The 139,966-nt window shown below is 47.6% G+C and overlaps 7 protein-coding genes and 1 pseudogene across 36 annotated transcripts in view; 6 read left to right on the top strand and 2 right to left on the bottom strand.

Moving 5' to 3' along the window:
• Window positions 1–7,322, top strand: part of LOC113605040 (fer-1-like protein 4) — a 50,161-nt gene extending 42,839 nt beyond the window's left edge. Inside the window, 11 exon segments of the mRNA XM_027078047.1 lie at window positions 764–891; window positions 1,078–1,248; window positions 1,669–1,823; window positions 2,373–2,532; window positions 3,047–3,151; window positions 4,329–4,427; window positions 4,665–4,901; window positions 5,457–5,676; window positions 5,678–5,716; window positions 5,804–5,901; window positions 6,008–7,322. Coding sequence (XP_026933848.1) covers window positions 764–891; window positions 1,078–1,248; window positions 1,669–1,823; window positions 2,373–2,532; window positions 3,047–3,151; window positions 4,329–4,427; window positions 4,665–4,901; window positions 5,457–5,676; window positions 5,678–5,716; window positions 5,804–5,901; window positions 6,008–6,197 — 1,602 coding nt within the window. The 3' untranslated portion in view covers window positions 6,198–7,322.
• Window positions 7,323–8,047: 725 nt separating this feature from the next.
• ERGIC3 (ERGIC and golgi 3) lies at window positions 8,048–21,475 on the bottom strand. Of its 8 annotated transcripts, none has more exons than XM_027078447.1 (14): window positions 21,308–21,475; window positions 21,101–21,171; window positions 20,893–20,980; window positions 20,552–20,671; window positions 16,446–16,539; window positions 15,272–15,437; window positions 15,089–15,146; window positions 11,167–11,181; window positions 10,494–10,525; window positions 9,606–9,702; window positions 9,465–9,529; window positions 8,614–8,750; window positions 8,481–8,536; window positions 8,048–8,274 (listed from the first exon to the last, which is right to left on the bottom strand). In XM_027078447.1, exons 1-14 carry the CDS (start codon window positions 21,393–21,395, stop codon window positions 8,195–8,197), a joined length of 1,167 nt encoding a protein of 388 aa, XP_026934248.1. In that variant the 5' UTR covers window positions 21,396–21,475; the 3' UTR covers window positions 8,048–8,194. The 8 variants fall into 8 exon arrangements, 6 of the variants coding, with proteins under 6 accessions (XP_026934248.1, XP_026934246.1, XP_026934249.1 ...); XM_027078445.1 differs by having other exon boundaries at window positions 8,614–8,768; window positions 21,308–21,443; XR_003427129.1 differs by lacking the exon at window positions 8,048–8,274 and adding an exon at window positions 9,956–10,058 and having other exon boundaries at window positions 8,614–8,768; window positions 21,308–21,446.
• Window positions 21,476–25,423: 3,948 nt separating this feature from the next.
• On the top strand, window positions 25,424–29,121 carry CUNH20orf173 (chromosome unknown C20orf173 homolog). Of its 2 annotated transcripts, none has more exons than XM_027078452.1 (4): window positions 25,424–26,610; window positions 26,841–27,016; window positions 27,097–27,262; window positions 28,656–29,121. In XM_027078452.1, exons 1-4 carry the CDS (start codon window positions 25,966–25,968, stop codon window positions 28,848–28,850), a joined length of 1,182 nt encoding a protein of 393 aa, XP_026934253.1. In that variant the 5' UTR covers window positions 25,424–25,965; the 3' UTR covers window positions 28,851–29,121. The 2 variants fall into 2 exon arrangements, with proteins under 2 accessions (XP_026934253.1, XP_026934254.1); XM_027078453.1 differs by having other exon boundaries at window positions 25,424–26,532.
• Window positions 29,122–29,762: 641 nt separating this feature from the next.
• On the top strand, window positions 29,763–34,043 carry LOC113605265 (frataxin, mitochondrial pseudogene; annotated as a pseudogene). Its single transcript, XR_003427131.1, has 2 exons — window positions 29,763–32,473; window positions 32,691–34,043. The product of XR_003427131.1 is annotated as a frataxin, mitochondrial pseudogene (transcript).
• Window positions 34,044–40,013: 5,970 nt separating this feature from the next.
• LOC113605078 (CMP-N-acetylneuraminate-beta-galactosamide-alpha-2,3-sialyltransferase 2-like) lies at window positions 40,014–42,466 on the top strand. Its single transcript, XM_027078077.1, has 3 exons — window positions 40,014–40,936; window positions 41,256–41,375; window positions 41,889–42,466. Exons 1-3 carry the CDS (start codon window positions 40,829–40,831, stop codon window positions 42,042–42,044), a joined length of 384 nt encoding a protein of 127 aa, XP_026933878.1. The 5' UTR covers window positions 40,014–40,828; the 3' UTR covers window positions 42,045–42,466.
• A 6,990-nt stretch (window positions 42,467–49,456) lies between these two features.
• CEP250 (centrosomal protein 250) lies at window positions 49,457–95,750 on the bottom strand. Of its 18 annotated transcripts, none has more exons than XM_027078456.1 (34): window positions 95,670–95,750; window positions 89,515–89,572; window positions 88,098–88,393; window positions 87,577–87,633; window positions 86,384–86,466; window positions 85,993–86,158; window positions 85,140–85,246; window positions 84,624–84,878; window positions 82,664–82,760; window positions 80,268–80,369; window positions 79,584–79,745; window positions 78,866–79,044; window positions 78,375–78,557; window positions 76,306–76,450; window positions 75,325–75,471; window positions 74,395–74,625; window positions 73,361–73,554; window positions 73,009–73,136; window positions 72,654–72,823; window positions 66,646–66,813; window positions 66,105–66,239; window positions 64,681–64,824; window positions 63,916–64,049; window positions 62,852–62,990; window positions 61,570–61,912; window positions 60,600–60,721; window positions 59,484–59,604; window positions 58,349–58,470; window positions 55,257–57,875; window positions 53,539–53,652; window positions 53,201–53,356; window positions 52,655–52,756; window positions 51,644–51,706; window positions 49,457–50,090 (listed from the first exon to the last, which is right to left on the bottom strand). In XM_027078456.1, the coding sequence occupies exons 3-34, from the start codon at window positions 88,281–88,283 to the stop codon at window positions 49,827–49,829; spliced, it is 7,338 nt and encodes a 2,445-aa protein (XP_026934257.1). In that variant the 5' UTR covers window positions 88,284–88,393; window positions 89,515–89,572; window positions 95,670–95,750; the 3' UTR covers window positions 49,457–49,826. The 18 variants fall into 18 exon arrangements, with proteins under 18 accessions (XP_026934257.1, XP_026934255.1, XP_026934268.1 ...); XM_027078454.1 differs by having other exon boundaries at window positions 80,262–80,369; XM_027078467.1 differs by having other exon boundaries at window positions 74,395–74,628; window positions 95,670–95,748.
• An 8,075-nt stretch (window positions 95,751–103,825) lies between these two features.
• Window positions 103,826–111,388, top strand: GDF5 (growth differentiation factor 5). 2 transcript variants are annotated; one of them, XM_027078079.1, is made up of 3 exons: window positions 103,826–103,862; window positions 106,868–107,733; window positions 109,945–111,388. In XM_027078079.1, the coding sequence occupies exons 2-3, from the start codon at window positions 107,109–107,111 to the stop codon at window positions 110,817–110,819; spliced, it is 1,500 nt and encodes a 499-aa protein (XP_026933880.1). In that variant the 5' UTR covers window positions 103,826–103,862; window positions 106,868–107,108; the 3' UTR covers window positions 110,820–111,388. The 2 variants fall into 2 exon arrangements, with proteins under 2 accessions (XP_026933880.1, XP_026933879.1); XM_027078078.1 differs by lacking the exon at window positions 103,826–103,862 and having other exon boundaries at window positions 106,847–107,733.
• Window positions 111,389–121,730: 10,342 nt separating this feature from the next.
• The window catches only part of UQCC1 (ubiquinol-cytochrome c reductase complex assembly factor 1), a 91,054-nt gene continuing 72,818 nt past the window's right edge, over window positions 121,731–139,966 (top strand). For all 3 annotated transcript variants that reach the window (XM_027078472.1, XM_027078473.1, XM_027078474.1), the window contains exons 1-2: window positions 121,731–121,842; window positions 133,247–133,351. In XM_027078472.1, coding sequence (XP_026934273.1) covers window positions 121,819–121,842; window positions 133,247–133,351 — 129 coding nt within the window. In that variant the 5' untranslated portion in view covers window positions 121,731–121,818. The remainder of the gene's footprint in view (window positions 121,843–133,246; window positions 133,352–139,966) is intronic.

Genomic DNA, 139,966 nt, shown 5'->3' on the forward strand with positions numbered 1-139,966 from the left:
AGTGTAAAAAGACTAAAAATATATTGCTGTGTATAAATTATACTTCAGTAATTTATGCATAAGTTATGAATTTACTTAATTACACAGTTATCAAAAACAGAAAAAGTAAGTTTTCTAAATATAGTTTAAACCATGCAATATAGTGCTATATATTGCTTAGGGACGTATGTATATGTAGTAAAAGTATTTTTCCTTTTTTTTTTCTGTGAGTGAGAAACCCCAAATAAAGGGTCTGGCTACTTCAGGGATGAAAAAGGAATTAAGTCAGGTCAGGGGGACTCAGGAGACTCAGGGGACATTTGTCGGTAGTGTTTAATTTATGAAACAGGGCACACACATGCTCATTGTATTATTTTTTAATACAATTAAAAAATTGTAATTATTTTTATTTAGTTAAAATATTCTTAATTTAAAAAGTAAAAAAAGGAATAAAATGTAAAATATGCTCATTGTAAAAAAATGAAGGTCAAACAATATGGAAAGTTACAAATTGAATAGTAAGATGTATAAGGGTATACATCTTTCCACATATTTTCTGTTTCATTATATCTTTTGTTACACTTGTATGTCTTAAGTATTTCAATAATTAATTTGAAAGTAAGTAAAAGTCATCTTGTGCAACCTCTCAGCTAACTCCTTGAAGTGGAAGATCTCTCCCTGGTAACTTCCTGTTTACACTCAATCGGAGATTAGATCTGGCAAGAGCCACCTTGGGTTATGACAATGACATTTCTTTCATTTCCACCCCATACTGTCTCCCTAGGCTACCAACCTGGCTCCTGTGGACGCCAACGGCAAAGCAGACCCCTATGTGGTGGTGAGCGCTGGCTGGGAGTGGCTGGACACCAAGGAGCACTACATCCTCAAGTAGCTGAACCCCATCTTTGGAGAGTGAGGCTGGGCCCTGGGCTTGGGAATGGAGAGCAACTTTGCCATCCCGCCCTGTGGCTCTCACTCAGGCAGCTGATGTGGTGTGGGGGAATGGACAGAAGCTGTTGAGTCCCCTCACACCCCTACCCCTCACAAGACCTCCTCCTAGGGTGTGGAGGTGTTCTCATCACGCTCTCTCCTGGCCAGGGCCCTAGAGCTCAGCATCTCTCTCCCTGCTGAGCCAGAGTTGACCGTGGCTGTGTTTGATCATGACCTCGTGGGTTCTGATGACCTCATCAGAGAGACCCACATTGATCTGGAAAACCGATTCTATAGCCACCACAGGGCGAACTGTGGGCTGCCGTCCCAGTATGACGTGTGAGTCCAACAGGGCCCTCAGGAGTCATTCTAAGTCTGACCAAAGACATTCAAGTTCGCATCCCACCTGCCTGTCCAGATCCTTTGATTTCATAGAAGGGGACTCCCCTGCGACCAAGACATTATAGCTTAATGGTCAAGAAATGGGCTTGGGAGTTGGGATCCTGTAACTAATAAGTCACTTGGCTTTCCTGAGCTTCAGTTTCCTCATCTGAAAGACGGGTAATATCAGTATCTCCTTCACAGGAGCACCTGCCATGCATATTTGATTTTCACCGTTACCGTAAGCGAGGGCTAACCTGTCCCGCAGAGGAGTTACAAACCTGGATCCCAAGTCCTCAAGGGCACCCATCCCTGCCCCTGTGCCCAAGTACGTTCATATCCTGGATCCAACTGAGGCACATTCCTTTTCTGCCGCAGGGATGGCTACAGTGCCTGGCATGACGCATTTCGGCCTTCGCAGATCCTGGCGGTGCTGTGCCTACCCTATGGCCTCCCCCCACCTGAATACCGAGCCGGGGCTGTCAAGGTGGGCAGCAAACTCTTTCTGACACCGCCAGAGACCCTGCCCCCAGGTACCAGCCCCTCTCCGCTGCACAGTCCAGAGGGAGCAAGATGGAAGAACAAGGTACAGGGGGACCCTGGTGCCCAGCCTAGTGTGCCCCACAAAGAGCCCGCCTCCCTCTGCAAGCAGAGGAGCTGAGTTTTGGCTGAGTAAGGATGATAGTGGAGAGAAAGTGGTCTTTGTTGGTGAGTGTGAGATCTCCAGGGAGCCCTAGCGAACCCCTCGGAGCCGTAGCTAACTGGGGACACAGGGGTCCCATACAACATAAAATACGGATGCAGAATTTAGCTCATGCTTCATATATGGCCAGTGGTCTGTTCTCTAAGCAAGGTCTACACAGAGGCCACAAAGCCTCCAACCCCACTGTCCCCCTGACTGCTGGCTTTTCACTGGCAAAAGTTGTTAGAGCTTTCTGTGCATTGTGGACTTGCCCTCCCAGCCCGTGGATTTGTCCGATGCAGCAGCTGCCTCAGCCTAGAGCGTCTACTGAGGGCAGGGGGAGGAAGGGAGGAGAGTCGGGAACTGTGCGGAACCCAAGCTCACACACCTCTTGTTGCAGGTAGTGGGGACTCCGAGGTGGCAAGTGAGGTCCCTGAGGAGCCCCAGGCATTGCTGGTGCTGCGGCGCTGGCAGGAGACGCCTGGGCTTGGGATCCAGCTGGTACCTGAGCACGTAGAAACACGGCCCCTCTACCATCGCCGCAGCTCAGGGCTGCTGCAGTTGAAGGAGGGCTCAGCACCCAACCCCAGAACCCCAGGACTCCCACCTGGTCCTGGACCTGGGCCCCCAGGACGCCCTTTCTCCAAGACCTCCACCTGGGCACTGGCACTTTGGACTTCGGCTCCTGATCCTGGTGCCCAGCATCCCCACTCCAGTCTTGGACTTCCATCCTGGACCCCATACCCACACCCTGGACTCTGGTTCTGAAGGATCCCCACCCCTGGGCCACCAAGGCTCAGACCTGGCACTCCCAACCTGACCTCTACCCCAGATTCCTAGGATCTGGACCTGGGAGCAGTAGATCTTACTTTTGATCTCAGCCTTCCACTTCTGGGGCCTCATCTCTGAACCCTCAGGCTAACGTCAACCCTGGAATTCCCAGTTCAGACTCCACCTTCATCCTCATACCCCAGGATCTGCCCTCTTGACCCCAGCTCTTCTCTCCACCTGGGGTGAGGCACAACCTCTGGCCACAGGGCCGTTAGGGGGGTGGGACCCAGCAAGACCCTTTAGCCTCTTCCTGTGCCCCCAGGGATCCCTTCATGTGTGGATTGACATCTTCCCTGGAGATGTGCCTGCCCCACCTCCAGTTGACATCAAGCGTCGGCAGCCAATCAGGTAAGAGAGTCCTGGTCCATCCTCCCATGGGGTGGGCACATCTTGGACAGCCCACATCTTGGACAAGGGCTCTCTGAAAACCTGTGCAAGGGCCCCCATGAAGCAGGCAGAGCTGATCCAGATAGGTGAGCCATTAAATTCCCTTTTTTTTTTTCATAAGCCATTGTGAATTGGGTGTCTGTTACTTGCAACTAAAACAGTCCAAATACCAGTTAACCCCCTTTTGACCTGAGCTACTCTGAGTGGAGGGTGTGTGCACTTCAGATGTCAGCAATCTGTCACTTTCTACCTCTGGGCTCTGCTTTCCTTGGTGTCACTCTCATGGAGACTTATGCAGTCTGGGGTCCAAGTGGCTTTTAACAGTGGAGGCTTACATCTTACCAACCGGACCATTTGAGCAGGAAAAAAAAACACGTCTTTCCCAGTTAGAGCAAAAGTCTCGAGCTGACTCTCATTGGACCAGCTTGGGTCAAATGCTGATTCCTGAACCAACCTTTGTGATCATGGAGCTGTAATGCATTGACTGGCCAGTCCTGGGTGATGTCGTAGGTGATATACCAACCTCTGGAGCCAGAGAGGGGTTGGTCCGCCCCGCCAGGATAACACAGGCTGACAGTGGTGGGGGTGGAGTGGGAGTCACCAACAGAAAATCACAGTGCTGTCAACAAGAGAGGGGAAATTGATACGGGGCAAAAGAAAACAATAGATATCCAGGAAACCTCATGACAGACAAGGACAGGGCTATTTGGGGTAGGATCAAGAATGTCACAGCCCTTCCTTCTGTCCCCCAGGGGCTGCGTGCTGTCATCCCCACTTGGTGTCTCTCTGCAGACTGTCTCTCTCTGCCTGCACAGCACTTTGGCTTGTGGTGGCTCCAGCTCTGCATCTGATGCTTTTTGAGTCAACCTTTCAGGGTCTTGATTCCAAATTTATGGGCGGGAGAAGCCCATTGGCCCAGCTTGGGTCAGCAGACCATTCCTGGTGCCATCCGGGGGGGTGGGGGTGGTCGGTGATACCTGGGGCTGTCCCTTCAAGGGACCACAGACATCCTGATCACCCGGCTGGGCACACATCAGGTGCTCAATGCATGTCAGTGGCCCTGGCCCACGTCCTTCCTGCAGCCCCTCCCAGGACCCCTCTCGAGAGTCTGAAAACCCTCCCCCAATACGTCCCTCAGCTATGAGCTCAGAGTCATCATCTGGAACACGGAGGATGTAGTTCTGGATGATGCAAACCCACTCACTGGAGAGATGTCGAGTGACATCTACGTGAAAAGGTAGGCCTACAGGCTGAGCGGGCACATGGCTGTGCACTGAGGTGAGATTTCAAACAGGGGCTTGGGCCCTGGGCTGAGCCAGAGCTTTGTCCCCTAAGCCCTCGATGGCGCCCGGAGCTGGGTGGAGGGACCAGTCTGGTGGTGAGTGGAGGGGCAGGCTAGGTGAGGAGCCGGTTTCTGGCCTCCGTCCAGCACGGATGCCCATCCCCTCCGCTTGCACCTTTCCCCTGGCTCCAGCTGGGCAAAGGGGCTGGAGCTAGACAAGCAGGAGACAGACGTTCACTTCAACTCTCTGACAGGGGAGGGAACTTCAACGCGCTTCGTGTTCCGCTTTGACTACCTGCCCACCAAGCGAGAGGTGAGCGTCCGTTGCTGGCCTGGACCCTTCACCCTGGAGGAAGCTGAGTTCCGGCAGCCGTCTGTGCTGGTCCTGCAGGTCTGGGACTATGACTGCATCTCCGCCAACGAACGACTTCCTTGCTACTGCTTAGCTGCCCTCCTACCTCAACCCCTGGCCCCGATTTCTGCCCTCATTGCCCTGTCCCCTCTCTCCTGGGTTCCCTACTCTAACCCAATCCTCAATCCTGGATTTCAGACTCTAGGTCTGCTTTCTGGCCTAATTACTGAACTTATTCAGCTCTGAGCACCATAACCTCCATTTCCACCCAAATCTCCCACTCAATCCTCTAATTTGACCTGAGCTCGGGTTACACTGGACTCGACTCCATGGCCTTTAGTCCCTGCTTTGGCGGTCTGGTCCCATCCTTGGGCCCTGTATCATCAGGGTCTGACAACCTGCTGACATTTGGGCTGTGGTGTGTGGTCCATAGCTGTGGCCTGACTGCCACATTCTAACTTTGGATGCCCCGATTTACAATCCCGCTGTGCTGCCCCTCCCCCAAGATGCTCTCCGCCATCTTGTCACTTTCTACCTCTGGGCTCGGCTTTCCTTGGTGTCACTCTCAGGGAGGGGAGGTTGGTTCAGATAGACCTTGAGCTCCTGCCTAACCCAGAGAGCTCTGGACCTGCAGGATCCTTGGAGCTGCAGCTACCGGACATGGTGCGAGGGGCCTGGGGCCCCGAGCTCTGCTCCGTGTGGCTGGTCCGGGACGGGGCCGGGCCAAGGCGTAATCTCTTTCGCTGCCGCCGCTTGCGGGGCTGGTGGCCTGTAGTGAAGCTGCGGGTGCCGGAGGCTCAGGCTGGCAAGAAGAAGAGGAAGAAGAGGAAGAAGGGCCGGCCAGAAGACTTAAGAGTTCTTGGACTCAGGAGGCAACGTCTACATCCTCACGGTGGGTGCGGCCAGGGCAGGAACCGGGCCAGGCAGGGGCCAGGCCTGAGCCGGCCTAAGAACTTGGCTTCCGTCACCCCTTTTCCAGGGGAAGGTGGAGGCTGAGTTTGAGCTGCTGACTGTGGAGGAGGCTGAGAAACGTCCAGTGGGAAAGAGGCGCAAGGAGCCAGAGCCCTCGGAGAAGCCCAAGGGTGCGGGCGGTGCGGTGCAGGAGGCGGGGCCAGAGCCTGGGGGAGGGGGGAGGGGGCAGCCGGGGGGCTTCCTCATCCTTCCGACACCACCTGCTTCCCCGCAGCTGCCCCGAAACCTCCTTCAACTGGTTTGTGAACCCGCTGAAGACCTCCGTCTTCTTCGTCTGGCGCCGGTGCTGGCGCATCCTGCTGCTGCTGGCGGCGCTGATCACTGTCTTCCTCCTCCTCGTCTCCTACACCAGGCCTGGCCTGATCAACCAGGTTACCGTCCGCCCCCTCCACTGCCCCTGACTGACCTTGGACACTCATCCCGTAATGCCAGCTCCTCAACTCCTGCCCCTGGTGTCCTTCCCACCAATAGGAACCATCATGGCGTTCCCTGCTTTCTCTGTGTAAACCTTACGAGGTATCCACCCTGTCCCCTGAACACATGCTGCATATAATAAATGACACTAGGGGCAGAGAACAGATGTGTTCTTGGGTGGCCTCGGGCGCATGAATGCACAGGATGGGAGGCTGCCCACGTGGCCCTGCTGCCGGGAAGGACAGGGCCCCGCGGCGGGTCACAGCCGAGGAGCCCTGGCCACCGAGGTGTCAGGCCCTCGAGCAGCCCACCTGCTGCGCCTGCTCATGCCAGCGGCTGGGTCCCTCTCACCCCATCTGCCGTGGCTTCTGCTGCTCCATTGCAGCTAAGCCCTTTATGTGCTCCGTGAACCTGTACCGACCCTGAGAGAAGGCAGATCACTTAGGACACTTGACTGCAAGTGACAGAAATCCTAACCCAAGCTGGCTTAAGCAAAAAGGGAATTTATTGGCTTACACAGCTGTAATTCCCAGGAATTGGTTGGCTTCAGGTGCTGTTTGTCTCAGGGTTCAAACAATGTCACTAGGACTGGTTCTCTGCCTGAGCTTGGCACTGCAGTCCTCAGGGGAAGCTCATTTGCAGACAGGGTCTCTCCTCGGAAGTGCAGGACGGCTGCAGCAACCCCACGTCTCCCCATACGCATGTCCGGAAGGAAAGAAAGCTTTCCTAGGCCTGACAGATGCTAGCTTGCTCTGGGTCACTGGGGTGTGGGTGTGGGATGGGATATGCTGATTGGGGCCCTCCCCTGGGGCTTAGGGTGGGAGATCAGCCCTCTTCCCAAATCACACAAGCAGACAGTGGGCGGGGAGGTTCCCAGAGGAAACCCAGGATACCTTAACAAGGGGGAATGGTTCCCGGGTGACCAAAAAAACAAGGCTCACTACAGCTGACAATATCACCCGCAATTCATAAATGAGACAAGGGCCCACCAATAACACGTCCAAGGTCACAGCTCGTAAGTGGCCACATCAGAGCTGGGTCTCATGTCCGGCTGCCTCCAGAAGTTTTGCTGTCATTGCCCTACTCTGCTTTCTGTCCTCCGCTTCTCCCCTCACTACTGTCTTACACTGAAACTCCCTGAGAAATGACTGGCTGAACTGACCAGCTACTAATGTCCCTGGTTGCCTGGGCTGTGCAGTGGTGAGGTCTCAGGGCCGGTTCCCCACACATCTTAAGGGCTGTAATGGGAAGGCCTGACTAGGTCCAGAGCCAGAGTCTGATACTAGCCCTGCTTCAGAATGGCCACTGCTACCTTCCCTCCCTGTTTTTCAGTTCTGTGTCCACCCAGGAAATTGCAAAGGACCTGGCTGTACCCTTCTGGGCACCAGGAGCCAGCAGGCACTTGGCACATCGCAGGGTCAGTGAGCAGGAGGGGATCAGGTGACTGAGCCCAGGGTGGCAGGGAGGGGCCCCAGCTTAAGCCACCACTGAGGTGGCAACCCCCAGCCTGCAGCCAGGGCCTATTACCAGTGGGGTCGGAAACTCACAAGGCTGGGGGCCAGGATGACTCCAGGAAGCTCATCCTGGACAGGTCCATCTAAGCCCTGGGGCTGAACCCAAAAGGCCTGAAGGCCACGGTGGGAGGGACTGATGATGGGGCTGTGGAGTGAACATCAGTCTGGTTTGAATCAAGTCCTATTAAGCAGGGACGTCCACGTGGGGCTCCCAGGGGCACCTGGCTCTGCAAAGTCAGTCCTGACTGCCTTTGATAAGTGGCTGTGATAAGGGTTGTTCCCACGCTCCAGCCAGACCCAAGAACCACACAGAGACCAGCGAGTACTATCACAATTGATAGATTTACCAACCTGGGGCCGCGACTGACTCTTTGCAGAGGGGGTGTGCGGGGTGGGTGGGGTAAGAGGCTGGGAAAATGACCACAAGGCCAAAGGAAAACAGGGACTTGTTGGGGGGGAAGGACGGACAACTATGTTGTCTTCCCTAGATCAATTTTCTTCTGGATGGCTCGAGCCGAGTGGTAGATGAGAGAGTCGATGAGTCCGGCCACTGGGGAGAGAGACGAGGGCTGGCACTGGCCCAGGTGGGCTCTTGGCTTGACCTCCGGGCCTTGTCACCTGACTGGCCAGGCCAGCATCCCCCCCCTTGGCCCTTGAAGTGCCCCTCCTCCCTCAACCAAAACCTAGTGGGGGGAGTCAAGCTTTACACTCCCCATCAAGCCCTGAACCCCAGACAGACACCCTCGAGCTTCTAACCTGTGAACATGCCCCCGATGATAGCGCACACGCCTGTCAGGAAGTGTGTGAAGGACCTGGCAGAGGGGCGGGGGAGGGTCAGCAGGCACCCCGCTCCCTGCCGGCCCAGGCCCCTCCCTTTCCCTGCCCTCACCTGTGCTTCTCCGTCAGCTTCACCATCATGGGCGAGAGCTCGTACAGCACGAAGACTCCAGGAAGCCCCTGATCGCCCATCAGCCCATTGGCGACCTTCTCATGTCTGGTCACAGAGAACTGATTTGTCCTCAGCACCTGGGACGGGAGGGGAGCCTGGGCCAGGGCTGGGTCTATGACCTGGCTCCCAACCCTGCCGCCCCACCCCTGCTCCTACCCCTGGTGTTGCAGTGCCTTGACTGTGTGGAGGAGAAAACGAGGCCCCACCTTGGAAACAAACACTGCAAGGCCTGGGGACCACCTAGATGCCCTCTCCCAGCCTGACCATCCCAGCTTCCCCTCCAGTCACCAGCTCTTTACAGCTTCTCAATCCCAGCTACGTTTGGTGGACCCTCTCAATGGGGGTCCAGGGGCGAGAAGCAACTCTCCAAGGCTGTACCACAAGCTCCTGGCGAGGCTGGGCCTGACTTCCTCTCTGCTCAGTCCCTTGCATTCTACCAGTCTGCGGAGACGCTGCTCCACAGGCCACAGCAGAGACGGGAGGAAGGGGCATGGGCGGGTTGACCTTGCTAGCTCCTGGCTCAGGGCAGATAACGGGGGACAGTGAGGCAGACAGAGAGTGGACACGGGAGGAGTGGATGGAGGTACTTTGGGCAAGTAGGAAAAGCGCTTTGAAATCTGACAGCCTGGGGCCTGAGCTCTGGCTGTGAGGGCAAATCACCTACCCTCTCTGAGCCTCACCTTGTCACTCATCATATGGGGATAAGAGCAGGACTCCGCTTCCCAGCTTGAAGGAACTCAGGTGCCTGGCACCAAGAGGGTGCCCGGATGTCTGAGCTCCCTCAGACTCACCTCCCCATCTACCTTCATGTACACCGTGGGCACCACCTTCACAAAGTACTGGAACATCATGGAGGCTGCAGGGAGAAGAGGGCACTGGGCGTGGGTGCAGGCAGGGCTTGGGTAGCTGGGGGCTACCTCCCAGGCTGGTACCTTGGGGTGCAGTGACGTTGGTGTGGTCCAGGGGGTTCACAATGCCCGGGTAGTCCTCCCCGAATGACAGGTGCTGGATGTAGTGGGTCATGTTGATCTGCAAGCAACACCAGCTCCTGGGTCTTGGAGCACTCGAGGCCCCGAAAGGCCCCTCCCTCTCAAAGGCTCTTCAGACAGGAGCAGACAGGGGCACCTGGGTCTGGGGAGTGGGTGTGTAGAGATGGGCCAAGGGCTGGGCCCTGCCTAGGAGAACCTGCTTGAGACAGGCACCCCCACCCCACCTAGGAAGTCCTTCCTCAGGGTCTGGGGGCTCCTGGGGCTCCAGAGTTTGAGGCTCTGGCTGCACCCACCCATTAGCCAAGCACAGACTGGACATGGGCCCTGTGTGGCAGGTGCTGGCTTTGCCTGGAGGCGCCCCAGATCTCCCAGCTCCGGCGCCTGTCCTGCTCCTGTCTAGATCAAACAGCCATTAGAGGGATCTTTTAAAAAAGTACAAATCTGATTATGTCATAACCCTGTTTAAGGTAAGCCAACAGCCTCCCAACTGCTTGGGAGAAAGTCCAGACCCCCCGGCCGGCCTGCCAACCCTCCAGCCTCATCCTCATCCAACCACATGGCCCTGTTGTTCCTTAGAAGTGCCCCAACCCTCCTGACCTCACCCCAAGGCTCCCTCTTCCCGGATGCTCTTGTCCAAGCCCATCCCCTGTTTCCAGCCCACGCGGATCTCAGTTCAAAAGTCACCGCCAGTACCCTCGGACTGCACCCCCTCTCAGAACATGGTTTATTTTTCTATATCTGCTCCCCACCCCAGGATGTCTCTACAGAGAATGAAGGCAGCAGCACGCTTCCACCTCCACCCGCCCTCCATGGTTTCTACCTGGTACGTACATTGTCGAGGCCAAAGCTCTGCAGGTCATGGACTAGGAGAGAAGGGAGAAGATGTCAGCAGACGGAGCAGGCTCCCCACACCCTCGCCTGGGCCTCCTCACTCCTCCCTCTGGACTGTGACCCACCTGGCTCGTCCTCTACCCCTCATTCACTCACCAGTCTGGCCCTGCTTGAGGGCAGCCAGAGGGCCTGCCGCAGGCCTGCGTGAGAGTCCATGCCCTCCACAGGCCCCACTTCCTCCCTCACATACACAGGGAGCCCTTCACGGGCATCACTCCAGGCCTTTGCTCCCACCAAGGCCCTGCCTGCATCTCAGGAAAGAAAACCCACTGACTCAGGTTTAACGAGAGCCGATGGCCAATCACTGAACCCCAGAGTGAGGTGGGACCTGAGAATGTGGTCCAAGCTCTTACCCTGCCTCTTCTGCCCTCACCCTCAACCCACCAAAGGAAATCCCACAGGCAACCTGCCCCCTCTGTTCCAGAACAAGCTCTTCCTGCCCTCTAACCCTGATCCCTCCCTGCTACAAGGAACCCCACCTAAAAGATACATCCCACTGCTTTTTATAGTCACCGGGCAGCCATCCCGCCCATCCACACCTCCGCCCATCCTGGGAGGGCAGACTGCCCCAGAAATGGGGGCTTGGCCTCCCTGGGAGGGCAGGGCCACTTACTCTCCACAGCATGTACTGCAGCATGGGGGAGGGAAAAAGAGAGAAGGGAGGAAGAGAAAAAAGATTCAGAGCTTCACAACAAGAACTACAAGAATTACAGACCAAGATATGTGGTAGAAGGGAAGACTGGATATTCCTGCCTCAGCAGCAGGGTCTGGACTCAGCTAACAAGCTTCCTCCTGGTCCCCTCCCCAAAGGAGCCCTTCCCTGGCCAGAGAAGAAGGCAAGGGGGCTTGGGGGCAGAAGTATGGTGGCCTAGGAAGAACAAAAGACCTAGAGCCCAGAGTCACTTTCCTAGCTGTGTGACCTTGGGCAAATCACTTGTCCTCTCTGAGCCTTGGTGTTCCCCTCTGCACAGGGCTGTCCTGAGGACCAGACAGGATCTAAGATGGGAAAGTACTTGGTAAACTTTACAATCTTCCCCTTTTCTTCCCCAATCAACATAATGTCAGAAACTAGCTCCCAGGCCTTCAATTCAGCCTCTGGCCTCAGGCAACTGTAGTTCTGTGTTTCGAACATCCTTCTAGGATATGGAGTGCCTTTTGCCCTGGGCTCCCTGACTATGACAACAGCCCAGACAGAGAAGCAGAGACGCACCACCTGCAGGCCCTGCGCCCACAGCTCCACGCTGATCGTCTTCCTAATCCCAGTAAGACCACCCTTCCCCGGCCCCCTCCAGATCCACCTGCCTGCTCCTCTCCAACACTCAGCCTCATCCCCGACTGCCTTAAAGACCAGCAGGGCCATCTCCATCAGGCTTGTTACTCCTGCTGTCCTTCGTCACCGGGCAGCTCAGGACTGCCAGGTCATCTCTCATCCCCTGGACTCTTGTCACCATGTAGCTCTGTACATTCCCTTAGTATAATCCTGACTCCCATCCCTCCCAGACCCTTCCACGTGCCCTGTTACTACTCATCAGCAAAACCTCAACATCTTCAACCTCCAAACCTTCCCTCCACCTTGTGCTCTGGCGGCAGCCCAGCTCTCCCTTGAGAGCACTATTTCCCTTGCAGACCCCAAGCAGTGACTATTTCTCTCCCACACCTGTCCTCCTCCTTGGCCTTAAGAGAGGTCCTCCTTGCTCCTTAATGCCATTTCCAGATCACTGTCCCTTGATCTTCCCTAAAAGTCTCCAGGTCTGCAGCTCCTGGAACACTATACCACCTCCCATCCCCATCTGTTTGCTGGAGATCCACACAGAACTGCCGGTCAGTTCTCCCATGCCAGTTCTCAAGAGTTGTAGCCACTGTCACGCTCTCCCATACGATGGTCCTGTCACAATTCCTGGTGATTTCAGCTGCCAACCTACCCAAACCTGTGTAGATCTGCCCTTCCTCCTGTTGTCAACTTGGGGCTTTCTACACCTCTAAGGCACTACATTCTGTCTTCCTTTTCCTCCTCAAGGACTTCACTCCAGTAAATGTCTCTCTCATCTCCGGAGCATCGCTTCTGCTCTCTTCAGGAGGTAACTTCCGACAGCATGTTAACACACTGCTACATCACACATTTTACAAAACCCCCCGTGACTCCACATTTCCCTCCAGCCACAGCCCACTCTCTCCCTTCCCTTTAGAACAAAGCCCACAAGCGCTGCCTCTGCTCACTGGCTCCACTCCTCTCCCATTCCCTCCTGAACCACTCAGTGGTGCTTCCTGGCACTTCACCCGAACTGCTCTGTTAAGGTCACAATGACCACTGCCACGTTATACACCCAATGGTCGTTGTACTTGATGTCCAGAAGCATCTGATATGGTTCTGGAAACACTTTCATCCCTTGGCTTTCAGGATGTCTGGTTCACACTCTCATCTCCTCGGTGTTTCTTAGCAGTCTCCTCTGCTGCTTCCTCCTGATGCCCTGTCCTCTAATGCTGGGGCCCGGCGCTTAGGCTCCTGAGCTCTCCTGTTCTCCATCTACCCTCACCTCCACCCAGAAGGTGATTCATTCAGTCCCATGGTTTTAATACACTGATGACTCCAACATTTGTATCTCTAGGCTAGACCTCTCCCCTAAACTCCAAACTTGAATGGCCAACTTCTTACTTGACATCTGAGGTGTCTAAAAGGACACCCACATCCCACTGGTCCGAACATGTTGAAAGTGGCTTTATGCCCCCCACTCCAACCATCTAAACCTGTTCCTCTGAGTCATCCCCCATCACTAAATGGTAACTTCATCCTTCTCGCTACTCAAGTAGAAAACTTCGGAGTCATCTTGACTCCTCTTTCTCTCACCTTCGCATCCATCAGCAGCTCCACCTTCAAAATACCCGCAGTCACTTCTCACCACATCTACCACCACTCTGGCCCCGCCCCCATCACCTGGTGCCTGAACCGATTGCCGTTAACAGCCTCCTGATCGGCCTCTCTGCCTCTGTCCTCCTCCGCCACACCCCCGACCCGGGCCCACCGTCTTCTCCACAGAGCAGAGGGCTGCCTGTCTTTTCAAAATTAAGTCAGATCACGTGCCTCTTCTTCAGAGCCCCACGACAGCCTTCCATCTCATGCAGAGCAGCAGCCCGAGTCCCTGCAGTGCCCTCCTGGGCCCTGTTACCTCCCTCATCTTACTGCTAACCACGCAGCTTGGCTAACTGTGCTCCGGCCACCCTCACTTCCTCACTGTGCCCTGAGTTCACCAAGCACATTCCTGCCTTAGGGATTTGCACTTGCTATTCTCTCTGCTTGAAACACCTCACCCCCGTCATCCACATGGCCGGTCCCTTCACTTTCTTCAGGTCTTCACTCAAATGTCATCCATCAGAGTCTTCCCCTGACCACCCGATATGGAATGGTACTCACACACCGTCTCACCCAACCTCTCGGCCCCATCATCCTTATCCTGCCTTTTTTGGGTTTGAGTTACCTAATAGCATCTGATATACATTTTACATACTTATTTATTGTCTGTTTCTTTACTAGAATGTTCTGAGGGCAGGGACTTTTTTTTCATTAAAATAATTTTTTTTGGCTGCATTGGGTCTTCATTGCTGCGTGTGGGCTTTCTCTAGTTGTGGTGAGTGGGGACTATTCTTCATTGTGGTGCACAGGCTTCTCATTGCAGTGGCTTCTCCTGTTGCGCAGCACAGGCTCTAGGCACACAGGCTTCAGTAGTTGTGGCTCCCAGGCTCTAGAGCGCAGGCTCAGTATTTGTGGCACACGGGCTTAGTTGCTCCGCGGCATGTGGGATCTTCCTGGACCAGGGATCGAACCCGTGTCGCCTGCATTGGCAGGTGGATTCTTAACCACTGTGCCACGAGGGAAGTCCCAGGGACTTTGTTTTGATCACTGCTGTATCCTTAGCACCTAGACTAGCACATGGCACACAACAGGTGATTACTAAATATCTAGTGAATGTACGAATGAATAAATGAATGAGAATAAATCTCATTTATTCATCCTTGTGAACAACCCTGTAAGGTAGGCACTATTTCAGGCCCATTTTATAGAAGAAGAAATTGAGTAGGGCTCAATACGTACTAAATACGACACAGCATGGGAGAGGCAGAACCCGGGTTCCAAACCAGCTCTGCTTCCCCCAAAGCCTCACACACAGGTCATCTGATACTGGGGGCTACCATTTAAATAAGTACCTACCACAAGCCAGGCTCTGTGCTATCATCTTTAACCTGCCCAAACAGCATAGGAGATGAGTACTATCAGCCCCACTTTAAAAAGGAGGAAACTGAAGCTCAAAAAGTTAAGGAAATTTCTCAAAGTTTCAGACAGCCTGTAAGGTCTAAAACTGAAATCTGAAGCCAGGCAGTCTGGCTCCTCAGCCTGTGCTCTTAACTGTTTACCAAACTGCTGCCCTGGGTTCAGGGTCTGCTCTGGGCCAAAGACAAAAGAGCAGGAGGCAGCCGAAGGGGCACTCAAACTCGCCAGGTGTTCAGGGGCTAAAGCTCCCAGCTGATGTCGGGTCACTTACCGTGCACGTGGGACTGCTGGAAGCTCTTCCCGGGGGCAAAGTGGAAGTTTCCCGCCACCTGTAGGGGAGATGCCCTCTCATTCTCCAGCCGTTTCCTCCCTTCCCTTTGTCCCCTCGATTCACAGTGGAGTGGGGCCAACCCACACCCCAGCTGGCCCTGTCCCGCCTTGGCTCCTCCTGTACCTTGTTGACTTCCAAGAAGCCGTACACCTGGCAGCCTTCATTCTTCTGCTCCTGCATCTTCTGGCTGAAGCCCTCTCGCCGGCACTGTTCAATAGTGTCTGGGTTCTTGAAGGCCCAGCCTCGACGGCGATATGCCTCCCGCACATCCTCACAGGAGTTACAGCACCTGTAGGGGAGGAGGTGCAGAGGGAGAATGTCAAAGAGGCACAGAAACAGTGCCGGCACCTTGGGAAATAAAGCAGTTCTGCCCACTAATGAAGCCTCTGCCAGCCTCAGCCCTGACCATCCAGTGTTCTCAAAGTATGTTTCCTCAGTGGCAGCAGGACTGTTAAAAATACGTATTCCCCTGGGCTTCCCTGGTGGTGCAGTGGTTGAGAGTCTGCCTGCCGATGCAGGGGACACGGGTTCAGGCCTTGGTCCGGGAAGATCCCACATGGGCCCGTGAGCCATGGCTGCTGAGCCTGTGCTCCACAACGGGAGAGGCCCATGTACGCAAAAAAAAAAAAAAAAACGTATTCCCATTTTCTTTGGGGTGATGAAAAGTTTTAGATCAGATTGTGGTGATGGCTGCACAATGCTATGAATGTAGTTAATACCACTGATTGCACATATGAAAATGGTTAAATGGTAAATTTTATGTCATATATATTTTACCTAAAAAATTTTTTTAAAACTACATATTCCCAGGCCCTGCCCTAGACCTGGTGAATCAGCCTCTCACGGGTCAGGGCCTGAGAAACAAACCAGCAGTTACCATATATGGAAGGCTTAATTAATAACCTGTGCTGGGCCCTCCATCTCACTGCTTTACATTCATATTCCTTATGTGACTCTTATGAGAAAGGTGCCATTATGGTCCCCCTTCACAAGAGAGGGTTACATAGCTTGGCCCAAGGACCCATGGGTAGAACCCAGGCAGCTGGACTCCAGAGACTACCTCTGAACCAGAGCAAGGACCACTTCAACTTCGTCCCCAGCTCTGCAGCCCCCAGGTAGGGCCTGGCCACAGAGCCTCAGTCGCCTGCACCAGGATCAGGGACCAAGGCTGCAGCCTGTCCCGTCTGGTCTAAATTCTTGGTCTAAACCACAGAGTCCAACAAAGGCTGAGGATGACTGACAAAAAACACCTGATGGGGGCCCAGCTCCCCACCCCCCACCCCCGACCCTGGCTCACTTGATGTCTTCCGTCTCGGCACCATAGCAGCTCTCACAGCGATTAGGGTCCAGGGAATCAGGGTCAAACACCTTCATCTCAACTTTCCCGAGCTCTAAGGGGAGGGCAGAGGCAGGGGCATCAGCTGGGAGCAGGCACAGTGAAATCTATACCCCTAACCCTTGCATGGGCCCTTTGGGTTAATAAACATTATAACAGCTAATATTTACATCATGTTTACTATGTGTCAGGCACTAAGCATTTCTACACGTATATTATTTCTTTTAATAACGGTAATAGTAATAAAACAATAACAGTGAATACTAAATATTAGCTGAGTACAGGTCGGTGTACTTTACATATACTGTCTCTTTTCAACCCCACAATGCCTGTGAAGGTGGAGGTTATTATCCCCATAGTACTTGAGAAGGTGCTGAGGCTCAGAGATGAAAAGTGATTTCGCCCAATGCAACACAGTAAGTGGCAGATTTCAGCTCTAAATCCAAAGCGTAAGCCCTTAACCATGGCGCTTGTCCTCAGACTGCTCTCTCTGCACCTGGCTCCCTGCCTTTAACTACCTCAACATAACTGGTGATTTCAATATTCAATACCCTGATCTCCTGTCCTCCAATAATCTTTCTATTTTTGTCATCCAACCTCAGCCACGCATTTCCATACTCAGTTATTACCAGTTACCACAAACCTTCCAAAATTCAATTTCAAGTATCCCAATCTTCAATCTTATCCTCATTTTCCCACATCACTCTCTCTGGTACCCAGAATCTACCAATTCTTTGACACCACTGACACTATCACCCCTTCACATCGTCACTTCCCTCCGTGTTTAAATTTTATGGTCCGAATGAGGAATGAACAGTCTCGTCAATAAATGGTGCCAGGAAAACTGGATATTCACATGTAAAAGATTGAAATTATACCCCTCACAAAAATTAACTCAAAATGGATTAAAGAATTAAATGTAAGACTTGATACCATAAAACTCCTAGAAGAAAACATAGGGAAAGAACTCCTTGATATTGGTCTTGGCAATGGTTTTTTGGACATGACACCAAAAGCACAGGCAACAAAAGTAAAAATAAGTGCAACTACATCAAAGTAAATAGCTTCTGCACAGCAAAGAAACAATTAACAAAATGAAAAGACAACCTATGGAATGGGAGAAATATTTGCAAATGATATATCTGATAAGGGGTTAATATCTAAAACATGTAAGGAACTCATATAACTCAACAGCAAAAAACTAAATTTATTCAATTAAAAATGGGCAAAGGACTTGAATAGACATTTTTCAAAAGAAGACATACAGGTGGTCAACAGGAACATGAAAAGGTGCTTAACAACACTAATCATCAGAGAAATGCAAATGAAAACCACAAGATATCACCTCACACCTGTTAGAATATCTATTATTAGAAAAAACAAAAACAAAAATGAAGTAAGTATTGATGAGAAAGTGGAGAAAAGGGAACCCTTGTGCACTGTTGGTGGGAGTGTAAATTGGTACAGCCATTATGGAAAACAATATGGAAGTTCCTCAAAAAACTAAAAATAGAACTACCATTTGTTCCAGCACTCCCATTTCTGGGTATAGATACAAAAAAAGAAAAGAAATCAGTATCCTGAAGAGATATCTGTATTCCCATGTTTATTGCAGCATTATTCACAACAACCAAGACAAAAAACAACCTAAGTGTCCCTCAGCAGATGAATGGATAAGGAAAATGTGGTTTGTTTGTGTGTGTGTGTGTGTGTATATGGTGTGTATATATATATATGGTGTGTATATATATAATGAATATCACATACATCATATATATTAGAATATTTTATATATATCATATACATATATTGGAATATTATTCAGTCATTAAAAAGAAGGAAATCCTACCATTTGCAACAACATAGATAAACCTTGTGGCCATTATATTAAGGGAAATAAGTCAGATAGAGAAAGACAAATACTGTATGATCTCATTTATATGTAGAATCTAAAAAAAACAAATTCATAGTAACAGAGAGTAGACAGGTGGCTGCCAGGGGCTGGGGTATAGGGGAAATGGGGAAATGGTTGGTCAAAGGGTACAGACTCTCACTTATAAGATGAATAAGTTCTAGGGATCTAATGTACAGCATGGTGACTATAGTTAACAATATTGTACTGTATACTTGAAAGTTGCTGAGAGTACATCTTTTTTTTTTTTTTTTTTTTTTTTGCGGAACGCGGGCCTCTCCCGCTGCGGAGCAGAGGCTCCGGACGCGCAGGCTCAGCGGCCATGGCTCACGGGCCCAGCCGCTCCGCGGCATGTGGGATCTTCCCAGACCGGGGCAGGAACCCGTGTCCCCTGCATCGGCAGGTGGACTCTCAACCACTGCACCACCAGGGAAGCCCCTGAGAGTACATCTTAAATGTTCTCACCACATACACAAAAAAGGTAACTGTGAGGTAGTGGATGTGTTAGCGAACCCTATTGTGGTAATCATCTTATAACAAATATGATGTTAAATCATCATGTTGTATACCTTAAACTTACACGATGGTATATTTCAATTATATCTCTACAAGGCTGGAAAATAAATTCTCTGGTCCACTGCTGCAATTATTCTCTTGCACATAATCACAAGTCATTTGTTCCTCTCTCCCTTTGTCGTACAAGTCTAGCAAAACTTAAATCCTAGTTGAGTTCAACTCCCTGTGCCTACTTCTTTCCTGTGCCTCCCTTAAGACTGCCTGACAATCCTACTTTCTTTCAATAATCAGTTCACTATCCCATTCCCCACGATGACTAATTTCTATCTTTTCCCCTTTCCTTGGGCTTCCAAAATCCCTTCCCCTTTCTCCACTCTTAGCTAATGACTTTGCTTTCAATTTCCACTAAAAATAGAGAAGCAACAGAACCTCACTTCATCTCAACACCAAACCTACCAACCCGCATGCACTCTCTTCCAGCCTCCACCCTACTTCTCCGCTCTGTCTCACAGCAAGACTCCTGGAAGGGTCATCTATACTTGATGTCTCCACTTCCTTTTCTACTCTTTGGTTAGATTTTCATCCCCAACAGTATCAAAACTAATCCTTTCTGTCTCCAGTGACCTCCGTGTTGCCAACTGCAATGGTCAGAACAGCCCAACCAAGTCACTCCTGAATTCCTGACCCATAGAAACTGAAAAAAAAATGTTTGTTAAGTCACTAACTTTGGGGGTTACTTGTTATGCAGTAGTGGATATATATTCCCCCACCTCTCCCACCTACACACACAAATCCTCTTCCTCCTTTCTGGTCATCAAGTCATTCATTTCCTCAGACCAAAGCCTTGGAATCAACCTTGACCCAACACCCAATCCTACAGCCAATTCTATTGGTTTTACTGGTGTTCAACATATGTTTGTTGAACAAATAAATGACAAAGCTCACCAACAGAGGAATCCCTAAGGTGTGAAAAATCATAGCTTTCAGGAAGGTTTTGTTATGGAGGAAAACTGACTTAATGGAGGCATTGGGAGGACACCCAGAGAGAAGAAAGGAAGCTAAAAGTGAACAGACACTCTGTACTAGGCATTGTACACATATTACTTCATTTGATCCTACAATTCCACGTGGTGGGTATAACTGTTTATCACCACTTAATAGCTGAGGTCACAGATGGCAAGAGACGAAGCTACATCCGAACGCAGGCAATCTAACCCAAGAACAAACTCAACCTTAAGCCATCCTTCATTCCAGGGAAGAGCATTCAGGGCTGAAGTCAGTCTATGGGACAGGGAAGCAACACCCAGAGAAGCGTGGGTCCACCTAGAGGAGTTCTGCCAAGGCAACAGCACATAGGATCCATCCTCAAACTTCTGTTACTCAGACCACAACAGGCAGGGATTGGGGACCTCTGAGAATGACAGCCTTGAAGAGTACTCTTCTCAATACTAGGCTAGAATACTGGATTTCAGCCCACTCTGATTCTTAATAGCTGGGGGACCCTAGGCAAGCCACTTGACTTCTCTGGGTCTTAGATGTTTCATTTGTCACTGGGCTGGTCACAGCCCACTTGCCAGAAGGTAGTGCTTGGGCTTGTCCAGCTCTGGGATTTGAGATCTGGTCTCTTCCCCCCAGTTACCATGACGTTCCGCCTCTGAGCTCACGGGAAAGCCATCCTTATCTAGCCGTTTTTTGAACAGGTTGTGTTCCACATCCAGCTGCTGCTCCCCAGCCACATCCATGGCATCAATGCTCAGATCTGGAAGCAGGAAATCAGGGTAAGGTACTGGGAACCTAAGGGCAAGGGAATCTGGGTTTTGGAGGGTAATGGGGATGCTGGGCTTGTCTTGGGGCAGCAGTGGATTAGGGGAACGAGGTTGTCCTGGAGTCCTGTCCAGAACCTAAGGCTGGAGGTGTGAACCTGGAAGCCCACCTGAGAACCCTGGGACTTGCAACTCCCACCCATGGTGAGGTACTCACAGGCACATGGCATGTGTGGAAAAAGCACATTTATGTTGATCTTCAGTTTATCTCCCCGTGACTTGTCCACGTAGAGTTCAGGATGCACCTGGGGCAGGACGACCTCAGTAAGATTTGGCCCCAAGCCTCTTTTTCCCCATTCCCATCCCCTAAAGCGCCTACCTCTAGAACGCCAAGCCCCGCCCACGTACTAGGCCCCGCCCCTTACCTCAGTGGTGAGGTAATACTGCAGCTCGGACAGGAACAGTAGCAGCATGAGAAGGCCACTGACAATGGTCACTGCGGGCAGGGAGCGAGGGTCAGGAGGGCCTCTGTTCCTCTTCCTCAGCCCCTGGCAGGCCGGGCAGGTTCCAGGCGCCCCAGCCAACCTCTAGGACACCCCACTCCCCGCCACCCCGACCCCGCCACGGCCTACCCGTGGCGCCCCCGCAGGTCTTGACCCGGAAGTCCTCCAGAGTCTTGGGGTAGGCATCGAACTGCTTCAGCTTCCCCAGTGCCTCCATGGGGACCAGCCGGAAAGAGGACGCCAACCTGCCCGCCCGCCTGCCCGCCCCTGCAGCCTCCCGCTTCCGGCCGAGCTTGAGCCACGCCCCCTCTCTGCACGCAGGCGCAGCAATGCGTACGCTCGGCCCCACCCTTCGCCCTCGTTCTCACGCAGGCCGCCCCGCCCATCCGTGCTGTCGGCACTACTGTTCAGCGGCTAAAGAGGGCTCCAGCGGTAAGGGAGCGAGGGAAGGCGGGGTGGGGGGGGTAGGTCTTCTGCGGAACAGGGTCCCCGGAGGAGGACTCCGCCGGGTAGACACAGTAATAGCAGCATTCGCTTGCCTTGCGCCAGGAACTGCGCCTCGAGTTTCACATGAGACTCTTGGAACTTGGAAGCTCCTAGAACAGTGGTTTTCAGTCTCCCCAAGCGGCAGCCCCATTATCACCTGGAATTGGTTAGGAATGCAAGTTATCGTGCCCCGACACAAACCTGATGAATCAGAAACTCTAGGAATGGCTCCCAGGTGATTCCCTGCAGTTACAGCTTGAGAATCACCTCTGTAAAGTAGGTGTGACTTTTTTTTTTTTTTTTTTTTTTTTGCGGTACGCGGGCCTCTCACTGTTGTGGTCTCTCCTGTTGCGGAGCACAGGCTCCGGACGCGCAGGCCCAGCGGCCATGGCTCACAGGCCCAGCCGGTCTGCGGCATGTGGGATCTTCCCAGACCGGGGCACGAACCCGTGACCCCTGCATCGGCAGTCGGACTCTCAACCACTGCGCCACCAGGGAAGCCCAGGTGTGACTTTTATATCCATTTTCTGAAGGAGAAACTGTGGCCTGGAGATCACAGGAATTAATGACAGGGCCTGATTCCAACCCATTTCTTCTGGACCTCAAAGTACTCTAGGAGCCAGGGCCTCTGGGGTTGATTTTACCGAAACAGCCTGAGCACGGTAAAATGGCCTGAACTGTCCCATGACCATATTGTACTTGCCTTATAATCATTGTCAAAATATTGGGTTGGCCAAAAAGTTTTTGGCCAACCCAATAGCTAGGGGTGGGGGTCTTCTTTGGGTATTGGATATTGATGCCTACATAGAGAGGAGATGACAGCCAGATGAGGCCTCAATAAAAAGATGGAGTCCCGACAGATCTAGACCCATAGGAAAAGGTTAGTCTGGAAAAAAATTATCCACTTGTATAGGAAGAAAAAGAGAAGGCTTGAGATTGTCTCAACCTGTGTCCTGGATAGGAACACAAGAGCACAGAAAAATTAAGCATTGCCGTGACATCATAATCACAGGCCTGTCCTCACATTTGAGGTTTGGATTTATATTCTCTGCTTAGTCTGAAAGCTCCAAAGTGGAGAAATTAGCATAAAATTGAGGGTACCTGGCAGATGCAAACATGAAACTGCTCTGAGGGAACACACACAATTTAAGCCACATAGCATTCTCAAGGATAAAACCCTGCTAAAAATGAGCACCTGATCTAACGTTACAAACATATGAGGACACAATCCAGCATGATCAAGATTCACAGACAACATCATCAGCATGATTAGATGCTTATCAACTTGAGATCATAGAACTTTCAGATAAAAACTATAAAGCAGTAAGTTTATAGTGATTAAAGATATTTAAGAAACAATAAAAATGTAATGAAGAAGGAATACTTGAAAATAAATTTAAATGTAAAATAATTTCTAGAAATGAAAAATATAGTAATTTAAGTTCAAAAATCAGTGAGTTAAGCCGCCAATTAGACAAAATTAAAGAGAGAAATATGGAACTGAAAGAGTTGGAAAAATTACCCAGCATGTAGTATAGAAAAATAAGATCATAGATATAAAAGTTTCAGAATGAAGAAATCCAACATATGACTAATAGGAGTTCTAGTAGGAGCAAGTAGTGAGAATGAGGGAGAGGCAATATTGGAAAGATATGACTGAGAATTAGCCAGAATTGATGAAAGGCATGAGTTTTCATATTCAAGAAGCCCGAATCTATTCAAATGGAACAAATAAGCTTATATTCACACCTAGACACCAGAACACCAAAAACAGAAAATGTTAAGATCTGAAAAAAAATGGATAGTGGCTACATGAATGTCATTATGTTCATTATATAATGAATATAATGTCATATTCATAACTCTAGTGCTGTTAATTATATTGTTCACTACAGTGTCCTTGAAATATTTTATAATAATAGAAGAGAAAAATTAACAGTGGATTGAGAGCATATGGTTGAGAGCATTGGTTAAGGGATGGGGCTTCCAGAATGACTGAGAAGCCCAGCAAATCCTCTCTTTAAAAAAACAATGATGGGGGCTTCCCTGGTGGCGCAGTGGTTGAGAATCTGCCTGCCAATGCAGGGGACATGGGTTCAAGCCCTGGTCCGGGAAGATCCCACATGCCGCGGAGCAACTGGGCCCGTGAGCCACAGTTACTGAGCCTGCACGTCTGGAGCCTGTGCTCCGCAACAAGAGAGGCCGCGATAGTGAGAGGCCCGTGCACCGCTATGAAGAGTGGCCCCCGCTTGCCACAACTAGAGAAAGCCCTCACACAGAAACGAAGACCCAACACAGCCATAAATAAATAAATTTTTAAAAAAAGATCTTTAAAAAAAAAAACAATGATGAAACTATACAAAAGTGCCATAGCAATCACCTTAGGACTCTGGAAATTGACCAAAGGCGTACATCAAGTTGAGAAGCATTTATCTGAGAGAACCTATCAAAGCTCAGTAAGAACAATGAGATTTCATGGCATTTTAGGCAGTGACTGCTCCCATCTTCCCCACTCCAGCTCTGTGGTGAGAGTCCTACCAGAGTGGTGACGTTTGTGAGCACTAGGAGATTTGCCCTTGGAAGGGGCCGATTTGATTTGGAGCAGAGCTTGGAAAACCCTTGCCTGTGGGTGTTGTTGAAAATAATAGCAACCTAGTGGCAAGCAGTCAAGGAAAGCCAACCCTGCAGCTATCCTGAGGTCATGATACTGGTTGGAACAAGCAACAGACCAGTAAGCCAGCCAGAAATTTAACAGAGAAATCTGGGAACAAGATAGCCATAGTGGGTCTTAATAAGCGTTCATGCATCCCTGGTGGTCGGGAAGGCTGCCCACTTGCATAAGCCTATACACATGCTCAGGAGAGATTGGAGAGTGTCCTAGATATCTAGTCATCCCTGGCTGAATGTGAGACCCCGAGCGTGCAGAAAGCAAAAGGGGGGTGAATTTGTAAACTGCCTGAATTGTCAATGTGTTCTCCAAACCACATGGAGATCCACTAGTAAAGGGCCGAAGACTTACAAGCTCAAGTTGTTTAATTAAGCATAACCTACAACCAATCATTGGCTTGACCACTAAACTATGTTGAACCTAGGTAACCCCTAACCCGTCATGATCCTGGGTTAGGCAAATCATATGATACAAAGGCATGATCCACATAATAAATTGGACTCCACCAAGATTAAAGTTTCTGCACTTCAAATGACACCATTAAGAATTTGAAAATTCACCACCAAGGAAGTCCCTTACTCAGACTTTTTGGTGAATTTTTTTTAATCTATAAAATACCCAGTGCAGATTTTCACTAGTTATGATAACTGTTTTACTGTTCTCCTCCTATGGAAGAAAACATTTTGATTTAAAAGTAAAATTGCATGATTTCTGACCCTCCTTGTCTTCTGAAACCTTAAAAACAACTCAAAATTTTTCATTTTGTTTTTTAACATATTCCACAGGCCAAGATTGAATTAAGGGAGTGACACTGGAGATGAAGAAGGTGGTTTGGAGATAGAAACAAATAGATTAAAAATGATTGGGAGGGCTTCCCTGGTGCCGCAGTGGTTAAGAATCCGCCTGAGAATGCAGGGGACACGGGTTCGAGCCCTGGTCTGGGAAGATCCCACATGCCGTGGAGCAACTAAGCCTGTGCGCCACAACTACTGAGCCCGTGCTCTAGAGTCCGTGCTCTGCAATAAGAGAAGCCACCGCAATGAGAAGCCCGCACACCGCAAGGAAGAATAGCCCCGCTCGCCGCACTGAAGACCCAATGCAGCCAAAAATAAATAAATAAAATAAATAAATTTTAAAAAATGATTTGGAAATCATAGGAGAAGGAGGAGTCAAGGATAGCGCATGGGTTTCTGGCTTCCGCAACAGGCTGAATGGAGGAACATCTGTTGAGATAGAGAAGTCTTGGGAAGGGGTTGGTTTAAAGGGAGCATCATGAGTTCTGCCTCCGGCTTGCTCAGGGTGACAGGTCTCTGAGACATCTAAGCTGAGGTGCGACAGGCTGCTGGGTATGGGGTCTAGAGAAGAGAAGAGAGGCCTGAGCCGAAGATACATTATTGGAGAGGGGGCTTCACACATAAATAGTATCTACGGTTCCCTCTCCACTCTGTTCCTGTTTCCTGTAAATATTTATTACATGATTCTCAGTCTTAGGGATTCGGAGGTAAAGAAGACAGTCAAGGTCAGTCTCTATCCGCGTGCATCTTGCACTCAGTGCAGGCAGCTTGTGTGTAACAGACAGGCTAGGGTGGTGGCTTTGTGCCTAAAGTAGGGAGGTCACAATGTGTACTTTGTGATGAGAGCCATGATATACCCAGTGGCACTGAGGACCCCACTGAGAGCTCAGCCTTCCTCCTGCAGGGAGGATAGGGCACACACCATATGTTATCTCTCTGCTCTCACACCTCCCATCCCAGGCCCAGCCAGAGTCCCCTTTGGAGGGGAGCAAATGGATAGGGAAGTGGGAGATGAGGGGTTGGGAGGAGGTGTGGTGTGGAGGGCTGGGGAGCTGTGGAAGCCAACAAGACAGAGGGTTGGGGGGCTAACTGTGGCCTCAGTTCCTCACCCCTCCCAGTCCCAGGTAGAGGAGCCAGTCAGCTGCCTGCCACTGGAGCCTTTGCCTGGGCCAGACATGAAGTGCTGCTGGCAGATTTTTGTCCTGTGCATCTCCTTGATGCTCATCTTGTGGCTGATGGCCCCCTGCCTGGATCTGAAGCCGGAATCGGCACCCCACGAAAAATGGATGAAGGTGGTACCATGGCGTTGCAGCTGCCCTCCGTTCAAGTTCAGGAAATATGGCTGCCCATCCGGGACCCTCAACGACTCTGTCTGCCACCACACGGCCGGAGGGAACTGGTTTGATGTAGGTTACGAGAAGACGATGGGGCACCTCATGGGAGCAGCAGAGCCCACCAGTCCTGACGCTGTGCTCTCGTGGTCGGTCAGTGGTCAACACTGGGCCAGCCCATCCTGTCCTTCCCAGGCCCAGCCCACCTCCCACTTCCTGGCCCAAACTCCTGCCCTCGGCCCTGGCTTCGTGTGCCTCCTATCTTCACAGCCTCAACCCCTGACCTCCGGATGGAGGTCTCACCCACCTAGCTCTGCTTTCCTTCCACCGGGGGCCCATACCTGGATCTCAACCCCCAATCTCCTCCCTCCTGCTGTTTTCAGGGCATGAACTCAGCAAGCGAGCTGGGCAGAGTGTGGGAGAAGCTGTTCAAGGTGATTCCCAGGACCTTGGTGAGCCATTTTGATCTCTTCTGTGGAACTTGTGCATCGGTGGGGAACTCGAAGATCCTGTGGGCCGCCAGCCTCGGCAAGAGTGCCAATCACACCGCGGTCTCCAGGTGGGCACTGAGGAGGGGGCAGGGGACTGGACGTCCAGGCCTGCCCCCAGAGTTTTGTCAGTTTCTGCTTTCCTTCCCAGGATGAACCAGGTCCCTATTCAGGGCTTCGAGATGCTGGGGAACCAAACCACAGGACAGTCCGTCTCCCTCCGGAATGACAGGGACCAGGGTTCTTGGAGGCAGCTGGATCTGCTGCTCCTGAGGCTCTTTGTTCTGGCATGGACTTCAGATGCTCTGAGTGAAGAGGTGATGGTCTGGGAACCCAGACATTCTCAGTATGGGGGGTAAGGAGAGGTCACTGCAGGGGATGACAGAGGGGGCTCCAGGGAGACCCTCTGCTGGCTTATTGAGAGCACCTGCAGGACCTTTGCAGGTCTCAGGGGCTGCTGAAACTCCCCCACCTCCTACTTCTTCCTTAGATTTTGGAAGATGGTCCAGTTCCCTAGTAGAATGGAAGATAGAAAAGACCAGGTAAGGGGATGAGAGGCAGGAAGATGTAGCTTCGGGCTGCTGTGGGAAGGGCCCCAGGTTGTCCCTCTCCCCCTTCTTCCCCAGGTCCTGGTGATCAGCCCCACTTTCCTCAGGTACACCCAGGGCAACAGGCTGGATAAAAGGGTCAGTATCCATCCCAGGGGCTCGTGGCTCTGTTCTGTGCCTTGCACACCTGTGACCCAGTTAAAGATTCTTGTCCTTTCCTCACTTAAAACTTTTCCCTGCTATGCCTTCAGCATAGAGTTTAAAAGCTCCTGTCGGGCTTCCCTGGTGGCGCAGTGGTTGAGAATCTGCCTGCCGATGCAGGGGACACGGGTTCGAGCCCTGGTCTGGGAAGATCCCACATGCCGCAGAGCAACTAGGCCCATGAGCCACAACTACTGAGCCTGCGCATCTGGAGCCTGTGCTCCACAACGAGAGAGGCCACGATAGTGAGAGGCCCACGCACCGTGATGAAGAGTGGCCCCCACTTGCCACAACTAGAGAAAGCCCTCACACAGAAATGAAGACCCAACACAGCAAAAATAAATTAATTAATTAATGTCAGATGCAGGCTTGTGACATCCTCTGTCACATAGGGGAGGATGGAAGTCAGGCACCAGCAGACAAGCAAAGCTTTCACTTTGGCACTGGTGAGTGCAGTAGGTGCAATTCTAAGACGGCCTCTAGGATCACCATCCACTGCTGAATACACACCTTCCTCCAATGATTCAATCACACTAATTTAAGTGCTACTTTAAAAAAAAAAAAAGCTCCTGTCTGGCTTCCAAGACCTGGCATGGTCTGACCCCTCCCCCCTCCCCTCCTCTGTCCCAGGCTCACACCATGGGCTTCTCAGTGTTCCCCAAACACACCATCTGCTTCATGCCTTTTCAGACGCTGTTCCCTCTGCCTGGAATGCCCTCTTCTTGTCTCCCTAGGGAATCCTCTCTCTTCCTCCAATATGATGAGAATCAGCTAGCTGGTGCTGTCTTTTCTGGGCTCCGGGGTCCCTCTGTGTGTTCAGTGTCTGTCTCCTCTGGGGAAGGTGAGCTCCGTTCTCCTCCCAGCTCCAGGAGGCAGCCTGTCACCCTCGATGTTGAATGAGGGGAGGTGGGATGAGGACAGGATTCAGCCTGCTGACACACATCCCTCTCTCATCCACCAGGATGCCCACTTTGGATTTGGAGCAGAAAAGCAAGGAAGGTGGCCCCGTTACTGGGAGGATGTTAATCAGACCAATGGAGATTCTGTCCATACACAGCACAGAAGCAGAAATGGAAGTCAGCTAGAGTGGACAAGCTCACACCGTTCACATGGGACACCCTGCTGGGTAAAACAAGTCCTCGTCCTTTGGGCCTGAATGCAGGGGAGTCTTGGGGTTGCAGCAGCAGGAGCAGCAGGGCTCTGGGGACGTTCAGGGGTAAAGGGCAAGAGGAAATTGTATAGCAATCAGCCTGGTACTGAATAAAGTTCTGGCCTCATTCTTTTACCTGTGAAGACAGTGCCAGGTGAGGAAGGGCCAGACTTGACTTCCATGGCTCAGGGGGAATATTTACACTCATTTCTCTGCCTGGTTCCCCAGATCATGCAGGTGGTGTAAATTTAGAGCCAACCCTGTGCAAAGTGCAGGCCCAGACTGAGTCTTGGGGGAAGCACTTTTCCCATTGGACAAAAGAGATAAGCCTCCTTATTTCACCCTATGCTGGCGGGTGAATGTTTTTCTAGCCCAGCTTTTCGCTGAAGGTTCAGCTCTTTGAGGTTTCCAGGGCTTTGTAGGGGCCTCTGTTCCAATTCTCTGCCTCCCCTGGGATCAAGGTCCTCTGCCCACATGAGCATTAAACTCCTAAGTTCCTGGGTAGCCTCTTAGGCAGCTCAAGCGCTCCCCATGCTGTTTTTCAGTTCTCTTTTCATTTCTGGCATCTGGGGACTTCCTGTTTTCTTTTTAATTAATTAATTTTTAAATTTATTTTTATTTTTGGCTGCGTTGGGTCCTCTTTGCTGCACGCGGGCTTTCTCTTGTTGCGGGGAGTGGCGGCTACCCTTCATTGCGGTGCTCAGGCTTCTCATCGTGGTGGCTTCTCTTGTTGTGGAGCACGGGCACTAGGCACGCGGGCTTCAGTAGTTGTGGCACACAGGCTTCAGTAGTTGTGGCTCGCAGGCTCTAGAGCGCAGGTTCATTAGTTGTGGCGCGTGGGCTTAGTTGCTCCGCGGCATGTGGGATCTTCCCAGACCAGGGTTTGAACCCATGTCCCCTGCATTGGCAGGCAGATTCTTAACCACTGTGCCACCAGGGAAGTCCCACTTCCTGTTTTCTTTTTCCTCTGCTCTGCATTTAAAATAATTTTTATTAATATATATGTATATGCTTGCAAAATTACCAATTAACTCAGGAAAGATACACAAGACATTAGGAATGGTAGTTGCCTCTGGGGAAGAGACTGGGTAGGTGGGGAACAGATTCTTTCTTTTCACTTACTTTTTAATACCTTTTGGACTATGTACCACAGACCCCTATTATACATTCAAAAATAGGTACAATTTAAAAATTTTAATACTTTAAAAATTTTAATTTGACCAGCAGTCTGGATTTTTGTTGTAAAAGAGTTTTCAGGTTATCTTTTAATTTATTATTTTTCTAAATCTGGAGCCAAAACTAAGTCTTCACAGATCTCCTGCACTTCCATGAACTGGGTGAGTATGTGATAAGGCCAGTGAGTTCCATGGGCAGCAGCTCAGTGCATCATTCCTGTGGAAAACAGTTTGGCAGTTCATCAGAAAGTTAAACATAGAATTAGCATGTGAGCCAGCAATTCCACTCTTAGGTAGATACCCAAGGGAAATGAAAACATATGTCCACATGGAAACTTGAACACAAATGTCTATAGCAGTATTATTCACAATAGCCAAAAGGTGAAAACAACCCAAATGAATGGACAAACTATGGCGTGTCCATACAATGGAATATTATGCGGCCATTAAAAGGGACAAAGTATTAATACATGCTACAACTTGGAAGAACCTCAAAAACATGCTAAGCGAAAGAAGATGAAACAGGAGGGAAGGGGGCAGGGCACAACCTTTAAAAGAATGACTTAGCCGTTGAGGATATGACATAAACTGGTTAGAACAAACTAGGCCCAAGGTGGTGGAAAATTCAACTTCCAATGGACCTTGAGCCTCATTACACGCTCGTTGTGATACATCAGCATATGCTAAATGACACACCCACCAGCGTCAGGACAGTTCCGAGGGCAGCCTTAAGAGGCCAAAATGAGCGGCCGCAGATTGCGAGGAGCATGTGGACGCTTGGGCGCCGAGCGGCTGCCAGCCTCTTGCCCTGCTCGGCGCCCCCGGGCTCTGCCCAGGCCCGCGCCGTGGCCCCGCAGCCAACGAAAGACCCCCGGCTCTACGGCTGCCGGGGCCTGCGCACCGGGACCGCCGCGGCCAGCACACCCAGCCAGCCCAGTCCGAGCCTCTGCTGCCTCAACCAGATCCTGAATGTCAAAAAGCAGTGTGTCTGTTGGATGGATTTGAGGACAACAGGAACTCTGGGTGACGCTGGCCCTCTGGACGATACCACCTATGAAAGACTGGCCGAGGAGATGCTGGACTCCTTAGCAGAGCTCTTTGAAGACCTTGCAGACAAACCTTACACATTTGAAGGCTATGAGGTCTCCTTTGGGAGTGGTGTTTTAACAATTAATCTGGGTGGAGATCTAGGAACGTACGTGATCAACAAGCAGACCCCAAACAAGCAAATCTGGCTATCTTCACCATCCAGCGGCCCCAAGCATTACGACTGGACTGGGAGAAACTGGGTGTACTCCCACGACGGTGTGTCCCTCCACGAGCTGCTGGCCACAGAGCTGACCCAAGCCTTAAAAACCAAACTGGACTTATCTTCTCTGGCCTACTCTGGAAAAGGCACTTGCTGCCCAGCCTAATGCTAAAGACAGTGAAAGCTCTAAAGCCAAGACCCCAGCTTCCTTCTGCAGCTGAATGGCTAGTCTTCTCCATTCCTGCTTTTGAGGACAGTTGCATTATGTGTAACGGCTCTGTGAAAAGACCGTGTCGCCTCCTGCCCTGCCCCTGAGTTCAGATTTTTAATTTCTGTAGGTTTCTTTTGATTTATTGTCTGATTTCCTCCCTCACGTGATAGCCCGTATCTTTCATGTCTGTATGCCCATACCTTTAAAATATAACCTCACAACAGAGAAAAAGAAGAAGGACAAATTCCAGGAGGAGAAATGAATTGGCTTCACCATTCATTCTCTGAAAGACTTACTACAAAAACTGCATGAAGAGTGGCTGGCCAACCTTGCCATCCTGTCTCAAAATGAGACTCGTTAAAGGGAAGCCTAAAACATTCCTACTCCTCTTGAAAGTGTAAACACTTCTAAGCCCTTTAGTATTGAAGCATCAGTGGCAACTCGGGAACTCTGAAACCGAAGACCATTTTCTCTTTGTGCTTTGTGACTGCCAGGGTGTGGCCTGCATGGGGTGACACAGGGAGATGTGGTGCCGTGTCTTCCATATGTGCATATATATGTACACACACATTTACATGTGTGTGTACATATATATTTTTTAAATTTAAGGGTCAGTATAGAATAAGCTATGGCAACACTGGTCTGAGGATGCAGAAAATCTCCCAAAAGCCACCTCTGTAAGCTCATGGATATAGTACAATAAATGAGGCCATGGAGCTGAGGAGGTGCTTCGTAAACTGTGAAAGGCCACATAAATGAAAAGATGTTGGTTAGTGAAAGGAACCCTGGTCTTACAATTGGCCCAGCTCAAAAGTAGTTGTCTGTCTCTGGGCAACTTTCTCGAACTCCCTGGACCTCTGTTTCCCCGTGTTAACAGAGAGGGTTAAACTGGATAGAATATAGTCGATTCCCAATTTAGACATTTAGTGGTCCTGTCAGGCAACTTAACAGGCCAGCTTTAATTCCCTCTAGTAGAGGAGATGACAGTGAACAGGTTTTTTTTTTTTTTTTGGCTGTACGCGGGCCTCTCACTGTTGTGGCCCCTCCCGTTGTGGAGCACAGGTTCCGGACGCGCAGGCTCAGTGGCCATGACTCACGGGCCCAGCCGCTCCGCGGCATGTGGGATCCTCCCGGACCGGGGCACGAACCCGTGTCCCCTGCATCGGCAGGCGGACTCTCAACCACTGCGCCACCAGGGAAGCCCTGAACAGTTTTTTTTAAGCTATAGAGTAAGTATATGGTTTGGAGTTTTGTTCTACTTGAATTTCAGTTGAATTCATGTTCAAATAATCATCTTTTATTGTGCCATTACTGTGCTAAGCCTGGGCTGTAGGCTGAATGTTAAGGTGTTGATCCTAACCCCCAATCACAGCCCTTATAAGTGAGATTAGTGCCCTTATAAGAGAGACCCCAGAGAGCTCCCTCATCCCTTTCACCATGTGAGGACACAGCGAGAAGACAGCTGTCTATGAACCAGGAAGCAGGCCTTCACCAGACACCCAGTCTGCTGGGGCCTTGATCTTGGACTTCCCAGCCTCCAGAACTGTGAGAAATAAATTTCTATATATAAGCCAAAAAAAAAAAAAAAGCCAAAATAGAAATTTTGGTGGCCTAAATCCTGGAAATCCCGGACCCTTCCCCAAATAGTTTTAATAATCTTCCCAGTTGTTAGCCTATGAAATTACCCAGCCCATAAACACTAACCACCCCATATTTCAGGGCCAATCTCAAGGCTTTTGAGATGGATTGAGTTCTGTCTATGGAATGTGCATCTCCCAGGGCCTCTCGCCTTCTGTGATGGTCCATGGTCCACTCTATGGAGTGTGTATCTCTCTCAATAAATCTACTTCTTACTTATCACTTTGCCTCTCACTGAATTCCTTCTGTACTGAGACATAAAGAGCCTGAGCTTCATTAAGTCCTGAGATCAGGTGTGCAGTTTCAATTAAAAGGCAGTGGGTTTGAGGGAATTCCCTGGCAGTCCAGCGGTTAAGACTTGGTGCTTTCACTGCTGAGGGCCCGTGTTCAATCCCTGGCCGGGGAACTAAGATCCCACAAGCTGAGTGGCATGGTCAAAAAAAAAAAGACAGTGGGTTCAGGTCCCAACCTGAGTTTTGGATGGGTTCGAATCCCATCTGAGTTGTGAGGTTTCAAAGCCAGACACAAAAAGTCACATACCGTATGATTCATTTTGTGTGATATACCCACAATGGGCAAATTCAAAGAAACAGAAAGCAGATTCAGGCTTACCAGGGGTTGGGGGCAGGGAGAATAGTGAGTGATTATTTGATTGGTACAGTGTGTTTTTATGGGATGTTGAAAAAGTCTTGGAAGTAGAGAGAGTTGGTGGCTGCATAACACTGAATACACTACATGCCACAGAATCGTACACTTAAATGGTTTATTGTATGTTATGTGAATTTCACCTGAATAAAAAAAGCAGTTGCACAAAAATACATATGATATGATTATATCTATAACATTCAAAAACACAAATTAAATGATATATTGTTTAGTTATACATAGATGTGGTAAAAAGAAAAAGCCAAGGGAATGATAAACACAAAATTCCTAGTAGCATTAACATCTGGGTGGGGAAAAAGGAGCACCCAGTGTCTTCAATGGTATTAATGTTCTTTTTTTTGAATTTTTATTGGAGTATAGTTAATTTACAATGTTATGTTAGTTTCTGCTGTACAGCAAAGTGAATGTTATACATGTACATATATCCACTCTTTTTTAGATTCTTTTCCCATGTAGGTCATTACAGAGTATTGAGTAGAGGTCCCTGTGCTATACAGTAGGTCCTAATTAGTTATCTATTTTATATATAGTAGTGTGTATATGTCAACCCCAATCTCCCAATTTATCCCTCCCCTCCCCTTTCCCACCCTGGCATTAATGTTCTATTCATTAAGATAGGTACATGGGTGTTTGTTTTCTTGGTATAGTTCTTTTATATGTAGTTAATATTTAACAAAATTTAAAGACATAACACGGAAGGAAGTCCTATCATATGCTGCAACATGGATGAAACTTGATGATAGTTTGCGAAATGAAATAAACCAGACACAAAAAGATAAATATTGTATAATTCCTCTTTAGAGTAGTCAACTCCATAGGATCAGAAAATATAGTGATGGTTTCCAGGGGCTGAGGGAGGACGAAGGGGGAGTTATTGTTTAATGGGTATAGAGTTTCAGTTTTACAAGATGAAAAAGTTCTGAAGACGTTTCAAAACAATGCTGATATACTTAACACTAACTGAACGACACACTTAAAAATGATTTGGATGGTAGATTTTTACCACAATTAAAACATTATAGTAATTAGAATTTTAATTTTAGACATGTGGAAGAACTGCTGATGAGTTAAGATATGCATGAACTCACCAAAGAAAGTTGCATGCTAGGGTAATAGCTTTCTAGCTATAGTAGTATTGAGATATAATTCACATACCATAAAATTCATCCACTTAAAGTACTCAACTCAAGGTTTTTTAAAACTGTGTTTAGAATTGTTCATCCATCACTGCAATCCTGTATTGTATATTTGAATACAATACAGGATTGTATTGTGAGTAGATCTTGAAAGTTGTCACCACTTTAAGAAAAAATAATTTGTGACTTTGTGAGCTGATGAATGTTAAGTAAACTTATTGTGGTAATCATTTCATAATATAGACATATGTCAAATCTTTTTTTTTTTTGCGGTATGCGGGCCTCTCACTGTTGTGGCCTCTCCCGTTGTGGAGCACAGGCTCCGGATGCGCAGGCTCAGCGGCCATGGCTCACGGGCCCAGCCACTCCGTGGCATGTGGGATCTTCCCGGACCAGGGCACGAACCCATGTCCCCTGCATCGGCAGGCAGACTCTCAACCACTGCGCCACCAGAGAAGCCCTGTCAAATTATTTTTCTGTACCTACTGATTTTTTTTTTTTTTTGGCCACGCTGTGTGGCTTGTGGATCTTAGTTCCCTGACCAGGGATTACTCCCATGCCACCACAGTGTCCTAACTACTGGACTACCAGGAAATTCCCTGTACCTACTTATTAAGTGACTACAATGTCATATGACTATATAACTCAGTAAAACTGGAAAAAATGTCATTGAGAAAAAGAAAAGCAGGGATTTCCCTGGTAGTTCAGTGAGTAAGACTGCGCTCCCCAACGCAGGGGGCCTAAGTTCAATCCCTGGTCAGGCAATTAGATCCCACATGCATGCCACAACTAAGAATTCACATGCCACAACTAAGGAGCCTGCCTGCCACAACTAAAACATGGTGCAACATAAATAAATAAATAAATAAATTTAAAAGGCATTAAAAAAAGAAAAAGAAAAGCAGCATATATTCATATACAACAGAGTTTTTTTTATAGACAAGCATTGAGATTTTTTAAAGTAGCCTATTTTTTAAAATAAATTTATTTATTTTATTTATTTTATTTTTGGCTACATTGGGTCTTCGTTGCTGCACGCAGGCTTTCTCCAACTGCGGTGAGTGGGGCCTACTCTTCGTAGTGGTGTGCGGGCTTCTCATTGCTGTGGCTTCTCTTGTGGAGCACGAGCTCTAGGCTCATGGGCTTCAATAGTTGTGGCACATGTGCTCAGTAGTTGTGGCTTGTGGGCTCTAGAGTGCAGGCTCAGTAGTTGTGGCACATGGGCTTAGTTGCTCTGTGGCATGTGGGATCTTCCCGGACTAGGGCTCGAACCCGTGTCACCTGCATTGGCAGGCAGATTCTTAAGCACTGTGCCACCAGGGAAGCCCTAGCCTAATGTTTTTGACGGAAAATCAGGAAACTGTATTAAGAGACTAAAAAAACAGCCCGTTAGAATGGTTGATTTTGCAGAAAAATGTAACAACATCCTCTTTTGTCAAAAGCTTTATTATTTGATGAAACAAACTTAATTGGAATTTAAAATCCAATATATCTTAGAGAAATAGTCAGAAATCACCAGTTAGCCAGTTTGATCTTGTATTTTGCACAAGAACTGATATTGAGAGTAGACTAAGGATAAGGCAATTGTGGAAGTAGAGGTAGTGATACCGCATAGACTGGCTGGATGCTAAGCAAACCCATCTCTTATTCCTGAGGAAACATAAAACCGCATTCTCCAGGTTGTCTTGTAGTTGGGTATGGCAATGTAATTTATTTCTGTTCGTTGTATGTGTACAGATATCTTGTGTACTATTTCCATTCCTGGTGTAAATATTCTCCCACATACAATTCTCTTTCTCTTCCCCTACACCCTGTTGTGTGTTGGTACCCATGAAAATCTTGGAATCCTTATGTTGAAGATGACAGAGACTCAATTATTATCTTATTGGAGGTCTAAATACTTCATAGAATAGAGACACTACCCTATTCCTATCTATTTTTAACCTATATGAATAAGAAATACATTTCTATTTAGTTGAAAAAATACTAGCCATTTGTAACTAGCTATATATGGCAGAAAAAGACTCCTGCCATAATGCTTACTATCAATAAAAAGATGAGAGAAAAAAAAAAACCTAGAGAGAGAGAGATAGCCAAGCCAATATGCACTGTGATGAGAGAGAGAGAAAAACACTTCTTTCTGTTGGGAACAGATTCAAGATAGGCAGAGTGAGGATTCTGCCTCCCACTATGGAATCCAAAATGGGTCCAGTAGTTCTCCTTCCTACCCCATGGAGGCTAGAACATAGCATATGACCTATGAGGGTTCAATCAGGTGGTTATTTCATGAACTCTGAAACTTCACATCATGATCACAAAGTTTTCTCTATGGCTAGTGTGAACTGGGCAGGACGTCTGTATCTATTAGGTATTGCTTCATAATAAACTTCCCTTGAAACATAGTGACTTAAAACAACAATTAGTATTTATTGCAATTCTGTGGATCAACAGGGCAGTTTTTCTAATGATCTATGAGTTCACATATGTGGCTGTTGATAGCTGGTTGCTTAGTTGAGACAATGGTCTAAGATTATCTCACTTACATGTCTGGGCCTCATCTGGGATGGCTGGAGTTGCTAGGAGACTAGGCCTCTCTCTCCATGTAATCTTTCATCCCAGACTTCTTCATATGTTGGTGGAAGCATTACAAGTAAGAGGGGAAGCTGCAAAGCCTCTTAAGGCTGAGGTTATGAAGTCACATAGTGTCACTTCTGCAGCATTCCATTGGTCAGATCAAGTCATAAAATGACCCCAGATTCAATAAGTGGGGAAATAGATTCCTTTTCCTAATGGAAGGAGCTGAAAAGAATTTGTGGCCATATTTAAACTACCACAGTGTTCCACAGTGTCAAGGTTTCTGTTTTGGTAGCAAGAGTGGTGACATTCTAGGACAGCCATTCCTGGGATAGTCTTTGGCTACATCTTGTCTCCCTTGGTTATAGCCTGAGCTTGGTTCTCTAGCTTTCACATCTATTCTGTAAACTGCATGATATTTAACCAGTGAATTGTTTTTCTCCTTAAGTTTACCACAGTCTGGTTTCTGTTTTCTGAGACTAAGAATTCCAACTACTACAGTTAACAAGGATCAAAAAATCATACTCTTGCCAACAGGAACGACAGCTAGAAGATGATGGAACATGCCTTCAAGCTTTGGATCTTTTTTTTTTAAATCTAGAATCTTTTATACCCAGCCAAACTATCAATCAAGCCCAAGGACATTGTACTAGTTTCCTAGGGCTGCCGTAACAAATTACCACAAACTAGGTAGCTTAAAACGGAAATTTATTCTCTCACAGTTCTGGAGGTTAGTAGTCCAAAATTCAGGTTGATTTCCTCTGGAGATTCTGAGGCAGAATATGTTCCATGCCTCTCTCCTAGTTCTGGTGGTTGCTAACAACTCTTGCCATTTTTGGCTTGTAGACACATCAGTCTAACCTCTGCCTCCATCTTCACATGGCACTCTCCCCTGTGTCTTCTATTCCTAAATTTCCCTTATTTTATAAGGGTAACAGTCACTAGATTAGGGCCCATCCTAATCCAGTATGAGCTCACTTTAACCTGCAAAGACCCTATTTCCAAATAAGGTCACATTCACAGGTACCAGGGGTCAGGAGTTGAATCTGTTTTTTGGAGGAGGACACAATTCTACCCACTATAGGCAGAATAATGACTTTTCCAGACATAAAAAGATTCAGAAATTTCATTTCCTATATAGTATTTCCTAGGAAAGTTTAATGAACAATAAAAGGAAAGTAGTCCTAGTTTACTACTAGATTTTATAGGAAACAATACTTACGTAGTTGCAATATTGTAAACATTGGTAACAGATATTCGACTTTCAGAATCAGCCTATAGTCCCCTGCCATTCAATATGGTGGATGAGCAAGTGAAACATATCTAGTGCAAGTGAGGAATTGAAATTTTAATTTAATTTAATTTAATCTAAAATTTAAGATGGAAACAATTCAGTTTTTGGAAAACTTTAAAAAATATATTTATTGATTTATTTGGCTGCACTGGGTCTTAGTTGTGGCATGTGGGATCTTTGTTGCCATGTGTGGGATCTTTAGTTGCGGCATGTGGGATCTAGTTTCCTGACAAGGGATTGAACCTGGGGCCCCCTGCATTGGGATCACGGAGTCTTAACAACTGGACCACCAGGAAAGTCCCAGAAAACTTCTAAGTATACTTGTTATAACTGGGACATGTAAATCTACTTTTTATTTTATTTATTATTATTATTATTATTTTTTGTGGTACGTGGGCCTCTCACTGTGGCCTCTCCCGTTGCGGAGCACAGGCTCTGGATGCGCAGGCTCAACGGCCATGGCTCATGGGCCCAGCCGCTCTGCGGTATGTGGGATCTTCCCGGACCGGGGCATGAACCCCTGTCCCCTGCATTGGCAGGCGGACCCTCAACCACTGCACCACCAGGGAAGCCCTGAACTCTGATATTTTATGGAAGAAATTTTCATGTATTTTCGTTGGTAACAACCTCAAAAAAAAAGAAAAGAAAAGAAAAAAGAAATCCAACCCTGAGAGGTTTCAAGGGTTGACTACACCAAATACTCACTTTTGTCGGAATGGTAAATTCTCTCTGACCCAGGAGGTTCCAAGTGGCCCCTTCTTTCCCCTCTGGGTCTCCTGCTCATCCACATCAGACCTGGCACACAGCCACTCCCTCCTCACCCTCCTGTCCCCTTGAGGCTTAAATCCACATCTCCCTTGTCAGCCAGGCTCTGGGCTGGATGCCAAAGTGGGGGTGAGGCTTGCCAAGACGCCTGCGCAGAGGCGGTCACAGTGTGTTCTCTTGTGATGAGACCCCTGGTGTAACTGGGCTGGTATGAAAGACCTCGCTGGCCAACAGTCTCCTCTGGGGGACCACAGGACACAATTGCCACCTCTTCCATCCTTTCAGCCTCCAGCCCAGGCCTGGGCAGAGTTCCTTCTAGTGGTTAGCAGGTGGCTGGGGAGGCAAGAGGTAAGGTGTTGGGAGGGGGTGCGGTGTGAAGGGTTGGGGGAGGAACGGAAGCTACCAGGACAGGGGGTGCTGGGGTTGTCTGATGACCCCAGCCCTTCCTCCTTCCTAGCTCTTGGTGTCAGAGCCAATCTACTGCCTGCTAGGGCACCATCGTCTGGGCCAGAGATGAGGGTTCGATACCTGAAGCTGGGTCTAGTAGCTGTCTGTCTGCTTACATGTGGCTGGTGGCCTCCCTTCTGGACCAGGAGTCCAGCCAGAATGACTCTCAGGAGAAGCCCAGGATCCGCTAAAGGACCTGCCACTGCCCCAGGGACTCTAAGAAAGTGTATCTGTTCATCTGGGGCCCACGGAGTGCTCTACCTGCCTCCACATTCCGGGAGAGTCTGTTTGGTTTGACGAACGCTTTGAAATGCACATTGAGCCCCTGATGAGGTCAGAAGCACCCATGTCCTCTGATGCTTTGCTATTGTGGTTGGTCAGTGCACAATCTCGGTCTCTGTCCAGTCCCCATGCCCAACCCCAGGCCCCGGCCATCTCTCCTTTCAAGGCCTCAGGCTCTAACCTTCTTCTACAGATGGTTGGGAGCCTAGGGTAACCCCCTAAATTTCTTCCTGTGGTCCTATGAACTTTAGGATATCAAGTCAGAGAAGGAGTTTGGGAATCAAAACCAGCAGTCAATTAAAGAACCTTTCACACACCCACTGGACCGTGTGGGGTGCCAGACCTGTGCAGTGGTTGGAAACTCAAAAGTTCCTACGGGGCTCTGGCCTCGGCTTCAAGATTGACCAACATGATATGGTCCTCAGGTGGGTGCAGGGTAAAAGGTGGAGACTAGGAAAGTCAGGCCAAATCCTCCTCTTCCCTCAGATGTCCATCCTGCCCTCCTTTCCAGGCCCCTGTCCAAGGCTTTGAGACAGACGTGGGGAACATGACCACTGTGCACATTACATATCCCGAGATAGACAGCCCTCAGGATCCTGGCACCCAGCTGCTGCTGCTTCCTCTGAATTCATCTGGTCTGAAATGGGTTATGGAGGTACTGCAGAAAGAGGGCATCACGAGGAAGCCAAAAAATCCTGGGCATGGTGGGGTGCGGCATTGTAAGGGGTGACAGTGGGAACTCCAGAGAGACCCTTGCTAGATATCAGGGCACCGCTCTAAGCTTGGGGGCTGCTGTGTCAAATGACTCTGAAACTCCCCCACCCCCAATCATTTTTTAGTCCAGGTCCCTGGTAGAAGTAAAGAGAGCAAAGACAAGGTGAGGGACCAGGAGGGAAAAGGGGAAGGAGTAAAATGATGTGGCTTGGGCAGCCACTGGACAGACCTCAGGTCACCACGCTCCTCTGTTTCCCCAGGTCTCAGTGATCAGCCTCAGCTTCCTCCAGTATGTCCAGCAGAGATGGCTGGGAAAAAACGATCACTTTCCATCCTTGAGGTTCATAGCTCTGTTGTACGCCTTGCACGCCTGTGACCAGGTAAGACACCGTCTGCAACTCACAGAATTTCATCCCTCTGCCACTAAAAATGTCCGTTTTCCCAGGGACTTCACATTAAGTCTAAATCTTTCTGTCTGGTTTTCAAGACCCTGCATGGTCTGACCCCTCCCCCCACCCTTCCTCTCTCCCAGGCTCACACCATGGGCTTCTCAGCGTTCCCCAAACACACCATCTGACTCATGCCTTTTCACACGATGCTCCCTCTACTTGGAATGCCTTCCCCTTGTCTCCCCGAGGAATGCTCTCTTCCTCCAATATGATGAGAATCAGCTAGCTGGTGCTGTCTTTTCTGGGCTCTGGGGTCCCTCTGTGTGTTCAGAGTTTGTCTCCCCTGGGGAAGGTGAGCTCCGTTCTCCTCCCAGCTCCGGGAGGCGGCCTGTCACCCTTGATGTTAAGTGAGTGTTTGCTGAAGGAATGGTTGGGGGGCATGGAAGCAGGGCAGGATCCAGCCTGCTGCCCCACAGCCCTCTCCTGTCTTACCCCATCTTCCAGGTATCCTTATTTGGTTTGCGGACAGACCGGCTCAGCAGGTGGTCCCATTACTGGGATGAAGAATATTGGTTCAAGAGCAACATGCACAGTTTTAAAGAAGAGCAACAGATCATTCTTAAGCTGCAGTGTGAGGGGAAGGTTGTTATTTACAACTGAGATGGTCCTCAGCCTATTCAGCCCACTGGAGGCCCCAGGAGGCTGACAGGTAGTCAAGGGGACCTTGGAGTGTCAGAGAGGGACTGGGGTTTCAAACACACCCTGGATGAAGGTCACTCTGCTACTGAATAAAACCCTACATTGTGGCATTAAACGGCTACATCCTCTTCTAGATTCTCAACAGAGAACATTTCATTGTTACTCATATATATATTTACCTGACCAAAAAATAAAATTAAACGAAAAAGAGGAAAAAGCAAACCCTAAAGTTGAAAACACATCAAATGGACCTAACTGTATATCAGATTGATAACATAACCACCAGGGAAAGAAGTAGTTCAAGTTCCTTTAGAATTCAATATACTGTGTATTCTCTGTAGGATAGATTCTGTGGACAAAAAGAACCACAAAGAAATTTTCAACTTCACTCAGTAGATTTATTATAATATTGTAACTTATTATAATATTTATAATATTATAAACTATATAATAAATATCACAGAATGAAATAAATAATTATATTAATATTATTAGGAACCAAATACAAAATAAGACAGGTATAATAAAAACCCTGTGACATTAAATTCAAACTGCAAATATCATTATGAACTCAATTTTTATGTTATTTTTATTGTGGTAAATTATACATAAAATTTGCCATTTGAAGGTGTACGGTTCAGTGGCATTAAGTATACTCACATTGTTGTGCAACCATCACCATCTTGAACTCACAATTTTCAAAACACATTTTCTGCTAGTCTAAAAACCGTAACATCCCAGAGGCAATGATCAACTCTGGAATGCAGATTTCATTTTCTAAATATTTTTTTCCACCAAAAGATGCCAGGTCTGAACAAGAAAAGTACAAGGAAAACCTGGACATCAAATTTGGGACAATTTGAGCATCAAAAATAGCAACTGATGGGCTTCCCTGGTGGCGCAGTGGTTGAGAGTCCGCCTGCCGATGCAGGGGACGCCGGTTTGTGCCCCGGTCCGGGAAGATCCCACATGCCGCGGAGCGGCTGGGCCCGTGAGCCATGGGCGCTGGGCCTGCGCGTCCGGAGCCTGTGCTCTGCAACGGGAGAGGCCACAGCAGTGAGAGGCCCGTGTACCGCAAAAAAAAAAAAAAAAAGCAACTGTCATGAATGAATCACAGTGAATATATAAAAATCCTTGGGTCCATAATGATACTCAAAGAGAAATAAAAACAATCGTTGGAGAAGACTATTATATCAAACGAGGGCAGAGGGCAAGCATTTATCTTGCCTTCTTGGTAGAAACAGTAGTTCAAGGTAAGCAAAGAGCCTTAGTTAATGAGGGTTTTCAGTTGCTGGGTATCCAAAACAATTCCACTACATTTTTACTTTGGCTGCCCGACAAACACACATAACCTAACAAAATGTAAATATCCCTGGTACAGCTGAGAGCACGTTTACCCGCCTCCCTAAGGGCACTGAGATGCCGGGTGTCTGGCTCAGAACCAGAGTCCAAGAATCCCCAAAGGTGTGGGCAATGCAGCTACCTATCACCATCTTGTTCCAGATGCTGGGCCCATATGGCATTATATAAACACTATTTAGAGGACCAAAGTTACCCTCTACGAAAATAGAGTTTAAAAAATTGGAAAGGGGTTAAAAAAGAATGGGGTGGTGGGACTTTTTTGGCTTTCTAGTGGTTAGGACTCCGTGCTTCCACTGCAGGGGGCGTGGGCTCGATCCCTGGTTGGGGAACTAAGATCCCTCATGCTGCGTGGCGTGGCCAAAAAAAAAAAAAAAAAAAAGGAATGGGGGGGGGAACTTCCTCCCTTTATTTTTTTTTTTTTTTTTTTTTTTTGGTGGTAGGCGGGCCTCTCACTGTTGTGGCCTCTCCCGTTGCGGAGCACAGGCTCCGGACGCGCAAGCTCAGTGGCCGTGGCTCACGGGCCCAGCTGCTCCGTGGCATGTGGGATCTTCCCGGACCGGGGCACGAACCCACGTCCCCTGCATCAGCAGGCGGACTCTCAACCACTGCGCCACCAGGGAAGCCCCTGCCTTCTATTCTGTTTAATTTTTAACTATGTGCATGCAATTGTTTCATTTTAAATAAATGAAAATCTGGGGAGTTCCCTGGCAGTCTAGTGGTTTGGGACTCAGCGCTTTCACTGAGAGCCCTGGGTTCGATCCCTGGTCAGGGAACTAAGATCCCTGCAAGCCTAAATGTGGCCTAAAAACAAAGCAAAACAAAAATACCTACCCGCCCCCCAAGTTTGGTTGGATAGAAATTTGCTTTTAAGCACATCACAAAGTTTTCTCGTAGGCTCTTTTCTCAAGAGGGGCCAAAAGGCTCTTCCTTTCCCCTGTCTGCCTCGTGCTTAACAAGCCTGCATCGGGAATGGCTGGCATCCCTCTCAGAGATGCACCATACTAGCCTTGGCATGTAGTCTTGCCCTTTTCATTCCTGTCCCCATCATACTTGGTTTCTAAGCCCTCTCTCACCAGCTGGACCTTGGGCTGAATGCCAAGGTGAAGGCGATCTTACCTGCAAAGCCTACATTCAGGAACTCACAATGTGACTTGTGTGGTGGGGTCCCTGATACAAGTGGGCTGGCAGGAAGGACTCCATTGGGCATCAACCCCTTCTCCTCCAGGGAGGCCACAGGACACACCAAAAGGCACTTCTCCCCTCCCTCCCCTCATCCTCCAGCACAGCACCCTGTAGGGCTTAGCAGGTGGCTGGGGAGGTGAGGGGTGAAGTGCTATAAGGAGATGTGGTGAGGAGGGTTGAGGAAGTGATGGAGGCCACCAGGGCAGTGGGATGTTGGTGGAGGCTGTGACCACAGCTTCTTATTTTTTTGGGAGCCTGCTGTCCGAGTCAGCCTGCCACTTGCCCTGTGAGTTGCCCCACGGGACAGGAATGAAAGCTTAATGGTGGGTTTGAGGCTGGTGGGTTGCCTTGACACTCACCTGTGGCTGATGCTTCTGTTCTCAGAGCGGTCTCACCTGACCAGGCTAGCTGGTACAACTCCAAGAGCTGCCATTGCTCCCGAGACCCGCAGGTGCAGCCCTTGACGCCGTGCACCCAGTGTAACCAATCGGCTCGACAAACACTTTGAAAGGGCCCTCAAGCCCTCTCTTCCTCCAAGATGTTCTGTGACACTTTCCCTGGCCTCATTACAAGTGGCCAGTGAGTCTCTTCCCAGCACCCAGGTCATGCTGTGCGTGTTTCTTTACGTCCAGGGTCTGTCTCCCCTGGAGACGAGCTCCTCCTTTCAGTGTGTGTCATGGAGCTTTGTGACACATAGATTTGATGAGTATTTGTCAGATGAATGAAAAGCTGGATTAGGAGCAGGGGGCAGCAACCAGTGCATCTGACCTCATCCACAGGGTTTCTCTATTTGCAGTCGGGTGGACAAGCTGAAGAGATGACCCCTTATGCAGGGAAGAGAGTTATAGCTTAAGGCTCCAGCATGACTTGCCGAGCACTACGCAAGAGCAGAAGGTAAGGGAATTAGCCAGCTCGGATGTGAGCCTACTCTTGGCCAGCAACAAGCCTGAGACTCTTGGTAGGGTTGGAATATGCAGACACAGGAGAGGTAATGACAGGAAACCAAGACAGGAGGTGCAGGAGCGATGTATGGGTTACCAGGCACTGAAAAAAAGCCTTCCCTGATTCCCTTACCCCACAAGTAGTAGTAATTAAGGAAGGACTAAACTTGAATTCTAATTCTTACCGCTTTCTGCCTCCACACAAATGACCATGAGCTGGGAACAGCGAGCACCCGCTCTCAGATGGCCACGTCACAGCCTTTGCTCACCTCTCTCCTCTGACCCCTGACCTGTTCAACTTCTTGCCTCCAAGCCCTTCCACCTGTGCCAAGCTTCAGGCCCTATGAAGGCATTTAAAGAGCTGGGGGCATTAATGACAAAGGACTAAGAAGAAAGAGGTCATAATGTCCACTCCGTGACGGGCTACTGATGTGAGTCAGGTGAGCAACAGCAGGGCCGGGAGCACAGTCCTTTCTTCTCCGGAGAAGCCTCGCTCCTTGCCTTCGCCTCCGTCAGGGTCTAGGCAAACCCTGGTCTCAGGAGAGCAGGGGAGTAAACTGCAGGGCCGCAGAACCTAGAGACCCCTTGTTCTCGTTCTTCCTTCTCCCTTGCCTCCTTTCTCGGTGTGGTGAGCGGAGCGAAGCCTGAACGCCAGGACTGCGCAGAGGGATCTCCTGGCTCGGGGCACACTGGTGGTCCCCGCTCCTTGCCCCTCCCTGCCTCTGTTCACCACTCCCCCGGCTCTTCAGGACTCAGCGTTTTCATATTGCTCAGTTGATCCCTTCCTCAGCCCCGGGAGCAAGTGCGAGTAGGTGGTTCATGGGACAGGAGGTAGGAGGTGCAGTACTGCAGGGGGAACTGCTAAAGGCATCATCTGTCCTAAGATCGAACAACTGAACCAACTCACTGCCCAAGGGACCTGTCCCATGGCTGAGATGAGGCCTGCATGTGAAGTCTCGGGCTGGAGGATGCCTTGCTGCTTTTGTGGGTGGGGTCTCCCCACCTCCACAGGTACTTCTGGAAGTTCTGCTGCTGGCCCCAGAGCATCTACATAGCCTGCCTGCATCAGCAGGGTGTCTACCTGGTTTGCCTAGCACTCCCGATGGGCCCTGCAGCTCCTGATGGAGTTAGAGACCACCCTGCTAGTCCCCGGGCGGGAAGCAGATGAGAAAAGGTATTAGGTTGCAATGTGGTGATTGTCGCTCTAACATGCAAAGCATGGAGGCTCTTTGAGCGAGCAAGGTGTCATACCCACCAGACCCAGCGCTCCCTGGGAACGAGAACGTTGCCCAGACTCTGACTCTGACTCTGAGTCAGCCTCTGACTCTGGCTCTCGCCCCCTTCTGTTCTCAGGACTTTGGGGCCTGTAGCAGCCTCTATCAAAGCAGGAAAGAAGGCTGGAGGGAGGGGGAGGATTTGTGGATGGAGAAGACCTGCGTGCTCAGCTCTGACCTCCTTTCCCCCAGGTTCTGGAGATCAATCACACCACCCTCTGCTGTATCCGTGAGAACTGGCGGGATGGTCAGAGACAGTGCCCATCCGCTGGATTCACTGCTCTGGTTATGGCCTGTTGCATGTGACAAAGAGAAGGAAATGGAGCTCTGGCCTGATGCCTTGGGGCAAGGTTGGGTCCTGGCTGGAAGACCCATATTCTTTCCTTCGTGCTTCTCCAATTCAGGTCTCTCTCTTTGGGTTTGGAGCTGATAAGAAGAGCAGTTGGCTCTGTTACTGGTGGGACCCTCCAAACAGCTGATCCTACTATTGGTCAAAGAAAGTGTATTTTAGGAAGTTGGAGCAGAAAATCATCCACAAGCTAAGAATGTGAGAGCAAGACTGTAGTCTACACTTGAAGACTAACCCTGACCAATATCTGGTGGGGAGGGGAGGCCTTAGCCTGAGGTCTAGAGTGAGGGTGAGGGACTACTAAGGGTTGGACGGGGAGTGAGGAGCAGATATAGTTTATTACTTAATGAAGACCTTGCTTGGCTGCCTCTACAATGCCTTTCATCTGCTGAAAGCTCTCTCCCTGCTCCCAGAAGGTGTGTGGGGCTTAAGGCCTTGGCTTACAACCTACAGATAACGGAACTGAGAAGAAACTCCAAGGTAAACAACAGGGTCCCTCTGTCAGGCTCTAAGCTACAGAACCACAGTTGGGGGACCAAAAAAGGTAAGGAGTCCAGAGAAATCTCGTTTGTCCCTGAGAACTCCTAGCATCGAAAAGGCCAGGTAAGGATTCTGAGACACAGGGATGTGACTAGAGGCAGGGACCAGCTGGCATCTTGGGGGCCCCAGATTTAGCTCTGGGGGGTCTTAAACTGTTTTATACTAAGCATCTGTGCAGAGTCCCGTGCGTGGGCTTTGGAACCAAGCTCCAGCAGCTGTGAACAGCCCCCTACCCACTCTGTGTGGTGTGACGGGGTATAATGGGGCCTGAGCTCCGGGTAAGTAGGTCTGGGGGACCGTGGTGCTGCTCCTAAACTCCCACATTCTTAGCCGGCCTTAGCTCCATCCCCATGCCTAGGTAAGAGGAATCACAGGAGGGCTGGAAGAAGGTCATGCCTGCTTCTTTATTTTATTTAAAAAATTTTTATTATCATTTTTTATTTATTTTTTGGCTGTGTTGGGTCTTCGTTGTTGCACGCGGGCTTCTCATTGTGGTGGCTTCTCTTGTTGCAGAGCATGGGCTCTAGGCACGCAGGCTTCAGTAGTTGTGGCTCGCGGGCTTCGGTAGTTGTGGCTCACGGGCTCTAGGGCACAGGCTCAGTAGTTGTGGCACACGGGCTTAACTGCTCCACGGCATGTGGGATCTTCCCTGACCAGGGATGGAACCCGTGTCCCCTGCATTGGCAGGCAGATTCTTATGCACTGCACCACCAGGGAAGCCCTATATATATATTTTTTAAATTAATTAATTAATTTAGGCTGCCCCGGGTCTTAGTTGCGGCATGTGGGATTTTTTTTTTTTTAGTTGCAGCATGTGGGCTCATAGTTGCAGCAGACTTCTTAGTTGTGGCATGCATGTGGGATCTAGTTCCCCGACCAGGGATCGAACCTGCGCCCCCAGCATTGGGACTGCAGAGTCTTACCCACTGGACCTCCAGGGAAGTCCCATGCCTGCTTCTTTAAAGAAAATTGTTCTCTCTTAGGCTTTGAGGAAGTTTCCAACAATAGGTCTTAAGCCTGTACACTGCCTAAACCAGGGCCAGGCCATAAGTGACAAGTCCTGCCACACTCCATCCTCCTTCCTGGCTTGACCTATGGCTGGACTACAGGGGGCCACAGTCGGTTGCAGCTGATATGCCCAGAAAGGGACACCCTGAGGCCTTTCACCCAGCGCAGAAGGGGAATGAAGCCAGATAGAACTTCTGAACTCAAGAGGCTGACTTTAGCCAAAAGCCAGCTCAGTGTTTTTGAAGTCCCCAGAACATGTTTTAAGTCAAGAACATATGATGGTTCATCATTATCCATGAGTTCAAATCCAGATCCCAAGGCCCTCCTTCCTCTCCCTCGTGACTCATCCCTCAGCGCAAACACACACTGCTAAGGCCGACCGGTCTTCTCACCAGTATGCTTAGCAACCCTCCCAACTCCTCTCCAGCCACCAAGGGCCAGTTCATACCTTCCTGCCTCAGCCCCTGGAATTTCTACAGCACTTCTAGGCAGCACACACAACTGTCTCTGACTCATCTGCCTGTTATTGTCAGTTGGGCTCAAGCTTCCTGTGGGCAGGGGCTTTGTCTTGTGTATCTTCTGTAGCCCTTCTCTATCAGAATGCGGGTAGATGACAAATGCATGCCACCTGACAGGAATCTTCAGTGAATTCTTCCTTAATAGATGCCCTTGATGTATGGCTGTTGCCCAGCTACACAGTAGAGACAGCAGCAGAGAACAAATGCAAAGACCCAGGGTTTATTGCTGGAGGGGGAGGTGTCCGAGCGGGTGAGTGCTGGATGATGAGTTCTAGGCGAGAGGCAGCAGACGCCCCTTGGCCAGGGAAAGGCGCTCTCTGGGTGACTGCAGGCTGGCAGCAAGTGTGATGTGCCTCATTCCCATGTGAGTCAGGGCCTTCCCCCAGCCTTGCAGCTTTCCCTCCCTCTTCCGGGGAATGCCAGCTAACCTGGGGCTCCCAGGCTGGGTAACAGAGTCAGAATTTTCTTTGGCAAACAGCAGCTGTGTGGAGGGGCCATGACCTGCTCTACGGCCTTCTGTCTGTCTGTGTGCTCCCAGGCTGGCCCGTGTCCTGCCCTTGCTGCAGCTGCTACCTGGAGGCGCCTTGAGCAGTGCTGGGGCTGGGGCACAGCAGGACCGGCCCAGGGGATGTCAGGCTTTGAGTCAGGGACTCATCCAGCTTTCGGGTCTCGGCCTCCAGGACAGTGGCCTCTGGGGCCTGGGCCACGGCGAGGAGGGAGTGAGAGAGGCTGTGGTGCAGGCCCGCCAGCTCACGGCTCGTCTGCACTGAGCGGGCGATGTAGTCCTGCTTCTGCTTCCGCTCCAGGGCCAGCTGGGCTCGCAGCAGGGCCACCTGGGGGGCAGGAAAACCAAGAGGGTGAGAGCAGTGGAGGGCCTCGAAGCTGCCCCAACCCTTCCTGCTCGGCTCCTGTGGCTCCTGTCAGACCAGCGTTTGAATGAACACCTCACCCACGAATCTCAGGATGAGGCTTTACAGCATTTGGGGGAAGGGCTGCTGGCAATCGGAGAATCCAGTGATTGTCAACCCTGGCTGCACAGGAGACTCAGAGAGAGAGCTTAAAAAACCCAACCAGACTATTCACATGTTTACATGTAATAAAATGCCCAGATTGTAAGTACATTTTGACCAATTTCATAACATACACACCCATATATAACCACTATCTCAATCAAGATACAGGATGCTTTCATCCCTGCAGGAAGCTCCACCGTGCCCCCTTCGAAAGGTTTTAAGAAATTTTCTGACTTAATTAGACAGGTGTGAGGCCTGAGCATCAGTATTTTTTTCAAAGCTCCCCAGGTGGTTCTAACGTGCAGCCAGGGTTGAGAATCACTGATTGATCCATTTCTCAAGATGAGTATACTGAGGGCCCCAGGAGGTGAAGTTTTTGGGAGGTCAGGGCACATCCAGGACTAGGGTGGGGCAACAGATGCTCCTAGGGTGCAAAATTTAAGGAGGAGCTCCAGGTCAACAGTGAGGTCTGTCTTGCCTCCCCCTAGTCCGGGCCCTGTCTCAGCGATTGCTTTGTGTGAGTTTAAGAGAATTCAAAGTAATAGCTTAGGTTTCCCTGGTGGCGCAGTGGTTGAAAGTCTGCCTGCCGATGCAGGGGACATGGGTTCGTGCCCCGGTCCGGGAAGATCCCACGTGCCACGGAGCGGCTGGGCCCGTGAGCCATGGCTGCTGAGCCTGTGCGTCCGGAGCCTGTGCTCCCCAATGGGAGAGGCCACAACAGTGAGAGGCCCGCGTACCGCAAAAAAAAAAAAAAAAAAAAAAAAAGTAATAGCTTAGGTCTAGCTGTATAGTCAGGGCCTGCCAGTAGTGACTACTGATTTCTGAAACAGGCTCATAAATCAAAACTCCACAGTTCTAATTACTCCTGGGCCTTGAAAGACAGGGTGAACCTTTAGGGGAGGCCTAAGAGGCAAGAAGGCACTTTATACAGTTCCCCTGAGCTTGACCTGAGCTCTAGGGTATGGATCCTGGCGCTGGTGCCAGGCAACTCTGCCAGGTGTGCTGGGCGCACGTGAGGGCAGAGGAGGCCAGGATGCTTCTGCTTGCTTTAGTCTGTCCTCTTAAAATCTTCATCTGCTCCTCTGCCTTTCCCTTTTCTTTCCTAAGTAGGAGGTCTGGGGCCTGGAGTGTGCTTTCTTCCCCAGTCCCACCCTAAGCACGTGGGAGGTTAAGTCCACTCAGTGTGGGAGGTGGAGTTGAGACGGGGCTCTTCTTGCCTCCCACAAGGACTGAAGTTCTCTAGGCAGGAACTATTTCCCCTCTCCCTGCTGGAGGTGCACAAAGGGCCAAGCACATAGCAGACACCAAAGCCTTGCTGCCTGAGTGCAAGGGAGGGAAAAGGGGCTTAGAAAACGGATCCTTCCAGAACGTACCTCTTTCTGCAGTTCAGCCATGTGCCTGGTATCTGAGGAGCCCTTCTGTCCTCCTCTTCCATCCTGTGGAAGACAAATGCCATTCCTGTTGGAACAGGCCTTCCACCGGAGTTTGTGCAGGCCTCCTCACAATCCTGGGGACCAGGGCAAGGGCTATGGGCCAGAAGTGCCTGAACTCAGATTGAACTCTCTGGGGCACCATGGCCCTGGGGCAAGGAGAAGCCCCAGAGGGCCCAAACCAACCCAATGGAGACCTGAGGCCAAATGTCCCAAAGGCTTGTATGGGACTGGCTTCTTTGAGGTACCTCTTCATTTAAAGTTCAGCACACACCTGCTTCGTGCTAGCCCTGGTCCGTGAGCCAAGGATGCGGAGGGGAAGTAAGACAAGGGGCCTGTCCCTTGGGAAGCTTTTCTTGAAGGAAGGGGGATGGAGGGTTAGGAGGTGCTCAGACACCAGAAACAGTCCCTACCTGCCAGGCCCCAAGGCTGTCTACTGACAGGCATAACTCAACTAAAAGAGTGCTGGTTTGTGGTGTCTTCCCCCAGATCCTTCTGGCCCCAGGAAATATCCTGGACCCATATCTTGTAAATTCAGTATTGCAAAGGGCAAGGAAGTCTAAGAGGTCCACGAAGCTGCTATCAAGCTCCTAGGAACATCCAGCTCTGGCAAGCACCACCCAACACCTACATGCAGGGAGAGACCAGAAGCCCCAGGAGGCCTGCTCCCGGGAGCCTGAAGCACTGGTCTGGGGGGCATGTGGACTGTGTATCAGTGAAGGCTGGGTGCCTCAGAAAGCAGGGCTGACTCCAGCCCCGCCCACTGATGTTGGGCCTCCTTTCCGGGTCAGGGACAGTGCTGGGTGGGGCAGAGCCCGGTCAGGAGGGGCCCTACGGACTGGCTGGAGTGGCTCCTCCCCTTGCAAGGGGAGCCTGGGATATGCACTGCAGAGGGCTGTTTCTAGTGGCTGGGCTTGGGCTCTCCTGAGGCTGCAGTCGATGAAACAGACAAACCTGCTGGGTGGGTGATGGTGCCGTGGCTTCACCGCTCTCCAGGACGCCCGCCCGCGATGCTCGCAGGGAATCCCTCTTCAGTTTCCTCCGCTCTCGCTCCACCTGCCGAGATGCGAGTGAGAAGTCAGGGCTGGGCTTGGCTCTGGGTCTGCAGCAGAACCGCCTTATTTGAGAGGAGGCCGGTGTGAGGGTGGGGCAAGTATAACGGGCCAGCAGCCGTGGGAAGCTGAACTGGGCTGAGGAGAGCACTTGCTGGGGCAGCCCTGAGTGCAAAGTGCTGCTGCGGCAGAGGAGGTGGGGCCGGCCTCCTCAGCCTTTGAAGCAGGGCCAGCAAACCTTCTCTGTAGTATTTTAGGCGCTGTGGGCCATTCGATCTGTGTCACAACTACTGCAGTGTCTCCAAACAGCTTTATTTTCAGAAACGGGCAGTGGGCCGAATTTGGCCCCTGGGCTATAGTTTACTAACCCCTTCTCTGGGGGCTGCATGAGAAGTGGAGATGCATGCCCAGCGGACCGGGGAGGGAGCTGAGGACAGGAGTCACCCACCTGCTCCAGGGTGGTCCGCAGCTGGGCATTGTGGTGCTGCAGTCGGCTTCGGTCAACCTCCAGCCGCGCCACCGCTCGCTGCAGGTGTTCAAGCCTCTGCTCCCAGAGCTGCTTCTCCTCCACCTCAGGACTCGGCTCAGTCTTCGCTCCCGAGACCTGAAGGAGAGACCTGTCCGTCTCAGCCGGGCAGCCCCTCAGACAGGTGGGGAACAGATAGAGGGCAAAGGACTAACTTGGCAGGTCTGGGCTTCAGGGACCCAATTCCCAGGGGAAGGGGACAAGCCCCTGGACAGGCGCTCCCTCCTGGGCCATCTGTTCCCACCAGGCCCCCAGCTCACCTCTCCCAGCTGGGCGCCGGGGTCTCCTCTGGGCCCCCGTTCTGCTCGGCTGGTCAGGCCTGGGTTGTGGAGTCGCTCCTTCTCCAGAGCTTGTCTGCTGAGCTCCAACTCATCCTGGGGTGAGTCACACCATTATGGCCTCATATCAAGACCCACTCCACCCTCCGTCCTCAACAATTTTCTCATCAGGTTATAGTCTTACTTTTCCTGGCTTCTCTGAGCTATTCTAGTGGATAACTTTCATTTTACAGGTGGATAAAACTAAGGAGCAGAGAGGGATCTTCCCAAGGATACATGGTGGACTAGGACTAAAACCTGTCTCATTTTATTTATTTATTTTATTTTTATTTTTATTTTTTTGGCCGCACCGCATGGCTTGTGGGATCTTAGTTCCCCGACCAGGGATTGAACCAGGGCCACGGCAGTGAGACCCTAACCACTAGGCCACCAGGGAACTCCCGTTTTAGATCTCCCCTAAGCTAAGTGACAATTGGGAGCACTAGGTGTTGTGGAAAGAGCATGGACCCAGGAATCACATAGAGCCGGGTATTGTGTCATCGCGTATTTGCTATATGACTTGGGTAAAGGTATGAGCTCTTTCCAAACCCCAATTACCTCGTTTGTAAAATGACCACAGTGAGGACTTCCCTGGTGGTCCAGTGGTTAAGACTCCGCACTCCCAATGCAGGGGGCGTGGGTTTGATCCCTGGTCAGGGAACTAAGATCCCACATGCCGGGAGGCGCGGCCACACACACACACACACACACAAAAAGACCACGTGAAGCTTAGATTAAGCCTCTGGGATTAAACCCCTTTAGATAAATGGGAAGACTAGTGCTAGATATTTTCTAGGCACCCTAGGGTTCATAAATGGTAAAGGTCAAGAGGACAGACAGAGAAGAGGAACGGTCCACGTGTGGGTGGAGGCTGTCTGGGAGAGAGAAGGAGCTTAGTAGTACGAGGCCAGCCTGCTTAGGTCTAACCCTAGTTCTGCCCTTTACTAGCTGGATGACCTTGGACAGGTTACTTAACCTCTCTTAACTGCCGTTCCTCAACTATAAAATGAAGATAATAACCATTCCTACTTCTCTCCTGGTCAGTCTCCCCAGGTCTACAGTTGCTCCCCCGGCAGCCTGAGCCATCTTTCTGAACTATATACCTGATCGTGTCACTCCCCTGCCCCAAACCCTTCATCCACTTCGCACTGGTCACCCAGGTTCTTAACGTGCTGACAAGCCCTAAATGATGGCCCCCTGCTGTCCTCTCTTCTCTTGCCAGAGCCTCTTCTCTGTCCCTGGCAGCCTGAACTCCCTCACAGATACTCCACGCTCTCTTTCCTCCTTCTTCCTTTCCCTCCCCCAACCTGTGCTTGGCTCTTTCCTTACTGGTCCCTTCAGATCTAATCTTAAACACCACTTCTACCAGGAAAGGTGGGGTGGTCCCTCCGGTATGCTCAGAGCACACGAAACTTCACGTGTCAGGCACCAACCCTAATTAGGCACTGCATTATAACTGCTTTTCCACTAGACCATCAGCTCTAGGAGGGCAGGGACTGTGGATGCCACATCTTCCCCCACCGCATTAGCACAGTAACCTGGATTCCACTCTGTTGAGGTGCTCGTGACCTCAGCTTTCTCACACCCTGAGGTGCAGGCAGCCCCGGAGCCCAGGCAGACTGGGCTCTGCCCCAGCCCTTCCCACCCACGGGGTGACTCACCTGCAGCCTCTGCTGTTCCGAGTCCCGCTCCTGGACAGAGGCTTGCAGGAACAGGGCTACCTCCTGCAGACTGCTGATGCTGGCCTTGCTCTGGGCCAGGGACAGTGCCAGGTCCTGGGCCTTCTCCCTCCACTCGATCTCCCTGGCCTCTGTCTGCCTCAGGGCCACCTGTAGTCGCTCCAGCTCCCGCTGCAGCCTGGGACCTGAGGAATCAAGTGTGGAAGACGGCTCCTCTCCTGGGGAGGCTCTGTGGCTGGGGGGCGAGTCCTCCAGACCCTTCCTTGGCCGGGCCTCCCTCAGCTTCAGGATTTCCTCTTCCTTTTGGGCTAGAGTCCACCGTAGCTGCCTTAGGCTCTCACGTAGGCCCCTCGTCTCTTCCTCTTCTCTCTCGTGCCTTGGCTCCTGCTTCTCTTGGGTCGCATCCTCTAGGCCCCGCTGGGCCAGAGCCTTCTCCAGCAGCTGTCCCTGCCTCCTGTGGTGTCTCAGCTCTTCATCCCTCTGGGCAAGTGCCTCCTGGAGCTGCCGCACGGCCTCCTGGTGTCGGAGGTCCTGGTCCTCGATCTCACCTTCCCGCTTCCTCAGGGCCTCCTCCAGCTGCCGGGATTGTGCCTGGCAGGAGTCCAGGGCAGCCTGCAAAGTGGCCGTGCTGGCCTCCAGGCTGCGGCTCAGCTCCGCCTGCCCAAGGAGATGCTGCTCTTTCTCCTGCAGGGTGGCCTGAGCCTTGCTGAGGGCCTTCTGCAGAGCCTCAGCCTGGACCCTGGCAGCCTCCTCCCGACACTGGGAGGACTGGCCATCTGCCTGGAGGGCCTCCAGCTCCCGGTCCCGTTCCTGGAGCATCACCTCTGCCTGCAGCCAGCTGTCCCGCAGGGTCCTGGCCTCCGCCTCATGCTCCTGGGCCTGCGCGGCGCACTGTTGCTGGAGGGCCAGCAGAGCCTTCTCCTGCTCCCGAGACTCAGCCCTTAGGTCACCCAGCACCTCCTCCAGGGCCTGGACCCGCTGTCTCTCCACTGCCAGCTCTTCCTGGAGCCTCTGCGCGTGTTCCTTGTGGTCCTCCAGCTCAGCCTGGTACTCCTGCAGTGTGGCGTGGGCCTGCTCCAGAGCTTGCTGCAGCGAGCCCGTCTGTTCCTTCACGCTCTCCTCCTGGCCCTGGGCCTGCTGCTGCTGCTGGTGCTGCAGGGCCTCGAGCTCCTGGGCACCCTGGGCCAGGGCCCTCTGGGCCTCGTCCAGCCGACCCTGAAGTGCCTGCTCTTTCAGCTCCCCCTGCTCCCTGGCTTCCTGCAGGTGCCGCTGCAGGACCACTATCTCCTGCTCCTGCTGGGTCAGGAGTAGGCTGGTCTCCCCCACCTTCCTGTGTAGGCCCTGGAGCTGCTGCTCCAGCTGGTCCTTGTGCTCCTGAAGCTCCTGGATACGCTCCTGCTGGCATTCCAACTCCTTCTCCTTATCGCGCAGGATCAGCTTCATGTGCTCCAGGCTCCCTCGCTGAGCTTTACTCTGGCCCTTCCCTTCCTCTGCCCGCTCCTGCATCAGCTGCCTCTGAGAGGCCAGCTCCCGGCCCCGTTCTCTCAAGGACAGCTTGATCTGCTCCAGGTCCTCCTCCAGGATCTTGGTCTGCAGGGTCCTCTGATCTTCCAGGACCTGAATCCTTTCCTTCAGTAGCACCATGTCCTGCTCCCTCCTCTCCAGGTCCTGAGTCAGATGCTCTTTCTGCCTCTGCAGCTCCTTGATCTGGTCTTGCTGGGACGTGACCTCCTGGTCCTTCTCCTGGAGTTCTCTTGCCAGGAGGGTGCTCTGGCTCTCCAGCTCCTGGATCTGGCTGCCCTGCACCTGCAGCTCCTGGCTCCTCTCCTCCAGGTCCAGTGTAAGGTGGGTCAGAGCCACCCTCTGCATTTCCCTCTGGCCCTCCAGCTCCTCGATCGCCTTTTGCTGGCATTCCACTTTGTGGTGGTTTTCCTCTAGGTCCAGGGCCAGGCGTTCCATTGTAACCAGCTGCTTCTTCAGGTCCTCAATCTGTCCTTTCTGGGACTCAATCACTTGGGCCTTCTTCTCAAGTTCCAGAAGCTGATGCTCCAAGATGTTCCTCTGCGCCTCCTGGTCCTTCTCAAGCTCCTTGATCTGCTCCCGCTGCAGAGTCAGCTTCTGCTCTTGCTCCTGGACGGCCACGGGGAGATGCTCTAGAACAGACCTACACTCCTCCAGCTCCCGGATCTGTTCTCGCTGCAGATCCACCTCTTGGGTCCTCTTCTTCAGGTCCAGGGACAGCACTTCCAAAGCAGCCTTTTGCATTTCCCATTGCTTCTCCAGCACCTGGATTTTTCCCTGCAGAGTCTCCACCTCCTCTTCTCTTTCAGACAGGGTCTGGGCCAGGCGAGCCAGATTCTCCTGCAAAGCCTTCCCCTGGGCCACCTTCAGCTTGCCCTGCTCCTGCAGGGCCTGGGCTCGCTCGCGCTCACTCTCCACCTCCTCGTTTTTCAGTTTCAGTGCTGAGCGCACAGTTCTCAGGTCTTCCTCCAGGACCCCAGCAGCGCTTGCCTGAGCCCTGGCTTCTGCCACAGATGCTTGGAGATGTTCCACCTGGGCAGTCAGGTTCTCCTTGGCTGCCTGCAGTAACTCTCGCTCATTCTGGAAAACAAGATGCAAAACCACCTTAAACTATACTTCCCTGAAACTGTCACTCCAACACAGGCCCTTCCTTTCCTTCCTCTGCGGCACCAGCATTGTCAAGGATTTGGGCAAAAGGAACTGGGTGTTCCACTTAGGCTGATACTGTAAAAGAATATCCCTACCCTACCCCGGGCTCTGCTGTGCTCAGAGGGGAAAAACTGTTGCAAATGAGTCATCCCAGACTCTAGTCCTTCAGGGAAAGGGACAAAAATCTCAACCTCAATTCAGAAAAGGTAATTAAAGGAGGATTCACTAGGGCCTTAATAATGGCCCTCAGGGATGTGGGGAGAGCCAGAGAAACAGAGACACTGCTGAAGGAGGCTGGGCACTACATATGGATGGGGTATGACCATGGGCCAGGATGGGCTCAATCCTGGGCCCTGAGGGACTACTCCTGAAGCAACCCCTCCCCCAAACCAGAAACACCTTACCTGGGCTTCTATTCCCTGGAGCTCTGCTTGCCGTAGGCGACTCTGGAAGGATGTCACAGTTTCACGCAGCTCCCTCAGCTCAGATTCTAGGGAGTTCTGTTTTCCTTCCCACTTGGATTTCTCTTTGGGAAGACAGGTAGTGGAGGAAGAACCATGATTGGAGGAAAGGAGGGACGTAGAGGCAGATGGAAGATGGGGAATAGAATCAAAGGAGGAAAAGGCCAAGAAGGAGAGAATTACACCCAGTTTCATAGAGGCATCACCCGTCTGCCTGCTGCTCCTGTCTGTCTAGGCTCCCTGCTGCTTCCAGACTCGTGTCTGCATCTGCTGCCCAGCTCCAGCACTGCCTGACTATCATCCCAACACTTCCCATCCCGATCACAGATTCTCAACCTTGGATTCCAGACAGGGTTGAGCTAGATGATGTTGGAGGTGCTTTCCAGTCCCTAAGTCTATGATTTTGCAGAGGTTCCTAGAGACCAGGGTTGCTCTGCTGGGTACCCTCCATTTCTGCAAAATGCACCAGAACCCAACTGTATGTGTGTGGCTCTCAGGGAGCCGTTTGGGATAATTTTAAGACCCAGACCCACTCCCCACGTTGTCTTCTTCCCTTCTACAGTTGAGCCTTGAGTCGCAAGACCCTCCCCTCTCCTCTCCCTTCCTAGCCCTTGGCTGTGGCACAGATAGCTTCTCCCCAGACTTCCCCCTCTTCCTATCTCCCAAACAAGCCCATAATCCTTCTGCTGTCAAAGGTTAATCATTTGAGAACATAGTTGGAGATAACAAAATAAGTAACACTGATAAATGATGAAAGACATAGAATTTTACAGTGTTCTTATAGACCTGACCTTAGGGTGCCAGTTTTTAAATCTTCACAGAAAAAACAGAAGCCTAGCTAGCAACTTCCCTCAGTTCACCAAATCTGTTCCTCCTAATCCCTTCTTCCAGGACGGCTCTCAAAGGCCAAGCAAAGTACACAAAATAGTTCACGGGGGTCATCGCCCCTTTGGAGACGCCTCTAGGTAAATCTCACAGTTGTGGGTAAGCAGTGGCTCCCAGGCCTGATCCCGCCCCACTGGACTTCCTGCCTTTCCTTTCTTCTGCCCCAAATCCACCCCTGCCTTAAGCTTCTCACCTTCCTGGTTCTGGGAGAGCTGTCTCTGCAGAGCCTGCAACTCTGTGTGGATCTGGTTCTTCTCAGCCTCTGTATCAGTGAGACGCTGTTCCAGCTTCCGGGCCTGATCCCTCAGATCATCCTGGGAAAGAAAGGGTGTGGAACTCAAGTTCCTCATCTTCCAAAAAGCCGCCCCAGTTCAGGGCCCGATCCCTCTCTTCCCTCAGCCTGTCAGGGTCTGCCATCACGGACCTACTCTCAGATTGCTGGGTTATTTACCTCTGAACTCATGTGCATTTGGCTCCTGGAAGGGATGACAGGCTCTGCTCCAAATGGCTGGAGCCTAGGGTTCCCCTTCTGACTCGTCTGTCTTTGAAACAGAACTCCTGCTGAAGTCTTAACCCGGGATCATCTCTCCTCTCCCCAAACTCCTACTTCAAAGCTTAGCTCAAAGGTCACTGCTTCCCTCCTTCTGACCCTCCCAATTGTCCCTTCCTCCTGTTATTATCATGTACATCTGTTATTGATCCAATTATTTCTATCAGTTCTGCTTTATCTTAGGATGCAGTCTGGTTGCTCAGCCCTGTCACAAGTCTTCTTGAGGGCAGAGAGCAGGTCTTTCTCCTTTTTGTATCCCTAGCTCAGAGCGGCTGGCATATATATAGGTGACACTCAATTTTTACTGACTGATGGGTTCACTGTGAGGTGGAATTTGGGGGACATTTAGTTCAGTCTTAGGCCTAGAATGTTCCTATAAATGGCAACCTCAAATCTCAGCGATCCCCAATTTGTCAGGTTTTTCTTGGAGGTCTTGACACCAAGAACAATTCATGGCTGAGAGGAAAATGATGCAAAACGGTATCACAGGTCTATACAGAGTATCACGTTTTACAGGGCTCACTCGAGTCCCTCACTCATTTATTCCTCACAGCCCTGTGAGGCAGGCACGATTTGCCCTACTTTACTAGTGAAACCAAGGCCCAGGACGCCAAATGCTTTATTCACAGTTGCCGGGTAGTAAGTGATAGAGGTGGAACTCATCCCAACTTTACGTCAGAAATAAAACAGGTCAAAGTGCTTCACAAGTCTTTTTCGGCGTAGGTGAAGAGCCTGAGGAAGGAGAACAGAGACACATACCCGGGCCCGCTGCGTCTTCCACAGGTCTTGGTGAAGCTTCTGGAGGGCAGACGCTACCGCCTCAGCTGAGAGAGCCGTCTGCAGGGGCCATCTCTTAAAGAGGATCCTAGCTCCATTCTGGTCTGAAAAAATGAGGAAACACCTCCTGACCTGGCTGCACTATGAAAAGAAACAGCCATACCTCCCAGACCTGGCCTTGGCCTTCCCACCCATCCCTCTTCTCCTCAAAGAACCCCTTCTCAGCAGTTTGTTCATCATGCCCTGTCTGCAAACCTACGTGCCAGGCACTGTGATGTGCATTAGAAAATGCTATCATCTGTTAGGCATTTAATAAGTGCCAGGAACTGTGTGAACGATTTTATTTGTCATCTCATTAACTCTTTAAAAAACTCCCAAGAGGTAAGTACTTCTTCTAAAAAAAAAATTATGTATTTTTGGCTGCGTTGGGTCTTCGTTGCTGTGCTCGGGCTTTCTCTAGTTGCGGATGGAGGGGGCTGCTCTTCGTTGCAGTGTGCGGGCTTCTCATTGCGGTGGCTTCTCTTGTTGCGGAGCACGGGCTCTAGGCTCATGGGCTTCAGTAGTTGTGGCACATGGGCTCAGTAAGTGTGGTGCACGGGCTTAGTTGCTCCATGGCATGTGGGATCTTCCTGGACCAGGGATCGAACCCGTGTCTCCTGCATTGGCAGGCGGATTCTCAACCACTGCGCCACCAGGGAAGTCCCGGTAAGTACTTTTAACACCCTCATTTTATAGTTGAGAAAATCAAATTCAAAGAGAAGAGGTGACTTGCCCAAGGACACACATCTAGCAAATGGCCGAGCTGGGGTTCAAACTCTGATTGAACTAATCCTAGAGTCTGTGGCCTTGGCCTTGATGAGTATTGCCTAAGGAACTGCATTCCCTTCCCTTCTCCTCTGGGAGCTAGGCCTGGCTTTGACCAAAGAACTGAGTCCCTGGGTGGCTGCCTCACCTGGCTCAGGGCCCCAGAGGGAAGAAGCCGAGTCTCCCCCACCACTCAGCTCAAGCCCCCTCTCATAAGGAGACCCCAGGGCCTGCTGCAAGACAGAACAGAGGCTGGCCAGCTGGACCTGGGCCTGGTGCCCAGGCTGCTGTCCCGCTGCCAGGGCATCCAGGTGGCTCTCCGTGCTGCGCAGTCGCAGCTGTAGTTGGGCTGCCTTGGTTTCCTGGGCCCACAAGGAAGCTTGTAGCTGCTGTTCTGTTACTCGAGCTGCCTCTAGCTCCTCCAGCAGCTGTGCTTCCTGGGCCAGAAAGTCAGCCTCCTTTTCCTTCACCTCCTGCTTCAGTAATTCCACCTGCCAGAGAGGAAGTATGGTCACTCTGAGCAGGGAATGGATACCCTCTCCCCAGACCCTCCCGGGCCTGATCCCTGTGCAAACCTTGACTGGGGCTGGGAGGATTTCAGTAGGCTCAGCTCTCCAGCAGGAAGGGAGGGCTCCGGAATGAGTGTAACCCTAGGTTTAACCTACATGCCCACCTACGGACTCCTGACACATGGGCCTGGGCTATGCAAATGGGCTTTGGCCCTGGTCCCCCTGGCAACTATGCCAGCTCCCTGCTATGATTAGAAATCTGCCTGAAACACTGACACTGAGCCTAAAAAGACCAGTCACGATAATAATAGCTACCATTTATTGAATGCTTACTGTGTTCCTGACACTTTATATATTCCTATAATGATTAAGAATTATCATCCTTGTTTTATGGTTGAATAAAGTGATGTTCGCACAACCAGGAAGCAGTGGAGCTGGGAGTCACACCCAGGATCGTCTAACAGGCAGACCTGGGTCCTCATCTGCCACAGTCTACGTCTAGCTCTCACTTCCTCATTATTCTCCTCCCAGTTCCATCTTTCCTCTGTGCACAAGGTCTGGGGTCCTGCTGTGAGCAGACTGGGTCCCTGGAAGCAAGAGGCTGCCGCTGACCCCGTCTGGAGTAATACTTGTTCCCCCTGCTGTGTCTTGCCAGGCAGACCAGGCACACTTGGCAGCGGCTGGGCTTGAACCAGGCCTGTGTGAGCTCTGCCCCTCTGGGCACTGTGTTCTGGGCCATCAGGTTCCCCACAGGGTCCGTTCTCAACTCTGGGTCAGGTTGCCAAGCCCCCCCCCCAGCCCAGTCCTGGCTGCCCCGTCCTGCCAGGGCTGCTGAGGTCTCAGCGTGACTGAGCAATCACCTGCCGACTCCAGAAGGAGGTTCCCACCAAGGAAGAGGGCTCTTAGTGGGGTGGGAAATACCTGGGCGCTGAGCTCTTTCTGCCCTGCTTGGGCCTCCTGCATGTCCTGGCGCAAGGAGCTCAGCTCTTGCTGTCGAACAGAGTCAGCCTCTTGTAAAACAAGGAGTCTCTGTTCCTTTTCCGCCAGCGACAGAGTCAGGCTAAAAAGAGAGGGTTCAGAGGGCTGGGTCATTCTCTCAGGGAATGAAGAACTACCTTCTCATCTGACTGCTCTAACACAGCATTAATAATTAATAGAAACAGTGATGATAATGATTCCAGTATAACAATAAAAGCCTCCATACACTGAGCACCTACTGAGTGCTCCTAGGTCCTTCATGCATATATTTCATTTCAACTTCACAGTTTATTCTTCTCTAGAAAAATTCCAGAAATATCTATACAATACCTCAAATTCAACATGTCCAATTCTTCCCAACCCCTCTGCACCTCCCCTCCCACCAGTCACCCCTACTATGTTCCCCAGCTCACTGAATGGCACCTCCATTCACCCTTAGAAGTCTTGACCACATCACAGCATCCTCCCCTCATCCCACCTGGGTCCACTTTAAGACTACAAATAACTGATTCCAACTCCCCTGACACCCCTTAAACCCCTTTCCTCCTCCCCTTCCCTACGACCCTACCTCGGTTCAGCTTTGGTTCTCTTATCTGGACAATTGTACCAGTCTCCTACCTTGTCTTCCTGCCTCTAGTTTCATCAACAAAAGGATTTCTCCCTCCTCAGACTCCAGGTAACATAACCTGCAATACTTTCCTTTGGGGGTTATTTGATTAACGTCTTCCCCACAAAACGATAAATTCTACTGAGGCAGAGACTCTATTGTCTTAATATATCCCCAACCCCTGGCATAGTGTCTGGTGCGTGCTATGTGTTCTCTAAATATCTGCTAAATGAATGAAGCATGAGCTTTGGAGACAAGGACCATGCCCTCTCCACACAGCTACCTGTACAGCCCAGAGCTGGAGACGTGAGAGGTTAGGTGCCCTGAGCAAACGGTCAACCTCACAGTGACCCCTGGACCCAGACAGGCAAAAGCCAACTCCATGGCCTGTCTAGCCTACCTGGCTTTCTCTCTCTCCAGCTCCTTCTGAATTCGGCAACACTCCTGGGCCTCTCTCAGCTTCTCCTGAACCTCCTGGTCCATCAACCTCTGGGAGTCTTCCTTGGAAACCAGCTGAGACTTCAAGTCCTCCACCTGGAAAGTCAAGGGCATGAGGACCAAGGGCAGGAAGGTTGGTGGGAGGATGCTTCCCACCTAGGGCTTTAGGGTCCTTCAAGGTTTACCAGAGTCACCAGCCCATTTTCAAAGCTCTGGAGGTCCTGGCAACCCTTACATGCTGTTCTTATCCACCTCCCTCTGCCAGTACCATCCAGCCTAGTCCCCTGTCTCCCCAGCCTCACATATGCTGTATAGCGGCAGGCACAAATAAAAACCTTGGTTGAATGTAACTCTGTCCAAAGGCCAAGTGATGGGCAAGTGATTGTATTTTTTTAAAAATAAACAACCCGACCATCATCTGATACAGGATTTTGAGAAGGAAAAGCAATCTGGTATAAAAATACTGGATCTATGGGGAGGCTGGATCTATGGGGCTGCCAAGAAAATATGAGGTCTCTGGTCCCCACTGAGAGAGGTTACTAACTACCCCAGGGATCTGGGAGGCACATGCACAGCTCTGAGCACCCTTCACTTTTCCATTCAGTACTGGGGCTTCCCCTCCCCCTCCCAGGCTCAGGCAGCCAAGGTTCCCCCGTCCTGCCAGAGGGAGTGGGAGAGCCTGTCTGTGCTGGGGAAGGGTGCTGGGCTGGGAGAGAGGAGCAGAGACCTGCTTCTGCAGGTCTATCTTATCCCGCAGCAGGGTGCCGCCCTCTTCCTGGAGGGCAGCGAGGCTGTCTTTGTGCTGCTGGGCTGCCTGCTCCAGTGCCCGCTGAGCCTCCTGGAGCTGGGTCTGCAGCATCCCAGTGGTCTCCTGCGAAGGGAGAAGACAGCAGGGAGCAGAAGAAAGCTTCCTTGGTCTTGAAATCCATGTTACAGAAATCTGTGTTGTATAAATACTGGTGTTTTGGTTGGGTTGCCAAAAGCTGAGGCAGGGCCCAGCTATCCACGTTGTTTCCACGATACCCTGTCACCTCAAGTTCTCACCTCCTATTCCCTCTCCTCCCTCACCAAGTGCACTGCTCACCCAGGCTTTCTCGGCCAGGGTCCCTCACCCAGACCACTGCAGCAGCCTCCTGCCGGGTGTCCCTGCTTCCACTTCATGCCACCATGCCCTCGTGCAAGCAGGCAAACACAAACACACACAAAATTCTCCCCTCAGCAGCTAAAGTATTTTAAAATATGTATGTAATAACTCATGTCCCACTCTGCTTTTTAAATACCATCCAACATGTTCCCACTGCCCTTAGAACAAAGTCCAAGGTCCTACCATGGCTGACAAAGGGCTCCTGCCCCCAAGCTTATCATGCTGCCTCCTGTCTGTCCTGAACTGTCCCAGGCCCTTTCTGCCTGTCCCAGGCCCTTATGATAGCTATTTCCTCTGCCTAAACTGTTCTTCAAATGGCTGGCTTCTTTTCTTTTCCTTTTAATGATTTTATTGAGATTCAGTTCACATACCCTACAATTTACTCATTTAAAGCATACAATTCAATGATTTTAGCATATTCACAGAGTTGTGCAACTGTCACCATGATCATTTTTTTACCATTTTCATCATCTCCAGAAAGAAATCCTGTACCCTCCCCATCCCCCATCCTCACTGCCAACTACTCGTCTACTTTCTGTCTGTGTAGATTTGCCTGTTTTGGATATTTCCCACAAGTGGAATCATACACTGTGTGCCTTCTTGTAACTGGCCTCTTTCACTTAGCATAATGCTTTCAAGGTTCATCCTTATTGTTCTACGGGTCTGGCTCTTCAACCTTAATGGTTCAGCTCAAATGTCATTTTCTCAGTGAGGCCCTCCATGACCACCTTGTCCAAAGAGGCCTCCTTTGAATCACTCTCAATTACATCGTCCTATTTATTTCCTTTACAGCCCTTATCACAACCGGTAATTATCTCACTTATTTTGTGTCTGCTCTGCCACTAGAATTCCATGACTGTCATGTTCACCGTTGTGCCACACCTTTCTGTTGGTCAAATGTCAGCACCTAGGCAGGGCCCGGTGCAAAGAAGTACCAAAGAGCAGGTCAATGTGAATGAATAAATCAACGCTGCCTCTTCTTCCTTGCCCAGAACCACCCTCCGTACCTGCTCCTTTAACTTCTGAACCTTCATGTCCTGCCTCAGCCGCTCCAGTTGTTGGCTGGCATCTGCCAGCTCCTTCTGGGTCTGCAGCAGTGTCTCCAGGAGGGACACCCTCTCCTTCTCTGTTTCAAGCTGCATCTGTGGAGGGGCAGGAGGGCGAGGGCTTGTTGGGTTAGGGGTCACCATGCTCACCCACTAGGCCACAAGCACACGCCAGCTGCTCTAGGGCTCTTCTAGCAAATGGGGTGGGGGCTGAGGGCGAAGGAAGGTCTGGACCCACTGACTGAGAGCCAGGAAGTACGAAGATTGCTGCTGGTTTGCAAGCTGACAGGATGTGGTAAACGACAGCCCTCCCTCAGGAAGTAGGACATGCCGCCAGCCGTGCAGCTAATGGTACTGATCACCTGCTCATGGGGAACAGAGTGGGAAGCTACATTCTCTTCTGAAAGCCCCTGCAGCACCACCCTCGGGAGTGGGAAAGGAAATGGCCCAAGGTAGGGGGATCACAGGGTGGACGTGCAGCCCAGTCCCCCCAGCTGCCCACCTGGCACAGGGCGCTCTCGGCCTCGGCCTGCTCTTCTGCCCTCTGTGTCCGCATGGCCTCCGTTTCTGCCTGCTGTTCCCTCAGCCTCGTTTCCAGCTCCATTTTCTCCCTCTCCAGGCTCTCCAGAGCCTTATCCAGTTCCTGCTGGTGGCAGGAGCGCTCTCTCTCCTGGTCGTACGAAGGAAGCACCGTTAGAGCCGAGGGGGTGAGGAGAGGAGGCAGAAGGAGAACCGGGTTAGGGCAAGAAGCCTACTGCTCACCAGCTGTGTGACCTTGGTGCCTCACGTGACAAGCCTGCTTCCTCATCTGCAAGGTGAGGCTAATCACCCTGCCTTGCCCATCTCGCCAAATTTTATGAGGATCAAATGAGATTCATTAAAAAAAAATCAAATGATATAATACATGGAAAAGCGTTTTCTAAAGCGCAACTGTCCCTCATATAAACTACAAATATCTGTTATTTTAAAGCAAGCACATCATGGTTGGTGGTTGTAACAGCGAACTGAGGGGGCGGACTCGCTCTCTGCTGTCCCCACTCCCCTGCTCAGGGTGACAGGATTAGCCTCCCAAAAAGCCAGGCCGAACCTGTCTCATATACGATACAAGAGCGTTAGGATGGGGCATCCCGGGCCTCCCAGAGGCCCATCAGTGACCGACACCCTCCCTGATCTCCTAGACGAATCCAGCCCCTCTATTAGGATCTCAGGATGGTGGTGAAGGGCACTGGAGCCAGGCTGCCTAGGTTACAGTCTTTACCCCAGTACTACTAGTGTGACCTCAGTTCATTTCTATCGCATCTCTGTGCCTCAGTTTCCTCATCTATAAAAACGGGGACAGGGAATTCCCTGGCGGTCCAGTGGTTAGAACTCTGTGTTTTCACTGCTGAGGGCGCAGGTTTGGTCCCTGGTCCGGGAACTAAGATCCTGCAAGCTGCACAGCATGGCCTAAATAAATCAATAAATCCTGTGTAAAAAAATAATAAAATTAAAAAAAAATTTTTTTTAAATGAGGATAACAACAGGGTCCTCCTAGGGTTGTTCTCACGAGTGAAGTAAGTCGTGTAAAGCACTTTAAATGGTGCTGAGCACCCAGAAAGCATTCAGTAGCCAATAGCTATCATCGTCTTCATCACCTTTCCTTTAAAATGTTTGTAGTCGTAGTTATCCACATTTAGTGGGAAGGCCTCTAGTGTTTCACCCCTTTCCAACATCGTCTTGTGCACTCTCCCTTCCCTCGCTACACTCTGGCTGCACTGGCCTCCTTTCAGGTCCTGGAGGACACCACGCACCTCCATTCCTTAAGGCCTTGACTCATGCTTTCCTTCTATTTGGACTGCTCTTCCCACCCTACCGTAACTCATGGCTTAAATGACACTTCCTCATAGATGCCTTCCCAGACCATACGCTCAAAACGGTCCCCCTTTGTTCTTCTTCTATCACCCAGTTCTTTTTCTTCATAGAACTTCCGTCATCAGTTACTCATTTATGTATTAATTTATTTAATACCTATCTTCCCCCAAGACTTGAAGCTCCATCAGGAGAACCATGTCTACTTTGCTCTCTGCTGTATCCTCAATGCCCAGCATCATGCCTGGCAGACAGTAAGAACTCAGCATTGCTTGAATGAATCACATTTCAGCTACTAGACTATTAAGATGCTTAAGAACAGTGATCTATAATACCACAGTTAATAGACCAGCTATGAATATCAAATCGTACACTCTGGTTCAAAAAGCCAACTGTAAGAATATGGGAAAGATGAATTTAATAGTAGTTACGTGTCAAAAAAACCAAAACAAAACTGACCTATTTGCTCAATATGAGTTAGAAGTGTGTTATGGCTACCAGAAGGGCTAATTCTGTGATGTTCAGAAGTAACAGTCAAGCGTTGCTGCCTAGTTTGTGGATCAGAATACTCTGCACACTGGTTCATGAGTGATGTGTATCATGTCTAGAGGAAAGCAACCGTGTTGGTGGGGTATTCCAAGCAAATCTAAGGCTGATTTGTTTCAGGTAATAGATTTTGGCTCAGCTTAAGGAATAATTTTCTAATAACTAGATCTATCTAAAAATAAATGGGCATTCCAATGGATGGACTACAACAGAAGCTAAGCAACCCTTGGAAGGGATATTGTAGAAGTGGACATAGCATAAATGCTACGAAATGGTTAATCCCTGCTCTACCACTTCTTAGCCAGGTAACCCTGAGTGACTTCTCTAAGTCTCAGTTTCCTCACTAGGTGGTTGTGTAGGCTATCTGAAATAACGTGACTAGCATTCAGCATGGTACCTGACATGGGAAAGTGCTCAGTAAGTAAGTATCCACTATCACTGCTATTAAAGGGGATTCAGACACTAGATGGAAGAATGGAGAATATAACCCCTAAGAGTTTTTCTAATTGGTAGGATTCCAGGACAAGGCAGGCACTGTTAAAACTAACAGACTCTCTGGGAATTCCCTGGCGGTCCAGTGGTTAGGACTCTGCCAAGGGCCTGGGTTCAATCCCTGGTCAGGGAACTAGGATCCTGCATGCTGTGTGGCGTGGCCAAAAAACAAAAAACTAACAGACTCTCGAGAGTTATGCAGGCTTTCAACCCTTTCAATCAGTAGGGAGATCATAAAGTCAGACAATCAGAAGTCAGGGGGATTATCTGACTGAGAAGAAAGGAAAAGACGGAAGAGACTTTCCCATGATTCAGGTGTGGCCATGAGATGGTCAGTCCTTCCACGGATACCAAGTCTACATCAGGCGGTAACACATCATTCAGAAGTTTTATAGCTTCTTTTACTTGTAGGGTTTTCAGTGGGTGGTATGACTGATTCTTGCTGGGAAACTGAACTGCCTCTGGACACTGGTCATTCAATAAATACTTTGAAGTACCTACTATAATCTAGGCACATAATTCTAAAAAGAGGCAAACTTCTGGCTACCATCTTGCCAGCAAGTCTGCCTTGTAATAACTATCAAATCACAAATACACACAAAGCACAAGTCAACTTCCATTTCCAGAAATCTGACAAACAAGCTCTCTGAACCCTCCACCTGTAAAACGGCAAAACAAACTAACAAACAAAAAAAATGCCAATTTAACTATTAAGTATATATTTTAATGTATCACTGAGCCAGCAGGAAAATAATGAAAATTTCACTGGAGCCAAAATCAAAGCAATACTTGTGATCTAAAGAGGTAAATGAGCACAGAACAGGCTTTCCACTGGAGGTATTTACTTTACCTAACAACCTTGAAATTCATTTTCTGGCAATGTGGGCAAAGAAAACAGAAAACAAAGGGTGGGGAGCCTGACAGGAGACATAAGGCTGGACCTCCAAAGGGCTATCTGGGGTCAGGAAACTATGGCATATGGGCCAAACCTGGCCCTGTGAGCTAAGAGTGGTTTTTATGTTTTTAATGGTTGATAAGAAGTCAAAAGAAGAATAAGACTTTGTGACGTGAAAATTATATGAAATTCAGTTTCGATGTCCATACATAGAGTTTTATTGGAACACAGCCATGCTCATTTACATACATGTCGTTTACAGCTGCTTTTGCACTAGAGCAGCAGAGAAGAGTTAGTGTGACAGAGACTGTATGGTCTGCAAGGCCCAATGTGGCTCTTCAGAAAAACACCCACCCATCCCTGGGCTACAGTCCTCAGTAAATGGATAAACCTGAGAGAGGGAGAAAAGGGGAAGAAAAAGGGAGAGAGAAAAAGTGGGGGAGAGAGAAAACAAAACACTGTACAGAAGGGAATAGCAAGAAAATTTGTCTTAACTTTCACAAAGGGCTATATATATATATCACTTGAGAATTCATAACCATAGGCTGGTGTTCATGTGGGTTCAGGGCCTGAATGTGGCCCAAAAACTTTAAACAGAAATTGTACTTTAAGGTGGTCCTGGGATGCTAGTCCTTCACCTTCCTCAGAGAAGCAAAAGCAAATCTCTGAGGAAAATCTCCTTTGCCTCAGGCCTAAAAGGATTCCCACAGAAAAATTTCCAGAGAACATGAGTTCAGAGTCAGGAATCACAAAACACATAGGGGCCAAGGTCATCAGTGAGAGCCAAGGGAAACAACATATAACAGAGATCCAAAAAGATTTTAGGTGTTGGAATTATTAGACAGCATAAAAGTATGTTTCATGTGTTTAAAGAATAAAAGAGGGGACTGCAAATATAAATTAGGGAGAAGACACTAAAAAATGACCAAGAAGATTTGAAAAAATAACCAAACTAAATGTTGAGAAATAAAATATTTAATAAATAAAATTTAAAACTTGGTGAATAGACTATAAAGCAGATTAGACACAGTTGAAAAGGGAAATTAGTGAATAGAAGAGGGATCTGAAAAAATATCACCCAGAATACAGTGTAGAAAAAGTACACATGAAAAATCTAAGACAGAAAGTTAAGATACCTGAAGGTTACACCAAGTTCTAACATACAGCTAATTAGAGGCTTCTCAATACCAACAACGGAACAATCAGTATGCTGACAGAAAATAACGGTTACCTTAGAATTTGTACCTGAATTTTATACCCAGTGAAACTATCTTTCAAGAATACAAGTGGGAGGGATAAATTAGGAGATTCGGATTAACATATATACCTACTATATATAAAATAGATAACAAAGACCTATTATATAGCACAGGGAACTATACTCAATACTTTGTAATAACCTATAAGGGAAAAGAATCTGCAAAATAAAAGACATAATATATATATATAACTGAATCACTTTGCTGTATACCTGAAACTAACACAACATTGTAAATCAACTATACTTCAATAAAAAATAAAATTAAAAAAGGAAAAAGCTATAAAAAATAATAAAAGTAAAATAGACATTTTCAGACAATTAACTACCAACATACCCTCACCAAAGGAAATTCTAGTTCAAGGAAAACAAATCCAAATAGAAAACCTGACACGCAAGGAGGAATGGTGAGCAAAAAAAGACCTGGTAAAATTTTCAGTGTATCTAAACAATTATTGACTGTATAAAATAATCAAAACACATAATGTATGGTGTTAACAACTAGTAATAACTAAACACAATGACTAATACAGTTGATAGGTTGGGAGGAGTGAATGCAGGTAAAATGTTCTCTGGTCCTTGTGTCATTCAGGAAAAGGGTAAATATACTGATTAACTTGAGATTTTATTAAGTATGTATTTTAAAATATTAAAGAACAACTAAAAGAATAAAAAATAGAGTACATATCATCCAGAGTAGTAGAGAGAAAAAAAGAAGTGAGAAAAGAATACAATTTAATAATCCGATATAACCCTCTAAAAGAAGTTAAGAAAGGTGAATTCCCCTCCCCAAAAGGTGTAAAAAGGCAAGAGAGGGCTTCCCTGGTGGCGCAGTGGTTGAGAGTCCGCCTGCCGATGCAGGGAACATGGGTTCGTGCCCCGGTCCGGGAAGGTCCTACATGCCGCGGAGCGGCTGGGCCTGTGAGCCATGGCCGCTGAGCCTGCGTGTCCGGAGCCTGTGCTCCGCAACGGGAGAGGCCACAACAGTGAGAGGCCCGCGTACCACACCAAAAAAAAAAAAAAAAAAAAAAAAAAGGCAAGAGAAATAGCATAAGATGGTGGAAATAAATCCAAATATGCCTATAATCACAATAAAAGCAAATGGACTAAATCAAATAATTAAAAGACAAAAGAAACACAGTTCTGAATTGGGCAATAATAGGTCCAAGGCATTCCTCTGCTCCCTTTACACCCTGGGGCCAGTTTATCGATCCTAAATCCCAGGATCCACTCTTAAGTCTCTATACATACAGAAACAACAACAACAATAATACCTAACACAAATATAGAGCTTACTGTACACCAGGAACTATTATTAGTGTTTTCCATACATTAACTCATTTACTAGCTAGAAGCTGGATTTTGCACCATGGTGACCAACCAGACTAGTCCTGTTCAGATTTCACTTTTAGAAGCAGGAATATCTGCTGCTGTCTGTCTCTCCCATCCCCTAGCCACAACCACCACCTACCCATTTCTCCTGGAGCCGGTTCACCTCCTCCTCATGGGCTGACTTCAGCTGCTGCAGGGCAGCCTGCTCCTCTTGCTCAGCCTGGGCCAGCTGTCTGGCTGCCGCATCCCGTGCCTGCTCTGCCCGGCTCCGTTCAGTGTCCAGTTCCAGCTGCAGGCACTTCACTTCCCCTAAGATGCCAGGGACAGGATCTTGTCTCTGAGCCTCTGTCCTCCATCTTTCACCCCTCTCCCCAGACCTCATGAGGAACTCCCATCTCAGAGGCCCTGGGCCTGGCTCTAATAGCTTCCCACTGTCTTCCTAGCTTTCAACATCCCTGTGGAATGAAGTGCGCCCATCCAAGTTGGGTTCTTACCTTGGATTACTTCCTTGGCTTGAGTGACGGTTTGAATCTGGATCTCCAGCTGCCCCTTGGTGACCTCTATCAGAGAATTTTGTTGCTGGGCCTCAAACAGACTGTTCTCCAGTAGCTCCTTGGCTGAGCTGTCAGGTTCAGGAATCGGGAGAGTTCTTACCCATCAAGCCCCTTCCTTAAGAGGAACTGGGTTCTAACTACTGGTCACCAAGAGAGAATTTGGGGGCGGGGAGGCAATTACAAATTCGTAACTCATTTAGGCCCCATATACTTTGGGCAAGGAACTTAGGTTGGCTCCCCCTTGCCTTGTAAAGCTCTCTCTGCCCTTGGCAGAACCAGGTCCAGACCCTACCTGAGTCCCCGCAGTTGTTCAGAGAGGTCCTGCCGGTCCCGCTCAACAGCCTGCAGCCGCACCTCGAGAGCCGCCTTTTCCCGCGCTAGAGCCTCCTTCTCCTGGACTTCCCGGGCAAGCGCCTCTTCCTGTCGCTTTGCCTCCTGATGCAGCTGCTCCACCCGAGCGAAGGCTGCCTCCTGCTGGTGATGTGCCTGAGAGGAAGAACTGATGGGATACAGAGGGAGGCAGGATCCCCCCAGGGCTGCTATCACCAGATTAGGGCCACGGGCTCCTCAGATTCTGGACCCAGCTCTGTGAGCCTTGAGCACTGCCCACTCACACCAAGTACCATTTATCTATTCCCCTGATCAACCTACAGAGTCCCCAGCCCAGGAAACAGGCTCTCCTTTGAGCAATACCCTGTGCTACGGCTGCAAGAGATCCACCTCTAAGGAGCTTTTAGTCTTAAGGAGAGGTAAGACACACACATAATACCAGGAAGAAAGTGATCAGTGCCCTGAGAAAAAGGCTCTGAGAAGGGAGATTATGTATAATTACTAGGGCAATGAGATGCTTGGTAGAGAAGAAAGATGACCTTTTCTGACTGGTTCAGAAAAAACTCAGAGCCCCTTGCTATGTGTTACACACTGGACTAAAAGCTGGAGTTATAAAAACAAGTAAGACATAGTCTTGCCTTCAAGGACCTTTTGGTCTAATGGTGGAGACACATAAACACAGATAATTATAATATAGTACGAAGGGAGTGGTGGTTGAATAAATACAATGTATTACCAGAAAACACAGGAGAGGCATCTAATTCAAACTGATGGATGTGAAGCAATGAAGAATCAGTGAAGGATTCCTCTAGGAATTCTTTTAAAAAAACTGGAAGACATACCCCAAACTAGTAACACTGGTCATTTCTAGGAAGTGAGATTTTCCCTTCCTGAATCATTTCTGTAGTGTTTTCATTTTTTACAGTGAGCATGTATGTACAACGAGCATGTACAGCGAGCATCCTTAATGGGATGGTAGCAGTTTTGTCTTCTCACCTCGCTTAGTTTCTCTTGAATTTCTTCCTTCTCATCTTGTATGCCCCTGAGATCTGCCTGCAGCTCAGCCCTGGTCTCCTCCGCTTTCTGCAGCTGAGCCTCCAGGTGGGTGTTCTTTTCCCACAGGGCTTCCTTGTTCCTCTCGGCCTCTGTCAGGCCCACCTGCAAAGTGTTTCTCGCCTGCTCTGCTGCTTCCATCCTCCTGCACACAGACTGGTTCTCCTGTTCTAACTACTGGCCAAAAAGGGAAGGACATCAAAGACAAAGGGTTACGGTTTAGAGATGAAGTGCTGAGACAGAAATCCAAGAGAGATATGAATCTGTTCTCCACAGATGAACACAGGAGTGCTTACGAGAGAGGAGGACTATGCACACATTTGGTCTGGGGTCTTTACTCCAGGTACTAGATGGGTTGATGCTGGGGACAGAGAGAAAAAAGGCAAAATCCTGCTCTTAAAGAATTCAGAATAAGGGAACATACAACATTTCTGGGGCTCAAGGGAATGGGGTAGTGAAGAGACGTGTTAAATTTGTAACCTCTAGAGAAAATTCTGAAACTTGGGCTCTTCAACAGATCCTTTTCTGTGATTGCTGTTATCTCATACAACAGGATTAAAACCCAGTCTTCCTTCCAGAGGACACGGGCCTAGCCCTGATGATTTTACCCTAAAGCCCAAAGGTAGTTAGTTCTGCTGCAGATGTGGGAGGGGTCTATTTTTAATGGCTGAGCCCAGGCCTTGTAATCTTTGCTCTCCTTTGCACTCTAAATGTTCCTTTTGCTCATTCCAGGACTACATTTGGGAGCTGATCTGTCTTGGGCTGATCCATTTAAGAACTGTTCCTTGTTACAGGCATCAGCTTTGTCTGTCTCTCCCTTGCCCTCGGTCGGGGCCCAGCCCTACCCTGTGGATCAGAGAAATCTTTGCTCACCTGGAGAAGCTGCTGGTTCAGCCCAACTTTATCTAAGGCCAAAGCCTCATTTAAGGCACTGAGTTTGACAGCTGCAGCCCGAAGATCAGCTACCTCGGCCTTCAGGCTGTTCTCAGAACTTGACAGCTCCACAATAGACTGTTCTGCCTAAAAGCAGAGAGTTAGAGTTTCATTTTCCAGTTTTCCTGCAACAGTGAACAGCTCACATCCCCAACATCTGCTGCTTTCCTTGTACAGAGATCAGTTAACACTTCATTCCTTCCCTTACATTCTGAACAACTTTTCCCTTCATTTCTTCATTCACTTACCCATTCATTCATTGAAGAGTAAGAGAGGAACTCACATTACAGAGGCACAGACATCAGGATGTATAAACAACTACAACTGTGATGACACCATAGCCAATGTAAGCACAAAGTGCTCTGGGAACTCAAAGAAAGCATTAATTCAAAATGCTTGGTAGAAGAGTCGACAGTTAAGTTGGGTACTGACAGATGAGGAACAGTTTGCGGTTGAAAGGGGAGGAAAGAAGCAGTCCACGTAAAGGGAAAGGTACATACAAAGTATTAAAATCACGAAAGAACGGGTAAAACTGAGAATGCAATGAATGCTATGTGGCAGGAACGAAGGTATATGAGGCGTTAGGACAGCGATCTGGAGTGAAGAGGAGGCTAGAAACAGTTTGGGGCAGGTGGCAGAGGGCTTTGCATGTGGTACCAAGGAGCTGGGAAGCCAGTGAATGGTTTTAGGAAAGAGACTGACATGACCAGACTGACACTTTAGAAAACCATTCTAATTGCAATACAGAGAGTCTGTTTGGAGGGACACAACCCAAAAGCAGTAACTAGGCATTGAGGCAAGAAACAGGAAGGGCCATGACTTGCAGGATGAAGAATGAGGCAGGCTGCGCGCCTTTTTCCTGGAGACACAACTTTCCAAGCCGCCCGCCCCACCCAGCCAGTGAAGAGGAGGACCACGCACCCTGGCCAGTGCGGCGGTCACTTCTGTTTGCTCTTGTCTCAGCAACTCCCCTTCCAGGCGACTGGACTCCAGGGCTTCCCGAAGGGTGATCACTTCACTGAGCGACTCTGACTGTTTGGCTTCTAGGACCGCCAGCGTCTCCTGACTAAGATGGAAAACAGAAGGGGGCTAGAGGAAATCTCAGGGAGTGGCCACACCCCAAAAGATAACAGGAATGTAATTGCTTTTGCGATGCAAAAGAATGAAGGTGGTCTCCAAAAACTGATAAGGAGAGGTCTCCAAGACACATAACATGAAAAAAGCAAGGCGCAGAACAGTATACATGGTGCACTATCTTTTATGCAAGAAATTGGGGGAAATAAGGATATATGCATATATTACATAAAGCAGCACTAGACATATTAATAAGAAATTAATTTAAATGGTTACAAACAGAAGGAAGGAATATGGGATGAATGAAGCCGAGGGAAGTAGTACTTTCTATTTGCATACCTTTTAAAATAGTTTTGACTTTTGAATCATATAAATAAGTGTATTATCGAGTCACACAAATTAAATTTAAAAACATAAAACTATCTTTGTGGATTGTCTTTCCTTTTCCTTAGTAGAGGGGAGACCACTCCTTGTGCAAGTCATGATCCTTAGAGCAGTCATTCAAGATTCCATTATTCATGCCTATTAGGCAGAAGGAGCTAGGGAACAGGTGAGGAGGGGATGCAAAGATGAAGAAGAGGGCTTCCCTGGTGGCGCAGTGGTTGAGAGTCCGCCTGCTGATGCAGGGGACACGGGTTCGTGCCCCGGTCCGGGAAGACCCCACATGCCGCGGAACGGCTAGGCCCATGAGCCATGGCCGCTGAGCCTGCGCGTCTGGAGCCTGTGCTCCGCAACGGGAGAGGCCACAACAGTGACAGGCCCGCGTACCGCAAAAAAAAAAAAAAAAAAAGAAGAAGAAGATACAGGGACTTTCCTGGTGGTCCAGTGGTAAAGAATCCACCTTCCAATGCAGGGGACGCGGGTTCGATCCCTGGTCAGGGAACTAAGATCCCACCTGCCGTGGGGCAACTAAACCCGTGCGCCACAACTACTGAGCCTGCGTGCCTCAACTAGAGAGCCCATGTGCCACAAACTATAGAGCCCACGTGCTCTGGAGCCTGTGCGCCACAACTGGAGGGAGAAAACCCGCACACCACAACTAGAGAGAAGCCCAGGAGCCACAACAAAAGATCCTGCATGCTGCAATGAAGATCCCGCATGCCGCAACTAAGACATGATGCAGCCAAAATTGAAAAAAAAGATATAGCCCCTGCTACCAGGTACTGAAGACTTACCATATGTCAGGCTCTGTGCTGGCATTTTGCAGAACACTGCTTTAATCTCCCCAAAGACTCTTCAAGGGAAACATTATCAGCCCCATTTTACAAATAATCTGTCCAAGTGGCAGAGCCATAATTTAAACCAAGCTTCTGCCCAGCTCTAAAGTCCTTGCTTTTTCTATGACATGGAATCGGGGAATTTACAAATGAGCTGGGTCCCTGTACTCTGGAATTCCCTTCCTTGACCAGCTCATTTCCCATTACTTCCCAGGATCAGTCCTACCGTTTGGCCAGCCCGGCCTCCTCTGAACATGCCATGAACGTTCCTGACTCCTTTTCTTTGCTAATCTGTTCCTTTAGCCCTTGTCCCACTCTCTACCAATCAAAATATGTCAAGGCCCAGCTCAACGGCTACCCTCTCCTCCATGAAGCTTTCAATAATTAACTGTTACTCCTAATCTCCCAGAGGACCTAGCTTGAAGCTCTTTTTTAGCTCATACTTCATCTGGCCACGGTTTACTTGTCTGACTTCCCCATTACACTGCAAACTGCTTGAGATCAGAGCCTGTGTCTTATTTATTTCTGTACCCGCCACGGGGCCTCGGCCCTCCTGGGTGTTCAGCAATGCTTGGATGAACTTTCTGTTTTCATCCTCCTGCAAAGGACGGAGCAGTAAGCTAATCTGAACCCACCGAACAACAGGCTTCAATTTACTCCACTTTCTAAGAGCGGGGAGGGGCTGTCACACGCACGCACAGGCGCTCCCGTTCACGGATGGCCAGGTGCAGCTCCTCCCGCTGCTCCTCCTTCTCGCCCTGAGCACAGTCGCCCTGCAGCTGAAGCTCCATGTTTGTCCTCCGCAGTCGCCACGCCTCCTGCTCCAGCACCTCCAGCTGCTGCTGCAGCTCCTCCCTGGTCTTCTGCAGGAGCTCTCGCTCCCTGGAAGGAGACCGGACATGAACAGAAACCCTGGAACCTAAAAGCCCTCCTGGAAGCAGACAGCACAGGGTCAAAGGAGAGAGGTTTACGTTTCCTTTAAATATCTCATCTTCCCTTTTGAGCAGGAAACTGTTTTTTTTTTTTATCACAAAGACCCAAAACTGAGTGAGCAGGAACCAGCAGAACACAAAGGAAGGAGGCCCTGAGCAGCTGTGGGTCTAGGGAAGAACAGGGTCAGCCAACCAAACACATGGGCTGGGCGGGGACTGAGCCTGGGAGGAAGGGGGGGATGAACAGCTCCCGCTCACCTGCTGAGAGAGTCCACCTCCCCCTGCAGGTCCACAGTCTGCCCTGCCAGGGTGTCCCGCTCCCCGGTGAGCTGCTGTAGCCGCTGTCTCAGGGCCTCACCCTCTTCCTCCCACTGATGATGCTGCTGCTGCAAGGAGCTCACAGCTTCCTGGCAGCCTGACAGCTGCTGCCTTAGGTCCTGCGGAGGGAGAGCATCAGAAGTGAGGTGGTGAACAAGAGCGCAGGGCAGAGGAGGGATGTCATAAGCCTGAAAGTAGGGCTGGGCAAGGGGGTTGGGGGCTGGTGCAACAAAGGGAAGCTACGAAAAGAGATGAGACCAGTCGAGGAGACAGAGCATCAGAGATGACTAGGTTCTGTGGCTTCCAAAGTGTCAGAGTCCATCATCTTCAAATGTAAAATGGTGGGGGTGGTAAGTGTGGCTGGGACCCTTAGAATTGGGGAACGCTTACCCACACTCCCCTGGGGCTCCACTTTGCACAGTGCTGTGTAAAGACTGCATCAAAGTGGAGCGTGCCAGTGGCACGGAGAGTGTGCCTGCTCCCCACGAGCACAACTGGGCAGACACAGAGATTCTAATGGGCACTTCGGGGTGTTGACAAAACACCTTGTGACTGGTCAATGTAGCAAAAGGGGCAGTCTTGGCTAGGAGGGTACCTGGGGCCCAAGTCAGTTTAGACACCCATCCCTGTGGCTGAGGAGGAGTGCTGGGGTTCTCACCTGCACAGCCTGGCGTCTCTGAGTCAGCACTGAACGCACCAGAGAAAGAGCCTTGTCTGGCTGCTGGGAATCAAAATGGGAGGAGAAGCCACTAGGGTCCAACTCCAAGGAGCTCTCATGACCAGAGGCTTGGGCCATATTGTCCTCCTCTTCTACCATGGCCTGAAATCCAACACAGCAGGGTCACCATCCTACTGACCAAGGCCTAGAATCCATGTAGGGGACTAACATGCCAGCCTGGACAAACCTGATGTTTTCTCTCTCAGGTCCTCTCCCTGGGGGGTGGGAGGAGGGTATCTTAAGAGCCAAAAAGGTTGGTTCCTTCAACTCCTCAAACCAACTCTTCCCCTTCGGTCACCCAAACCTAGAATGAGCAACAAGACTAGCACCCCTTGAACACCCAAGGAATAAATGAAGGAAAAAGAGGTTGCTGAGGTAGCAAAGGCCAGGATCCAGCCGCTGCCGGAGAACTGCAGCTAGCAGTAAGAGAGAGGGCGTTTCAGCAGGCAGTGCCAGCACATGAAAGCTTAGCTACTCCTCAGGGTTCCAGTCTTCAAATGTACTCAGACAATTCCTCCCCACAAGACCCTAAGTCCAGACTCCTCTAGGCGCACCTGAGAGCACAGGGAGGTCTGGGGAGGGTGAGGCTGGACCGGTTACTGTGAACCGGAGGCTTACCAGTACCTGGGTTATGTCCTTGATCATTTGCTGTAAAGACAGCTTCTCCTCTTGGGCATTCCTATTTAGAGATGCCTCGTGTTCCATTAATTCTGCGTGATTTGCCTCCTGGACAGGGAACCAAATAGAGCCTATGAGCCAAACTCTCAGAAGAGAATTTATCATTCCAGGCCCCAAATTAACCAGAGTCTCATTCTGTCTATTCTGTTAATCCCACTTTTCCCCTGACCACACGTGAATGCTAACACTGTCCCAGGATTCTGAAGACAATGTGATGTGGTGATTAAGAATTCAGATTAAGGGATTAAGAGCTCCAAATTAGACTGCCTAGATAAGATTTCTTGCTCTATCACTTACTAGCTTGGTAACCTTAGACAACTCCTTCTTTGAGCTTCCTTCTCTTTAAAATAGGACTAAGGGACTTCCCCGGTGGTGCAGTGGTTAAGAATCCGCCTGCCAATGCAGGGGGACAAGGGTTTGAGCCCCGGTCTGGAAAGATCCCACATGCCGCGGAGCAACTAAGCCCATGCGCCACAACTACTGAAGCCCACGCACCTAGACCCTGTGCTCTGCAACAAGAGAAGCCACCGCAATGAGAAGCCCGTGCACCACAACGAAGAGTAGCCCCCACTTGCTGCAACTAGAGAAAGCCCGTGCACAGCAACGAAGACCCAACGCAGCCAAAATTTTTCTAAAAATGGAAAAACTTAAAAAATAAAATAAAATAGGAATAATTAACAGCAACTACTTCATAGATTTGTTTTGAGGCTTGAATGAAAAAACTGTACATAAATTACTCGACACAGTGTCTGTCAGAAAGCAAATGTTCATTAAATGTGAGCTATCATTGGATGAAGGATGGTTGCTGTCTCTGAACAGCAAATTGGCACTTGAGACATAAAAGCCAGAGGAACCTCTAGCCCCAAGGTCAGCAATAAATTTGAACTCTCAAAATGTCCCCTCCTCCTTACCTTATTGTACTAGTGAAGGCTTAAAGACGCAGATTTGCAGCTATGTTTTTTTTTTGGCCTATATAAAATTTGAACCAACATTTGTAAATTGAGAGATTTTTCTGAGCTGAGAAATTCATAAAAATTCATAAAAATCTGAATTTCTGGCTTCTCTCAAAAAGTTAACATATGGGCCACACCAGCCCCCATCCCTACATGGCAATAATTAACTGAAGTTGAATAGAGGATGCCTCCTCCAGATGGGACATATATTCTTCAGGGTCCTGCAGTCCTCACTACTCCTCACTGTTTCCTTACTATTGAGATCAAGTGTTCCCTGTTATACTGAAAACTAAATATGACAGCACTGGAAAATCAGAATTCTTAAAGCTGAACCCACTTCATTCATTTATATTACCTGGGCCCTGCAGACATCTGAATTTGCAAATTCCTGAACAAAAAGAAACCAAGGGCTTCCCTGGTGGCGCAGTGGTTGAGAGTCCGCCTGCCGATGCAGGGGACACGGGTTCCTGCCCTGGTCCGGGAAGATCCCACATGCCGCGGAGCGGCTGCGCCCACGAGCCATGGCCACTGAGCCTGCGCGTCCAGAGCCTGTGCTCCACAACAGGAGAGGCCACAACAGTGAGAGGCCCGCGTACCACAAAAAAAAAAAGAAACCAAAAAGGCATAAGCATGTCTAGCTCCCAGCTGATCCTAGCTTGGATGAGAAGACTAGGGATATGTATTTGGATAGGGGTGCAGGATTTGCCTAAAATCAGAGATCTGAAAATTCCCAGAGATGAAAGGAAACGTGCAATCAAGCCAGAGGTTCTAACTTCCAACCTTAGAGAATCCCTTTGATAACAACCCTGGCAGATGTTAAGCCAGTGACACAAACCTTACTCCTTCATTAGGCAGACTGTTCAATTACCGAGCAGCTCCAGCTGCTCTACCACCCTGTAACTTCCAGTCACTGGCAGTGATTGTGCCCCCCTGGCAAACACTAAACAAGCTAACTCTCTTCCCTGGTGTCAGTCCTTCAGTTATGTGAAGGCAGCCATCATGTCTTCCTCAAGCCCTCCTTCTCCAGGCTAACCACATTCATGCTCCTCAGGTGTTTCCCGTATGACTAGGTTTTGAATCTCTCCAAACACCCCCCCCCACTTGGCTAGTGTGCCTCTTCATGTGTGTCTCACTCTCTCGGAGGAGGACACACTGCATGCACGCACTGCTGTAGTTTCCCTAGGAATATAGTAGGGACAGTAGACAGCTAATGTTTATTAAATGGATAAATGGATGAGTTAAATAATTTTCAGATTCAACCAAAATTAATTTTTTAGCTTTAGGGGATTTCCTCAAGGAACATTTAACTGGTATCCTACACTCTCTGTCCATAAAGGACAGGAATCTACACGCCCACTCCCAACTCTCCCAGAACAAAGGATCACGTACCAGGATCTCCATCGTCTCTCTCAGAGCCTTTACCATCTTTTCATAATCTTCATTTTGCTTCTGAGACTGCGTCAGTAGAGCAGAGAGCTCGGTCACCCTGAAGAGAAGAGCATAGCACAGTTACCTGGGAACCCACTGATGTGGACAGAGCTATGCAGCACACACTAACCCAAGCCAGACACCCCCACTGCCACCCCCCCAGAGTCCCTTGGTTGCCCCCAGCCCCTGCACTCCCTGAATACATGATGCTATAGCCTTGAACTCGGGGAGGGGGAGCCAAAAGCCACTCAGACGCATGCAGGGATTTACCACATCTCAAGACTGGAACACGTGTTTGGGGGCCCAAGAGCTGAAGGAAAGCCCTGGACCAGGCCCTTCCAGACCCCGCTTGATCTTGAAGTCAAGCGCCCTGAAGCCAACAAGAACATCAGAATTGCCACATGGGATAGTCCCAAGGTCCCTCAAGCCCAAGGTTCTAACTCTGATAGAGAAAAAGGAGGGGCGAATTGGGAAAGATTATGGTTAACCTCCCTGATACTAACCTCAAAGTTCAGGGAAATCACCAGGCATCTTTATCACCTAACACCATATCCTGGAGCTCAGTACCTGGTGTTATATAAGTAGCTAAATAAATATTTCTTGAATGAAGTTATCAAGGAGCTTAATTTTTTATTTCAAAGTCTTCATAATTTTATTCTGTATCATCTTTAAGAGCTTTAACTCACTGTATGGTCATTCATTTAGTTATTGTATGATTCAACAAACATTTACTAAGTGTCTACTATTATCGCAGGTGAAGTGCAAAGCACTAGAACACAAAACTTACTAAGACATGGTCTCTGTCCTTGTGCTTCCCAGTGCCTTCACAACCCAAACAAAACAAACTGCAATTTACACACACCACCAATAGGTGGTGACACAACCCTAGCCATGGGGTATAAACTGAACTTTGCCCCAAGATTCAAACGGAGCTCTTTGTTTACGTCCCTGCCCTTCTTATCATTTTTTAAAAATCTATTTTATTATAATCCAAAAAATAAAAGAGCCTAACCAAAAAAACCCAAAACAAAACTAAATAATCAACGAGATCAATGTAACAAGCACGTCAAAAGACCATAGGGGGGACTTCCCTGGTGGCGCAGTGGTTAAGAATCTGCCTGCCAATGCAGGGGACACAGGTTCGAGCCCAGGTCCAGGAAGATCACACATGCCGCGGAGCAACTAAGCCTGTGTGCAACTACTGAGCCTGCGTTCTGGAGCCCGTGAGCCACAACCACTGAACCCGCGAGCCACAGCTACTGAGCCCACGAGCCACAACAACTGAGCCCACATGCCACAACTACTGAAGCCCGCACGCCTAGAGCCCATGCTCTTCAGCAAGAGAAGCCACTGCAATGAGAAGCCCGTGCACCGCAACAAAGAGTAGCCCCTGCTCGCCGCAACTAGAGAAAGCCCGCGTGCAGCAATGAAGACCCAATGCAGCCAAAAATAAATAAATAAATTTATTTTTTAAAAAAATGTATATAACAACAAAAAAAAGACCATATGGGGGCACAGTAATGTAACAGGCTATCAAGGTCATAGAAGAGGTGACATTTAACTATGCCTTAAAGGATAAGGCAGAGACAGAAGGGAGAGAGGCATTCCAGGCTAAGGCCAGCATCTACAAAGGCAGGGAACATGGAAGAACTTGGCTGTTCTGGGAATGGCAAATAGTTTGGTGTTGATAGAGGAGAGTCACAACCAGCTCTGTAAGTCAAAAGGACAGAAACTGAGCTGCAAGACAGTCTGAGGGCAGAGGGCAGTGAGCCCCAACTGGGTTTCAAACTAGACTCCCTCTGGCACATCTCCTTCCCCTCTTGTGGGAGGAATGCTCTTCACATCTCCCCCACCTATCTTGACTCCCTAAAGGAGTCAAGTTTCTCTTAGCGAACCCCTCCTAGGACCCAGGCCATCTCACCGATCCTGAAGCTCAGCCTTCTCCAGATGCCCTTGACTCTTCAGCTGTGTTAACTCCTGACTCCTTTCATGGGCTTCCTTCTCCAGCTCCTGGGTCCTGGCTAGTAGCAGCATCAACTGGGATGGCTCACTCCCATTCAGTCTCCCAGATCCATCAGATTCCCGGGACTGTGGTGCTCCCACAGTCAGGCGCAGACAACAGGTCAACAGGGAACCTGAAAGCCTCACATGCTCAGCCTTGAGCTCCGTCAGGTCTCTGAGTACAAGCAAAGAAAAGAGCAGACTCCAACAGGGACCAGGAACAGGAAAGGGAGCATGGAGGTCACGCCCAGGGAAGCCTGAGGAGCAGGTCTGGGAAAAGTCATCTCAATCCAACAATCCAACAATTCCATCCCTCCCCACCAACTCTTCCACCTCTGCCTTTCCCCCACAACCTGATTCCCTTCTATAGCAGCCCACTGTCATGCGAATAGAGTTGGTAGGGGGAAACCTCCTCCCGTCATACCTCCACACTGACCTGTCAGTGGCTGACTTCATTTCCAGGAAGTGGCGACGGAAGGTCACCACCTCCCGCCACAGACCGAGAAGGCGACCATGCTCCCCTTTCAGGTAGCCCTTGAAGAACTGTGTGTTCAGAAACCCAGGTCATACCAAAGGGCAGAGGACATCTTTTGCCAGCACAGGAGTCTTGGATTCCTCCTGACTATTGGGGGGGAAGTGGAGGGCCTTAAAGGAGATAGCTTATCAATGGGTGTCTATGTTCAGGTGATGCTGAAGTGTTTAATAAAGTTAGCAGTGGGATTCAAGAGGTCAAAGGGCCTAGGATGGTATATGGCCTTCTTTGAGCTAGATTAGAAAAGGATAAACAGCAGCTGCTCAACAAATGGGAGCTATTACCATCATCACCACAGACTTATAATGATGATTAAATGATATAACATATGTAAATCATCTAACATAATGCCTAACACAGAGCAACGGCCCAGGAAACATTAGTTTCCTTTAACTGGGATCTGAAAATTTCTTCCCCATTCAATTTCAACAGCTACCTCCTTAGCATCTAGATTGCAGACTTCCAGATGAGGGGGGTCAGTAAACTTTAAGATCCATCTAAAACCTATGCAGGAACAGAGTTGCTTTGAGTGTCATGCTACCTGCCAGCAAAACCTCGACTGGGCAGGTAAGAACAGAACTAAGGTGACAGCCCAAGCAGGGCAGAGCTGCCAGCATGAGCAGTAAGGACGGCCAGAGACTTTAACAAACAGCTCAGTTTCCATCCAGGTCCTGAAGTTAACCCCTTCCAGCACTGACCAGGCAGCGCCCAGACTGCAAGTCCTCCTCTCACCATTCCCGCCCACTGTTTCTCTTACCTCCTGCTCCATCTGCCACTGGCTCTCCTTCCTCATTAGCTCATCCCGGGCCCGGCTCCAGTCTACTGTCAATTTTTCCACATCTTCCCGAAGCGCTTTATTCACCACGTCAGCTTTTTCCATGTGCAGCCGAAGCTGGGTGTTCACCTCCGCTAGACTCTCACACCTGCACTGGGGAGGGGTAGGAGCAAGTACTAAACAAAGGTCTGAGCCAACCCTTGGACCTCTTGGAGTAAGATGACAACCACTGGAACTTTCCACTGCCAGGAACTGGAGGGCTAAGGCTGAAGTCCTTGATTCTAATCCATGTTAGCCCTCGAGACAGAGGTTTTCCATCAACCTTCTCTACCCGCCTGCCAACCACCCAGGCCAGAAAGTTGGGGCCCATCACCTCTGTTGCTCCTCCTCCAATCGGGTTAGCAGCTGTTCCAGGTTTGGCTCCTCCACACTTTCCCACCTCTGAGGGACCGGTCCCTTAGCCAGACAAAAGCAAGCTTTCATTTACCTCCAGCAAGAACATCCCGCAGACCAATTCCCTGATGCCCCCTTCTACTGCAGCCTGCTTATTGTTTTTAAAGTTCATCCGTTTATTTTATTTTTATTTTTGGCCACACCGAGCAGCTTGTGGGATCTTAGCGCCCCCAACCAGGGATAACCCCACCACCACCCCCAAGCAGTGAAAGCACAGAGTCCTAACCACTGGACTGCCAGGGAATTCCCCAGCTTTTTTTTTTATTCTTTCTCCCCTTTTTTAGCAATATGTCTCTTTTCTCAATCACTGCATTCCTCAAGTAAACCCACTGCATCCCTCTCTCCAAACGTAAACCAGTGACTTCTCGTGAAAGATGGCATTTGGTAGTGAAAAGAACTTTTGACCTAAGAAGCATAAAATACAGCTTCTTTCACTAATGGTCTTGGCTTCTACTACACTAATTTTTGGACCTTGGGAAGTTATAACTTCTCTAAGCCACAAAGTCTTCAGCTCCAAAACGAAGGTGATATCATTCCCCTGAAAAGTTGCTTTGCAGGTTAAGTGACGTAATTCTATGACAATGCCTAAGGGTGCCTGGCCTACATAGAACGGTACATAGTTAAGTCTCGTCCTTTCCTTCCTCTGAGAGAACTCTTCCGAGGGTAATGTGAGAAGATGCTGAGAGGGAGCTGGAAGAAAGGCAGATAGGTTTTTGAAAGCCAGTTCTACCCAGCCCACAGCACAAAGAAATCTCTCTGTCACAAATACGGTTTTTTCAGGCCTGCAAAGGCACACATCTCTCCAAGACAGATAAACACTGACACCTCCTGGAGGAAAAATGCATCTCTTCTCTCGGATTCCACACCCCTTCCAATCTGGTAATACTAAGTCTCCTAAAGCTCATTTTGTCCTTAGAGAGCCTGGGGTTGGAGTCTGATGGGGCAGGAATAGCTAGGTCCTGTGAAGGTATCTGATGAAAGCTCTCAGGGGCTGACGAAAGAGAGGCTTCTTCCAAACACCGCCTTATCACACCCCAGCCTCCCTCAGTCGGCAAATGAGGCCTAACTATACTCCTTGAGGGCTCAGGAGGAGCACAGAAGAGCCTCACTCACCCCAGTGGCTTCCAGCCGCTTCTCCAGCTCTTGGCACCAACTCCGGTACTGCAACACCTGGGGCAAACAGAGCAGGACACGGCAATGGGCACGGCTGCTACCAACAGCCCAAAGCAAAGGTCCCCAAGGGTCGTGGGCAAATGCGCTGTGAATGAGGGACTGGGTGATGACAGTGAAATGAGGCCATAACATCTTACAGTTTCCATTTGGTCATTTAATCGTATGTTCTCTACAGCTCTTGTATTGGAGAAGGAAGTTCATGGGCTTTGGAACCGGAAAACCTAGGATCAGGTCCTAGCTCTAGACTAGGAAAGCAAACCTAGACAACTAACTGACCCCTCATGAAGGTCACCTTTGAAAGGGATATCGTAGATGGCTGGTGGAGAAGTTGTAGACATCAAAGGAGAGCTGTTTAGGACATTCCCACCACGTGGCTCCATCTTCTGCAAACCTCATCCCGCTTCAGTCCCCAGCCCCAAGTGTTCTCCTCCTTCCCCTTCCTGAAAGGGCAGCTGCCTCACCTTGGCCTGCAGCTTCCTCACGAGGGTTGCTTGCCTTTGCTGAGCCTCCTGGGAGCTCTTCAGCTTCCGCCAGGAAGCTGCTTGGTTCTCTGCCATCTGCTGCTGTAGCGCCAGCACTTGCTCCTCCAGCACCAGCTGCAGTGACCGGGGCTTCATATTGTTCAACCCAGGGCCCCCTGTCTCCATGGGGGCACCAGACAGTAAGTCCACAGGTCCCTATGCAGCCAGAGGCTGTTCGCTCCCAGCAGGCTCTCTAATCATTGCTGTGTCCCTTGGACCTCCTCTTGAGCTGGGGACTAAAGCACACAGTGGAGTTGAAAGAACTCCCTGGATGACTCAAATTTATTCAGCAAATACTCATTAAGTTCTGTAAAATTGGGATGGACAAAGTACAGTACTCCTCAAAGCTTTTCAAATACTAAGATGGACCTAATCTCTAAAGGGGGGGGTACATGATGAGCATCATTTCCCAAATTTATTGGACCATGACACAAGCTCACAGGACTAGTGTGACTGGCATGACTTTCGTAACTCTGCACTCGACCAAGAGCTCCTAGTTTACCACTGCATCCCTAGTGCCTGGCACAGTGCCTAATAAACATCTGCTGAATGAATCACTGAAGGTGATTTTAGGCTAGCAGGGGAGATGGACACAATTACAATACAATGTGGTCTGTGCAGTAATAACAGAGACATCACAGGATAGTATGGGAAGACAAAAGAAGGACATTTAACCCAAGCTGTGGGGCTGTGAACAGTGTGAATCATCATCATAATTAATACTTGTTAAGTGTTTCTATGGGTCAGTCACTTGAAGTGCTTTATACATACCATGTCATTTTGGCATCACAAGAATCTTGAAACCTTCCAATGCTTTCCTATCATACTTCAGCATTGGTACTATTTTAACTTTACACATGGATGAGGAAACTGAGGCTTACAAAGGCTAAGCCTTAGCTGAGAAATCAGAAAGGTTAAACAATTTGTCCTAGTTCATACAGTTGGCATTTGGTTGACTAGGGATTTGAATACAAGCAATCTGACTCTCTGACAGAGAATAACAGGCATTTCAGGCAGGGGAACCAAAAAACAGAGGGAAGAAGGAGCCAGCTTCAGCAGGATGGCAAACCCTCCTCATCCGCCAGGAGATGGGCCAGCACAGGGCAATGGGGGCAGGTGAGGGAGGCCAGCCTAACCAGTGACTTCAGACACACCCAGGAGACGGGGAGGCAAGATGATCGAGAGTTTGGGGTGCTAGTCCAAGTTCTGTCTCTAATGGGCTCTAGGACCTCGAGCACGCCACTTCCTCAGGCTCCTCATCCAAAAATGAGGGTGCCAGCTCCATGACCTCTGAGTTTCTTAGGCCTCTAAAACACACGATAACCTGGGGGCAGAGGAGGGGGTAGAGTTCTCTCACCTTATCAGCCCTGAGACACCCATCAGCAGGTTTGAGGAGTATCTGTATTTCCAGCTACCTATCAAGAAAATGGTCTATTAGAGCTGCCTTCTTGGCAGCATCAGTCTCATAATCTGAAGAAAATGGCATATACAGCAAATGCCAATGTAACATCTGCACATACAGTGGGAGTTTCAGGGGCCCCATGTCCCTTTAATGCACCAAACTGTTGATCTTCTACATCCTGGCTCAAATGCCACTTCCTATCAGGTCCTCCCAGATGTATCCAGGAATAATTTATCAGTTTTATAGCCATATATACAATATACATAAATTTATATTTAATGTATAGAGAGAATGTCTATGTTACATCTTATCATTACTACTTGTCTATCTTCTCCACTAATTGTGAGTTCCTCAAAGGCAGGAGCTAATTCATTTTGGTCATTAGTAGCTTGTCAACAATGCATAATGAAGAAATGCATGTGGGCCTCACTCCTGGCAGATCTAAACCCTTGGCCAGAGGTTACAAATGTAGCCTGCGGGTTCTTTTCAATCATTGTGTGGCCTATACGATGGTTTTTAAGAACTTAAGTTAGGTGCCAACATTTACCATTGGCAAAATACATATAAAAATTCATATTTCTGGCTCGTTTGGGTAATCAGCATATCTAGTGACCCCTGACCCACATTCCCACAAGGCGACAACAGGCTGCAGTGAAACAGTGTCTGCCCCCTTTAGATAAGGCATATGCTCTCCAGTTCACCTTAGTCTCAGGCCCCTGCCCTGGCCTAGCCTCTCCCTCACACCGATAGCAGATTTTAGTTGTCATGTCATTGCACTTGTGCTATTGTTTTTCTTATAACAGAGTTACAGAGGAAAACTCAGCTTACTAATCACCTCCTGGGCAACTGCAGATACCCGGGTTTGCTGAGCTTGTACTAGACAGTAAGGAAAGGGCATAAAGTAGGAAGAGTACAGTGGCACCAGTAAAGGCATAGTGGCACCAGCACTCCAGGATGCCTCTTCCTAGCTGATCAACTGGGTTAGTACTTCCAGTGTCCTCCCTTTCTGCCCTTCCTTTCCACCACAGCTGTGAAATGCTGGCTCAATCTCTCTCTTCTGGATGGAGGCACAAACCTGCTGGGAAGTAGCTCTTACCGACAACACGACTAACAACAAGAGTAGCTCTGAGATGCTTCAAGGGACTTGAAGAGCCTTTTCTCCCTGAACACTGTGAGGGATGGGCCAGGCTTTTGCAGAGTCTCAGAGGCCCCAAAGGCTCCCTAACACTCCTTTGAATCCCTACCCCCAAAAGCATTCGGTTAAACCCCATGAAATTGCCGATATCTGCCCTTTTTTTAACCTAACAAAATGATAATTTCATGTAATTCAACCTAATATAATAATATTATATATATTTATAATCATATATTTATATATATTATACAAACCTAATATATAAGCAGCCCTCTCATAGTTCCTGGAATTCTCCTATTAAATCCTCTTTTATTCTTTTTATTTATTTATTTATTTATTTGTGGCCACGCCTCGCGGCTTGCAACATCTTAGTTTGATCTGCGCCCCCTGCAGTGGAAGCTCAAGAGTCCTAACCACTGGACTGGCAGGGAATTCTCTAAATCCTCTTTTAGAATAAGGCTGTTGTTAATGTGTATACATTATTTTAGAAAATGATAGTAACACCTCAGTAAGAAAATGGAATTATATTAGAATTATATGATTATTTGACTTTAGCAGATAATTTAAAAATTTTAGAGCTATTTAAAAATTTAGTCCAACCCTCTCATTTTACAGATAAGGAAACTGAGGCTTACAGAGATGAAGTAACTTCATTTTGTTCGTATTTTATTGGTATGCCCCATTTACTTCAAAAATGATGCGAAATTGTAGCAAATGTACCATACTAATGTAAGATGTTACTAACAGGGGAAACTGGGTGCAGTGTATATAGGAGCTTGCTGTACTATGCAAGTTCTGTAAATCTAAAATTGTTCTAAAAAATAAAGTTTATTTAAAAAATGACTTGAATTGTTTTATGATTAACACACACACACCCCCCCCCCGCCAAAAAAAACACAAACAGGAATAAAAAGATGGAGGGAACAGAGAAAAATTACACCAGGAATTTTTCTGAAATTGAGATTCAGTTCTGAGCTTCCTCAAGACGCAGTTCAGCACCTTTCATTAACACACTGTCAGATCAGCCAGAGAATAAATAAACTAGCATAGCTCCAAAAGAAAGGTAGGTTTCAATGGCCCTCAGGAAAGGAAAAGGTCAGTAGCTGGCAAATGGTAACAGACTGAATTGCATTCAATGAGAATAATGGATGTCAGTGTGCTCTGTAAACTGTAAACCACTGAATAGATGTTATCATTACCACAGGAAAAGGAAAAAGATTCACTTCTTTTATACGTTAATTTATCCTGTAAACACTCATGAATTCCAGCTTAGCATCTGGTAACTGGCCACAGTGATACAGAAATGAGGAAGACTGACTTCCTACTTTTGCTAGGACCCAGACTGGGAAGGGCAGTGACCTCTGAACCTAGGGTGAAGAGTGAGACAAGAGTGACATAAATTATATATTTTGTCTCATCTCATCCAAATTCTTCCAAAAGGAGTATTTAAATAAATTTAAAATAGCAGCAACACCACCTAAACTTGAAGTAGAGGTGTAAATGTTGCAAGGACTAAGAGGAGAACTGGTATTATTAAACAGAATTTGTCACTTAAAGCAAAAAAGAAAAAACACGTGAGGGCACAGACATTTTATTTCCTGAGAAAAGAAACTATATATATTTGTCTGGAGAGACAATTTGTTTCTTATTCCAGAAAAAAAGAAATTAGCACACAGCTCCTTATATAAATCTCATATGTGGGCCTCTCTCTCCATCCTCCTCCTACCTCTAAGGCCTCTCTCCCTTTAGTCTCCTCTGCTGGCTCCTCCCCACCATCTCAAGGTTGGAGGCCCCAGGGCTCAGGCTTCAGAGCTCTTCTCCACCTACATTCATTTTCTAGATAATCTCATCCAGTTTCATGGCTTAAAACTGTACCTATACACCCGTGACTCCCAGTGTTACATCTCCAGCCCATCTGGCACATCACACTCCTATACTAAATCCAAACATTTATTTAACTTCTCCATATAGATGTCTAACAGGCATCTCAAAGTTAACTCATCCAAAAGTGAACTCCTGTTCCTCCAATCTTCCCCATTTCAGTACGTGCTAATTCCATCCTTCTGGTTGCTCAAGCCCAAAGGCCTTACAGTTATACTGACTCCATTCTCCCACAGCCTATAACCAATCCATCAGCAAATCCTGTTGGCTCTACCAGTTCCTATCGCTTCTGACCCACCCCCACCATCATCCTGAGCAAAGCCACTCTTGGCTTTAAGGTATGCCCACAAATTCTTTGATACTCCTCCCTTCAAGAGGTGGAGCCTAAACTCTCTCCCCTTGAGCATGATCTGGAATAAAGTTAATGAAGCTGAGTAAAGTAGAAATGACTTCCAAGACAAGGTCATAAAAGGCCTCCCCTCTCTCTAGCTCTTGCTCTCTCCCCACTCTCTCGGCTGTGTCCTGAGGACACCCAGGCAGCCCTGTGAAGAGGCCCAGTGGTAAGGAACCACATCTTGGGAGCAGACCAGACATCAGTTTGACTGCAATCTCCTGAGATATCCTAAGCCAGAAACAGCCAGCTGAGCTGCTCCCAGATTTCAGACCCACAACTGTATGAGATAATAAATGACTGCTGTTTCAAGCTGCTAAGTTTTGGGGTAATTTCTTGCATAGCAGTAGATAACTAATACACCTGGATAACTGCAAAAGCTTCCTAGGTGGTAGCAATGCGTCTACCCTTGCTTTCAAAATTTGCTTTTTCTCAGCAGAATAGTCAGAGTGATCCTTTTAAAACAGTGCCAGGAACTTCCTGGGTCGTCCATTGGTTAAGACTCCGATCTTCCACTGTAGGGGGCATGGGTTCCATCCCTGGTTGGGGAACTAAGATCCCACATCCCACATGGTATGGCATAAATAAGTAAATAAAGCAATAAATAAATAAATAAATAAATATTAAAACAGTGACAGATTCGGTCACTCAGAACCCTCCAGTGGCTAATCAAGAGTAGAAACCACAATCACTGTATTGGCTTACCTGGTCCTAATTATTTGATCCCAGCCTCCAATTGTTTTAATTCCATTTCTTACTCCTCTCCCCTTTGCTCACATCTCTCCAGCCACACAGCCCTCCTTGCTGTACATGCTTGGAACACACCAAGCCACACACTCATCCAGGGCCTCTTCTTCCAGTTATCCTCATGATTGGCTCCCTTGCCACCTTCTCTGTTCAAATGTCCCCTTCTCAGTAAGTTGTTCCTTAACCACCCAATATAAAATACCACCACCCCTCCACACAAACTGGTATTTTTCTTTTCTTTTCTTTCTTTCTTTTTTTTTTTGACCGCACCATGCGGCACGCAGGATCTCTTAGTTCCCCAACCAGGCATTGAACCCATGCCCCCTGCAGTGGAAGCGGGGAGTCTTAACTACAGGGCTGCCAGAGAAGTCCCTGGTATTTTTCTACTTACTTTACCATGCTTCATCTGTCCCTATCTGAGTATTATGTGTACTATATCTAACCCAATGTACATTTCCCAAGTGCAAGAATATTGTTTTGTTGACTGCTGTATTCTCAGCTCCTAAAACAGTGCCTGGTATATAGCAGGTACTCATTAGATATTTGACTAAATGAATGGATATAAGAACATTAGGCAACATGATCCATATCAAAGGTCTTACAAAATGCTGACAGTTCTATAATCTTCTAAAAGGTAAAAACAAACAAAAAACCCCAAAAGAAACAGATCATGTAGTTTGTACAGCACTTTACTCTCTCACAATTATTTGCAATCTTCATAAAAAAATTAGAGAAGAAATTATTACCTTCATTTTATGGACAAGAAAACTAAGGCTCAAAACACGGAAGGGGTATAACTGGTCAGCGGCAGAGCAAATACTGAACCCCAATCTGCTTCGAAACTCTACACCCTTCCATTACAAAATGCCCCTAAATCATGAAATATGAAATCACAGCTCTGGGAGGGACACTTTCTAAAGGGTGTGAAATGATGAGGTCTAAGTCTTCGGCTCTCTGATGGACAAGGACCAAAGAAAGGTAGAGTGTGACTGAAGGAACAAGGGCTAGCACCAGGTTCTAGTTCCTCATGAACTCACTCTGTACATTTGGAAACATCAATTCTCCTTTCTAAGCCTTCTCACGTGCATCACAATCTTGGCCTCCATAACTCATGGAGCTAATGTAAACACCAATTCAACAGACATTTACCAAACCCAAAGGCAATCCAGGAATTATTACATGCTCTGGGGATGGACAGCCTAGAATTCGTATCCCGGCTCCACTCACTTATTAGTTGTGGGACTCTACGCAAATTGATCTAAGAGTGCCTTAGCTTCTTCACGCATAAAATGTGAAGATATAGAACCCACCTTATGGAATCGCTCTGAGGATTAAATGGGCCTTTACAGGTAATGCATTTCGTAGCACCTTTGTGGCTGTTCAATAAATATTAGCTATTATTATGATCATCACGTGCTAGACCCTGGGATACAGATGAAAAAGGCAAGGCATAACGCCCCAACAAGTGCACGGCTGTAAAAGAGATGCAGGAAAAGTAACTCGGTGCAATGAGTGCAAAAACCCAGCAGCGAGCTAACTGCGCCTTCAGAAAGCGGTTGGAAAAGGTTTCCGAGGAAGTGCTATTTAAGGTGGGTCCCGAAGAATGAGCGTTCCAGAGTAGGGTGGCGAGTAGGACTGGACTTTCGGACAGATCACATGCAAAGCCCCAAAGGCAGAGGGAGCCGCAAAATTGTGGGAGCCAGGAGCGGGACGCTTAGGAGAGCGCAGCGCCTTATCGGACAACCCCGGGCTCGGGAAGATCCCTTTTTACGCGTACTTGGAGCGCAGAGTGTGGGCGGCAGCAGCACGCGGACACACCCGCCTAGGACAGGTCCCAGCCCCTCTCTGGGCCTCGGCCGCTGCCCGAACGGAATTCCCTAAGGCGCTCTAAGAGGGCCGGCCTCTGGGCCTCAGACCGTTAACCCGGGCACCTCCCGCCTGCCCTTGAGGCCCCACCTCACCACGCTCGGCTCCCGCAGATTCCTCGGGTGCTCCTCAGTGCCGCAGCGCCTGAAGTAGCAGCTAAGGCCCGGCCGGGGGCGGGTGCCCACCAAGGGGCTGGGGCGCAGGCCCCGCCCCTCAAACTCCCGCCCTTTCGGAGGGCCCCCGCCCCTCCGTGCAGCACGCCTAAGGACGGACTGCGCCACCTAGGGGCCTCCGCCATGTTGAGTACTGGCAGCCGACTTAAAAGTGTGGCCCAGAAGAAAAAACGGGATAATATTAAGAGATATTAAGATTCCCTCGCCAGAAATGGGGACAGACAGGCTTGCTGGATTCGAGTAAGGGAAGTTTTAGTAACAGAAAAAAACTTGCTTTCAATCATACCTCTTTTGGCTTCGGGATTACACATTGCGCATGTGTATGGTCACCTGGTTCTAGGTGCGCCTGCGCACTGTTCCACCTACAAACCCGAGTACAATTAACAAGGGCGCTTCGTCGGTATACAGCTTCATCTTCAGACCCCCGAAGCCCCAAACGGCTTCAGGCAACACAACACTCACAGCATAGTTATTCAGTGTCATTTGAACAGACATGGCTTTGAACAGGGTGTTTTCTTTGCCTGAATGTCCTGCATCCGTCCGGAGAACCGCAGTTTGTCCAATTTTATGCGTGAACCTGATTTTCTCTAGAGGACTCTAGAGGCGTTTTTTCCATAGCGTTTTGTGCATAAATTATCAATGCACTTTCATTCACCTGCCTCTCTTCTCCACTCAGTGGGTCTAAAGTTTTAGTTGGGATTTAAAAAAAAACAAAACTGGAGAACTTCTTAAAGTGCAGACTCTCGGATTCCCCCACTAGAGAGTCAGTAAACCAGGCGTGGAGCCCGGGACTCTGCATTCAAGCAAATACCTTGGGTGATTCCCGATGCGTTGGGAACATATTTTGAGAAACACTGTATAAGATTGTGTATCTCTAGCACCCAGCACAAGGCTTAGTACAAAATAGGAGCTAAGTAAGTGCTGAGTGAATAGATGGATGTATGAATGGATAGGAGTGAAACAGGCAATTCACAGCCAAAGGGAACCTGAGAAAAGAACACTTTGATAAGAGTATCTTTGTATTTTTCTCCTATAAGAACAAAACAAGTTCTTAATAGTTACTGAGAAAAAGAGAAAGTAAGTGAGGAGTGGGGGGAGGACAGTGATTCTTAAAGGCAAACTATGCTGAGAGGGAAGAAGAAACATCCCAGACATTGGACAGACAAAAGGATGCAAAGACTCAGTTGTGTGGGAGTCTACCCCAGGGAAATATTCTCCCAACAGGTTGTGTGCAAGAATGTTCACTACAGTATTTGGAATGTTACACCAACCTCAGGGCATTTGCAACCTCAGGGAGATGGCATACTTTGCCATCTCCTAAACCAGTTTACCCCAAACTCTTGGATTACCTGACAACTTCCCCTCCTTCAGGTCTCAACTTAAATGGTACTTCCTCAGCTAGGTCTTCCCTGATCATGTTATGTAAAGTAATACCCTATTATTTTCTATTGCAGTACTCTTTTCATAGTACTTTTATTTATTTATTTATTTTTGCGGTACGCAGGCCACTCACTGTTGTGGCCTCTCCCATTGCGGAGCACAGGCTCCGGACGCGCAGGCTCAGAGGCCATGGCTCACGGGCCCAGCCGCTCTGCGGCATGTGGGATCTTCCCAGACCGGGGCACGAACCTGTGTCCCCTGCATCGGCAGGCGGACTCTCAACCACTGCGCCACCAGGGAAGCCCTCATAGTACTTTTTACTTACTTATTTTGGTTTACCTATTATCTTTCTCCCCCTTGAAAATTTAAGCTTCATGAGAATAGGAGGCTATCTCTGACTTATTCTTAGCATTTAACACAGAGCCTGACACAGGGTAGGTGCTAAATAAGCATCCATGAAATGAATGGAGTCAGCCTCAGTGTTACAAAGGTTAATGACATAAAATCTATCAACAAACTACATAATACACTTTAAGACCATGAAGAATAAGCAAAGAGGATTAAAACAAACAGTAATCTTTGATTTTTGTAAAAGGGAATTCATTCATTCATTCCTTTATTGATTTACTCATTCATCCAACAAACATTTATGGAATACTTGTTATGTGCTAGTATTGGATAATAATACAATGTATTAACAGCAAGTTGGAAATTGTATTAAAACATAATAAAGTAGTACAACTGGGTATTTTGTCTGGGCCAGAGAAGAAAGTGGAGTTAGTTGATGTATGAGAGTGGGTAGCATCCCCCCTAGAGATTCTGTAGGCTTTGAGAGTACATCAGCCTTCAGACATCCTATGAAGTGCCAGGAATGTTTGAGACAAAAAAAAAGGTGTTCATGTACAGCACTTGAATTGCTTGGGACCCAAGAGCCCTGTAGGGAAAGACTTAATCCAGCCACAGTTAGAGTCTGGCCATGTTCAAACCTGTCTGATGAACTAGAGCGGGGAGAAGGCCTCAAAGGAGGCTGGATTGGAGGGAGAGACAACGAATCAGTTGAAAGAAAACCAACCCTAGTCCCCTCCAAGTGAACTGGAGCTCTTTCTTTACGCCCTAAATTCCATCTCTGGGAACATGCTTTTTATCTCAACCCTTTTTCAGGACTGTAAAGTGGATCCCACACCCCAGGCTTGCTCATTATTTATAGATATTCCCCTTGCCCCATACCAAGAGGCTGCCTGGACTGACTGACTTTCTTTCTTTTTAAACTTACATATGTGAAATTTCAAAGTGATGGGCTAAAAACCCATATATATATCTCTCTATATATATTTTTTTCTAATAGCTTAAAATCTGTTTTAACGTTCTTAAATCCTTTATGGTGTCAAGAGAATGGAGGATAGAAAATTTGTGTGGAGATATTTCTGGCTGTGAGTCCCCACCCTTCTCAGGGAAGATGTAACTGCTTCAGCCAAGTGATCGGAAGAGGGGCTTTCCAGGAGGGTTGGAGATACCACATCCAACCCCATTGCAGTTGGGGAGCATAATGACCGGATCTACCTCCTGCCCAGGAAATCTATCAACAAGAGACAAGCCTGCTAACTGATTTGGTGGCAGACCCAGGAGAGTGCTGCTGTGTTGGGGTTGTCCTGCTCTCCCAGAATTTGTCAGGGAATGTTTTCTGTAGGCTGGATGGGGACTAAGTAAAAGAAGGAGAGCTGCATAGGCCTATCCTGTGTCCTGTTTGGTAGGGCCTCCTAGAGGGGTAAAGGGCCTCCAGAAGTGAGAAGACAAATGACCATTGGCAATAGAGATGCCTTTGCTAAGAGGAGTGCAGGAGAGGGCTCCAGCAGGGAATCCCTGAAGAGCCCATAAAAGCCCTCCATGATGTTTTGTTGATGGACAGAAACAGCTAAAAGCATCTGCCAAACCCAGAAAACACAAAGCCAGCTACGACACGAATTCAGAGAAGACTTTTCCCACCCCTTTCTCCATCTTCCTCTCCATGTCAGCACTCCGAGTGACCAAGGTGAGCTGAGGATGACGGGAAAAATTGAGGAAAAAAAAATAACCCTCAATCATTCCCCTCTTTCTCACTGCAAGCTAACTGCCAGAAGCAGAGCTCGAGGCACCAAAAGAATATAGCATCTTGTAATAGATTGTGAACCACTCGCTGCTTTCCATCAGAGTCCATTTATTTATCATTAAACAAATATTGATTAAGAACCTACTATGTGTCAAATCCTGTGCTAGACACTGGGAGAGACCCAAAGAACAATAACACATGGACCCTGCCTAGAGCCTCAGTCCACAGACTTAAGTAGAGGCAGGTGAGTAATGTATAGTTCACACATTTACAAGGTGGTAAATTCTGTAAAGAGGGAGTGGCTGGCTTCATAGAGGTGGTGACAATATAACCTAATTATGAAGGATTAATCTGCTGAGCAGACAAAGGCAGGAAGGGCATTCCAAGCAGTGTTCATGGAACAGTGATGTGCAAAAGCATGGATGTTTGGGAATTGCCGGGGATTTCCTCTGGGCGTTCCTCTGGCTGATTCTGCCACTTGGTTGTATCGTATGAGTCTCCTTGGATTTATAATTAGAATAACACAATCCCCTCCATCAGCTGGGTATTCCCCCCGTGGCGCTGACCCTGTCTCAGTGGGCAAGTCTCTTTCCAGTCCTTGCCCCTTCCCACTCTAAATACCCACTCACCCAAGCTTGACATTTCTTTGAAGTGGGTGCCATTTGCTCACCGTCATTCAGGGCTTGGGCAGTAAAAAGATGTATAGGGACAGCTCCCATAGGACTGGGTCCTCTCTTTCCTCAAAAAATGAGCCCTTAGACTTCCCTGGTGGTCCAGTGGTTAAGACTCCAGGCTTCCACTACAGGGGGCACAGGTTTGGTCCCTGGTGGGGGAACTGAGATCCTGCATACCATGAGGTGTGGCCAAAAAAAAATAAAAATTAAAAAAAAAGATGAGCCCTTAATTATATTCTAACCTGAGACTCTATCTGCTGCCTCAGGTGGCACAGAAACTAAACTCTAAGAATCTGGACAGGAACCAGGTGGAGAAACATGGCAGGAAGAACGTCGGGCTTGGAGGCAGACACACTCACCTGAGTTTGAACTCCTGGCTCTGCCTTGTGTTTTGAGCAACTCGCCTCGCCTCCCCTCTCTGAGCCTCAAATTCCTCCGCTGCAAATGGGGATAATAATACTTACCTCTTAGAGTTTTTACGTGCAAAGTGGGAGATAAAGTAGATGAATGGAGGGAGGAGTGGAAGGAGTCCAGCAAGAATCTGAGGTTTCTGAGCTCAAGAATGACAATAAGGTTTCCAGGTCCCTAACTATTAACAGTGGTTACCTCTAGGCGGAGAGATTGGGGAGTGGCTTCTTTTAATTTAACACCCTTTGGTATTGTTTCACTTCTATTTTTTTTACAATGAAAATTATTTAAGTTTGTAATTTAAATATATTCAGTATAGAAATCACACTTCAATAAAAAGGTTTTTTTCAAAGCTTATATTGCATAGAAAGTCATCCAGGAGACGGATAGAAATGGTTGTTTCTGAGAAGGTCTGGAAAACTGGGGGTCTGGAGTGGGAGGGGGACTTCCTGTGTATTCTCTTGTACTGTCTGAACTTTTTTTCATCATGAATTTGTATTACCTTTCTTTCTAATACACATTACTTTTTAAATTTTTAAAAAACATTTTTTAAATATTAAGAAGTTTTAAAATAAAAATACTTTAAGTAAAGAATAAAAGTGAAAATGTGTGGTTGCTTTGTTTGTGCACCACACCTGCAACAGGCAAAAACACACATACACCCACATGCAGTTTCCAGATTATAGTATCTGCAGGGAGTGGGATGGACCGACCTCACTGGAGCGCCCACATGCTCTGACAAGGTGCAGTTCCCGAGGAGCTCAGCTGGGGGAACCATTGAGAGCTTGGTGGAGAATATCCCAGAAGAGTGGCAGCTCCTGGGACGTTTAAAACAACACAAACCGGAATGATGATGGGGATGTGGGGGAGGATTAGGCAGCTCTGCTCCTGCTGGGGTGCTCTGGGCTCCCTGGATGGGGATGGCCCATGCCCCACAGATTATAAAAAGCACAGATGGAGGTCCAGGGGCTGCAGGCCCTCCTCCCAGGCAATCCCTTTCATATAAGGTGATGCCAGGAAAGATCAATCCTTCCTTGCTGTGGGGAAGAGCACTGGATTCAGAGTCATGAGTTTGGGTTGAGTCCTACCGTGATCATTTCTGGTTGCGTGGCCTTGTGTCAATCACTTAACTCCTCTGAGACTCAATTTCCTCATTTGTGAACAAGGACAATATTAACAATTGACTTTTTTTTTAACCATAATTTATGGAGTACCTACTATATGATAGTTACTGAAAGAAAGGTGCTCTACATATGTAAATACATTTAGTTCTTATAAGCAGTCTGTGAAGCAGATATTTTTATTCTAATTTTACAGGTAAAGAAACAGGTTCAGAGAAATGATTTTTTTTAAAGATATCAATAATAGGTAACATTTATGTAGCGCTTACTTTGCATAAGACACTGTTTTAAGAACTTACAACAAAAATTTGTAACAACCTTGAGGCAGGTATATTATTATTAACCTCACTTTGTATATGAGGAAACTGAGGCACAGAAAGTTTAAGTAATTGTCCTGAGATTACACAGCTGGTAAATTAGGGAGCCAGGACTTAAAGGCAGGTAGTCCAGCTCTTAGTCATTATGTTAGACAAATCTCCTGCTTAAAATTCTCACTGCACTAAACATAAAATCCAACTTCCTTTCTCTGGTTTCCAAGGCCATTCTCAATGTGGTCCTGGCATGATCTGACCTCATCTATCACCTCCCCCATGCTCACTCTGTTTCAGTCACACCAGCTTCTCCCGGTTCCTCAGATATGCCAAGCACATTCATGCCACAGGGCCTTTGCATTTGCTGTTCCCTCCACCAGGAATGATCTTCTCCCAGACCTTTGTACAGTTCATTCCCTCACTACATCTAGATCTCTGCTCAAACATCACCCCCTCAAAGAGACATTCCTATCTAAAATAGACATCCCTTTGACCCTGCTTAATTTTTCTTCACACACTTAGAATTCTCTGAAATTATACATTTGTTTGCTTGTTTGTCTGTCTTTTTCACCAGAATGTGAGCACAGACTTGGTAGTCCACTGTTAGATACAGTGCTTAGGCCCAGGATGTAACACATGGTAGACACCCAGTGTATAGTTGATGGATAATTAAGTACATAAATGAATGAATACCCAAGGTCACCCAATTGGTTAGTGGCAGAGCCAGGACACAAACCAAGTTGTTTGATCCTGGAACCCATACTCTTAGCCAGCTCTCACCCATGCTGAACTGACTCTGAGAATTAGGAGATTCAGATAGCATAAAGAATGTGAAGCCACTTTGAAAATTGCTAAGTGCCTGAAAAATTATGTTGCTGCTGCTGCTGCTGCTGCTGATTCAGTTAACTGCTCATCTGTGAAATGGGTATAAAAAATACTCTGGCCTGCCAACTTTAAGAGGATGTTTTGTGGAGTGCCTGTGAGATGGATAGGGAAACATGTAAAAAAGTTAAAGCCTCTGCACGGTAGAAAGGACTGTAAAGGTTGTTTCCATGCCAGTGGCTTCCCAAGACTCCCATCTTCTACCTCGAGTTTGACATTAATATTGCTGACAGGAGAGGGGGAGGTAGGGGGACATGGGGGGGGGGCGGTGGGCGAGGGACTCTCCGTCCCAGTAATTAAACATGTTGGGACTGAAGTGCTGCCAGCGGCAGCATCTGGTTGCAATTACCAGAGGGGACCGAAGTGATTAGTCACCTTTATAGTGAGAGCCAGGCCAGTCCCCTGGGCTCCTCCCTGGAGAGGGCCTTCTAAGCAGGCCCAGAGTCCCCTTCCCCGACTCCCACCCCATTTCTGGAGTTCCCTGGTCCTCAAATAATAGCCCTGCTCAGAGACTCCTCCATGTTCCCAAAGTCCCAGCCCATTGGATGAGACCTTGACTAAAAGCCAAGAATACCATAATTGCCCCCTACCACCCTTTCACTTTTCGTGTTTCTAGAAGCTAGGTTAGGATTCTTTGGTATAAAATGTGTCAGAGAGGGAATTAGGCTTAAAAAGTAATTTAACCTTTCTGAACTTCAGTTTCTTCATCTGCAAAATCAGGGTACTGAGAGTATCTTCATCATAGGGTTCTTGTGAAGATAAATAAGATAAAAATGCAGTGCAATACAAAGACCAGAGTCTAGTTTACTCCAGTATATGCTCAATAAATAGCAGCTATTATTATTTGCTGGGTACCAGGCTAATCACTTATTTTTTAATGAATTTATTTATTTTATTTATTTATTTTTGGCTGCATTGGGTCTTCGTTGCTGTGTGCAGGCTTTCTCTAGTTGCAGCAAGAGGGGGCTACTCTTCGCTGCGGTGCGCGGGCTTCTCATTGTGATGGCTTCTCTTGTTGCAGAGCACAGGCTCTAGGTGTGCAGGCTTCAGTAGTTGCAGCATGCAGGCTCAGTAGTTGCGGCACACTGGCTTAGTTGCTCTGTGGCACGTGGGATCTTCCCGGACCACGACTCGAACCCATGTCCCCTGCATTGGTAGGCGGATTCTTAACCACTGTGCCACCAGGGAAGCCCAGGCTAATCACTTTTTATAATTTATTTAATTGAATCCCCACAAACACCCTGTGAGGTAGGTACTGTCATGATTCCTGTTCAGAGTTACAAAAAGGTTTAGAGGCTTCCAAAGATAATATAATATACTAAACCATATAGCAGAACTAGAATTCAAAACCAGGCCTGTTTGTCTCCAAGAGCCTTACTCTTTATAAAACCATGTTCAAGGGCATCTTGATTGTTTGATTTATTTTTGTTCATTTGTTTGTTTATTTTGGCCACGCGGCTTGTGGGATTTTAGTTCCCCTGACCAGGGATTGAACCCGGGCCCCTGGCAGTGAGAGCGTGGAGTCTTACCCACTGGACCGCCAGAGAATTCCCGATGTTTTTGATTTATTCATCCCTTCATTTATTCACTCACTCAGGCTTACAAAATACCTAATTCGTGGCAAGACAAGAATCCCTTCCTTTCAGGAACTCAGAGTCCAGCAGGGAAGGCACGATATGTCTGTAAGTAACTATACCTTAAAGTAGAAAATGATGGCTTTTGTATATGAGGGCCGGTTAGAGATTCATTCATCCATACGACACACTGAGAACCTGCTATGTGCTGGGCCCTGTGCCCAGCCCTGGGAATAATTGAAAGATAAATATGGTGCCGTCTAGTCATAATCTCATGGGGGAGACAGGTATGTAAATAAATTATTACTGCTATAAGGAATTACGTTATGATTTTTTAAATATGAAAAAAGTACACAGAGTAGAAGAAATGAACTGTGTCGGAGACAGGGGGGCAGAGGCAGAACTGGATAATCTTGGAGCTGCCAAAATGGAAAGGGGCACAGAAAATGTGTGATGGCAAATCAGGAGTGTGTATTTTCTGGTGAATGAGGGAAGGCTTCATGGAGGAGAGGGCACATGAGTTGGCACTTTTCAATGGGCAGGTTTTAGAGAGAGGGAGGATTGGAACAGAGAGATCCGGGAGGCTTAGAAGCCAGTTATAAGGGAATTATATTAGGACAGGCCGTGAGGAGGACTGAGACAGTGAGGCAGTGGGGATGGAGAGGATGAAGGAGCCCCAGAGATGACTGCTTAAGTGGACAAGTCAAAAGGGAAACCAAGTGTTGTGAATCTGGGCAACCGGAGGGATAGTTAGGAATTCAGTTCTTCCTTAAAGCTCCCCCTGAACAGTGTCTGGTAGTGTATTGATCCTTTGAGATGGGAAGGTGGAGCTCTCCTGGGGTTTCTGACCTAGGGGCACCAGATGAAGCTTGAAATGGCCAAGTTCTGCAGCTGTGCTCTGAAGATCAGCAAGAATCTGGACGTATCACCATGAAAAGGCTGGTCGAGCACCTGGACAACCGGGCTGTGAGTTTCGTCTTCTTTCATTCATCAAATGCTTACTGAGCTTCTACTCTGTGCCAGGTTGTGCTGGGAAACCAATCTGGTGACCTTAGAGTAGGAACGGATCTCTATCAGGCAGGCTCAAAGAATCTCGGATTAAGAAGGAAGCCTACCTGACTGCTTCTGCTGCTGCTATACCTCTCACAGTGTGACAAGTGTTGTAGCAAAACGTTCAAGAAGGGGTAATTGGCTCTGTGTGGGGATCTGGGAAGGCTTCCTGGAGGAGGTGAAACTTTTTTTTTTTGACTGCTTTGGGACTTCGTTGCTGCATGTGGGCTTTCTCAAGTTGCGGCGAGCGGGGCTACTCTCCGTTGCGGTGCGCGGGCTTCTCCTTGCGGTGGCTTCTCTTGTTGCAGAGCACGGGCTCTAGGCGTGTGGGCTTCAGTAGTTGTGGCTCGCGGGCTCTAGAGCGCAGTCTCAGTAGCTGTGGCGCACAGGCTTAGTTACTCCGCGGCATGTGGGATCTTCCCGGACCAGGGCTCTAACCCCTGCCCCCTGGATTGGCAGGCGGATTCTTAACCAGGGAAGGAGGAGGTAAATTTTCAGCTGAAGCTCTCAGGATGAGGAGGACTACCTCCCATTGTGGGAGTGAAAGGAGGGTATTCCAGGTAAAGGGAACAGTTTTCCCCCACGAGTCCAGCTGGAATTGAGACTTCTTCCAGAACTACCAGAAAAGCACTGTGTGGGAAATCATTTTTCCAGCCTCCTGAAGGGGCCGCTGCTGCCCCAGGCAGGGGCTGCCACCTCTGGACTCAGCCAGTCCCTCCCAACAAAACTGAGTTTGTCTTTGCTGGGGTGGCAGTGAGGTACACTCTGGATCTGCCTCCATCTAAGGAGTAGGCTCAGGGTGGCAGCGCCCCCAAAGCCTGAAGTAACAATCTGAGCTCAGTCAACGGCATCTGGGGGGAGGGGTGTAGTGGGTACTGATACTTTTCTGTCTCTGGGTCACCACAAGTTTAATAAAGTAAAAGAAACTGTGGGTAAATGCTGCCATCTGTACTGCCCACCCCCCAACAACAAATCAGGTCCCAGACTAGACGCAAAGGTTGCTTTAAAAACACCCCAAGGACTTAACTGAAAACCCACACTCCTCATGTTTCTGGGGCTTAAGATCCTTGAGTTCACTCCTCAGCATCTCTCCTCAGGAAGGTGGGGTGGGCTGCCCCGTGACGTGGAGGTAAAGACCCGAGAGTCTGCTCCGTGGGACTGAGAGGCCCCCCCCCCAAGCCTAGAAGCCCCCCTCGGGGCTGTGTGCCAAGAGTCCCCATGAGCCATGGCCTCAGAGGGCAGCGGTGATTTTTTTCACATAAATATATCGCACTTAAATGAGTTTAGACAGCATGACATCAGAGAGTAATTAAATTGGTTTGGGTTGGAATTCCGTTTCCAATTCCTGAGTTCAGGTTTGTAAAAGATTTTTCTGAGCACCTGCAGGCATGTGTGTGTGTGTGTGTGTGTGTGTGTGTGTGTGTGTGTGTGTGTAAGTATTTTCACTGGAAAGGATTCAAAACTTAAAAAAAAAAAAAAAAAGAACTGGAGCACACAGGCAGCATTACGCCATTCTTCCTTCTTGGAAAAATCCCTCAGCCTTATACAAGCCTCCTTCAAGCCCTCAGTCAGTTGTGCAGGAGAAAGGGGGCGGTCGGCTTTCTCCTTTCAAGAACGAGTTATTTTCAGCTGCTGACTGGGGACGGTGCACGTCTGGATACGAGAGCATTTCCACTATGGGACTGGATACAGACACACACCCGGCAGACTTCAAGAGCCTCAGACTGAGGAGAAAGCCTTTCCTTCTGCTGCTACTGCTGCTGCCGCTGCTTTTGAGGGTCCACTCTTTTCATGGTTTTTCCTGCCAAACCAGAGGCACCTCCGCTGCTGCCACTGTTCTCTTTGGTGTCATTCAGCGGCTGTCCAGAGGATGAGACTCCCCAAAGTCCTCACTTTCTTGCTTTGGCACCTGGCTTGGCTGGACCTGGAATTCATCTGCACTGTGTTGGGTGCCCCTGATTTGGGCCAGAGACCCCAGGGGGCCAGGCCAGGATTGGCCAAAGCAGAAGCCAAGGAGAGGCCCCCTCTGGCCCAGAACATCTTCAGGCCGGGGGGTCACAGCTACGGTGGGGGGGCCACCAATGCCAGGGCAAAGGGGGGCACCGGGCAGACAGGAGCCCTGACACAGCCCAAGAAGGATGAACCCAAAAAGCTGCCCCCCAGATCGGGTGGCCCTGAACCCAAGCCAGGACACCCTCCCCAGACAAGGCAGGCTGCAACGCGGACTGTGACCCCAAAAGGACAGCTTCCTGGGGGTAAGGCACCACCAAAGACAGGATCTGTCCCCAGCCCCTTCCTGCTGAAGAAGGCCAGGGAGCCTGGGTCCCCTCGAGAGCCCAAGGAGCCATTCCGCCCGCCCCCAATCACGCCCCACGAATACATGCTCTCGCTGTACAGGATGCTGTCCGAGGCTGACAGAAAGGGAGGCAACAGCAGCGTGAAGTTGGAGGCTGGCCTGGCCAACACCATCACCAGCTTTATTGACAAAGGGCAAGGTGAGGGGGCGGGGGGGGGCAGGGGCACGGCTCAGAGGGAGGGGCATCTGCATGCATGGAGGGGGCTCTCAGAGCCCCGCCACTGCACTGGTGGGAGACGGTGTGTGCATCTGGCCTGGGTGGTATCTGGGACTTACCTCACACACTCCAGGTCCCAGGCTGTTGGCATGTCAGAGCTGGAGGGCACCTGGGGATCACCAAGTGCCAATCCTGCAAGGTGCAGAGGGGATTACTGAAGCCTGGGAAGGAGATAAGACCTGCCTGTTGGTGGCAGAGTTGGGGACCAGCCTCTAAGACTCTTGATTACCAGGCCATGCTCTGTGCTTATGTGAATTGGCCAGACTTTCCAGGCTGCAGAGGGTTGTAGGTTTTCTCAGATGGCAGAGAGAGAAATTAATCTCAGATACCCATGGTTCTCCCACTTTGCCTTTGGGCTGGGGGGCAGAGGGGACAGGATAGGTGACGACAGTAAATGAGGCATAGTGGAGTTCTGGAACAACCTCTAGATATACGAGGTGGGGCAGGGTGGACAACAGACCTAGGGTCTAACTCATCGTGTGACCTTGGGAAAGCCCCTTCTCCCTTTGGGGTCTCAGTTTCCCCATCAGTACAACCCTATGGAGGTTGGATTGGGTGATTTCTGAGAGCCCTTCAAATATGAAAACTTTTTGTCCTGTCCTAAACACACATCATTTTTATCATGAACCCAGGAGACGATCTGCTCCCTTCACTTCTCCCTCTGCCCACCCCACATCACTGTCTTGGCTTTTCCTCTCAACTTGCTGTGTGATCTCAGCAAGTCCCTTCCCCTCTTAGGGCCTCAGTTTCTCCATAAGTGTGAAGAGGGAGGTGGACCTGATTGCTAGAGTTGCTGGCAGCTCATACGTTCTGGTTCTGGGAGTCTTGGGACTTTGGCTGGCAGGGTGGGGGAAGGGTCAGAGAGAGGAAGAGGCTCCTCATTAGAGCTGGCCAGTGGGGGAATGACAGAGGTGGGGGGAGGCACAGAGGCAGCAGGTCTGGCTGAGGTTGGGGGAGGTGGCCTGGCTGCCTGCCCAGCCAGAGCAAGCTGTGACCCCTTGGGGAAATCATAAAATAAGTCCCTGTGCCCCCCAGCTCTAAGGGAGCTTGGAGGGGGGAGATGGGGAATTTAAAGGCCTAATTAGCTTCTAGAGCAATATTATGAATGTTTCCCAATGGCAAATTGGTATTTAGGAAGGAAGGCATGCTGATTCGGACATACTACTGAGCTTCTTATATACACACACAGCCTTATATTTATACGTACATGCTGAATCGCACACACATGTACACACGTGCACACACACCTTACATATATACAAGGAATCTTCTTACATATATATAGAAACATATACATACATACCCTTCAAATATTCACACAAGCCCAATCATACATGCATATAACATGTCACTCACATATGCATTACTTTTCATACTCACATGTGAACTGAACCATACATACACACACACACCAACTGTCATTCACACACACACACACACACATTCACATACCCAGCAGGGTAAGAAACATACACCACAAAATCATTATACTGGGAAGCCAGGAAAATTGGCTTATAGACAGGTTTTTTTGTTAACTTGCTGTGTGACTTTAGGCAAGTCACTCCCCCTCTCTGTCCCTCATCCGTAAAACAAGAACACTAAGATCTTCTTTAAGGCAGGGTATAGTAGAAGCAGCTCAGGATCCGGTGTAAAAAGTTCTAGGCTGGAGTTCCAGCTCTGCTTTTTCCCAGATGGGTGACCATGAGCAAGTTACTAACTTCTCTGAGCCTCAGGTTCCTCCCCTGGAAAAACAGGGGTCATTATAATGCCCATTCCACCTATCTTACCAAAGAGAAATCATATTGGATAACAGATGGGAGAGGGGCAGGGAGAAGGCAGTTCTAAGGCTCATGGACCTCTGCTATGCATCTCATTGACACAAACACCCAGAATCACTCCAATCAGCTACAGCCACATCTACAGATCAACAATCCTACTTGGTTGACTGTATAGGAAGCTCCCTTACTTTGAAAAAGGCTCCCAGTGGTTTGGGTCTTGCCCTCTGTCAGAGTGGGGAAGAGGTTAAAGAACGTTCTCTCGAGGGGAGAAGAGCTGTGGTCCTCCCCTGAGGCCTTAAGGTGACCAGCTCCCTTGGTGAGGTTGTAGGGAATGACTTATGGGTGTTCTCTCTAGATGACCGAGGTCCTGCGATCAGGAAGCAGAGGTACATGTTTGACATTAGCGCCCTGGAGAAGGATGGGCTACTAGGGGCCGAGCTGCGGATCTTGCGGAAGAAGCCCTCGGACACAGCTAAGCCAGTGGCCCCCGGCAGTGGGCGAGCTGCCCAGCTGAAGCTGTCCAGCTGCCCCAGCGGCCGACAGCCGGCGGCCTTGCTGGATGTGCGTTCCATGCCAGGCCTGGATGGATCTGGCTGGGAGGTGTTCGACATCTGGAAGCTCTTCCGAAACTTTAAGAACTCGGCCCAGCTGTGCCTGGAGCTGGAGGCCTGGGAACGGGGCCGGGCTGTGGACCTCCGTGGCCTGGGCTTTGACCGGGCTGCCCGGCAGGTCCATGAGAAGGCCCTGTTCCTGGTGTTTGGCCGCACCAAGAAACGGGACCTGTTCTTTAATGAGATTAAGGCCCGCTCTGGCCAAGATGATAAGACCGTCTACGAGTACCTGTTCAGCCAGCGGCGAAAGCGGCGGGCCCCACTGGCCACACGTCAGGGCAAGCGGCCCAGCAAGAACCCCAAGGCCCGCTGCAGTCGGAAGGCGCTGCATGTCAACTTCAAGGACATGGGCTGGGACGACTGGATTATCGCGCCCCTGGAGTACGAGGCCTTCCACTGCGAGGGGCTATGCGAGTTCCCCCTGCGCTCCCACCTGGAGCCCACGAACCATGCAGTCATCCAGACCCTGATGAACTCCATGGACCCTGAGTCCACGCCACCCACCTGCTGTGTGCCCACGCGGCTGAGTCCCATCAGCATCCTCTTCATTGACTCCGCCAACAACGTGGTCTATAAGCAGTATGAGGACATGGTCGTGGAGTCTTGTGGCTGCAGGTAGCAGCACTGGCCTCTGTCTTCCTGGGTGATACATCCCAGGATGCTGGTCACAAGAGCCCCTCCACGCACTCCTGGAATCACAGAGGGGTCGGGAAGCTACAGCCAGGAGCACCTACACAGCCTGCGTGAAAGGGGATTTCAACAGCCTTGTTCACTCTCAGAGTGGGAACTGGGCTGAAGGTCTCTTTCTATCCACAAGTCCCCCTGTCTGAGGAGCTCTGCCCTTCTGCTGCTCTGACTGGCGGGGACAGGCCCAGGGAGACAGACTCTGAATGGGACTGAGACCCAGGAGGCCTTGTCTTCCAATGAAACTCAGCCCACCACCTCTCCTTACCGGGACCTTCTCGATCTCTGGACTCTCCAGGGAGGGCTCGCCTTGGGAGAGGCACAGGTGCCACCTCCTCCTTGAATTACCATTGTGCTTGATGACTTTCTGCCCCTGGGGCAGATGGATGCTGGTTGGGCAGGGGTGGGAAAGAGGGGGAGCGGGTTTGGGCATGGGTGTGAGGCTCTTAGACTGTTAGATTAAAATGTACATTGATGAGATAAAAAACAAAACCATGCCTAAAACTGTGGCAGATTTCTTATTTACCCCAGGGGACCCAGTGACCCTTCAAAGAATGACTGTCCCAGAGAGGGGAGGCGGGCTGCCCAGAGCAGAATGGGACAGAGAGCACAGGCTGAGCAGGGCCAGTGCTACCTCTAACCCCATTCCTGGTTTTCTTCCAGAGCTCCATCTATTCCACTGAGGCATAGCAACAGAGTTAGGTTTCCTTTTTGACATTCCTTAGTCAAGTTTGTTGCCTCCAAAATGGATCCCTTAAATGGGAGGGAAACTGGGGATTTCATTTCCTCTAAAGTCATCCCCACTTCATTCACCAGTGTCTGCTCTGTCCCTTCTCATCCCCACATCATACTCACAGAATCAACTGGTCACCATTTAAAGGGCCCTCCACCTCTCACTGGGGAACGTGGGCTGCCACGATCTCCTCTTCCCCTATGGGGGCATCTCTTTTCTGTCACTGACCACTGTTCCTCACGTAATCTTACCTGTGATCTTATCTTACCTGCTACCCTCCAGTTCGGCACACATTCCACGCCTTCACCCCAGCTCTAGAAACAACTGGAGCTCCTCCCCTTTATATTATACCGTATATAATTACATAATTATACATTAGTAACCTCCCCACTGACCTTACTGACCTTAGACGGACCAATGCCAGACACATTCCTGCTTGGGGCTTGGCCCAGACTAAATGCCCACTTCCCTTTTCCACTAGAACCTATGGGGAAGAGCGAGGCATGAGCTCTTGGGAGGGGAATACAGCCTTCTGGTAGGGAAATTTGGGCACCTGAGTCCTTGTTCCAAGGGCTCAGGACCAGGTTCTGCCTGGCTGAAGAAAGGGAGGACCAGCAGAAGAAAGCCTAGGCCTCAGCTTCCCACCCAGGGGGCCTCAAAATTTCCCCCATCTCTCTCCAGCTGGGTCTTCGATTCCCAGGGCTCCTAGCCAAAGCTGTTTCAACAGTAAGAATTCTTGCCCAGCTCTGGGCAGATCCTGTGTTTCTTCCCTCTAGGCCTGAAACCTGGGTTGTCAGGACCTGAAGCAAGAGCCCAGGGTGGGGGGCGGCATACCTTCGAGCTACCTCCCTGGCTTGGAGGCCATTCCCTGTCCCTGAGGGGCCAGCCTGAGCCTGGAGCCTAGCCCTCCCTGGCCGAGTTTCGTTGTGTTTGGCTGGGGGCAGGCCCACAAGCTCTGGAAGTAAACAAAGGAGCTGCACGGCAGACAGAGTTCTGGTGTATGTGAGAGGAGAGTGAGCCTGGAAGGGAGGTGCCCGGGGAGGCCAACCAGTGGACTGTGGACACAGGGAGAGCAGTGTAGAAGCAGGGTGGCTGGAGACCCAAGGGCAGAGAGGCAGGGGACCAAGGGGTCACAGGTGGGGCAGGCTCCTACATGCACTGATTTCCTGGGCTGTACGTCCCTGGTTTCTTGGAAAGTCTGACAGATTGGAGCTCTCCCTGCCTTATCCCTATCAGAGAGCTTCAAGGACTCTCAGCCACGGTGTTCTTCCTGCTGAGGCCCAGGCATTGAATTGAATGTTGTGGCTCCAGCTTGATACCCTAGGAGCTTCCTCTCCCACCTCCACCTGTCCTAGAACACTTTTTCGCAAGAGAACCACTCAGACTCTGTACCTGACCCCCTTTCCCACCCAGACTATGGGGAACCAATCAGATTGCTGTGGGTGGGAACAGCCCTTCCATCCTAACCATCTGATCTGTTCAACTGCCTCCTTGGAAAATTATCCCCACCAGGCACCCACCTCCAGTCCCAATCATAACAGGCTGCATACTTGTACAGGGCATTCTCACACCAAAGGGTTCAAGGCTTATATCGTTCTTTAGAGTTCACAAACACTGTCTCAGCTGTGGTCTCACAGCTCTGCTGGCCTCAAAAGGCAGCCCAGTTTCAAATTTCAAGATTTGTCACTTAGAGTTAGAGACCTTGGGCAAGTCGTCTAATTCCATGAACCTTGATTTCCTCATTTGTGAAAATAAAAGTGGGGGGAAGGGTAAACGATGTACCTATTTCATGAGGCTAACTGTGAGGATACGAAAGACACTCAGCACAGTAGCTGGCACAGAGGTGGCACTCAACAAATGTTAGTTGTTATCATTATTGTGCCTCAAACAGTCTTGTGAAGCAGGCAGGGCAAGGAATGTTACCCTCTGCTCCCCTATTTTTACAGATGAGAAGTTAACAATCCAGAGAGGTAACTGCAGGTCTCCTGCAGGTCTCTGTATTCTTTGTACCATTCTTGCCACTTTTCTGGACCCCCAATTCCACTGACCCCAGTCTTGGCAAGTAGTAGAATTATCTTCCCGGGGCTTGGCGCCCTGGTCTTAAAGTATCTCCTTGGGGACACAGAATATTGTTAGTTCTCAGGGAGAAATAGCTAAGCATATAGTTTAGGGCAGGGAAAATGGGAGGTCCATAGCAGAGGAAAGAAGTGAGGGCCCCAAAGCTCTGATGCCATCTCTTGGCCTCTTCCACATCCCCGTGTCCCAGGGCCACAAGCTGGAGAATCAGCTGTTCTAGGGCTTGGAACACACAACCTTGGGAAGCCTCTGACTTCACAATTAGTTCTTTTGATCTGAATGTAATGTGAGGAAGCAGAGTTAAGCAGAATAGTCATATATGCTTAGGAGTCAAGCAGATCTGGGTTCCAGTTCTAGTTCCACAACTTTCCAGCTGAGTGACTTCGAGCAAGTTACTTAACCTCTCTAGTTTCTCTAACTGTAAAAGAGGGATAATAATATCAAATTTAATGGACCTGGGATGCAGGAAAGCGGATATTCATTCATTCCATCCATCTTTGATCCATCTATTCATTTATTAACCAGTAAATATTTATTGAGGGTCTTCTATGGCTCAATACTGTTCTGAATGTTGGGGTAATAATAAAAACTACAATGTTTATTGAGGGCTTATTATGTGCCAGGTACTGTGCTTAGCACTTTACATGAAGTCTCTTATCTTGCAATGATCATGCCTTCAAGTTCCATGCATGAATGAAAGAGAAAATAAAGATCCCAAAGGATACTAAGATGGTAAGGTAATAGACTGAATCAAAGGAAATGAAATAAAACAGGGGGGAAAGTCATCAGAATGCATGAAACCAACCATACAAGTACAAGATATGAAGTGTGATTTCACAACTTCAGATGGGAAAGAGATAGTGTTGTAGGTAGCTGTGAACTTAGTAGAATCAACTGAATGTAATGTGGGTGCCTAAGTGCAAATACAAGTGTGGGCTTTGTTAATAGACATGTACTGTACAAACCCAAAGAGACTGTGGTTCTGCTCTCTTAGCAGGACTTGGGGAGTGTTGGGATGGAGAGAATAAGGGAGAAGCAGAGTCAAGGGTGAATCCTGTGGCTTTTTTGCTTGAGCAACTGGGCGGATGGTGTGCCATTCAACAACAATGAAAAGAGAGAACACAGAAGGAGGACAGATTTTTAGAGGAAGATGATGAGGTCAGTTTTGGACACGTCAAGTTTGAAGAACACTTACAAGATTAGCTTTAACTAAGAAAAATGGCAATTCTTCCATTGAAATGATATAAAGAAGAAAGGATACATGCACGTTATACAAGCAGGTTTGTTTGGTGGTGGGAAGTTGAGTTTCCTTCTGATGGCTTCTAATTTATTTTTTCTCTGTGAAGCAGGAGGTGAGGCTATCTGTTCAGAGACAGTAAGAAGGGGTCAGAGTCAAGGAACGTGGAACAGGTTCCTGTTATGGGTTGAATTGTGTCCCTCAAAAGAAATATGTTAAAGTCCAACACCCCTGCCCCTAACCTATGAATATAACCTTATCTGGAAAAAGGATCTTCACAGATATAATCAAGTTAAGATAAGGTCATCAGGGTGGACCCTAATCCAGTATGAGTGGAGTCCTTATAAGATGAGAAGAGACACAGAGACAGGTACAAAAGAAGTCCATGTGCTGACAGAGGCAGAGACTGGAGTTAAAAAAATCAAGAAACAGCAAGGATTCCTGGCAATGACCAGAAGCTAGGAAGAGACAAGGAAAGATCCTCCTCCCCTAGAACCTTCAGATAGAGCGTGATCCTTGTCAACACCTTGATTTTGATCAGAATTTTTTTTTTTTTTTTTTTTTTTTTTGCGGTACGCGGGCCTCTCACTGCTGTGGCCTCTCTCGTTGCGGAGCACAGGCTCCGGACGTGCAGGCTCAACGGCCATGGCTCATGGGCCCAGCCACTCCGTGGCATGTGGGATCTTCCCGGACCGGGGCACAAACCCGTGTCCCCTGCATCGGTAGGCGGACTCTCAACCACTGTGCCACCAGGGAAGCCCAACACCTTGATTTTGGACTTCGTATCTCCAGAACTGTGAGACAATACATTTCCATTGTTTTACGCCACCTGGCTTGTTTTTTTTGTTGTTGTTGTTATGGAAGTCCTAGGAATCTAATACAGTTATAAACGGTAGTTTTGGAAAAGGGGGGCAGAGTTGAGCGTAATAAAGGTTGGTATCCATATTTGATGGTACCAATATGTTCCTTGCATGATTTTCTCCAATAGTACTCAATAACCTAGATGCAGGCATGGTGTCTCTCTAGGTGGGGGGGCAGGGATAGAAAGACATTTGAGCAAGGGAGTTATATTGCAAGAGATAAGCAATTACAGTGACAGACTGTATGATCTGAGTTAGATAGAAGGAGAGAGATGAGAGGGTTGACAGACTACTGTGTAAAGAGAAGAGATAAAAAGCCTGGAGGTCTCAATGAGGTAGAAATGACAAGTGTCCTAGGAATGAATGGACACTTAAAGAGTAGGATGGTGAGGGAATTCCCTGGCTGTCCAGTGGTTAGGGCTCCGTGCTTCCACTGCAGGGGGCACAGGTTCGATCTCTGGTCGGGGAAATGAGATCCTGCAAGCCGCATGGTGTGGCCAAAAAAAAAAAAAAAGGACGGTGAGAACCCAGAATGGCATAAATTAAAATTTTCTTAATTAAAACAATTCTGGTGATGCGGTTCAGGAATTGGCCATGGGAATGGGCGGCTGGACACTTCATAGAAATGGAATCATACTCATAGTGTATGTAGTCTTTTGCGATTGACTTCTTTCACTTAGCATAATGTTTTAAAGGGTCAGCCATGTTGGAGTGTATCAGTAGTTCATTCCTTGTTATTGCTGAGAAATAATCTATTTTCTGGATATATCACATTTTATTTATCCATTTCATCAGTTGAAGGATATTTAGGTTGTTTTTGGCTATTATGAATAATGTTGTGATGAACAACCATATACAATTTTTTGTGTGGGCATATGTTTTAATTTCTCTTAAATATATACCTAGGAATGGAATCACTGGGCCATATGGTAACTTTATGTTTATCATTTTTAGGAACAACCAGACTGTTTTCCAAACATCACATACATCAATGTATGAGGGATCCAGTTTTTCTACATCCTTGTCAGCACTTTGTATTACATGTCTGCTTGATTATAGCCATCTAGTGGGCATGTGAAGTGGTATCTCATTGTGTGTGTGTGTGTGTGTGTGTGTGTGTGTGTGTGTGTGTGTGTTTCCCTCATGACTAATAATGCTGATCATCTTTTCATTAGCTTCTTGACCATTTGTATATCTTCTTTGAGAGACGTCTATTCAAAGCCTTTGCCCTTTTTTTTTTTGTTTGTTTTTTGTTTTTGCAGTACGCGGGCCTCTCACTGTTGTGGCCTCTCCCGCTGCGGAGCAACAGGCTCCGGATGCGCAGGCTCAGCGGCCATGGCTCACGGGCACAGCCGCTCCGCCGCCATGTGGGATCTTCCGGGCACGAAGATCCGGACCGGGGCACGAACCCGTGTCCCCTGCATCGCAGGCGGACTCTCAACCACTGCGCCACCAGGGGAGCCCTCCTTTGCCCATTTTTGACTGGGTGTTTTTTTTTAAATTACTGAGTTGTAGACTTCTTTGGATATTCTGCATACAAGTCCCTTATCAGATATGTGATTTACAAATATTTTCTCCCATTCTATACCTTTTCGCTTTCTTGATGGTATCTTTTGCAACATAAAAGTTTAAATTTTTATGTAGTCCAATTTATCTATTTTTTTCTTTTGTTATTTGTACTTTCGATGTTTTATCTAAGAAGGCTTTGCCTAAAACAAGGTCACAAAGATTTACTCTTATGTTTTCTTCTAAGAGCTTTATAGTTTAGCTCTTATATTTGGATCTGTGATCCATTTTGAGTTCATTGTCCATATGGTGTGAAATAGGAGTCCAACTTCATTCTTTTGCATTGTCTTTTAAAATTTTTGTGAATATGTATTATACCTCCACAGCTGTAATATGCCTGAGGGCAAGGACCAAGTTCTACTTCTTTGTATTTTCCATAAAACCAATGAGTAAACTTTTTTTTTTTCAGAATAAGGTTTTGAGAGTGATATGGATATTTTTCTTTCAATTTTATTTTATTTTATTATTATTATTTTTTCAGCCGCACTGCACTGCTTGCAAGATCTTAGTTCACTGACCAGGGATCAAACCTGGGCCCCTGGCAGTGGAAGCTCAGAGTCCTAACCATTGGACTATCAGGGAATTCCCTTTTCTTTCAATTTTAAAGGTAATTATATAGATGCAGTACAAACTCCAAACAACGCAAAAGGATATATAGTGAAAAAAATATGTCTCCTTTCCAGACCTAACCTCCTAGTCTCCCAGCCCTCTTCTTCAGAATCAACCAGCATAACCACTATTACCAGTTTCTTGTGTTTCCTTCCAGTGATTTTCTACAGCTACACTAGCACATACTTAGAATAGGATCCAAAGTCTTTACCATGGCCCACAAGCTCCCCCATGATCTGGCCTCTAGGGCCAGGTTGTCAACCTCATCTCTTACCATACTCTTCCTTATTCTTTTGGCTCTAGGCCGTGATAACCTCCTTTCTCTTCCTTGGAAACACCAAGCATTCTCTCATGTTGGGACCTTTGCACTTGTGTTCTCTCTGCCCAGCATGCTCTTTTCCAAGATATTTACATGGGTCACTCTCTCATTTCATTCACATTTCTTTTTTTTCTTTGGCTGCGCCACACGGCTTGCAGGATCTTAGTTCCCCAACCAGGGATTGAACCCAGACCCCCGGCAGTGAAAGCACCGAGTCCTAACCACTGGACTGCCAGGGAATGCCCTTGAAACTTTTTCTTGACAATATCATCACCATCTTTGCACTGATGACATCTATTCCATGGCCTGGAAAAACAATCCTTTATTGACTCCAACTATCAGCTCTCTCCTCTGCTAATCCCAAGTTAGCTAATGATTTTGAAGAAAAATCACACAGAAATAGATGGATGCCATTAAAATTTTTGCTCTTAAGTGTATAAGAATATTCATGGAAACATTGGTCATAAGAACAACAACAAAAAGAAACAAACTCTATGCCATATATATCATATGATAGAACAGCTGTTAAAAGGAAATGAACTGGATCTATGTAGAGCAACATATATAGAATTTTAAAAAGAAACTAGTAAAAAGAAGGAAGCAGCAAAATAAAACAAAACTATGCTGTCAATTAAGTTAAAAAAAAAAGGAAAAAAATGAAAACCCACACCAACCAGAAAGACATATTTTCTAAGGGAACATGTATATGTATATGAAAGCATTAAAAAAGATCTGAAAGGAAATTCAATTTTAGAGAGGGTGGAAGGTTGGGATTCAAGGTGATCGTAAAAAGGGACTTTAGCTTTATCTGTAACATGCTAATTTTTAGAAAATACAGTGTAATCATAAATCACTTTTTAATTTAAAATTAATTAATAAATTAAAATTTATAAAGTGGAGAGTTACCAGCTTCAACTAGATTCTCCATATTTCACTGGCCCCTTTTTCTTTCATTCTCTGTTAAACTTTAAACTTTCTCCTTCTTCTAAACTATAATCTCATACCATCTGCCTTCCTCTGAGTAGAAAAACTTTCCTGCCAAGTTAACAGAGAAAATAGAAGCCATCAGAAAGGAAATTAAATATCAGTCTTTTCTCTTGTCCCCAACATCTTAGTTCATCATCTCTTGTGTGAATTATTTACTTGGTCTTAAATTTGCACAGTTTTTGTATCACATTTGCTTCTTGAATCTGATTAACAAGAATATTGCTCTTATCCCCCCTTTTTTTTATAGATAGGTAGTTTTTTTTAAAATAAATTTATTTATTTTTGGCTGCATTGGGTCTTCATTGCTGCCCGCGGGCTTTCTCCTGTTGCAGCGAGCGGGGGCTACTCTTCATTGTGGTGCGCGGGCTTCTTGTTGCGGTGGCTTGTCTTGTTGCGGAGCACGGGCTCTAGGCGCACGGGCTTCAGTAGTTGCGGCACGGAGGCTCAGTAGTTGTGGCTTGCGGGCTCTAGAGCACAGGCTCAGTAGCTGTAGGAAGGGAAGTGCCCCCCCCCTTTAAAATAAATAAATTAATTTATTTATATTTGGCTGCATTGGGTCTTTGTTGCTGTGCACGGGCTTTCTCTAGTTGGCGGCGAGCGGGGACTGCTCTTCGTTGTGGTGCGCGGGTTTCTCATTGCAGTGGCTTCTCTTGTTGCAGAGCATGGTCTCTAGGCGCGCAGGCTTCAGTAGTTGTGGCTCACAGGCTCTAGAGCGCAGGCTCAGTAGTTGTGGCGCATGGGCTTAGTTGCTCCGCGGCATGTGGGATCTTCCCGGACCAGGGATCGAACCCGTATCCCCTGCATTGGCAGGCGGATTCTTAACCACTGCGCCACCAGGGAAGCCGGGAAACCCCCCTTTTTAATATGTGATGCAACTTGTCCTAACTTATGTGTGGGAGCGCTACACCACTGTTTCCAATACCAAACACATAAGCTGTCCACTTGAGTGCAAAGCATCTAAAGGGTAGTTTCTAAAGCGTAGTTTCCTTCCCATGTTATTATTACTATTTTTTTTTAATTTGGTTGCGCTGGGTCTTAGTTGATGCAGGCGGGCTCCTTAGTTGTGGCATGTGAACTCTTAGTTGCGGCATGCATGTGGGATCTAGTTCCCTGACCAGGGATCGAACCTGGGCCCCCTGCATTGGGAGGGCAGGGTCCTATCCACTGTGCCACCAGGGAAGTCCCCGCATGTTATTCTCTAATTTAGCTCTTTGTTGTTCCCTTCATAGCACTTACCACAATTGTTAACTATTTTTATTTTTTTCATCGGCTTACTAGACTTTTGTGACACAGCACCTCCAGCCTCTACCTCCCCACCCCCAGGTCTATGAGCTCCAGGAAGCCAGTATCCACACCTGTCTTGTGTCCAGCACATAGTGACCATTCAGTGGGTCTATGTTGACTGAATGAAAGAGAAGGGAGTCCTTCAGCACCCTGCCCTTCTGCTCCCAGTCACCCCAGGAGCACTGACACCTTCTCTCCTCTACTGTTCTTGGGATACAATGAATGCAAGAGGTGTTCTAGCCAAGGCCATTCTCTCCCAACCTCCTGCGGAAACTCTTTGCGTCCTTGATTCTTTCTTCTGTATCTTCATCTTTATAATAATTTCCTATCAATACTCAAAGATGCTCCCAATCACAACCAACCAACCAGAAGCCCCTAAAGTTCCTCCTTCGGGTCTCAGGTCAGCAGGTGACCACCCTCTTCCCCTGAATTTCAGGACTCAGCCATGCCCTTTGTTCTTCCTCCTACTCTTTCTCAGGCTCGTTTTAGAGATTTTTTTTTTTTCTTTCAGTAATTGGCTGGGTTGGGTCTTCATTGCTGCGCGCGGGCTTTCTCTAGTTGCGGCGAGCAGGGTCTGCTCTTCATTGCGGTGCATGGGCTTTGCATTGCAGTGGATTCTCTTGTTGCGGAGCACGGGCTCTAGGAGCATGGGCTCAGTAGTTACGGCGTGCAGGCTCAGTAGTTGTGGCGCACGGGCTTAGTTGCTCCGTGGCATGTGGGATCTTCCAGGACCAGAACTCGAACTTGCGTCCCCTGCATTCGCAGGCGGGTTCTTAACCACTGCACCACCAGGGAAGTCCCTTAGGGAGTTCTGAAGTGCTAGGATTCTCCCAGGATTCTGTTCTTTTCAACCATCGGTGAAAAGGGGGGAATCCTTGTGGGGACAGAGTCTGGGAAAGAGGGACTCCGACAAGGTGGTGCTGAAGACTGAGGCTGGGTGAGGTGGGTTAATGAAAGAGCTATGAAAAGCCCGAGGCAGAGGTCAAAGAGGACAGGTGTTGTGATGACTTGAGCCTCTGTGACGTGTCTGGCGGAGACTAGGGAGAGCGGGAGGCGCGCGCGCGTCCCGACCGTCCGGCCGCGCCCCAGGCCCTGCCTCCTCGCGCACAGCAGTGAAAGCGCGCGCTCGTGTGCGCAGCGACCTCTGTGCGCCTGCGCCGCCGTTGCCGGGCATCCGCCGGCGAAAAGACGACCTAGGGGAGGGGTGGTGGCAGCGGGGACTCCGGAAGCCCACCTTTCACCCGGAAATGGTTGTCGAGAAACATGGCGTTGCTGGTGCGAGTCCTTGTGAGTGAAGGAGTAATTTTGTGGTGTCGCCCACCGGGCCACCGGGTTGGAGTCGGAGAGGGAGGGGCGGGAGCAACTGGACGGAAGTGCAGGAGCGGAGCCTGTGCGGTAGCGAGGCTGCGCGGCCGCATCTCTTCGGGGAAACTGAGGCAGTTTCCCACCTCCCCCGACCCTCGGTTTGGCCGTGGCTTCCCCCTCTTTGGAGAAGGCGTGAGACTGACGTCAGATATAAATTTGACGAAGCTTGCTTTTCCTTGGTCACCACCTGTGACTCCTTCCCCTCAGGGAGAGAGGCAGCGCGTGGGGCACTGATTGTAGTTTCGGGAGACCCGGGTTCTAGTTCCTGTTCTGTCACTAACGCTCAGGGTGACCTTGGGCAAGTCACTTTTGGGCTTCAGAGTTCCCATGGGCAAAGCGAGGACGTAAATCTGCAAGTCTTTGGGATTCTGAGGTTCTTTGGGTTTGTTTCAGAGATCAGTAGATCAATTATTAACTCTGTAGTTAAGTGGAATACTCTTATATGCTATTAGAGTGAAAGCTGCACGAGAACTGGGGTCATATCTGTCGTTTTCACTCTGCCTAGCACAGTGTCTGGCACATCATAGGTGTTCAGTAAAGATTTGTTGAAGGAATGAAATAAGTGATGAAGAACTACTCGACTAATTAACACCCATATGGGAAGCTGCTGCACCTCTTGTGATTCAGTCCTGAACTTCTAGCCGACTCTGACTTATAGAAATTAAAGAGAACAAGAGTTAGGAGGATACAGAGCTTGGGTCCTAATCATGGACGGATAGTAGAATTTATAATTTTATCAAGTCTTTAAAAAACTGGGTCAAGGAGATTGTTTTTCATAGCAGACACTGTGTATTCCTGCCTCTAGCTTTCTTTTGAGTTCTGATATTAGAAATATTTGTGTCTAATCTTTTTATATGTGGCATACACGGCCTGTGATTTTACTTCTTGTATTCCTTGTCAGCCTAGCAAAGTGCAGTGCCCTCTGTTGTTGCGTAGTAAAAGTTTTTTTGAAGAATAGCTCCTGTAATCTACAGAAAGTAACTTGGTGAAGTAATTGTTGATGCCAGGGCAGGAACTGATTCAGATCTGAGGACTGCTGAGGAAATGGCAACTAGGATGTCCTAAGTGGTTTTTTTTGGCCATGGTGCTCGGCTTGTGAGATCTTAGTTCCCTGACCAGGAATCGAACCCAGGCCCCTGGCAGTGGAAGCGCAGAATCCTAACCACTGGACCACCAGGGAATTCCCTCCTAAGTGTTTTGTTTTTTAAAAAAATATTTATTTATTATTATTATTATTATTATTTTGGCTGTGTTGGGGTCTTAGTTGCGGTGCGCAGGCTTCTCTCTAGTTGTGGCTCACATACTCAGTAGCTGCAGCGCATGGGCTTAGTTGCCCTGCTGTGTGTGGGATCTTAGTTCCTTGACCAGGAATTGAACCTGTGTCCCCTGCATTGGAAGGTGAATTCTTAACCACTGGACCACCAGGGAAGTCCCCCTCCTTGATGTATTTTTTTTTAATTAATTAATTTATTTTTGGCTGCGTTGGGTCTTTGTTGCTGCGTGCGGGCTTTCTCTAGTTGTGAACAGGGGCTACTCTTCGTTATGATACACAGGCTTGTCACTACAGTGGCTTCTCTTGTTGCTGAGCACAGGGTCTAGGCGCTCGCGCTTCAGTAGTTGTGGCATGTGGGCTCAGTAGTTGTGGTTCATGGGCTCTAGAGCACAGGCTCTGTAGTTGTGGTGCACAGGCTTAGTTGCTCTGCGGCCTGTGGGATCTTCCCAGACCAGGGATCGAACCCATGGCAGATTCTTAACCACTGTGCTACCAGGGAAGTCCCATCCTAGGTGTTTTTAAGATAGATACTTTGCGGGGGAAAGATGAGAATTTTATTGGGCTGTAGATCTGAAATGAATACCTTGACTTGTCTTGGAAGTTAGTGACTTCCTCAGCTGAGCATGCTGCTGAGCATGTGGATGGTTACAGGATCTTTTCTTCTTGGTTGGTAGCATCCAGTGAAACCACCTTTCTAACTGCCTTCTATTAGTTGAATCTTTTTCTACCCCCCATTTATCCCTTTCTATTCATCTTTTTAGGTGGAAAGCAAGATTAGGTAAGGAAAGTCACTTTCACTTTATACGGTATACTGTAATTCTTTGAAGTCTTCTTATCATATGTTGTAATGTGTGACAAAGCAACAGAAACTCCCTTAGGACTAGAGAGTTACAGTAAACATGAAAGTAGCAGATATTTATTGATCACCTATGCTGAAGAGGCATTAGGGTTATGCTGAAGAGGCATTAGGGTTAGGCACTGTGAGGAATTCACAAATACAGGAAAATGCACCTGTCTAGGTGTCGGAAGAGCCTTGTTTGAAAGCTTGGCCCCATTACTTACTATGGGTATAGCCTTGAGCAAATCACCTAACTTCTCTGAGCCTCAGATTTTCTTGAGGGTAAGTTTGATAGGGTTGATCAGAGAATCAGTTGATACAAATGACATTTTAAATGCTTGTTTTCCCTTCCTTTTAATTCAGCGACTATTTTGAGTGTTCACTGCATTCTAGCAACTCTCCAAGGGACTGAGGATGAAAAACATAGAACTTATTCTCATGTTTATAATCTAATAGCAGAGACAGAAAAGAAAACTACTGATAACAATTCTTGAAATGCTGTGATAGAAGTCTTAACTAGGTGCTGTGGTAGCAGAGTAGAAAGGCACCTAACCCAGCCTGAGGACAAGCATTTAGATGCTTAAACTAAATGAGGGAGCATTAGATGGGGAATAGGGGAAAGGAAATAGAGGAGAAGCATTAGCTTATGCTACTATGCTAGACAACAAAGGCGCTCTAAGTAAATCGCTCAGGCTGGACTCGGGGGCACTTGTGGGGAAATGGCAGTAGAGGAGACATTGCCTTGCATGTCATAGTTAGGGGTTGGAGATTTATCTTGAGGCAGAGGGCAGCCACTGAAGTATTTTAAACGAAGGGAAGATTTATTTTTAAAGGTTTTTTTGATGCATTTACTCTTGTTTTTTTTCTTATTTAAATTTTTTAAATTGAGGAATAATTGACGTACAGTAAATCACACTTATTTAATTGTATAATTTGATAAGTTTTGACACAGGTATACACCCGAAAAGTCATAATCATAATAAAAATAACGAACATATCCGTCACTCCCCAAAATTTCTTTGCGCCCTTTTGCAATCCTTATATTGCTCTCCCTGCTTCCAGCCACCATTGATCAGGGGAACACTTTGTTCCTTCTCTTATTTTTAAATTGAAATTAAAAATTTTTAATTTGAAAGTAAAAAAAAGTCCAATCCACATAGTAAACAAAAAACATAGATTTTTGTTTTAATAGATCCCTGTAACAAGGGTGGATGTAACAGATGGGTCAGTCAGAGAGGGCTGAGATTAGAGTCCCCAAGGCCAGTCAGAAACTAAAGTAATCCTGGAAGAAGTGATGAAGCCTGTACTAAGTGGGAGATGGACAGTGTGGTTAAAGAAGAAGGGATGGTTGCAAGAGGTATTGAGGAAATTGTCTACAGAGCTTGATGAGAGATTAGATGTTAAGGATGAGGGAGAGGGAAGAGTCTAACAGCTTGTCCCAGGTCAGCCTAGGATGACTGAGTTAATAGCAGTGTTCTTCACTGAGAAAATCTAGCTGGAGTTTTTGGGGGTTTTCTGTTTGTTGGTGTTTTTTTTGTTGTTGTTTGGTTTTTGTTTTTGCAGCTGGATATTTGGTGTTCAGGAGAGGGAGCTGAAATATAAGTTGTAGTTGAAACAAAAATGTTGAGATTTCTCGAGCAATAATATTGATAGGGAACATTTTATAGGGCGTTTACCATGTGGTAAGCACTCAAATACTTTATATGTGTGAACTTGCTAAATCCTTATGACAGCCCTTTGAAAAGGTAGGCACTATTATTCCCCCATTTTGCAGACAAGAAAATTGAACCACCGAGAAGTAGTATTCCTGAAACATTCTCATTAGTCTCCCCTTACTTTTTCCTCTTTCTGTCTTTTTGACCAGTTTTTACCCTTCTCCAAGGATGGGTTTGGGAAGGAGGAGTAAACTGAAACACTGCTATTGCTGAGTAGATCTAGCAGAGGAACTGGACATTTGAGCAGTGCGCTGGGGCTTTTTTATGGTTTTATGAGCTGTTTTGACATTGGTAATAATTTTTACTTTTCTTTGATAGTAGTATAAATTGCAGAAAGCCACACTGGATTTAAAAAAAAATTGTAGTAGAATACGCATAACATAATTTACCATTTCAACCAATTTTAAGTGTACAGTTCAGTGGTATTAAGTACATTCACATTGTTGTGCTGCCATCACCACCATCATCCAAAGAACTCTTTTCATCTTCGAAAATTGAAACTCTGTACCTATTAAAAGATAAATCCCTATGCCCCACTCTACCCAGCCCTGGGCAACCACCATTCTTTCTGTCTTTATGATTTTGACTACTCTAGGTACCTCATATAAGTGGAATCATACAGTGTTTGTTCTTTTGTGTCTGGCTTATTTCACTTAACATAATGTCCTGAAAGTTCATCCATGTTGTAGCATGACAGAATTTCCTTTTTTTAAGGCTGAATAATATTCTGTTGTATGCATATACTACATTTCATTTATCCGTTAATGTGTTGATGGGCACTTTGGTTGCTTCCACCTTTTGGCTATTGCCAAATAGTGCTGCCATGAACATGGGTGTACAAATATTTGTTGTAGTCCCTGTTGTTACTTCTTTTGGGTATGTGCTCAGAAGTAGAATTGTTGCATCATATTGTAATTCTATGTTTAATTTTTTGAGCAATCACCATTCTGTTTTCCATAGCAGCTGCACCATTTTACATTTCTACCAGCCAAGCACAAGGGTTTCAATTTCTCCACATCTTCTCCAACACTTATTTTCTTTCTTTCTTTTTTTTGTTTTTATAGTGGCCATCCGAATGGGTGTGAGAGGATAATCTCATTGTAGTTTTTTTTTTTTAAGATTTTTTTTGATTTGGACTATTTTTAAAGTCTTTTAAAAAATTTAATTAATTAATTTATTTTTGGCTGCATTGGGTCTACATTGCTGCACACAGGCTTTTCTCTAGTTGCAGCAAGCAGGGGCTACTCTTTGTTGCGGTGTGCGGGCTTCTCATTGTGGTGGTTTCTCTTGTTGCAGAGCATGGGCTCTAGGCATGTGGGCTTCAGTAGTTGTGGCATGTGGGCTCAGTAGTTGTGGCACATGGGCTTAGTTGCTCTGTGGCATGTGGGATGTGGGAGCTTCCCAGACCAGGGATCGAACCCATGTCCCCTGCATTGGCAGGCGGATTCTCAACCACTGTGCCCCCAGGGAAGTCCCATCTGCAAGTATTTTTTCACATATTTTTTCTGTTCCTTATTTCTCTCTTCTCCGTCTGAGACTTCCATTATACATATGTTGGTATGTTTGATGGTGTAGGTATGTTTGCTGGTAGGTCTCTGAGACTCCATTAAATTTTCTTCATTTTTTTTTTTTCTTTCTGTTCGTTGGGCTGGATAATCTCAATTGATCTATCTTCAAGGTCACTGATTCTTTCTTTTGCTCAAATCTGCTGTTAAACTTCTCTAGTGAAATGTTAATTTTATTTATTGTTCTTTTCTTTTTAAAAAATTTTTTTAAAAAAATATTTATTTATTTATTTGCTTGCACCAGGTCTTAGTTGTGGCAGATGGGCTCCTTAGTTGCAGCTCGCAGGCTCCTTAGTTGTGGCTTGCCTGCTCCTTAGTTGGCGGCCTGCGGGCTCCTCATTTGTGGCATGTGTACTCTTACTTGCAGCATGCATGTGGGATCTAGTTCTCTGACCAAGGATCAAACCCAGGCGCCCTGCATTGGGAGTGCAGAGTCCTATCCACTGCACCACCAGAGAAGTCCCTTATTGTTCTTTTCAACTCCAGAATTTTTGTTTGGCTTTTTGTAAAATTTCTTTCTTTATTGATATTGTTTATTTGGTGAGATACCATTCTCATACTTTGCTTTTGTTCTTTAGTCATGGTTTCCTTTAGATCTTGAAATTTTTAAATAGCTGGTTCAAAGTCTTTGGTTTGTCTAATGTCTGGGCTTCCTCAGGGACAGTTTCTACTGATTTTTAAATTTTCCCTTGTATTGACCATGCTTTTCTTGTTGTTTTACATGTTTCACAAGTTTTTGTTGAAAACTAAACATTTTAAATAATATAATGTGGCACCTCTGGAAATCAGGACTTTGTTTTCCCAGAGTTTGTTGTTATTTTTCTGTTTAGTGACTTTTCTGAATTAATTCTGTAAAGTCTGTATTCTTTGTCATGTGGTCTCTGCCCAGTTAGCTTAGTGGTCAAGTAATGATTGGATGGAGATTTCCTTAAATGCCTGGAACCAATGAGTCTCTTAGTATTTGTTGAGGGGCTCTGTGTGCATTTTGGAGCATGCCTTCATCCTTCTGCCAGTCATTTGACAGTTCTGCCTTAACCTTCACTTCCTGCTTGCGAAGCACCTCAAGGTCAACCAGAGATGAGAGCTTAGAGCAGTCTCAGGTCTTTCCTGTTCTGGGCATGTGCACAAACCTGTGCATCTGCTTGGCCTTCAAATTCCCGGGAATATGTCAGAGCTTTTCAAGGTCCCTATGCATATCTCATTCCTCTGATTTCCTTTTAAACTTTTTGATTAGCCTATTGTTTTCCCCAAGTATTATCCACTGCCTCAGGCAGCCACAAAGTTAAACAATTGCCTCTATTTGTTTTCCACTAACGCTCCTGGGGAAAATGGTTATCATACTGGAGGAGTTTCAAGACGGATGGAGTCTTCCAAGGAACTGCTAGACAGATCAAATAATTCCAGACCTTTGTGAATAAGGTTTGAGGAGCTTCAACCCCATTCAGGAGTCAACTTTTCTCCAGAGAAGACTAGTTCCTTTCAGTGAATACTACTATTTAGAAACCAAGTTTGGATGCTACATGTTGTCATTGCAACTGAGGTGTCATTGCTTCCAGGCCCTATCAGTACAGGAGTAGGAAGTATATGTATGTGTATACATATACATAAACACACATATGTTGATTTCTTTACCTCTGTATATTAAAAACTTACACCAGTTACTCTAAATCCATCCCAATAGCACAGGGTTTATTCTGTCCTTTTGCCTTTTCATATTTGTTAACTCCTTTCTCTGATAGAAACCTGATCCCTCATCCTTAATATATTTACTGATTTGCTCAAATCCTTCCTGTATTTGTGAATTCACATACTTGCTAAAATTTATTTGTAACCCGAATCAATACTTGTGGTGCTTTTGCAGTCATTTGTGGACACGTGCAGGGGGTGAAAAATTTGAACTGCAACATGCATATTCCTGGCTGAGGTGATACTCTGACTTCTTGTTTTAGCTATTATGCTGTAAACAAGTATCCTTCTCATGGTCAATTTAGTGTCATGTTTTTTGCATTTTTGTGCTTTTGTTGGTGATTTCCCTGTTTAAAATCGCCCCCAGGTGTAGTGCTGAAGTGCTGTCTAGTGCTGCTAAGTGCAAAAAGGCTGTGATGTTTCTTGTGGAGAAGATTTGTGTGTTATAGATGAGTTTTGTTCAGGAGCGAGTTAGTGCTATTGGCTCTGAGTTCAGTGTTAATGAATCAACAACATATTAAATAAGGTGTCTTTAAACAGAAACACACAAAACAAGTTCATGTATTGTTTGGTTGATGAAAATGTTGTGACCAGAGGCTTGCAGGAACCTAACCCTGTATTTTTCCCCTAGGAGCAATGGTTCAGTGTTTGCTAACTTAGTGTTTGTGGTCACTTTGTAAAACATAACTTTGGGGAGTAGGAGAATTGACTACCTGTAAAGCCTTTTCCAGCTCATGGGTGAGCAAAGGAAAATACTATGTATCTTAAAAACCACATGAAGAAAGAGTCTGGTCAGTGGACTGATTAAAGTGTAGTCACAAAAAGAGCTGATCTGTGAGAATATTTTCAAATACGATGTAAAATCACCTGCAAATCACAATATGCACAGGAAATACAAACATAAAACGTATCTTTAAAATTTTGGTTGAAGTGTTGATGAGGCAAAAGGATGATAAAACCAGTTCCCACTGAGTAATGGTGTTTATACTATCCTAAGTTAAAGCAATGTGTTTTGGTTTTTTTTTGCGGTACTCGGGCCTCTCACTGTTGTGGCCTCTCCCATCGCAGAGCACAGGCTCCCGACGCGCAGGCTCAGCGGCCATGGCTCACGGGCCCAGCCGTACCGCGGCATGTGGGATCTTCCCAGACCGGGGCATGAACCCATGTCCCCTGCATCGGCAGTCAGATTCTCAACCATTGCGCCACCAGGGAAGCCCTAAAGCAATGATTTTAACCACTGGAATTTTTTTCTGAACTTGGGAGAACTGAGGTTTGCTAATTGTTATAGACCTAATGTATTAGTATCTATAAGAGGATGATAAGTACTTCCACAGATTTACTGATATATATTTATAAATGAAGTATTGGGAGAGGTGGAAAGGAAAAAGGACTTAGTAGAATCAGTAGAACCAGAACCTGGAGTCTAGGTTGAAGCAAATGAGCTCATGCTTTGGGTAGGAGAGAAGAAGAGAGTCCCAGAGGAACTCCAAGGGGATTAGCTTGTGTGGAGAGGAGCAGTAATTCTCAAACCAGAGAGTATGAGTCAGGTTTTGGAACTGCTGAGTGGAGAATGCAAGGCAGAGTATGTAAGTATATTGATGGGTTGGAGTCCAGTTGGTAAAGATCAGGTGTTTAAGTTTGACTACAGAGACACTTGGAGGCACTGCAAGCTTTTGAGAAAGGGAATTCCAGGTTCAAAGCAATATTTTAAGAAAATGGTTCTTGCTGCTGTGACAGTTTGCTGGGGAAAGAGGAGTTTACTTAACATAATTCAGTAACAGTTGTTAATAGCAATAGTGAAGCCTTTGTGTGTGTGTTTTACTGTTATTGAAGTGCTTTTACAGGTGGTCCTTGGGACGCTCCTGTGAGGTAGCTTTTATTATTCCCACTTTTAAGTAAGGGAAAATGGAGGTCCAGAGTTTTGAGTAACTAGTTCAGGGTCACACAGCTATTTAATGGTAGGCTTGCGATTCAGATACCCTTTCTGCTACACCTCAGTTTCAATTAAGGATTTCGACAAAGAATTGTTGTTGTAGGATTGGAGAAGGAAAGAAAACAGCAGCTGATTAGTACTATCTTCTAATAAGATGTGATTTAAAGTATTGGCATGAAACCAAGTAGAGTCAAATGTTACAGAGAAAATTTTTATTGACATTGGAAAAAATATGATGAAATTCTTCAGAAAATCTTCCAAAAGTTTGCATTGTTCCTACTTGTAATTTCCTCTTACCTTACCCCCACCCCCCACCCCCACTCCGCTTTGGGCCTGAATCTGCTGAAGTTTCATCTTAGCACGTATTTACATTTTTAGGAAAGGAACATCTGACATGGAATGATCTGGTAAATGTGTCAGCTGTTAGTAAACAAGAAGCCAGTAATTGTATCTCATTTGAAAACAATCCCAACAGGTCAAACCTCAGCTGAAATAAAATCCTATTTTTAAGCTTTACTTTTAATTTGAAACATAAGTTGCTGTGAGTAACCTATTAGAAACAGTTACACAACTTTAGAAAGCATCTCTAGGTTTAAAATTCTAATACCTTTCTCCCCCTTACCCCTGGCCCTTCCTGCCTAGTCATGAGGAAATGGAGATTCAGATTCAACTTAATATTTATTGAGTTGGACATACTGCAAAGGACATTTTTTTTCCTTAAAATCCTGAGAGGTAGGGATTTTTATTTATTTTATGGAAGAGGCAACAAAGGCTCATAGCTCACTGACAGGGGAGCCAAGAGTCAAATCAGTGCTTTCTGATTCCAAGTACAGGACTCTTCCCATAGTATTATGCTGTATTTTAATTGGTTCAAGACTAGGTCATAGAGTGGTAGAGCTAGAAGGGACTTTGGGGATATTTCCTCTACCCTTTCATCCCATAAATGAGCATGGATCCAGGAGCTGGGCTTTCTGGATTCAAATCTTAACCCCGCTATTTATTAACCATGTGACCTTGGGAAGTTACTTATCCATACTTCCATTTCTTTATCCATATACGTGGGATAATAGCAATATACCTAAGTCATTGGGTGGTGATTATGAGGTTTAAATGAGTTCATATATGTAAAGTACCTGAAAAATACCTGGCACATAGTAAGTGCTTATAAGTATTACTAATATTTGTTAAGAGGAAACTGAGTATCATAAAGGTGTAATTACTTCTAAAGATTATATTGAAGTAGCTGAGTTTAAACTAGGATCCGGATCTTTGACTCCTACTATTGTAGTTGATGGTTGGCAAAGTGTTTTCAGATAGTTGTATATCCAGTCCTCATTATGGCTCTATAAAGTCTACAGGCCAAGTGAAAGAAACCCTTCGATCTCCCAAAGTTGGCTTCTAGGATAGAGATTTCCAGTGCTGTGTACGTGGATGCCATTTATACAGTGGGTTGTATTTCAGCTTCATAAAGTAAAGCAGGCTTTTCATTTAGCAAGGTAGAGCTTCTCCTTTCTCCAGCCTAACCTTTCACTTTAGTCCAGAGACCTTTTTGAGGTCAATTAATGCCAGAGGGAAAAATTGGACCTCAGTCATAGCTCTAACAGCCACTTAATCTCCCTTTGTCTTGGAAATCAAATTGCCCAAGTGTGTTTTCCCACCCTAAAAATTTCAGCCCATGGGGCTTCCCTGGTGGCGCAGTGGTTGAGAGTCCGCCTGCCGATGGTGGGGACACGGCTTCGTGCCCCAGTCCGGGAAGATCCCACATGTCGCGGAGTGGCTGGGCCCGTGAGCCATGGCCGCTGAGCCTGCGCGTCCGGAGCCTGTGCTCCGCAATGGGAGAGGCCACAACAGTGAGAGGCCCGCATACCGCAAAAAAATAAAAAATAAAAATAAAAATTTCAGCCTTAGTTTCTTCATCCTTTTGGGGTTAATGGTAATCCTGGCACTGTTCACTGTAAAGGGATTTTATGAAGAGCTTATAAATCAGTGTTTATGAAAAGGAATTGCAAACTGATTTAAATGATAAGCTAACTGTAAAATGCCTGAAGGAGGTTTATTTTGTTACTTTCCTGAGAGGGAGCTCATGTCCTCCAGTTTGGGTCAGCTATCACCAGAATTCGTCTAGTCCGTGGTAGGCAGGGGTACATTTTATCCTTGGAGAGGTGAGCATGGGGAGGCTTGGTCCTAGTCCTGTTTTGGAAATTCTCCTTTCATGTGCCCTGTTCTGGCAGAATTTCTAGACTTAGGTACGCTCTTTGCCTTCTACACATGGAGTCTGATATAGATTCCTGACAAACTATTTTTTTCTTTCTCTAGAGGAACCGGATTAGCATCTCCCAGTGGGTTCCAGTATGCAGCCGATTGCTACTTGTGTCTCATACACAGGGACAGTGGGGCAGGGCTCTGTCTGGTACTTCCCAGGTAAGATTTGTTATTCCTTTGCTTGGTATGAAAAAACCTTAGTGTTTATGTGCAAATGTCATGTATTTATAGATTAACCAACCGAATTGTGTGATGGAAAAACCTCATGAGACCACTTCTGGGTCTCTGTGGTGCCAGCTCAGGACTGATTCCTACTGTATGGTGTCTAGGGCGTTGCTTCTAAATACCCCAGCAGTGGAACTTAGCCTAGGATACCACGCTACAGTCTGATGATTTTTACTGTTGGGAGTGTTTCCAGATATTCATCTCAGAGTTAACTTTTCTTCAGTTTTCTTTTTGTAGCCACTTTATGCCGCTTTTATTTGGGGTAAGAAATGTTTCTTCATTTTTTTCCTTTTTATGAACATAAAAATCCAAGGAACAATTATTTCAGGCCTTAGTTTACCACTGATCACATGATTCTTTATAAAGTAGTTTACTTTGGACCCTCCTTGAGAGTTTTTTCTCCTGATTTTTGTTAATTGTACAAATAATTTAGTAATAAAGGAAATAAAAATCACCCATGACTTCAAACCTGAAAACATCTGCTGGTTCTTTTCCAGTCCTTAAGTATGTATGTGTGTACTAATTTTTTCCCTCGGTACCTTAACAAATATCCACAGAATTTTATGTTCTGGTGCTTTTTCACTTATTAGAGCAGACATTATTCACGTTGTTAGATAGATTTCATAATTAATTTTTTAAATGGCTACATGTTATTTATTTAACCTTTGTTTATATTAAAATTATCTACAGATTTTTTGTAGACTTTAATGTGGTTACCATTTTATTGTTATATAGTATTTCTTATTTTTAATTATTTATTAAAGATGAACTTCTAGGAGGGTGTACCCTAGGTCAAAGGGTATAAGCAGTTTTCCTCTCCAAAAAGTTGTTTTAATTTATACTGCCACCAGCAAGTTTATATAACTAGTTTTTCATCATTACCTCCCCTAAATTGGGTGTTTTAAAAAAATTTAAACTAATTGGGTAGAAAATGTTACCTTGTTTTGCTTTGCATTTCTTTATCAGGGTTAAACATTTTTCTGTTTATCAGTTATATTCTGGTTTGTAAAAATTACATATTTACATCATTTCTCTGTTTATCTACTGGGAATTTATTTTCATTACCAATTTATGTAAATTCCTTTTATAGCCATTCACTTTCTTTTTCATATTTAATGCAATGAAAAATTATTTTTGATGTATATAATTATATATTATATAATTTAAATAAATAAATAAAATATATTAAAATACTTAAAATATAGAGTAATTCCCTCCAGCTAGTGTATAAGCCTTGCCCTTCTGAGGACATGTCTTATTTTTACCTGTATTTCCTGGGCTTCTCACTAAGTCTGGCACAGAGAAGGCACTAAATGTATGTTGAATGAATGAAGAATATGCTTGTGCAAAAGAGGCATCTACTTTGGGTAGTCGTGTAGCTGTTTCTTTTCAGAGTTGGGCTAGGTTCTATTTTTATTTTTATTTCTGTGCACTGGAAAATTTTAGTAGAATTTATCCTATAGTTCTAAATCATTTGTAAATAATGTGTGCAGAGATGGTGGAAGGAGGAACTCATTATATCAGTCTCTGAGTTGTGCCTCATTCTTTGAATCAATAAACATTTATTGGGTACCTAGTATATACCAGATACTATATTAGGCTCTGGGATGGCATTATAGAGAAACATCCATGTAAATAACTTAAAATTGTTTATCTCATGCTGACAAGATTATAAATAAACTGGACATTTTGTCATATTGATGTTACCTCACTGGTACATCTTCCCATCTTTGAGTTCTCCTGGTTGGAAAACTCTGCTTCAGAATGACATCCTTAGGTACATATCTGACAGGGAGGCAGATTTGGCTTAGAATGAGGAAGAACTTTGTGTTAACTAGAATTGTGGTGTAATGGGATGTGTTGGCTGTATTTTAACAAAGTAAATTTACTTTTACTGGAAGTATTCAAGCAATGATTGGAAGGCTATGTTAGGGGCTTGACATAAAAGTATCCTCCATTGGATGAGTGGTAGTATCAGATGATCTCTAAGGTAATGTCCAATGCTGTAATCCTATTATCATTTTCAAAAGGCTAGGGACATTGGACTCTAATCTGTCTTTTCTAAGTAACCTCTTGAAGTTCTGTCATACTTTGATGAGTCTACTTAAAAAGTTTTTTTTAGGGCTTCCCTGGTGGCTCAGTGGTTGAGAGTCCGCCTGCCGATGCAGGGGACACGCCTTCGTGCCCCGGTCTAGGAAGATCCCACGTGCGGCGGAGCGGCTGGGCCCGTGAGCCATGGCCGCTGAGCCTGCGCATCCGGAGCCTGTGCTCTGCAATGGGAGAGGCCACAACAGTGAGAGGCCCGCGTACCGCAAAAAAAAAAAAAAAGTTTTTTTTAATTTTTGAAATAATTTAAACTTACAGAAAAGTTATAAAAATGGTAGTGTTCCCTTATACCCTTCATCTAGCTTCCTCTAATGTTAGCATCTTATAGCAATTATTGAAACCAGGAAGTGAACATTGATGTGATACTATTAACTAATCTATACACCTTATTCCAATTTTACTTTTTTCCCCCATTAATGTCCTTTTTTTTGGTCTCTCAATTGGGGTTCATCTAATATTTTCTTAAAATTAGATTGAGGCTATGCATTTTTGGCAAAAGTGATATTGTTTCCTTCTCAGTGGGTCACATCAGGGGATACATGATGCCAGTTATTACTGGTGATGTTAACTTTGATGACTTGGTTATTAAATTGGTGTCTGTCAGCTTCCTCTACTATAAAGTACTATTTTCCCCTTTGTAATTAGTAGGTGTCTTGTGAGAAGATACTTTGAGATTATGCAAATATCCTGTTTCTCATCATACTTTCTTTTTTTGAAGTTTTTAAAATAATTTTTATTGAAATATAGTTGATTTACAATGTTGTGGGGTTTTTTTGGGTTTTTTTTGGCTGCATTGGGTCTTTGTGGTGCACGGGCTTCTCATTTTGGTGGCTTCTCTTGTTGTGGCTCGCAGGCTCTAGAGCCCAGGCTCAGTAGTTGCGGCTCACAGGCTTAGTTGCTCCGCAGCATGTGGGATCTTCCCGGACCAGGGGTCGAACCCGTGTCCCCTGCATTGGCAGGCGGATTCTTAACCACTGTGCCACTAGGGAAGCCCCAGGAAGTGGAGTTTTGATAAAAACTTTTATTTCAACTATTTTGTTCCTTTTTTTGCATAAATATAAAAATGTTCCAAAACTTCCAAGATCTTAGAAGATAGTGACTGAAAGGATCAATCAGTGATGTTCATTTTAAAGGATTAAGAAAAGGCCCCAAAACTACAAAAGATGAAGCAGCCTAAGCTGAATAATTTATTACAACAACTTGTAAATGTTTGTGTAAAATGTCTTATAAGGGTTTATTGTTGGGTCTGTGGGCACCCAGGGGTGAGGAGTGGGAGCAGGATTTCTTTCTTTTTTAAGGCTGTATAATATTCCATTGTATCTGTCTATCTATCTATATCTATATCTGTATATCTATGCCACAGTTTCTTTATCCATTCTTCTGTCAGTGGGCATTTGGGTTACTGCCATATCTTGGCTATTGTGAATAATGCTGCAGTGAACATAAGTGTGCAAGCATCTCTCCAAGATCCTGCTTTGAATTTTTTGGATATATACCCAGAAGTGGGATTGTGGTATCATGTGGTAATTCTATTTATGGTTCTTGACTGCGACAGTCATTACTATGGTGTTTGCTTGATGGTCATTTTTGAATTCCATCATTTCCTACTACATTTCTTGATTGGAATTCTACTGTAAGGAAGAGCTGTCACTTTCTCTCCATTTATTTATTTATTCGATTGTTTTGTTTGTATCAGTATGAGCTAATGGATATTTATTCTGTGAGTTATAATACATTATTCTCATTATTTTGTTGATCAAATTGTTCCATGTTTGGCTGTTGAGAACTCCTTCAAGTTCCTTTCTACGTGCCTTCATTTTTTGAACACTTCCTTGTTTCTTGGCACCACAAGATGTTTCAGGTTCATGTTGTATTTTCTTTGCTCTAGCCCTAGAGTTAACAGTTTCCCCCCGGGAGCCCTGGTTCCTTTTATTGGAGAATGATATTTGGAATATTCAGAAATTAAGATCTGGGTGCTAAGTGTACATGAGCCAGTGTTGTTGAACTCTACGCAGGTTTTTGAAATCAGTTAGATATAGGGCAAAGAAGATAGCTCTGAATACATGTTTTACCCCTTAATGAACTTTACTTCTTTGAGCCTTAGTGTTCTTATTTCTAAAATGGGAAAAAATAGTATCAACTTTTCGAGGTTGTTGTGAGATAACATAAGTAAAACAGCAAGTGTACAGGTGCTGGGCATATGGGAGATCTTCAGTAACTTGTAACTGCTATTTTTGTTGCTATTTATGTTCATGCTACTTGGGTAAATGTTCTCCTCACCTTGTAAATTGAAACTTAAAAAAAAATTTTTTTTTTAATCCTAAAACTACCTTAAGCAAGTTGCACCCTCTCCCTGTGTCTTAGTTTCCTCATCTGTGAAAGGAAAAGGTTGGACTTAGAAGATCTCTGAGATTCCTTCCAGAAGATCTCTGAGATTCCTTCCAGCTCAAGTGTTGTTATTCTAGGTTACTCCTTAGTTCTTCAGTTGCTTTTTCTCCAAGCTAAACAGCTTCAATTTATTTTAACCTTTCCACTAGGACCTTTTATTCATCTCTTTGATCATTCCTGTGGTTCTTTTCTGGACCTTCTCCAGATTGTCCTTCTATTTGGAAAAAAAAAAAACTCCACCTAGTTTTTATTGAGTGCCTACTCCATGCCCAGAATGGTGTTGAGCAATGGGACAGAAAATAAAAGAAGTATAAGATAGACTGTCTCCTGGTGGAGCTTATAGCTTTGCTGAAAGGACCAGATACATATAGTGTTGAAGAATTGCTTGAGTCCTGCCCTCCTTTTTCCTTTCCTTTCCTTTCTCTTTTCCTTTCCCTTTTTCTTTCTTTCTTTTTTCTTTCCCTTTCTTTCTTCCTTCCTTCCTTTCTTTTCTTTCTCTTTCTTTCTTTCTTTCTTTCTTTTCTTTCCTTCCTTCCTTCCTTCTTTCCTTCCTTCCTTCCTTCCTTCTCTCTCTCTCTCTTTCTGTCTCTTTCCCTCTCTCTCTCTCCCCTTCTCTCCCTCTCTCTATCAGGGAGGTCTTTTCATTTTTAGAACCTTTTAGGAAGCAAAAAATAAAAGCAAAATCTTAATATGTCTTTTTTCTTAAAAAAATTAATTTATTTATTTATTTTCGGCTGTGTTGGGTCTTCATTGCTGCGCACGGGCTTTTCTCTAGTTGTGGCAAGCGGGGGCTACTCTTTGTTGCGGCACGCAGGCTTCTCATTGCAGTGGCTTCTCGTTGCGGAGCAGGGACTCTAGGAGCACAGGCTTCAGTAGTTATGGCATGTGGGCTCAGTGGTTGTGGCTTGTGGACTCTAGAGTGCAGGCTCACTAGTTGTGGCACATGGGCTTAGTTGCTCCGTGGCATTCAGGATCTTTCCGGACCAGGGCTTGAACCCATGTCATCTGCATTGGCAGGCGGATTCTTAACCACTGCCCCACCAGGGAAGCCCAAGGGAACCTTCTTGTACTGTTGGTGGGAATGTAAATTGATACAGCCACTATGGAGAACAGTATGGAGATTCCTTAAAAAACTAAAAATAGAACTACTGTATGACCCAGCAATCCCACTACTGGGCATATACCCAGAGAAAACCATAATTCAAAAAGACACATGTACCCCAATGTTCATTGCAGCACTATTTACAATAGCCAAGATATGGAAGCAACCTAAATGTCCATCAATAGAGGAATGCATAAAGAAGATGTGGTATATATATACAACGGCATATTAGCCATAAAAAGGAACAAATTTGGGTCATTTGTAGAGATGTGGGTGAACCTAGAGACTGTCATACAGAGTGAAGTAAGAAAGAGAAAAGCAAACATCATATATTAACGCATATATGTGGAATCTAGAAAAATGGTGTAGATGATCTTATTTGCAAAACAAATAGAGACACAGACGTAGAGAACAAACGTATGGACACCAAGGGGGAAGGGGGGTGGGGTGAATTGGGAGATTGGGACTGACATATATACACTATTGATACTATGTATAAAATAGATAACTAATGAGAACCTACTGTGTAGCTCAGGGAACTCTACTTAGTGCTCTGTGGTGACCTAAATGGGAAGGAAATCCCAAAATGAGGGGATATATGTACATATATAGCTGATTCACTTTGCCATATAGTAGAAACTTGGCGTCCATACGTTTGTTCTCTACGTCTGTCTCTATTTCTGTTTTGCAGATAAGATCATCTATACCAGTTTTCCAGATTCCACATATATGCATTAATATATGATATTTGTTTTTCTCTTTATGACCTGCTTCACTCTATATGACATTTACTTATTGATGGATATTTAGATTGCTTCCAGTTGGGCTTTTATTGATAGTGCTTTTATGAACATTCTTGTACATGTTTTTTTGTGAATATATGTACACATTTCTGTTGGGATATACACTTAGGAATGAAATTGTTGAATCTTAAAGAATGTATACATTCAGCT

The sequence above is a fragment of the Aethalodelphis obliquidens genome, unplaced genomic scaffold, assembly GCF_003676395.1.
Source record: "Aethalodelphis obliquidens isolate GAN/ISIS:26980383/991018 unplaced genomic scaffold, ASM367639v1 scaffold42, whole genome shotgun sequence".
NCBI classification, from domain to species: Eukaryota; Metazoa; Chordata; class Mammalia; order Artiodactyla; family Delphinidae; genus Aethalodelphis; species Aethalodelphis obliquidens.

Coding starts and splice junctions, on each gene's coding strand:
- ERGIC3 (XM_027078445.1), bottom strand. CDS start 21,395: ATGGAGGCACTGGGGAAGCTGAAGCAGTTCGATGCCTACCCCAAGACT. Junction 20,981..21,100: donor AGTATTACCTCACCACTGAG/GTAAGGGGCGGG, acceptor GTCCTGCCCCAG/GTGCATCCTGAACTCTACGT. Junction 9,703..10,493: donor AGAGCTTTGGCCTCGACAAT/GTACGTACCAGG, acceptor TGTTGCTTGCAG/ATCAACATGACCCACTACAT.
- CUNH20orf173 (XM_027078452.1), top strand. CDS start 25,966: ATGAGAGCCATGATATACCCAGTGGCACTGAGGACCCCACTGAGAGCT. Junction 26,611..26,840: donor ACGCTGTGCTCTCGTGGTCG/GTCAGTGGTCAA, acceptor TGCTGTTTTCAG/GGCATGAACTCAGCAAGCGA. Junction 27,017..27,096: donor AATCACACCGCGGTCTCCAG/GTGGGCACTGAG, acceptor TTTCCTTCCCAG/GATGAACCAGGTCCCTATTC.
- LOC113605078 (XM_027078077.1), top strand. CDS start 40,829: ATGACCACTGTGCACATTACATATCCCGAGATAGACAGCCCTCAGGAT. Junction 40,937..41,255: donor GTCTGAAATGGGTTATGGAG/GTACTGCAGAAA, acceptor CTGTTTCCCCAG/GTCTCAGTGATCAGCCTCAG. Junction 41,376..41,888: donor CCTTGCACGCCTGTGACCAG/GTAAGACACCGT, acceptor CCCATCTTCCAG/GTATCCTTATTTGGTTTGCG.
- CEP250 (XM_027078454.1), bottom strand. CDS start 88,283: ATGGAGACAGGGGGCCCTGGGTTGAACAATATGAAGCCCCGGTCACTG. Junction 86,467..87,576: donor AGCGGCTGGAAGCCACTGGG/GTGAGTGAGGCT, acceptor TGTCTGGCTAAG/GGACCGGTCCCTCAGAGGTG. Junction 82,761..84,623: donor AAGGCTGAGCTTCAGGATCG/GTGAGATGGCCT, acceptor TCTTCTCTTCAG/GGTGACCGAGCTCTCTGCTC.
- GDF5 (XM_027078079.1), top strand. CDS start 107,109: ATGAGACTCCCCAAAGTCCTCACTTTCTTGCTTTGGCACCTGGCTTGG. Junction 107,734..109,944: donor CTTTATTGACAAAGGGCAAG/GTGAGGGGGCGG, acceptor TGTTCTCTCTAG/ATGACCGAGGTCCTGCGATC.